Raw genomic sequence first — 129,603 nt, forward strand, 5'->3', positions numbered from 1 at the left:
CTCCTCACACCAGGCTGCAGAGCCATCCCTTGGTTCTCTAGGGCCTCAAAAACCTTTCTAACCCACTTGGCTTTCGCCCAGCTCCGAACTGCCAGAGGGGGAGTCTCTGCTTTCGCCTGGAGACTGTGCTTCCCATTGAGATCCTAATCCTCCTCACAGTACTAGTCAGAGCACAGCTCCTCCACAAAGCAGCGTGCAGAGGTGTTGGGATCACAGCCCATCAGGCAGATGGGAGAGGGACCTAGGAGCAAAGCAGAGAGGACCAATATCCCAGAATAATTATCCTATTGAGAGGTTCCCAGTTTTCCCTCACAGACCATGAAACACAGTGGCGCATCGCATCCTCCCTCCCTCAGATACAGGTTGTTCAATACTTACAGCAGCAACTGAGACATCACCACTGTGCCTCGAGTCTCCAGGATGGTCTTGGTTTTGCAGAGGGAAGCCTGCCTTCCAGTAGGTCTTTACTCTGGGACCTGTCTCATGGAGCCCTGCCATGCCACAGTGGGAGAGGCAAGGCAGTTCTGGGATTTATTGTGCACCAGCACCCTTATCCTTGCCCCAGAAGCACAAAACAGCTGAAGTATGGCCTCTAGCAGCTGCCCTCACCACCCAGAGCCCACTTCTGATGGGAAAAGAGCAGCAAAACCCAGGCTGATCCTTCCTTGTGTACCTTTGTGTCAAACCTCTGTGTCCAGGTCTGGGCTTCCCAGTTCAAGAGAGACAGGGAACTGCTGGAGACAGGCCAGGAGAGGCTACAAAGATGATGAGGGGATGGAGCATCTCCCCAGTGAGCAAAGGCTGAAAGAGCTGAGTGTGTTCAGCCTGGAGAAAACAGAGAGGGGATCTTACCAACATATACAAATATTTTAAGGACAAGTGTCAGGAGGACAGGGTCAGGCTCTTTTCAGTGGTGTCCAACAACAGGACAAGGGGCAACAGGCACAAACTGAAACACAGAAACTTCCATCTGAATACAAGGAAAAACCTCTTTACCTTGAGGGTGACAAAGCCCTGGCCAGGCTGCCCAGAGAGGTTGTGGATTCTCCTTCTCTGGAGACTGTCAAACCCACCTGGACATAACTCCGTGCAACCTGCTTTAGGAGAACCTGCTTCAGCAGGGGGGTGGACTAGATCAGGGGTCCTCAAACTTTTTAAACAGAGGGCCGGTGCGCGGATGAAGTGGCAGGAGGTCATCTGCGGCTGCTTGGTTTCCCCCCCAACCCCTGGCAGGGGGTTCTGTAAATACCAGGGGCTGGATTGAGGACCCTGGGGGGGCATAGTTTGAGGACCCCTGGACTAGATTATCTCCACAGGTCCCTTCCAACCCTGGCCATTCTGTGAAACTACAGCACAGGGAAACAGCAGAAAGCGATAAACCATAAGCAGTAAGGGTGAAGCAGCAGGGCTGTTAGACAGACGTGCTCCAGAGGCGCAGGGTTCCTCTGCAGGCTCATGCCAGGGAGCAGAGGCCACATGAGGAAGGGTGAGTCTGAACAGATAATGCTGGAAATGCAACTGCTCAGCTGTTTTGGCCATGCCCAGAGCAGAGATGATGGGTGTGCAAGTGTTGAGAGATGGGATGCTGGGACCACCCTGAGCCCCAGCTGTGCACCTTCCCCTTAGCTGCTGAAATCCATTTCGTTCTGGAAGTCTGAACTAGTGTTCAGTACCCCCATCATCAGCCAAAACAGCAGCCATCAAATTCACATGTGCCACAGCTCCAGCCCCAACCCTCCAAAGTCTCTTCCCCAAAAATTACTGTTTAATCTTTACCCTGCAGCAGGCAGCCCAGCAGGTCAGAACCCAGCTGTGCTGCTGACATAAATAGCACCAATCCCTGCTCCCTGCACAGCCCCAAAACCATGACAGAGGCTGAGGCAGCAGCACATGGGTCAGGATGAGGGCGAAGGAGAAGGAACTGGAAAAGATCAGGCTGGAAAGCAACAGCCAGCAGGCAGGCACAGAAACCAGAGCCTGCCAAGAACGTGAGCAAACACAGACCCTGTCAAAACACAATAGCAGACATGTCCCCTGCGTGGAAGGGCATCATGTTGCTAGGTAAGGAGTCTCTGCTACAGTGACAAGCAAGAGGGATGATCCAGAGAGCCAAATGCAGGCAAAAAGGGAAACGAGAGAGGGTCTGACAGTCAGGATCTGCTTCAGATACTTAATGAAGGAGAAAAGGACGAATGGTTGCTAAGGGAAGTGGGACAGATGGCTGGCACAGAGAACTTGCTGACTCTTGGAGACTTAAAACTCTTTTTTTGGGGGGTGGCAGAGGAGAACAGGCAAATAGGCAGCAGCAAACGTGAGAAGATGACCACTTCCCCCTTTCCCTCCACCTCAGAGTGTCAGGGTAGATCATCTCAGAATGAAAAAGGTCACACAAGCAGCAGGAGACAAGATGCACTTGCACTTCTGCTCATCAAGAGCTCTCCCCCCTGCCAGTCCTTCATCCCGCTCCTCTTCACCAGAGGCCATGGACACCAGCACCATCGCCACGCTCCCAGGCTGGGTGCACCACAGGCAAGTCACAGCACTGCTGGGCTGTCACCAGCAGGCCTCAGGACAGCAACTGGGCAAAGCCACAACTCCAAGAGAGGGGAAGCCATAGGGATGCTGGCTCTGGAGATCAGGCTGTCTGTAAAATACCACAGCTCCTGGACATGCTGTCTCTGAGATACATTTACACCTCTCGCTGACATTTAAAACCATCTGAGCCTTTTGGCTTCTGCTGCTGTCATCCCTGTGCCAGGTCTTTTCTGGCTCTAAAAGTCTCCAACTTGATTTCCCTGCAAAGACAGCCCTCCCAACAGGTCTCAAACCGCGGTGGCAGGGCAAAGGGAAGCGGGGAGAAGGTGGGAGTTTCTGCTACTGTGTCATTTGCTGGGGGTGGGAGGGGTGCCAAGAGTCTGTCAAATCCTGACGGCCATAAACAAGTCTCTGAAGGGAAGAGCTGAAAAGAAAAAAAAAAAAGCCTTGGCAACAAAGGCGGCAGAGCTCACCAACTGAGACACGCACCACTGTGCTGTGCCAAACGGAGCTGCTCTGCACCAGCATCCAAGGGTGCGAGGTCTAACGGGCAGAGCTGTGGGTTTGGAGAACTTCTGCTCCCCTCAGGCTGGGCCAGGCTCCTTCCAGCCACGGCCTCCCCAGCTGCTTTCACACCTACTGCAGCCGCAGGGCGTAAAGCCAAGGGATTTGTGAAGCAAGGAGGGGCTTTGGGAGCAGCAGTCGTGACTGTCACTGGACTTGAAATCACCCCAGAAGTTCTACGAGGAGCTGCAACTCTCAACAGTTCAGTAAGCGAGTGTCCACACAGGACCCTCACCAGGCACTGGTTCCCAGCAAGCCCACATCTGTGCACACACATGCAGCCCTGGGGGGAAATGCCCAGCAGCAAGGACAAGATCAGCCACTTCGCAGGATTGCTCCGCTCCTGCTGCCAAGCAGAGGAGGAAGAATTTGCTCTGGCCGCCTCGGCACCACACAGCTCCAACCACGGAGCACCTCCGTGTCCGTGCCGTGCAGACCTGTGGCTGTGCCAGGAGGCGTGCAGACATGCCTGTGCCAGGAGCAACAGCAGCCAGCACTACAGAAAACGTCCTTGGGTATTTCAAGGCAGCTGGTGCTGAGCAGAGGGAGGATGCACCGCTGGCAGGACAGGACATGCCACTGTCACTCTCTGGCTTTGCTGTGAGATAGCTTTGGGCCATCAGAGGTTACCAGGGCCAGTAGTGGGAAGGAGAAAGGACGAGGATAGGTGTGAGTGCCAGCTCGGAGCTGCTCGCCCAGACCGTTCAGCTGGCTGTGTAGGCAGCTACATCTTGGAGCTACGTTCAAAGAAGCTGCACATATCAGCAGCTACCATATTGCATGCCAAACTGCCACGGCTGCTGTTAAGATAAACCCACACAAACAAACAGATGCTTAGACAAGCCAAGACAATATATTATATCAGCACTGCTCGCATGCCACAGACTGGCCCTAGGCTGGCTGCAATCCAGCTTGTCCCCTCCCAGTGGTCCTGTCAGGGAGGAGAAGTCATCAGCACATCTTGTCCCCATACATCAGGGCAATGGGGGGGGGGGAGTTGCCAGGGGCACGCACATCCTCTCTCCTTGCCAGCCCTTTTTGTCCCTGCCTGACAGCAGCTCAAATTCAAGTTCAGGCACGCAGCAGTGAGCAGGAATGCCCGGGTGCTGGGCGATAGAGCTTAGTTGGAAAGGAGCATCTGCAACCAGGCCAGGGGGACTGCAGCTTTCCTCTGGCCCCGGAGCCAGGGGAACAGGCCTCATGTACACAGCCTTGCCCACCACCCACCTGCTCAGTGTGACCTGCATGAGACATGCTGACTGCAGTAATGCCAGGCAGATTTACACCACCTGCTCACTGGCCACTTCCAAGCAGACAGAAAGTTCAGGTGACCAAAGCAGCCTGCTATCTTGTGGGACACACTGTCACCAAAGGCCACAGCTGCGCTTGGCCTCTGTATTGGCAGCAAAACCCACCCTCACCCTGAGGCACTAACACAGCACTTCCCACTGGCAGAAAACTGCCTTAAAAGCAAGGATTTCAGAAGTCTCCAGGAGAGCCTGTGCATCAGTGGGTGGGCATTCAGGAACATCTGGAGCTCACACAAACACAGAAAGGCTCAAGTATTTCTCTGAATTCTCTCTCCTCAACCAACAAGCATCAAGATACCAAGGGCATGAACAAGAGTAAACACAGAGGCTAAAAAAAAAAAAAATGCTGTCCCAAGCCTTTTGTTTTCCTCTAGCCATGCACCCCAGAGCTCCCACCACCATCTAGAAGGACTTCAATGTCCTCCATCCCTTCTGCCTGAGGCTCAGGCCTAGCAGCTGCCTGGGTGCTAATGGAGTAACACCTTCCCCTTCTGTACAGGGCACCATGGCAGGCAGCAAACCCCTCTCTTCTGGGGCAGAGGGACAGGCAGTTGTGCTCTGTCCACCTCTGGCAGACATGGGGCCAGGGACATGGGAGCACTAGGGCTGCCAGCTGCCTGGATATTGGTGCAGCAGCTCCAACTGTGACAGGGCTGTCCTGCAAATGAGCTTGGCAAGACATGAAGAGCCTAATTTTCAGAATTAGGCTGTTGTAATTACTCATCCTAAAAGCACTGGCCTCAGCTGCTGACAATGACACCAATTACACACCCAGCGCCACACAGTTGCTGCCTGCTGTTGTTGACCAGTCACCTGAGTAGACCCATACTACAGCCGTCCGCTCGGCACAGAGCGCAGCACAGGCACCGCTGGCCTTCAGCGGCACAGCCCAGTGCTAGCGCTTCCCAAGCTCCTTTCAACGGCCTTAATGCCACCAGCCTGGGGCCTGGCACAGGCATGGCAAAATGATGCAAGAAGCTGATAGGGCTCCTGCTCCTACCATGATGCTGAGCTGGGGCAAGCAGCTCCCACGGATCACGCCACCGACGCAGCGCTGCACCCAAAGCATAGCTTTAACAGACTCTCCTTGAAATGTTTTTTTCGCCTGGTCACCAGCTCAGTTATCAGTGACACTGACTCATCCTCAGGAGTGCTCTTGCTGCCGGTTGTACTGCAGATCATATCAGCCAGCAACCCCCAATGCAGCTCCTTGCCTCCTGCCTGCCATACACTCTCATGGGGGAGCATCATTGACCCTGCCAGCCACTTCTCCTAGCCACAAACATCCAAAGCCCTCCCAGAGTCGAGGAAGCATCCTTCTGATGGGAGGAACATAACTCATGCATTACAGTGACATGACAGCAGGGCTCAAGTCAGCCCAGAGCCACAGTTTGAAGTCCAACCACAAAACGCAGCATCAAATAAGAGCAAGAAAAGGTTTTATGGCCACACAGTTGGGTTTAACCTCCAACAACCAGGTTACAAGCAGCTCAACCAGAAAGGGCACTGGGCTATACTCACACCTAGGGCTTGTGCCCCCAGGCAGAGCAAGTCACAGCCAGACAATGAATGCTAAAGCGGAAAAAGTTATTTAGGAAGGAAGGGCGATGGGGGGGGAAGAGGAAACCGACCCTGGTCTACCCACAGGGCCACATGCTTTAGAGAAGCTTGCAGGAGATAACTCACCTTCCTCCAACACACCAGCAACAGACCCAAGCACTGCAGAGCCCCAGGTTGCAGCCATCCCTGCAGACACAGCTCCTAAACAGGCTGCACCTATCTTGGTTGCTCTTTTATCAGGACATATTTTATCTCTCATCTGCTCCAGGTGTGAGGCTGATGCACGGCAGCTGGGGCTCAGCCCTGCAAGTAGGACGAACTTTCTGCCAAGGGCAGGGAAACCCTAAGCCAAGGGTGTTTTGAGAATGCTGGAGCCTGCACTCAACCTGAGTGCACTCAGCCTCCCTGCTGTCCCCAGGCTGTCTGTCCATCCCTGACGATGCTGGGTCTTTGCCCCTTCAACCTGTTACCCTGGCATTTGCTCCCACCTTTCAGCTTGCTCCAGTCTCGTTGGGGTGATGGGCCCATCTGTCTTTCCTTCCCACTCAGGGGTTTCCAGATCCCCTCCTTGTCAGGGCAGAGGTCAATCTGTGCGCCCCAGCCCTGCGTAGGTGCAATGCAGAGACAGTGGCAGCTAATGAGGGAGCTCATTTAGCCGCTCACATCAGTGACCTAGATATGCTGGTATGCTCCGCTCCCCTGCCTCAGTGACTCTGTAATCCAGGGGGCATGAGTGGGATTTCTGGGTGGGGGGAAGAGTCAGCCCCTCTCCCTCCTGGGGCTCTACCTGCAGGGTTCCCATTCCTCTCCCTGCTTCCCAGGAGGCTGCTCCTGCTCCCTGCAGTGTTCTCTGCTTGGAAGCCCTCCCTGAGCCCACGGCAGGGGGGCTGCAGCGTGGGGCTGCCAGCCCACGGCAGCCCCAGGGAAGAGCTAGACAGGCTCTGCTCCTGCCCACGTCCCTTATTCCCTCTGGAAAATGATCCCAGGGGAAAGACAGGCCAAGGTAGCTGGCAGTCACCCTGTCCCACTGCCCAGCCCTGCTCTGGGAGGGGGACAAGGCGATGGGGGACCAGCCTGACCTCCCTGCGAGGAGCAGGGGCTTGGGGCAGCTAGGAGCAAGACAAAGGGTGGCTGTGATGGAATATTCCAGCATGGCCAGCCTCACCTCCTCGTCTTTGGCTGCTGCTTTTTAAAGCCTGTTTCCCTTGGGACAACACAGCTAATTTAGCCAGAGGTCGGTCTCCCTGGGTCAGGGCTGAGGAAGGATGCAAATGGGACAGCTTGCTATAAAAAGCAACTCGCAGCTGCCTTTTTTTGCAGCCAGGTATTGATTTTTCCTTGTGTATCTGTAACTGGAGGGTAGAGCATGGGGGGGTGGCTCTGCCCATGCAGGAACCGGCAACCCCTTCCCATGTGAGCTGGGTAACAGAGCCAGGTGTGATCCCATCAGCCGCACATCCTGCTTGTATCAGCTGGAAAGGGTGATGAGCGGAGGTGTCAACCCACCACGAGGGTCCCAGCACCCAGAACGACCCCACCCTCACTCTGCTCCTCTCCCCTTGCTGCCAGACATGCCTGCGATGCTGCCAGGCCCTGCTCCCTCGGTGGGGGACTGGCAGAGAGAGGTTCCTGCAGCTGGTGCTGGGAATATGTGCTTTAGGGGCATTTGCCATGGAGGAGCAGCAACTGGCTGAGACGGGGACACAATGCATTTGGCACAGCCCCATCCCAGCATACCTACAGTGCAGGGAAAGGGGCACAGCACTCTGGAAATGCAACTGCATGCTGCCCTGAGGGTCCTGGTTGTTCCCGTTCCTCCTCTCCCCCTCTTACATTAAATACCTTTGCCAGCAAGGGGAAAAAAAAGAAATTGCTGCTCACAGCAGAAGTGATTTTCCATCCGCAGCGCTCCTGCCTCACTCCCCACACTTGTACCCAGCCAGGGACGGTAGCCTGAAATCATATTTCATGCATTAACTTAATGCCTTCCTGGAAGCCAGCAGAAACCCTACCCCAGTGCCGCACCGAGCGCCTTGGGGTGGCTGGTGGCTCTGGGCAGGCAGTGGCCCACGCTGGTGGGGTCTCCGTGGGAGGCAAGCCAGGCTGTGGCCACAGTCCCATCCCAGGCAGCTGCAGGGGTGGACCAAGCCCTGTCCCGTCCCGGGGTCCTCGTCACCCCACGTTTTCCAGGCTGGTGGCCGTGACCCCAGGGAGCAGGAGGGCTATACCGTGCTGTGGCCCGGGTCCCGCCGCTGCCTCGCACCTCGCCCGGCCCGTGCCCCGGGGCTTCCCCGGTGGCCGCTGCCCGTTCCCGGTAGTTCTCCACGGGAGCCACGAGGAGGAGCTTTCAGACCGCACCGAGCCCGGTGCTCCCGGCGCATCCCGGTGCTCCCTCTGTTCCCGATGCTCTTGGCGCATCCCTGTGCTCCCAGGGATCCCGATGCTCTCAGTGCATCCCGGTACTCCTGGTGCTCCCAGTGCATCCCCAGGTTCTTCCTGGGGTTCCTCATGCTCCCATCACATCCCAGTGCTCCTGGTCCACCTCAGCCCTTCACACCTGCAGCCAGGGCTGCACTCCTGGGATGCTGGGAGGGATCCAGGCTGCAGCACCCCAAGGCTGGCAGGAGCCAAGCTTTATCCCCAGCCCCACCCTCACCCCTCGGGACCCCACATCTTGCCATCCTGTGGGAAGACAGCCAGGAAGGGCTGGATTCAGGGTGGGGCTTTACCAGAGCCATCCAGGAGCTGCTCGGGTTCCTGCCTTGCACTGCTGCCTACAGGGCTCCCCCGTGGCTGGGTCCTGTGTGGTGGGACAGCGGTGAGACATGGGGACATCGCTGCTGAGAGTGCAGGCATGAGGGACGTGGGAGCAGCCCTGAGACAGGCACCTTCATCCGCACTCATCTTCAGCCTCACCGTCATGGTCCTCCCTCAGCGCACGGGAATCGGAGCTGGATGTGGTACTACTGGAAAGGGCTGTGTCCAAGTTTTGAAGTTAGGTGCTGTGTGGACTTTTCCTGCTATCAGTGAGCTATTCACAGCAGCCCTTCACCATCCTCACTGCACGGCTGCCAAAACCATGTGCTCTGCCCAGCGAGGAGGTCAGAGGAGGACAGGACACCCCATCACAGACTCTTGTGCCCCCCCCCCTCACACACACACACACTGCCACAAAGCTGTGGGTGTCCTCCCCATGGCACCCCATGCTCGCATGTCTGTCCCCTCCAAGGCTGGCAGGCAGGGAGCCCCCAGCCCCCCAGCTGGTGAGCCCAGGAGGGCTGAGCTCCCTTCAGCAACTCCCAGGGCCCATGCTCACCTCCACACCACCCAGTAGGAACAACCTGCCCTGGGGTGTTTTTCTGCCAGCCATGAGGGAGCAGGGGCTTACCCACACTTGGAACACCAAAACATTAGTGTCTCCAAATGGAGACACCCCATTTGGATGCTCTTCTGTAGGGCACTTTAGCCATCCCATCCCTTCCCAGTCCTTTCCATCCCATCCCATTCCATTCCAATCCCACGCCATCTGCCATCCCATATCCCATCCCATACCTTACCCACTCCCTTCCCTCTCCATGCCAGGAGAGATTTCTTCCCAGCAGGTGGAAAAAACAGCCCCAAGGCCAGCCCTGCCCAAGGAGGGAGAAACCCACCTCTCTGTTGAGAATGAGCTGCCACTAATGAGGGCAAGACACAGCAGAGCCCAATTAATTGCTGGCGCTGCCCCAGCTCATGCACATCCAAGCCTGAAGTGCCTTCCGTGCATGGAGTTGAGAGCCCAGAAATCAGGAACTGGCAAACCCTCACACTGCTCTAACCTGTCCCTGTGCCTCCTCCAGCTCCTGCCTCTGCTTTGCGATACAGCCCTTAATTGCAACAGCCACAGACCCTTCTGCTGCTGCCCCCCCGCCAGCCACACGCTGCTGCTTCCCCCTGTGGGGATGGTCCTGGAGCCTGGGGGATGCCAGGACCCCTCTGCTCCTTCCCAGCTCTCAGAAGGGACCCAGGGAGAGTGGCAAGCACTGCTCAAGTGCTGCAAATCCACATTCAGGCAATTAAATGGCCCATTCTCGAAATACGCTCAAGGCTCGCACATCCACGCGAAGGCAGCAGGTGCTCGGCAGCGCTGGCAGGCGGCTGCTGCCTTTTAAAGCCTCTTTGGGAATTCAGGCAGCCTGCTGCACCATGGAACGGGTCCTGCACCATCCGCACGGGGATAACGGGCTCGGTCAGCCGTGCGGGGGCAGGAGGTGCTGTGAGCAGGTTCATCTGTCCAGTGCTCCCCACTGTGTCGGGAATTGCTTTCCTGTGCTGCGCTGGAGTATGGGGGCCGCTCACTGGCGGCCCATCTGGTGCTCTCCACACCGACTGAGCCGCGGGGCGAGGGAGCGCGTGGTGTGCACCAGAGGGGCCTGGTGCCGGACATCTGCTGCCAGCCTCGGGGACCACAGGGGCAGGAGGAGACCGACGTCAGGCAGCGGCGCGTGATACTGGAACCTGCAGGCTGCTGAAAGGATGTAGGGCATTAACAGCCCCAACATCTGCTGGCAAGTGGCTCAGCTGCTGGCATGGTGCAGGAGCTGCTGCAAGCTCTCCCTGCCCAACAGGTCGTGATCCTGGGGTGGCTGGTGTGTTTGAGTGAGGGCTGAGTGCTGGGGAGCAGGTGAGAAGCAGAGGCAGCAGGTCTCAGCGAGCCTTCTCCAGCATCCCCCTCCCCAGCTGCAGGACACAAATCCTCCCCCTCCACAAAATCAGGTGCCAGTGGCTCTAGTGAAGGTGTTACGGAGAAATCCAGTGGGCAAGGGCTGCTGTCTTGCTCTGTGATGCTGGCCTCCATGCAGAGAGGCTGGGGTGAAGCTTCTGTCCCCCTGCTAGGCTGGGGAAACAGCCACCAGTCCAGAGCACTGGTCCAGGGAGTGGCAGGGAGCTGGACACCTTGGGAGGCTGTGGGATGCAGTGACACAACCCCATCTGGGGTCTGTCGCAGGCAGGATGGAGTGCATCCCCAGCCAGGTCTGCAGGACTGACAGATGGCTGCTCGGGCTGCACACAGGGTGAGCGAGGCTGCCAGGCGGTGTGAGAGCTCCCACAGGTCCCTGGAACGTGAGGAGCCCCTGGCTGACCCGGTCCCACCGGCTCCTTGCTGTGCCTGCCCAGATACCGTTCCCCACAGCCGCGCTGCCCAGCCAGCGGCGCAGCGGGGAGTAAGATGTTATTAACGTGCCCCAAAGTGCCTGCTTCCCCATGCACGCTGAGCGTGGTCCATTACCATTTAATAATTGCTAATCCCCTCATTACCAGTTATCTCCGCTCGCTCACCAACTGCTCAGCTGCAGTGCAAAACCATGCCCCCCTCCTCCTCCCCGCCCCATGGGCTGCTGGCAAGGTGATGGTTGCCTCTGCTAGTGTTTTCACCCACCCCATGGAGGTCTGAGGCCATCAGCTCCTCTCCTCAAGCACGGCCAGGCCACTCCCTCCATCCCCTCCATGCCCTGGGCTGCCCTTAGGGTCCCTCCTCCCCAGCTCTTCCCACTCCCCACAGCCATTTTGGATGCTGCCGGCAGATCTTGGCGTTGCCAAATCCCCCCTGGGGCTGCTGGCATTCCCCCAGCCGCTGGGCACCCTCGCTTGCCCGCAGCCCTTTCTGGGCAGAGGACTCCTGTTGGTGACTGCTGCTGGCTGATCCTCATGGTGGAATTTTTGGCTGCTTGGGAAGGGGCCAGTTTCTTAATGCGAGCACCATGGCCCTGGAGTGATCGTCTGGCTGGAAGGTGCAGAGCCACTGTGCCCTGTGCTCCTGTATCTCCTTCATCACTGATTACATTTAAGGAGGCTATTAGAGGGGTTTGGCACAACCTGTTCTTAATAAACTCATGTTGCTCGACAGCTATTAGAAACCTTTCTCTAAGCACTTGCATTAGTGAGTGCGCTCCTCCACAAATGGCTGTTTATCGCCAGGGTGGGATGTCAAGCTGAGTTCCCACCTGTGCTCTTCCCGGAGCTGCGACAGGGGTCTCTCCCCTTTGGCCTCCCCATTCCCTGCTTTTCCCTTCCCTGGAGGCCCTGGCTTTCTGGATCCATCACAGATTTTCCTGCTCCAGCCCTCGCAGGGACACTGGCTGGCCTGGACTTTGCTCCAACACTTGCAGCAAAACAGAGATGTTTGGTTTACAAGCGGATGTGGCAGCACTTGGCCATGCATCACCACTCCTGCCCTGTGCCATCACCTTTCCATGCTCCTCCAGCTCTGGCTTGGCAGGAATTCCCCACACACTCTCCCCACTGCATCCCTGCTTCACTGCTCTCCCTGAGTCCTTTACACAGCGGGGCAGAGCCTTTTGATCCCCTGTCCGCCTGCCCAGCCTGAGCTGATGGGCTGCTGCAGGGTTTTGGTAGCGTTGGTGGGGAGGTTTGGTGCCCAAGCCCTCGTGGGCATTGCCTGCTGGGTGGGTATGGACTGCAGATGCAGGCTTGGGTATGGTGGGGGCTATATACCGGCTTCACACATAGCTACGAACAGGGAGAGAAAGCGCTGCGCTTCCCCACATCTTGGACAAGGGATCTCAGACACAAATTATCCCTCTGAGTTGCAGGGACAGCCAGCTGCAGTGTCAAGCCCCCAGCTCAGTGCTGCCCGGGGATGTGCACGGGCAGCCAGGCTGCCTCTCCTCTCCTCTCCTCTCCTCTCCTCTCCTCTCCTCTCCTCTCCTCTCCTCTCCTCTCCTCTCCCCTCCCTCTCCCCTCCCTCTCCCTCTCCCTCTCCCTCTCCCTCTCCCTCTCCCTCTCCCTCTCCCTCTCCCTCTCCCTCTCCCTCTCCCTCTCCCTCTCCCTCTCCCTCTCAGACCTGCCCAGACCTGCATCTCTCCCGCAAGGTCCTGGCCAGCCTCTGCTTCAGGGACAAGCTGGTCCCCGCTCCAGGGTGGCTGTCCCCTGGGAGTATGGGGTCCTGCTAGGCACCAGAGCCGAGCCAGACCCTGCGAACACCCAGCGGTGCCTGATCCCGCACAGGGATCGCAAAGCCAAGCCTGTCCCTCCCCTGGCACTCTGGTCTTTGCAGACAGAGTCTTCACTGGAGCTCTCTCTTCTTTGAGCTACTTCTGCCTGCCCTGCTGCTGCCTCGAGAGGAGCTTGCTTCGATGCCAGGGCAAAGCATGGAGTCACTGGTGCTGCTGGAACATCTTACAAGGCTTTGGTGGGAGGGGAGGGCTCGCCTCAAAGCATGTGTGGGAGAGACAGCAAGTCTGAGCGGATGCACAAGGATGCCCAGATGTGGGAGAGGGCTGGTGAACTCCCACTGCTCAGGGTGGTGAATGTAACAGCAACTTCTCTCTCCAGCCCTTTTCTATCTCTGATTTTGGGGCAGATCTTTCATTTTATATCTCAATCAGATTTTTCTGGCAGAGCAGCTGGTCCCACGCGACCTCGCTCCTGCCCTTGCAGCAATGCCATGGCTGAGAGCAGCCACAGCAAGAGAGTGCATCACCCTCAGCCATCCCCACCGGCTCCGACCCATCAGTGACTGCCGTCACAGGAATGATTTATTCCTAATTGTACAGTTACTCGGCAGAACCCAACTGCCTTTCTACCCACCAAAAAGCCCCAGCAATGTACTTTAGGAACTCCTGATGAGACTAATAGCATGCCTAATAGAGGTCACCGCTCATTACGGAGCCATGTACCACAAATTATACAAATATCAGGATGCAGAGAGCTATTGTTTCAGAGCTCTCAGGCCCATGTTGGCATCGCAGGAGCACTTTGGGGTGGGCAGGAAGGGCAGTGGTTGTGGAGCAGCACAGCTCTGTCCCAGCCGGCCTGCCCAAGGGCAGCATCTTCTTCCAGTGCTGCCTTTCTCAGCCATCGACCGTCAAAGTCTTCCAGCACTCATGAAAAAAAGATGACCCGAGGGCAGCACTGAAGGGCTCTGAAAGCAGCGGGAGGGAGGATGGAGATTCAACAGGCTTTGGGTGGGGGCCAAAGGGAAGAGTGGGGCCCAATGCTGCTGTGTCCTGAGCCCAGCATGGCTTGTCCCCCAGCAGCACCTGGCCAGCAGAGCAGGGCCACCACAGACATACCCATGGGACTCCCTGTGCTCTGCTGCTGTTCCCAGCTCCCCTGGGGACAGCATCCCAGGTGGTGGGAGCACACATTTCTCCCAAACCCCCTTCAGGGGACCCATGCAGTCCCAGCCCTCCCAGTCAGGACCCAAAGGCACAGCAGCCACCCCTGGAGACTGGGAGCTGCTGGCGCCCAGATGTGACCGCAGTGCCCAGTGCTGCCGGCCAGCTGGGCAGCGGGGACCTGCTGAGTCAGGGCAGCGGGGCTGGAGCTAGCACTTCTTCATCGATCGAAACCTGATTCCAAACCCAGGTCTGAGAAGATGAAAGTCCTGCTTGGGTGATGGCTGATGGCTGCTGGGCGGCAGTCGCATTGCTCCCCTCCTGGCCATGTGCCCCAGGTGGATGCCGGCATTGGCCAGGATTTTACAGCAGCCTCCACTCCCTAGTGCACGGCTGAGAGGCAATGGGTGACCACACGTCCTTCATCTCTGGCTGAGTGCTCCAGCAATCATCTATCCCTTTATTTAACGGTGTCTCAAATGAGAGAAGACACTGCCCGACATCAGCAGGATACAGGGAGGAGGGGAAGAGGTCCGGCTGTGGAGCAGGACCCTGGCACAGCCTCACCTTTGGCTTTGTGCTGCCAGAAAGGACAAGCACGGACTTGAAACGACTGCCCCAAGCTGCCCACCTCACCTGCGGGGTTTTGGGGCACAGGACATGTGCAACCCTCACCGCAGAGGCTCAAGGAGCACTGCCGCATCTATAGGGTCTCCCTGCATCCCGTGGCTGCTGTGGGCTCGGGGCCAGCGGGGAGGAACCCAGCCCCTGTGGTGCAGCCTCGGCACCTGTCTCACCTGCTGAGCAGCTGCTCCCAGCAATGCCGCGGGCGAAGTCCGAGCCGTGACCTTCATCCTCCACCTGCCACTTTTCCCTGCTCTCTTTGGTGCTTTACAGCCACCCCAGTGATGCTGGCAGGCCAGGAGCCCTCCTCCCTGTACCAGCAGCAGCCAGGCTGGCCATCCTCATGGCACCAAGCACCGTCCTGGCTCCCTGCACCACCACGCTGGAACTGCCGGGGTTCCTGGTGCACCCCCATGGAGGCAGACACACCGACATAGCACGTGGGAAAGCCTCACATTTTGATCCCACCTGAGCCCCCCTCTAACGCTGGGGAAGGCAGCCATTGGTGGGAGAGCAGAGACCTTAGCCAGAAGTATTTTTAAGCCAAAATTGCTCCCAAAGAGACAAGAAGCACTGGGTAGCCAGGTAAGCCAAGGTATATAAACAAACAGCTCAAATGGCACTTGTGGCAGCAAGGAGTGGGGACATGCAACATCCCCCAGGCAGCACATGAAAACCCCTTCCCAGGGAGGGTGCTGGCAGCAGCCAGCACCGAGGGATGCTCAGGATGAGGTTGGGGAGGTCAGCAGGGTTTTAGGAGCCCTCACGCACAACTGCTTCTCTCTCTTGGTCATCCTCCCTCGCAGTCCGTTTACCTGCCCTGGGCCAAAGGGGCTTTGGGGCATAAATGTGGGGTACAGTCTGGGGCAGGGGGCCCACTGGGGGCTGGAGAGTGGCTCAGAGTCAGCACGGCTGACTTTGGGCTGTGGGGAACAGCACCATGGTCACCCTGGCTTGTGTCTTTCCAGCCATGCCACCATCTCCAGCGTTGCACATTAATTATAATCCGTGTTTCTGGTTGTGTTGCTTTTGTTCTTTTAATAATGTTTGCTGCCTGGGAGAGGAGGAGTAAGGAATTCCTCTGATGGAGAGCATGGCTCCGGGGCTGGATGGGTCTTATACTGGAAGCCAGCACACTCTATGCTGGAGCCTCCCAGTTCACCATCCAGAGCCCTGATGGTTTCAGCCTATAGCTTGAGGACCCCGAAACCACCAACACACCTTCTGGGAGAGCCACCACACCTTGGCCATCAAAGTGTCACCACTGCCTGGGCTGGCCTGCACCCAGGGATGTGCTGTCTCTTTGCACTGGTGTGGCCGGGGTGGCACAGCATGGCATGGTGTGGAATTTGCCCATCCGGCAGCGTGCAGCCCCAAAGGGCTGGACTGGCAGCATGAGCCACGAAAAGCAAACAGGCAGGCTGTGCCCACAGCAAACAGCGCTGGCCACCGCGGGAATCTCCCTCCAAGCCCCGAGGAAACGTGGCGCCGAGCAGCTGCGCCGCAGGAGCGGCACATGACGAACGCTTTCTCGGTAATTAAAATATACACAGGGCGTTCAGCCGCCACCGGGCCAATTATTCACACGCCAGCCTCCCAGCGAGCAGCACGGCTCATGGCCAAGGGGGAGGCTGGCCCTGCCCCACGTCAGGCAACGCGAAGTGGGGCTGCTGTGGTCTCAGCTTTTTGCTGGCCCCCATGGCGGGGTTCCAGCTGACCTGCCTTCTTTGGGGAGCCACAGTGCTTCAGGTGCCTTGCTCATACCCGGGCTGGCGAGCTTGTCAATCAGCGTCATTTATACACTGGAATAAGTCACGAGGGATGAGCATCCTCCCGGAACAAATCCCTGCTGCTTGCCTTCCCATGCGCGCACAGCCCGTGCCTCGCCGCGGCCACGGCGCTCTCCCGGGACCCACACCGGCACACGGACAGCCCTGCTGGGAGCTGCTGGTGTGAGCTCGGCGACCACCGATCCCGCTCAGCCGCCTGACTGGTTCTGCCCGCGCTGTGTTTGCACAGAAAGGCAAACATGGCACCATGTCACTGGGCTCTGCTTCCACCCCGGCCACAGGACCGGGACTGGCAGGGAAGGAAGGACAGGAGAGCACCGTTGCTGCTGCTGGTTCATTAACATTTTTATTAGCTGTGACAAGTGCCAGGTCACAGCCTGCTCTTGTTAAAGTTGTGAAATAGTTTGCTTTCTAACCCCCTATAATTTCTCCCGTTAGGCTCTGAAATTTTCATCATTTTAGATGAAATTACCCCAGGCTTGGCCTCAGCCCAAAGATTAATTTGTATAAAGGGCTTGAATAAGGCGGGGAAAAACAAAAGGTTCTCCACGTTCGGTGGGAAGGGAGAGTAAGAAATATCCATTTTCTCCCCATCGAGAAAATAAAAGAGAAAGGGAGAAGAAAGGAGCATAATGACTCTTTTCTGAACAGTGTGAAAGCCAAAGTGGCTGGGAACTGAAAACTGCAATTTGGCAGCAGAACCCACCTTTGCCGGGGAGCCCTGTGCTGGCAGCTCCCATAGAAATCTGGGTTGAGTTGGTGGAGCTGTGGCCATGTGGGAGCCGTGGCTCAGGGCCGGGGGAGCTCCCTGTGCCATGGGGAAGGAGCGGAGCAGGATGCTCGGGGCTGGTGGTGTAGCTGTGGTTTCCCCAGGCTGCCAGTGAGGTTTGCAGCCGGCGTTGGAAGCTGGAGCTATTCTCCGCAGCACCTGGGCTGCTCTGCTCCCTGAGCCCAGCCCTGGGGAGCAGGCAGGAGCAGGTCAGCCCAGGGGGGACACCTGTGGTCCGCATGCCCAGCCCCGGTACAGCCCAGCACCATGCCAGAGATGTAGGAGCATCTCCTTGCCCTGTGGCCAGGACAGCACGGCCATGCTGGGCTGATCTTGGAGCGCCCAGGGTTTTCGGATGGCAGGGGTCTGGTTGCCCAGGGATTTGGGGTACCCAGAGGGTTGGGATGGCAGGAGTCTAGCTGCCCAGAGATTTGGGGTACTCAGAGGGTTGGGATGGCAGGGGTCCAGTTGCCCAGGGATTTGGAGTACCCAAGAGTTTGGGTTGGCAGAGGCTTAAGTTGCCCAGGGGTTTTGGGGAGCAGGGGTTTGCAGGGTTGTGCAGGGTCGTATGCTGGGAGAATGGCTGGAGAAGACAGGGCTGGGGGCAGGCAGCTCATATCTCCACCACAGGGAGGCAAGGTGTGATGGGGGTGATCGCAGGCCAAGTTCATTATTTATGGGGGTTCATCTCCCCACGCAGCCACCTCCCTGACCTTGGGTGTGTTGTGTTTTCAGCCAACTTGCTCCCTCCATGATGGCCTGATGGGCAGGGAAAAGCATCCCCCGGTGATGCTCAGCACCCAGCCAGGTGCTCGCCCCGCAGCAGGAACCCGGCCGGCGGCAGAGGCTCACGCGTGGCACTCAGTGAGGCGCCGGGCCCAGCTCTGCCGTGAGTCAGCAGCGTTTTACACCCACTTGGCCCCGGTGGAAGTGACGGCGGGCGGCGGCGGAGAGCGGCTGTGTGGGTGCGGGAGGTTACGGTGCTGCCGGGATGTCTGTGCGTGCGGGGATGGGGATTTTAGAGCTTGCTGAAGAGTGTGTGGGAAGCAAGCGGAGAAAAGCAGAGTGAAAGCAAGGGTTTGTGCCAAGGGTTTAATGAGAAGGTTCCCACAAAGGGGGGTGGGGGGGGTGGGAAATCAAAATAAAGCTACGCGTCCCCAGGAGGAGGCTCTGCCAGCTTCTGAGCAGAGAGGGGCAGAGGGCTGCTGCTTCCTCCCCAGCCTGCCCGTGGTCCCGGAGGGCCGGCAGCAGGCTGGCACCCAGCCCCCTCGCTGGAAGAGCTTCGCCTGGGTGTACGTGCAGGAGTCTGCCTGGCACGCGGCTCCCCAGCGAGCCACACCAGCTGCCGCCCGCGCGCGGGCACCGGTGCTCCTGGCACCGGCCCCAAGCCGGGCTGTCGCTGGCCCAGCTCCGAGGGGCTGGGAGAAGCCCCAGCCCCCAGGCGGGCGCTGTGGCAGGCGGCATGCCAGGATGGGCTACGAGGAACCCGTGATGTGAGTCAGGGCACGTGAGACTGGGTCCTTTGCCACTCACATGGCCTCACCGCAACAGGCAGCGCCGAGTGTCGGCACCCTGCTGCCCGGGAAGCCCACGGCGCTGGGGTCACACTTGCCCCCAGCTCAGTCCCAACCCTAAATCCAGTCCCTGCTGGTTCAGGGTTTCCTCTGCAGGCTCTTTTGCTTTAGACATTATTATAAAAAGATATTTCCTGCCTCATTCCCTACTCAAAACCAAGCCTGAGGGCAAGGAAAGTCGAGGTTTAGTCCCAAGAGCTTCTGAACCCTCACGGTGGTTTTCCAGCTCTTCCCAGCCCAGTCTGCCTCCAGAGAGATTCCACCTGATCCCCTCCATCTTGCAAGGCCAGGTCGGGTTTTGCCCCTCGGGGCTCCCACAAGCCTTGGACCATCCAGGTGAGTGTCCCAGCCCCATCAGCCCGTGCTGGGGTGGCTCTCTGACCCCCTCGCCCCAGCAGAAGGGGGAAGCGGGCACAGCCTCCAATCCTGGGAGCAAACCCCCCACCTGCTGTTACCCTCCTGTGCCCCATTGCCTCCATCTGGGGGCACCTCCCCCACCAAGCAGGGGGTTCTCCTTGACCCCGCTCCCTCCCACCCCGGGGACTCCCAGGCCAGCACCGCGGGGACACGGCGGGAGCTGGAGGTGCCTGGCAGGCCCCGCTGTTTGTGCACCCCTGGGCGCTCCGCACAGCAGTTCTCCCGTTTGTTTGCTCTCGGCCTGCATCTCTGTAGGAAACGTTACACAGGCAATTAACGCCGGGGCACAAATTGCCTTTGCGTGCTGGGAGACTACGGGAGCGAGCGCACGCCTCGCACCCGCTCCAGGATTCCGCGCCGGGTTTTCCGCCGCCCGCAGCGCCCGCCGTGCCCGCAGTGCCCCGGCAGCGGCCGCCGCGCCCCGGCACCGGGAAAACCCGGCCTGGAGCACGGCGGAGCGGAACAGCGGGAAAGCTGCGGAGGTGGCGAGGGGCGTGCGTGGCAGGGCGGGCGGGAAGGGGGGCTACCCGGGGGTGCTGCCCCTGCGGGTGCGCAGCGCCCGGGGTGCGCTCGGGCTTCCCATGGGATGGTACTGTGCGTGTGCGCGCCCCCGCGCGTGCGGCCCCCCCGTGCCCCCCCTGTGCGTGTGTCAGCCCGCGTGCTCCCGCACGAGGCCCCGCCGTCAGCGCCGCCCGTGTGCGCGGCCCCGGTGCGTGGGTGCGCGCATGTGGTCCCCCGCGTGTGGCACCCATCTGTGGTAGCGGGGTGCGTGTGCGGCACCGCCTGTGCGCCTGTGCGGGACTGCGGGTGTGGCACCGCGTGGGGCACACCCCGCGTGTCCCCGTCCCGTCAACGCAGCGGGGGGGGGGGCACGCGTGTCCCACGGGTGTCACCGCGCCGCTGCCCGCGCGTGTCCCCAGCCCCAGGGGCCGTGCCGGGGCCGTGCCCCCCCGCTCCGTGCGCAGCACCGACGCCCCCCTCCCTCCCCCACCTCCCCGGCGGCTGCAGTTTCCTCTCCCGCCAGCAGCGAGCAGCAAGTGGACGCGCGATCGGGGCGCACACACACACTCGCACACGCACCCGCACACGCAGCGAGGCGCGCACCCCGCGGCAGGCAGGCAGGCAGGCAGCGGGCGGGCAGCACGGGCTCCGCGGGGCTGCCGGCCCCCGCCGCCGCATGCGGGCCCCCGCCGCCCCGCCGCCGTCCGCGGCCCCCGCGCCCGCCCCGCCGCCGCCCGCCGCCGTCTGATGAGCCGCGGGCCCGCCGCCCCGGGCTGCCGCCGCCCCGCTGCCCCGCCGCGCCCCGCCGCCCGCCACCATGTACCTGCACCCGGAGGCTGCCAGCGCAGGTGAGCCCCGCCGTGCGCAGCGCCGGGCACCGGGACACGCACACCGGGGCTCGCCGCCGCCCCCGCCCCCTGCCCGGCCCCGGCGCCGGGACCGGTCCGTGCCGCCCCCCGCCGGGCCACGGGGACCGCTCACAGGCTGCGCCCCCCCCCCCCACACACACACCTTCCCGGCTGCGGCGCTGCCGGAGCGGCCGGTCGGGAGTTACGGTAGTCTGGGGACAAAGTCACCGCCGCCGCTTTCAAATGAGTCACCGCCCTGCAGAGCTGCTGGAGCCCCGGTGGCCCCGCTCGTTGTCCCCCACCCTCGGGGAAAGCCCCCGCCCGGGGACACCCCAGCCCGCGCGGCCAGCACCCCTTTCCCGGGGGAGCACCGTGGCGAGCCCCCGGGCTGAGCCCCCAGCCCCACTGGGTGTCGGCACCTGGACGAGCATCCAGCGGGCAGCGCGTCACCCCACTCCTCATCACCAGTCCCCTCCATCCTTCTGGGGGTCCCCAGCCCCGGTCCCCAGCCCCGTCCTGCTGCGCCTCTGCCTGCTGGGGTGGGCGAGTGGGGAAGGGGCTTTTCAGCGGTGCGGTTTTGCTGACCTCATGCTCCGGAGGCAGCAGTCGGCCCCGTACCGAGAAATCTGGGACGCTGTCGGGGAGCTTTGGGGCGCGCAGCCACCCGGTGAGGGCTGCCGAACTGGCGGCAGCCGGTGCAGCGAGGAAGGGATGCTGGCGGTGCGGTGCGGCTCAGCGGGGCCTGGCAGCCCTCACCTGCGGTGTCCCGGGGCCCGGGGAGCAGCCGCCGGCGGGCAGAAGGACGGCGTGTCCTGCGGTGGCGTGGGGACGTGCCGGCGGGGACGCGGGGGAGCACCGGCGCGGCTGCTGGTATCGCTGGGGTGAGCCGCAGGCGCTTGCCACAGCCAGGCCTGCGGGAGCCGGCAGGTTGGGGCAGCGCTGGGGACCGCCACACGCTGTCACCCACGGCAGGTGACAGCCTCAGTGCTGCCCGGCAGTTGGCAGCTCCAGACAAGCTGCCTTCGAGGGGAAGCTTCCACTTGCCCAGAGGCTGAGCACTCCGGGAGCAGTTTGGTCCCGTGCCGCCCCATCCCCACAACCCCGCAAGGATGCCCAGCGGGCAGGGGAGCACAGCACGGCACCGCCGGCTGCTTGGCCCAAGGTCACCCGGTGGGTCAGTGGCAGAGCAGGGACGCCAGCCTGTCCCCGCCAGCAGCGTGGCAGAGCTGCCCTTCCCTCCCGCTGCCCGAGATTGGCACCTGTGTTATTTCCCCTCTAAACTTTACATCTGCCGCCAGGTTGCCCCCCTGTGCCTTGCCCCTGCCCGACGTCCCCCTTGGTGTTCGGTGGCCCACCGACGGCTGGCTGTGTTGCGGCTGGTTACAAAGCAGAGCCTGAGCTCCTGGGGTTTGGGGGGGCAGACCCCCTCTCCCCGCTCCACAAGCCCCATGGTCCCCGGCTGCTGGGTCTCCCATCACGTGCAAGTTTTCCCACGTCACTGGCCGCGGCTGTGCTGTGGTGCCTGGGGCTGGGGGGTGCTGTGGTGAGGCCGGGGCTTTGAACAACCGGCTGGCAGCTCTCAGCTGGTGCCGGGACGCGGTCTGCTTCATTCACTGCTTCCCCCTGCCCCTGCTTTTCCTCCCATGCCACTGCTCAGCCGTGGTGCCATGCAGGCACCGGATCTGTGCCCCACCGATGGAGGCTGGGAGGGCACTCGTGGCTCACAGCCCCGCTGGCTTTGGCCAGAGCCAGGCATTTGCCACACCGCATCCCTGGGTGAGGCGATGCCTGTGCCCCTGCAAATCCCTGCCCAGCTTCTTCGGCTGGAGGCTGCTCTGTGTCACCGTGCGGGGGACAGTGACTGCGGCCCCCAGCACTGGCCGCGTTTCATGGAGGGAGAGGATGCCATGTGGGGAAATTTGGGAAACTTTGCTACCATCTGTGCCATGCTTTGCAGCCCAGGGAAAGGGGGCTTTGGGGGGCAAGGCAGAGCTCCGAGGTGATGCTGAGGGTGGGAGGTCTGGTTCTGGGGTGGGAGATGCCCGAGGAAGTCTGGTCTTGGCTGGCAAGAGGTGTTTGAAACTGGGACCGAGCCGAGGCGCTTCCCAAAGCAACTCCCTCCAGCTGGGTGGCTTTGCTGGGGGGCCATGGGGGACTGTGCTGCCAGCAGGGCCATTGCCTGTGCTACCCATGTCCCGTGATGTGTCAGGAGAGCTGTGGCTGAGTGCGAAGCAGAGATTGGGTCTGAAGACAAAGGTGCCCTCTGTGCCACAGCGATGATGTCCCCCACACCACCCACATGCACTGGGCAGCTCCCTCCTCCCTGCTGCAATGCAAGACCCCCCTGCTCCATCCTTGTCCCCGCCAGCTGTCCCCTCTCCGAGGAGGCAGTTGCACCTCAACAGCTTCATATTCTCAGTGCATCAAGCAGGTGCTGGGGGGGGGCTGGACCCCCCTGCCCCACATCCCCATGCTCCCAGGCTGCATTCCTGCTGGCCAGCTGGAGCATGCCGAGCAGAGCTGCGCCGCGGCGGACTCGCCGGAGGTGGTGAATCAATAACCAGGCAGCTGCCTGTTTTCCCCCAGCGCTGTCTCGGGGCGGGCGATGGAGAGCTCTGCGTGCTGGCGCGGCGAGCACCGGGGGCTGCGGGAGCAGGTTCCCAGGGCTGGGACAAAAGCTGAGAACCCGATTCAAAATCAGCTGAAATACCCTGAGGAGTGAGGCAGGGGCCAGGCAGGGGGCTGGGGTGCGCGGGGAGCAGCTGGGAGGATGGGGGAAAGCACGACAGCCGGGGAAGGCAGACAAAGAGCAGAGGGCTGGCAGCGTGCAGGCTGGCCGGCCTCGCTGGGAGCCAGGCACCTGCTGCAGCCATGCGTCCCGCACGGCACAGGCACAGCGCTGGCAGCTCCATTGCCCCCCCAGCCCCCTCATCCTGCTCAGGGCTGGGGTTCACCTCCCCACCAGCCCCCAGCCCCTTTGCTGTGGTGGGAGCAGGCTCAAGCCCAGGGGGTGGTCCTGCCTGCACCTTGGAGCATCATCTCCCACGGCCTCACCCTGTCCCTTTGTCCCCCAGTGCTCATGTTGTGTCCCCCTGCCCCCCCCCCCCCCCCCCCCCCGCCAGCAGCTCCACCCCATCCTCGGTGGCACTGGGGTATCCATGCAGATGATGACCCTCCCAGGGTCTCACCGCTCACTCCCCAGGGTCCTGCCTGCTCTTGCTCTCTCCCCACCACCTTCGACCCATTCAGCCTCCCTGTGCCCGGGGACACACACACGCAGACGTGTGAGACGCATGTCCCAGGGCCCTTGCACGACTAGGGGACAACAAGGACAAGGACTGGGGGCAACAGCCAGGCGGGGGGTCTGGCTGGGAGGTCTGCCTGATTCCCCCCCCCCCCCCCGCACACACACCCCCCGCCCCCGGCCACACCAAGGAGCAGGAGAGGAGCTGGAGGCGGCTTTCCACCGCCTGATCTCGCGGCTTTTCAGCCTGCTGGGGAAGGGCGGGGGAGCGGGGAATGAAGACAGATGCAGATAATATCGCTGCCACCCCCCGGCCCCTGGGGGCTCAGCTACAATATCTATTATAGATGGATTCAGCAGGGGAAGGGCTTTCGAAGAGCCACCAGCGTGGCCGGCGCGCAGGGACTGTGTGCAAAAGCAGAGCGGCAGCGAAAGCGTCGAACGAGGGTCGAGCGGGGGGCCAGGCTCCCCGGGATGCATCTGGGGGGACTGGGGTGCATTTGTGGGCTCAGGGGGTGGTGGGTCAGGCTGTGCCAAGCAACAGGTCCTGAGCCACTGTGGGTGCCAGCCCGGTGGTGGTGCAGGGGTGCTCTGCGCCCGACTGCGAGCTGGGGGTATCCTGCGAGGACCCCATCCCCTCCTGGTGTCCCCGGGCAGCTCTGCCGGCAGCCCTGCTGCAGGAGGGAGAGGGTCACCTTGGGGGGAGTTAATGAGGTTTGACAGGGAAGCGACCGATCGCGCTGACGGAGATGAAGCCGGGGCAGTGGTGGAGGGATGGCACAGCACAGCAGCGCGTCTCCCTGCCCTTTTGAGTGGGGGACACTATGGGGACAGTCCTGAGGCGGCACTCTGGGGGGCTCTGGGCACCCCTGATATGAGGTGTGCACAGCCCTTCCCCTCCAGCTGGATCTGTGGGACACTGGTGGCTGCGGGGTGGGGGGAGATGGGTGACCATCCCTGCTCCCCTGTGGGTGGCCATCCCTACTCCCCCAGGGTCTCAGTGTGTGTGTCACTGGAGGATGCAGCCCAGGGACCAAGGTCTGCAGAAGAGTTTCCATCACCCCCACTTGCCCTGGGCTCTTGGCCACAGCTCTGTGTCCCAGTCCTCCACCTGGGGCCTTCCTCTGCCCTTTATTCCTCTCCTCTGCCTCCTCTCTCCTCCCCTACCAGCTGCGTTTCTCCATCTTCCCGTGTGTGCTCCTCCAGCCCTCCTCTTCCTCCCCCAGCTCTGCCAGCCCCTTGGTTTGGGAGTTGTGGCTGATCCTGATCATCCCCCCAGCACTGAGCTGTCTGTGGGGCTCCTGTCCCCATGGTGGCCTTCCTGGCCACAAAGTTCAGCAGCAGCGGGGGTCCTGGGAGGCAGTGGCTGGGGGATGCTGCCTTGCTGGGGGGACAGGGAGCTGGGGAAGTAAGCTGGGGCTCATGGGGCTGGGCATGGCTGCATGGAGCCTGCTCGCTCCTGTCCCCCAGGAGCCTCTGGCTTTCTGCCTCCCTCTCTCCCGCTGTCACCAGAAGTGCCTGGGAATGATGGAGGGCCCTGGGGCGAGAGGCTAAGTGGTGGCGGCGGTGCGGCGGCAGAAGAGCTGGCAGTGCAGCTCGGCATGAGAGCCCATCCTGCTCCTCCGTGCCTGCTGCCACTGCCAGGAGAGATTTCTGTGCCTGGGTCATGTGGGGCTGGGGCTGCCTCTGGGGTGGGGGGTGATGCCCGGGGGCTACAGGGCACAGGCATGACCAGGACTGCGGGGCTCATGTTTTGGGGCAGAGATGACCTGGAGTAGGGGCTGCGCAGAAGCCAGCCTCGCTGGGGGATGAGGGGCATCACGAGGCTGTCAGGAGCAGGGTTTGAAATGGGGAGGGCGATGGGTGAAAACCCCATGGGACTCAGATGTGGGGGCAGAAAGTCCTTAGGGGGTCTGGGTGCTCCTCAGGAGGAGAGATGCAGTGGGGACCACTAGGCAGAGAAACCACACGCCTCTCCGGAAATCCTTAGCCAAAAATAGCCCCGCACCGGGGGAAGGAGCGCCTTCACTTGCCAAATTCTCCCTCCACTGCAAGCTTCTGCTTGCAACAGCCCGGAGGGGGTATGGGTGGCAGTCCCAGCTGGCGCTGGGGCCTCGCCCGAGGGTGCAGCGGGGTGTGCTGTGCCACGGGGCTGGTGGTGGTGATGTGCATGCGTTGCCCAGGGCCTTGTGGCGTCGCTGAGCAGCATGTGAACATGTGGTGCATGCAGCCGCACGCCGGCCACATACCGGAGCAGGGCAGAGGCACGGCTGCAGCGCGCCTGGGGGGGCGCAGGCAAGGGGGTGCCGGCAGGCACGGCTGCCCAGCGGGGAGCTTGGCAAGGCGCTGGGTGCCCTCAGCATCCTCTCCCTGTGACCCGGCTGATTCAGGGGCAGGTGCCAAGAGCAGCCACAGGGTGTCGGGAGCTCTGACTCACCTCTCCGTGGGGAATCGTGGGCTGAACCCGTCCGGATGGCTATGGCCCATGGTGGGAGGGTGAGCCCTGCCACACTGGTGCACCAACTGCTGCGGTGCCCGCTGGCCTTGGGTAGGGCTGTGTGGCTGAGGCACAACCCCAGTGCCATATCCACACCAGGAGCAGGGACTTGCTCCGTGAAGGTGGTACGAAATGAAACCTGGGTGCATGAGGGACCCGTCCCACCCTCTATCACATGAATTTCTTGCTCTGCCCATCACCATGGTGCCAGGGCCCGAGGGACACATCCATGCATGGCGGTAGGGTGGGACAGGGGATGTCCAGCTGCACCCTGAAGGAGCCGTGTGGTGTTTGAGGGTGTCCCCCTCCTGCAGAGCCCACGTGGCAGGGACAGTGCAGTGCTTCTGCTGGGCCTGGATGCCTTGGCATCACTGCAGCACCAGGCACATGGGTGCTGGGGGAGAGGTGCCCACACGGGGAGCAACTCACTGTGCCTGGCACCAGCCAGCCCATCCCGTGGGGTCGCTGGCAGAGGAGGCAGCGCCACGCTGGGGGTCGGTGGCAGTCCTGGGGGTTTGTGGCAGTCCGGAGGCAAAGCCCCCAGGGCAGGCAGCTCGGCATGGAGGAGGCAGAGACAGACAGATTGACAGCTCCGGGGGATGGACAGATGGCTGGATGGAGAAGCAGATGTGTATGAGGGATGGATGGATGGAGAGATTGATGGATGTGTTGGAGAGGGGGACGCACAGATAGACAGACAGATGCACAGATGGAGAACAGACGCCTGTTCCCTTCCCTCTCACCCTGGGCATGCCTGGGGTGCTGAGCTGTGGTGCTGCACTGGTCCTCTCCCCTGAGGCTTGTCTAACGATGGGACACTGGCCAGGACCCCACCGGGGCAGCGGGACAGCCATGAAGCTCCCAATGTCCCCTGCTGAGCAGCTTGTAGCCACACAGCCCCCAGCAGCCCCTGAGCAAGTGGCGCCGCTGGACCCAGCCATCTCAGCCCTCTAGCTTGCCAGCTCTGCGGCCGCCTGGTTCTGCCCCATGGCATGCCAAGCCTGGCTCAAAGCAGCCCCAAAATCCCCATCGGGTTGTTTCCAGGGATGACAGCAGGGCCTCGTTCCTGCTCAGAGGTTTTGCATCCCGGCAGCCCCTCTGTGCCAAGCCCCTCTCCCTCCACCTGTGCTGATGACATGGGCTTTGCCTGCCTGCTCTGCCCACTGGGCAGCCCCGCCGTGGTCCTGCCCTGCTCCCACCCGCATTGCACCCGGGATCCTGCACAGGAGTGAAAGCTGCAAATTCACAGCTTTTCAGCTGCAACCTAAAAATAAGAGGTTTGGGAAATATCTAGCAAATGAGTGGGAGGATGAGAAGAGGAGGAATTAATGGCCTGGCGCCAGGCAAACAGCATCTGGGAAGCCCCGGCGTGGCAATGTGACCGCCTCGCTCCCCGCCCAGCCGCCCTCCGCCACGACACGGCCCTTCCGTGGCACGAGGGGATGCTCTCATGCCACATGGGGCAGGATCAGACCCCCTCTTATCCCCCACTCTGCAGCGTTGCCCCATCCCCTTCCCAGTCCCATCATCCCCATTTGGGCTCAGCGTCACATCCCACCTGGCTCGGTGGCTTGCGGTGGCTCACAGCAAAATGTGGTGGTGGGGATGCGCTGCTTGCTTGGCACCTTCTCCCGCTCCCCCCTCCCTGGGCACGCACGTGTTTCCGCTGCCGGTCTGGCGAGGCAGCCAGCGCCGCGGGCTGGCACACCGGGCACCCGCTCGGTGGTGGCAGGCGGCTTGGCACACGGAGAAGTTTCTCTGCGTGGAGCTGTGGTGTGCTGGCTGTGGGGAGAGGCTTTGATCGTCACTTCCAGAGAGCACAGCGGGTGGCTGGGGCTGGGGGGGGCTCCACACAGCTTTGATTTCTTCCCCAGGGTACTTTGCATCGATGGGTCTCACTGCTGGGCCAGGGCAGGTGGGAGGAGGCGAGGGGAGATGGGGCTGGAATACCAAGCAGCTGCAGGGAGATGCTGTGCCCACCTGAAACTGGGCACTGCAGGCTCTGCACCCAAAAATATGGCCCTGAGAGCCTGGCCAGGGCTGTCCTCACCGAGGCACCTGTGGAGAGGTCAGCACCAGCCCCAGTGCCAGCAGATGCTGTCGGTTTGTGCCCACTGCTCATCCAAAGCCCTTGGGCACTTGCCATTCCATGAAAGAGATTTCCAGCCTGATGCTGTGCTGTGCTGTGCAGGAGCCTTTTGCTTCGGAGAGCAGCCAGGAGCTTACACCCTCACCTGGGTGCCCCTTGCAGGTGCTTTGCCCTCCCGGCGCTGCTGTGTGCCAGGGCGGGGAGTGCTGCTCCGGGGCTGAGGGCTTTGGTGCAGGTCAGTGGTGGGGATTTGGGGATGATGGGGAAGCTGTCAGTCCAGTCTGAGTGCCAGGACAGGCACAGGGAGACAGGGCAGGGAAGGTGATCGGCGGGGGAAAGGGGTGTAGCTGCCTTGAGTGTGAGGGTCAAGCGATGTCTGTCATGGAGAGCTGAGCGTGCACAGGGCCACCGAGATGTGCAAAGCCACCGAGATGTGCAAAGCCACCGAGGTGCACAAAGCCACTGATATGCACAGGGCCGTTGAAGTGCACAACGCCGACAAGACAAGGGCCAAGGCCAGGGAGGAGATGGGAGCAAGCTGAGGCACTTCGGGGTGTCCTCAGGTTGGGCTGCTTGCGCAGGGGTGCCTGCCAACACCCACCGCCACCCCGGCGTGGGGCTGCCTCCCTGCACGTTGCCGTTGCCAGCGCTCAGCTGCATGTCGAATCCGTTGGCATCAGCAGTTCTTGCTGTGAGCGCCTTGTCTCCGCCGGGCCGATCTTACAGGATCTGCGGCTTACACACTGCTTAGGGAAGCATAATCCCTCTTGGATTTCTGCGCCTCTTGCTTGTGCTCGGGTCGGGTTTTGAAGTGTTTCCTCCACAGCCACAAAGGCCGGAGCTCGCTCGCACTCCAGAGGCAGCTAATCCTGCGCCTGCAGGAGCGGCGGCTTAGGGAAGATGAGCACATGGCGGCACGCTGCCACTGCCCCTGCCAGCCCCAGCTCCCCAGCACCCCAGGGGGCCGTGGGCACAGGGGGCTCCAATGGGTACCGGAGGGAGCCCTGCTTGGCCACCCGTGAAGGTCCTCCATGCCAAGGTGCAGGCTTGTGGGAGGGGGTTTGCCACGGGGACCCTCTCCCTGCATGGGGGGACCCTTTTCCCCGGTGTGGGGATCCTCTCCCCCAGCGCAGCCGGCTGCTGCTCACGTGGTGCCACACAAATCCCACGCTGAAGAGCTGCGGCGCTAACGAGGCAGGTAATCCCCTCATCAATAACCGGATGTAAAAGTGGAATTATATCCCATCAAGTGACATTGAATACTGATGAAAGAGCTGCAGGGCCGCGCCACCTCCCTTCCCAGCCTCCGCAGCCATCCCCTGCTCTGCCGGCAGGCGCGAGGGGCTGGGGAGCCCCAAGCCCTGGTGCCCTCACAGCGCTTCAACCCCTTAACGTTCTCCAAGGGCGGATGAGGGGTCTCCAGCTCACGGAGCAGCCCCTTGCTGTGCTCTTGGGATGAGGCAGGACCAGCGAAGGGCAGGGGTGATTTAAGGGGGGGGGCATGTGGCTGCAGGGACTCCAGGGCAGGGGTGTGGACCCCCCCAGCGTGTGGGGCTGAGGTCCCAGCACCACCATCTCGCATGCTCTTGGCTGTATCCACGCCAGCAGAGCAGAGATTTATGTGAGCAGTGGGGAAGGAGGAGGCAGAGACAGTGGTAAACAAGCGCCGTGTTTTTCACCCGTTCTCAGGGCTGTGTCCCCGTGCATACCATGGTCACACAACTCCCAACCATGTGTCCCCCCAACCCCTCTGTACCCTGTGTCCAGGGCCACCTGCCCCACAGCATCCTCACGCCAAGCATCCCAACCACAGAGCTGATGCTGCTGGCCTGGGGACCTCATGCAATGCCCCAGGGCAGGGACTCAGGGCTGGGGACAAGCCAGGAGCTCTGATCCACTCAGCTTCTCTAATTAACTAGTGCTAATTGCCCGGAAAACGAGTCATTCAAATTGTGCTGAGGGCAGCAGCACCCTGGGGGCCAGCATCTCTCCCCGAGCCCTGGGGACATGGCCAGCACGGGCTGAGGGACATGTGTCCCCGCCGGGGAGGGTTGGCACGAGCCTGTGCACAGGGACCCATGTGGCTGAGCCTGGAGGCCGCCGGGGACTATGAGCCATGCCATCCGTAAGCCCCCAGCATCACAGCACGGAACCCACCGGGAGCCTCCCTGGTCACCCCCGGTGTGACCAGCAGCTCCACCGGGTGATGCCAGGTTTGGTGCTGTGGTGGCAGCTTGGCACGGGAATTTGGCTGGGGGCAGGTACAGCACATGGGAGCTGGCATGCACCAATGTCCCTCTTCAACCCCTTCGGTGGCAGGGCCCAGACACCGTGCTGGATTGCTCCTTCCTGAGCCGGGTTAATCCCTCATTTGTGCCGTGGCAGCACCTCTGCAGGCAGCGTGCGCCCCTTCCCCTCACCTTCTCCCCTTTGATTTCCCTCTCACCATAGTACACTGGGAAGGAACTTGACCTGCAAGGACCAAAGCACCTCTTGAAGCTCCAGGCTAAGCCTGGAGGGGTTGCGGTGGGGGTCACTCACCGCTGCTCGTTAGCATGCACGGCAGCCAGGCAGGGCACCCTGCTTTTGGCGTGTCGCAGTGTCCCCAGGCACGGGGCTGCGGGGAGCACCGTGGGGGGAACCAGTGCTTGTGGGGGGGCAGAGGAGGGCTCACCCCCATTCCTAGCCTCACCAGCCTGCCCAGTTACCCTGTGTGCCGAACATCCCAAGGGGGGCTGCCCCAGCCCTCCCCACCGGCACAGCTGCTTTATATCCCCCCAGCAGCTTATCTAGCTGGGGTTTATAAATGTTTGAAATTAAGGGCTGGTCCCAAATTCCCTACTAGGCAACAGTTGCTAAGCAAGTTTTATACACAGGCTTCTCGTGACCGAGGAGCAGTGGAGGAGCCCCCCTCACTGGGTTTGGATGGAGGGAGCACGTGTGCCAGCTGCCTGTGCTGCTGCCGGGGCGCTGGCCATGGCCCAGGAGCCAGGACACCCCCAGCCCTGTCCCCTGAAGACCCCCGGATAACTTCATCACCTTCCTGCCCCCTACATCCCGCTCTGGCAGGGGCTCAGTGCCGGCCACATGGCTGCTTAAGGGGCTTTTATAAAATTCCCCTTTATTGCCACCATCCATTTACTTCTCTTTTTTTATTCTGCCGGAGACCGTGGGGCTACAGGTCTGCACCCATCTGCACACCAGGGCGGGAGTAGGGTGCTGGTGGCACCAGGGACCCCCCAGCATGCCGGGGGGATGCCTGCGCCCTGGTCCAGCTGCCCGGGATGCTCTGACTCACGCCAGCCTCTGAGCCACTGGCAAATTTCATTACAATAACAAGGTCTGCGGGCAAATTAATTATTAACAATTATTGTTTAATATTTATATTGCAGTACAGCTCCAGGCGAACTGCTTTGGCCTCGCCGCTTCCCACTGCCAGCTGTGGCTCGAACGATGGCCTGTCCCAATCCCTGGATGCAGAGCTGGCTGTGGGGTTCCGACAGGGATACTGTTGGGGGTTCCTGCCAGGAGACAGGGCTGAGCTGGGCTGGGGGTCCCGCTGGACCCCCCTCAAGCCACCTTGGGTCCATACTCATCCTCCCACAGTGCCAGGGCCACCCTGTTTGCTGGCAGCATGGCCATGGGCTCAGAGCCTGAGGCGGGACTGCTGGATGCCGGGGACACCCAGTGCCAGGGTGGGGGCTGGGGGGGGGCGGGCAGGCAGGTCTCTTGGGGGCTGGTGAGGGGGTTTTCCTGCCCATAGGGCTGGCTGGGTGCAGGGCAGGAGCAAGGTGGGTAGGAGATGCCTGCCTGGCCGTGTAACCATCCCCAGTGCCCATGGAGGGTGATGCTGGAGCAGCAGAGGGGTCCACCCCCACTTTTGGGATCCCCAGGGTTGTCCCTGTGGCCAGGCTGGGGACAATCCTGCTGCCTGATCCCCTCCCCAGAAGCCCCCGCCCCTGCCAAGTGCCTGCACTGCCCTTTGGGGTGAATCCATGTGGGTTTTGGCTGACCCAGAGGGGACCACTAAGGTGGGGTGGCTGCAGGGCACTGATGGAAGGGGCACAGATCCAGCAAGGAACTGACTGGCTTGGGAGAGAATGGAAAAGGGGAAGGGGATGGGATGGGGAAGGGGAAGAGTATGAAGTTGCAAGGATGGGGATGGGCATTAGGAAGGCAAAGAGGAAGGGAAAGAGGAAAGGGGAAGGGATGGACAAGGGGAAGGGTTGGCAATTAGGAAGGCAAAGGGGAAGGGGAAGCAACACAGAACAGCCGTGATGCTGCGATACCGCGGCAGGAGGTGTGTGCTGATGCTGTGACCTTTGCCGGACATGCCAGCACTCCCAGGGTGCTGACAGAGATTAAAGACTTTGCTCGGCTCCAACCTGGGCTCCCGGGGAGTGCTCGTGGCCAGGGCTGGAGGCCACGGCACGCAGTCCCCTGGGATCCCGGAGCCCATGGAGCTGGGGGCGGTCGTACAACAGTGATGGAGCCTGTTAGTTGGACCATATTCCCCACCTTTGCCCACCCCGTTCTGGCCCAGCTCTCCCTGGGTGCTCATGCAGGGTGCTGTACTCATGCCCATGCCGGGGACACCTCCAGGTGCGGGGCTGACCCCGTCCCTGTCCCCTGGCTGAGTGGCAGCTCTGCTCTGCTTCTCCACAGGGGCTCCCTCCCGCGACGTCCTCCTCGTCTCAGCCATCACCACCGTCAGCCTTAGCATCACCATCGTACTCTGCGGGATCTGCCAGTGGTGCCAGCGCAAACTGGTAAGTGCCCTTGTGCTGGGGGGTGCCTGGGGTTGGGAGCAGGCACAAGGCATACCTCCTTCCTTCCCGGGGTCCTGGGGTGCATTGGGATGTGGGTCCTGGCCACCCTCTGTCCGTGGGTGATGGCTGGGGCGGGGGGTCCTGATGGGTGGGGGGCAGTGCCCGCTGTCGGGATAGCGAGGTGCGTGGCTGCCAGTGGGCAGAGGCAGTTGCCGTGAGTGGTTTGCGGTGGGTGCCGGCTGCAGCTTTTATTTTGCTCTTTAGGAGATGTGATAATTAAATGTTTGGGCAAAACTGTTTGTGCAGCATAAAGGGAAGTTTCCAAATACATATATACATATATTTGCGACAGGCAGTAACGATCTGGCCCCTGTCCTGCTGGGCACACTCCTGCCTGGAAGAGCCCGGTGGGAAGGCAGCCAGCCTGTCCCTGGCAGCACCAGGCACCGTGAGCCGTCCCTGCCGCCTGCTGTGCCCCCCATACCAGCCCCCAGCCCCCCAGGCCACCCGGCTTCCCTCCCTGACCCCCACTGTGGCAGGGGGGCCTTTGGCTTGGGACAGCACTCCTTCCTGCCCTGCCTCCTTCCTCCTCCTCCTCCTCTCCCTGGAGCAGCCCAGCATCAGGGTCTGGCCACGTGCTTGGCCACATTTCCTTTGCCATCAGATCCAAATCTGGGTCAAATGCTGCGATGGTGGCAGCAATTCCTCTGCAGGAGATGCCCACCCTGGCGGTGCCGGTGGCTCTCCCCAAGCCGTGGGAAGGCAGCTCTCCCCTGGGAAGGGAAGAAGGGGTCCAGCTGGGGACGAGGCAGCGTGAGGGCGGTGGGAACCACCATGATGTGCGGAGAGGGGAGGTAGGTGGGAAGGGGCTTCCAGGCCTGGCTGGTGCCACCCCAGAGAGGGCAGGCTGGAGTGGGAGGTGGCGGAGGGCTGGGCGCTGGGGAGGAGAAGGGATGGTTGTGCTGAGGGATGAAGCTGGCAGGGGAACAAACAAGTATAAATCGTGCAGGAAGGCATTCAGGCTGCAATTTTACAACAGAAGGGAAAGGCGCGTCCCGGCCGGCCCTCAACAGCGCATGGAGCTGGAACGGCTGAGTGGGAACCACGGCCAAACCCTCTGGGCGGCTGCCGGGCTGGCCCCAGGCTGTGCTCGCACGGCAGCCCTGGGCTGGCTAGTGCCAGGAAAGTGGGGGCCAGCAGCCGCGGCTGCCATGTCCCCACAGGCCCTTTACCATGGCCAGCTGGGGACAACGCTGAGCATGTGGCTCAGGGCTGACTCCCTCCATGATGGCCCATGAGTTATCTGAGGGGTTGGGTATCCATGCAGCTTCCAGCAGGATTAGCCCATGGGCATGCAAGGGGATCCAACATCCCTGCAGCTCCCAGCAGGATTAGCTCATGGGCATGCAAGGACATCAGGCATCCCTGCAGCTCCCGGCAGGACAAGCCCGTGGCTGCCCAAGGACATCTGTGCTGAGGGCACAGGGAGTCCTTTGGCACAGCACTGCCAAGGAGACAGCCGCGTGCAGAGGTGACGAGGCTGGGGAGGAGGAGAAGGGAGAAATACTCCGTTCCATGGGCAGGCTGCGTGCGGGGCTGGCTCCTGCAGAAGGGATGCTGATGGGTCCAAGGCCACCATGGTGGGAGAGCTGGTCCGCAACACCAGCCTGCTCCAGCAGCTGCTCCCATCCCACCTCAGCCTCCCCACACCTGTGTGGAGCAGCCTCTGCTCCTAATTGTTTGCTAATTGGCATTAATTACGCTCTTGTCCGCCCTGGATCGGAGCAGCATGCTGAACCTGCCGTCGGAAATCACAGTGAAGTGCCCTGATTACAAGCCCCAGTTAGGAGCGAGCGCCTGCTTCATTATCATATGGCAGCTCTTCCCTTTCAGTGGGGAAGGTGAACTCAATTAATTCAGGTTCAATTAATCCTAAAATTACCTGCTTCTCCCCCAGTGAGGCCGTGGAAGGGTATGCAAGCGGTGACTGCTGCTCTGCCTTTGGGGTGATGCAGGGCATGAGCCCCCTGCCTGCCTTCCAGCCTTTTGGGGATGGTGCCCAAGAGCCAGGGCGGCCATGCCAGTGTCTCCCCTGTGCCTCTACTGCTTTGTGAGGGCCCAGGGATGAAGCTATCAGGAGTTTTGCTGCCCAGCTTGGTGGGATGGAGCCCATCGACCAGGAGGCTGTAAGGGAAAAGGGCAAAACCCAGGTCAAACCCTTCAGATGATGGAGGTGCAGCCCTGGCAGCTCCCATCCCCATCCTCTGCTGCGATGCTCTGCGGTGCAGTGGGGGTCTCCCTGCTGCCCCCTGACTCTTCTCTCCCTCTCCTCACCACAGGGTAAGCGTTACAAGACTTCCCTGGAGACTGTGGGAACTCCAGACTCCAGCCGAGGCCGCAGTGAAAAGAAAACCATCAAGTAGGTGCCAGGGTTGGGGGGAGAGGGGCAGGGGGCAGTGGTGCCAGGAGCCTCTTCACCCACGGGTCCGGCACAGCCGCAGCCTACTCAGCACCCTGCCCTCTGCCACACACTGTCCCCTGGTCGTGGGTGCCCTGCCCGCGTGGGGACCCGTGCTGGATTGGTGCCGCCCCCAGTAGCAGCAGGGAGGTTCCTCTTTGGGGACAGAGGTGGCCATCCCTCTGCTCCCAGGAAGGAGGGTCCATGCAAAGCACAGCCCTGGCAGAGCGAGTTTGGCAGCAGCTGCTTGCCCAGCTCTGTCCTGGGAGCAGCCGGGGCTGCTGGGGACACCAAGCGATGGGTGGTGCCCACCATCCTACCAAAGCATTGCCAATCCCTGCTCCTCCTGCAGCTGCCTGCGGGATGGGATGGTTGCCCTGGTTGGGGTGGACATGTCCCCAAGTCCCCCAGCCCCAGTGGCAGAGGGGCACTGGAAGACTGGGAGAGCTGGCAGACCTCTTCAAGTACCCCTCCTGGCTCACCCACCGAGTCACGGGCATGACCAGATGGAGCCATGGGGACCTCAGCATGGGTGACCTGAGGTCTGGGCATGCAGGGCCTGAGCCCTGCCCCACTGGTGGAGCCCCCCCGGCCCCGCTGCCTGCATGGCTGGCACGGCTCTGCAGACCATGGGCATTGGGGATGCCGTGGGGAAGGGAGAGCGGAGCTGGGGCCTCTCATGGTGCTGGGTAGGGAGTAAGGGGGAAGGTGTGTGGCAGCCATCACGGGCTCTCCTGGGCACCCCAGCTCTGCCCTCTGCAGCCATTGGCACCCCGCAGGACTCCTGCGAGGAGCCAGGGCCAGGCTACCAGGAAGAAAATAGCCCCTGCCTGGAGTAAGGCTATTGCAAACCTCCTCTCTTGGCTGGCCTGGCCTCCTGCCCAGGGTGTTATTGGGGTGCAGGCGTCTGGGGCTACCTTGGGCACCCCTCCACCCAGGCACAGCCTGGCCAGCTGCTCCTGGCCACACCAGGGCTGCCCATGCCCAGCTGGGACTGGGGTGGGAGGCACATCCCCTCCCGCTGGCACGGCACAGGTGGCTCTCCCTCCCCAGCTCTGGCACCATCCCTGCAGCTGGGCTCAACCCGGAGCCTCAGGTGGGCATGAGGGGCGTGAGGGCTGGGCACTGGCAGCTTTTCAAGACCCCAGCACTGGTGGGGAGCTGCTTGGCTCCACAGCCCCAGTGCACAGCTCGGGCCAGGCCATGGGGTGCTGCGGACAGCTTGCTGGGGCCGGGAGGTTCAGGCTTCAGACTGGTTCGGCAGGAGGGGACCCGGAGGAGTCTCCAGCATACAGTAGCATCACGGTTAACCAAGCAGTGTGCGCTTCCAGGATCCAGCTGCTGAGGAGGCGAGGACGCACAGACGTGGGTGCTAAGGATGCACGGACACGTGTGCCGGGGATGCCGCGCCAGCACCGCACTCGCTGGCACCTCTCTAACCCTGTACCATCCTTCTCTCCTTCCCAGCCAACGGAGCCACCTGCTCCTGTCTCTCCGCAGCTCTGCCCTGCTCCCTCCGTCCATCCATCCGTCTGTCTGTGTGTGTGTGTGTGTTGGTGTCCGAGGGGTGGGCAGCCGCGCGCCCTGTCTCTCTCCGCAGGATCCCGGCGCTCCGGGGGCGGAGGGCTGCTTTTCCTCCCCTCTCGCAGGAATTCAGCTTCTCTCTCTTGTATTTCCCTTTTCTTTCTCCCCTGGTCTCCGGCCGCTGTAGCGATCTAGACAGAGACTTTTGGAATAACAATGACAACACAGTGCAGCAGAAATGGAGCTCCTACCCTCCCAAGGAGTTTATACTAAACATTTCACCTTACGCCCCGTATGGTGATCCGCGGCTTTCCCTCAAGTGAGTCTCTCCTTACCGGGTTTGCTCCGTGTAGTGAGTATATGGGCAGCACCCACTCGCCTTCCTCCTCCTTGCCCTCCTCCTCCTCCTGGGCTCCCTGCACGCCACCCCATGGGCAGCCCCATGGAGACGAGCAACCCCTCCCTCCCGCTCCCCCGGGGGCAGCTGGGGCCGCGGCGGGTCCCCCCACCCCGTCGCGGTGGCGCAGGATGGGGTTGCGCGTTGGGGGCACCCCCTCGGCACGGGGATGGGTCCCCCCCGGGGCTGGGCTGCCGGCGAGCGGGACCCCCCCCCGACCCTCGCCCTCCTTCCCCCTTTATTTTGGATGGTTTTGCCAAGGCCCCCGCGCACCCCTCTGGCCAGGACCCCTTTTCTTTTGCAGTGCTGATGTCTCTCTCTCTCTCTCTCTCTGTCCGTCTCTTGTCTGTCTGTCCCCCTCTGGCTCTCTCCCCCTCCCCTTGTACCCACCACCCCTATCAAACGGCTCCCCCCCCTCCATGTCCGTCCATCTGTCCGTCCGGCTCCCTTTTTGTCTGTCTGGGGGGGTCTGGCCACCGGCCTGGCCCAGTGGCTCTCTGTTATCAGGGGCCAAGCTGACGGCGTCGGCCGCTGCGGGGTTGGCGGGGGAGCGTGACGGCCGCCCTGGGGAGAAGCAGCGGCTCGGCGAGGACGGCATGAAGAGCAGCGTCTCTGCCCACAGCGAGCCCAGCACGGGGAAGGCGGCACGAGGCCGCTGGCACACAGTGCAGAGCCACTTGGCCGCAGGGAAGCTCAGCCTGTCCAAGTGAGTGAGCACACATGGTCCGGCACGGCACGCCAGCACGGACCCCCACCATTGCCAGCGTGCCCGGGCACCCGCTCCCCACTGCGGGCTGCGCTTGGACGGGGGCCACCAAGAGACCCCCTGGCCCACCATGCCGAGGGAGGCGAGGAGCTGCCCAGCCCCCCCGTGGTGTTTCGGCAGCATGTCAGCTGGGGGGGAGTGGAGGAATAGGCTGAGGGGCTCAAGCCCCAGCTGGGCAGGAGGAGCGCCTTTGGGTGCTCCAGCGCCAGAGGTGGCTTTGCTCAATGCCGATGAAAAGTGCCTTGGCACCGCTGGTGAGGCTCTCCAGGGCAGCAGGCACCGTCTTGGTGATGGCCCAAAGGCATGAGCTGCTCTGCCATGTCCCCATCCCTGGGATGTGACCATCAGGGATGGTGTGGGGCATCGCTAGCCTCCTTCCTTTGTGGCACTCCCCTGACCCACGGCACAGCCATGAGACCTGGCGCTGGCACCTCACTTGTGGCTCCACCACCCGACGCTGGGCGACACTTGGGGAAAATTGGTGGTTTATCATATTTAAGGGAAAATCTGAAGTTTTGTCACACTCTGCAGGGCTCATGGCCCAGGCAGGCTGGGTGGGGGTCTCGGCGAGACCCTCTGCTGCTGGCAGTGACCATAGCTCTGTGGGGGGAGATGGAGGTAGTTTATATGGCTGTGGGCTTCGTCCTGTATTACTGGGCTCTGGTTCGGTTCCCCACGCTGGGACGCAGCAGGCCCTGGTTGTGCGGCAACCCAAGTGCTGTGCTCGTGGCTGAATAGCCAGTAGGTCCTGGCAGTGGCCTCAGCATCCTTGGAGAGCAACGGCAAAGGCACTTCCCAAGGCTGGCGTGCCTTGTCCCTGCTGCTGCTTCCAGCTTCATCAGTGGGAAGAAAACCTTTTCAAAAGAGAAAGGCCAGTCCTACCACCTTGGACAAATCCCAAATGCCTCCTGAGGGCCCAAAGATTGGTATCGCTGCTGTTTGGAGCCACAGCTACCCATTTGGCATGATGCTGGTGTGCTCCGGCTGGGCTGCTGGAAGGCGAGAAGAAGAGGCGAGGAAGAGGGGGAGCTGCGCAGCCTTCAGCCGTACCCAGTCTCGGCGGCGAAGTGAAACCTGCCAGGAGCCCGCACTCCTCTGGCATGATGTGCGAAGGCCGGCTAAGAAAAGGCATCGCGCAGCTGCCGTGCCGAGAGCCACAGATGCGCGCCCGCGCGCCGCTCGGCACCTCCACTCTCACTGACTCACAGCCGGGCTGCACTGGCAGCCGTGCCGTGCCAGCGTGGGGACGGGCTCTGCTGCCCTGCCTGGTCACCTCAGAGCCTGGAGGGGCCGGGGCCAGACAGACGGACGATGGATAGACAGCCGCTGCAGCACACTGGGCTGGCACAGGAGGCAAGGGCAGGGTTAAGGGGATGTGGAGGCTGCTGGTGAAGCTTCCTCCCTTTCAGCATCTCTTTTGCGCAGAGTCTTCGGGTCTGGGGTCTTCAGGGGGGGCTGTTCTGGGGGCTGGCTGCTGTACCGCTCCCCTGATATGGGGGCACCCGGCTGGGCACAGGCAGGGTGTGCGGGCAGGGCGTGCTGCCGCCTGGCACGGTGTTGGCAGGAGCTCGCGCCTCCAGCTGGCGCCGCGCCGAGAGGAGCCAGATTTAGTTTCCTGTGACTGAGAGGTTGTAAATTGAACTAATTTAGGATTTGATAGGAAAGCAAAAGGAGGTCGGCGGCAGGCGCAGGGGGAGCGGCATAGCGCCTGGGCAGTGCCCTGTGTGCCTTTGACCCCGACCACAGGGCGAGATCCATCCTGGCTCTCCACTCCTCTCAACTTCCCTCCCTTTCCTCTCTTTCTCTCACTCACCTTTTGCTCTTTCTTCACCTCTTTTTTTTTTTTTAATTATTATTTTATTTTAAAAGCTATTTATCTTTCCCCTCTCCCTCCCTGTCCCCCGCTGCTGGCAATGCACGATGGCACAGCTTCGCCACGCAGTTTCAGCCAGCACCCCAGCGTCCCCGGGCAGTGCAGGGACTGGGGTAGGGTTGGTGGCTGCTGCTGAAGGCAACTCCCTGGTGCCAGGCAGTGTGGTGGTTCTGGGTGGGGGGATGCCGTCATGCATCGAGGACCCCCAAGGAATTTTGCTAGGCTGGCTGAACCCCTTGGTCTCGCAGCCATAGCTTTGCAGGCTGCTGTGGGCATCAGCGCCGTGCCTGGGGCTCCTGCCCGGCTGCACGGGCCATGCCATGCATGTGCTGCTGCCCCAGCGTGGGGCCAGCTGCATGGCCAATGATGGGCACCACCGCTTCCCCTGCCAGCCTCTCAACTGCTCTTCCCTCTCTGCTGGCCAGAGAAGCCTGTCCAGCCCAGCGCTGGGCTCCTCTGCTCTCCCTGTCCCACCAGGGCCACATTACATCACCCCCATCCTACAATTCAGGAGCACGGCCGGATTCCCATCCCAATGGGCTTGCTCGCTGCTGGCAGCCTGGCTTGGCCCTGGGGACACCTGGCTTGCTGGCATGCCACGACCACGGCGGCCTCGGCTCCTCCATCGCTGTGGGACCCCCAGCCGGCTCAGTCCCGCAGGATGGGGGATGCCAGACCCGGCGGTGCTGGCAGCTGGGTGCTGGGCTGGGAGGGATGGGGACGGGGCGGGCTGGCTGGCAGCACGTGAGTGGGCGCCGCGGGATTCGCCTTCGCACAGCAGCCTAATTAGCTCGCAGACGAAGTCGGCCGGCGTGCTGGGAAGGCGCTGGCTGCGCAGCAGCTGCGGGAGCGGGAGGGCACCCAGCCGGCCGGGTGCTGCGGTGCCACAACCGAGCCCTCCAGCAGCCCTGGACGGTGCCTGGGAGGCAGAATGGGTGAGATGGTGGCGGCGCGAGAGCCCCGTGCTGCCGGCGAGGCCAAGCCGGGGCCAAGAGGCAGAGGAACCGGTCGCTGCATCCGCTGGCCCCTGCCGGAGCGCTCCCTGCGCTGGGGCATCTTCTCTCTAACTCTCTTCTTTTCCTTCCTCCAATTTTGCCCCTTCACCTTCTTCTCCTTTCTCTCCTCTCCTCTGCCCTTCCTCTCCCTAAGTTTCGAGGACTCCACCTTGTCCACAGCCACTACCCTTGAGTATATCCCCACCTCAGCAGGCGACCCCAAATGCCAGAGGCCCCGCACGCTCATGCGCCAGCAAAGTCTGCAGCAACCCCTCAGCCAGCACCAGCGCGCCAACCACAGCCAGCCCACCACCAGCCAGAGCCTGGGCCACCTCCAGGCCCACAGTGGCTCCTCCGCCAGCGCCGGCAACCCCCGGGGCTCCCGCGGCGGCCAGGCGCGCCAGGGCATCGCCGCCGGCTCCAAGCATCGGATGGCTGGTGGCCGGAGCCGCTCCAATCCTGGCAGCTGGGACCATGTGGTGGGGCAAATCCGCAACCGCGGCTTGGACATGAAGTCCTTCCTGTAAGTGTGCGCTCTCCTTTGCTCTCTCCACTGTGCTGTCCTCTGATCTCTGTTGTGCTCTCTGCCTCTCCATCGCGCACTCTCCATCGCACGCTCTCCATCACGCTCTCTCTGTCATGCTCTCCTTTGCGCTCTCCTCTGCTCTCTCCATTGTCTTGCTCTCTGCTCTCTCCTCTGCCCTCTCCTCTGCTCTCTGCTCTCTCCATTGCTTTCTCCATTGCTTTGTTCTCTGCGCTCTCCTCTGCCCTCTCCCTTGCTTTCTGCATTGCCTTCTCTTCTGCCTTCTCCTCTACCCTGTGCTCTGCTCGCCCTGGCACAACTGCTCAGCTGGCACCACCTTGGGGAAACGCTGCCCATGGCTGTCAGGAAGAGCTGGGTCCCCTCTGGCCCCGTCACGGGGAGCAGGGGCAGCTCACTCAGGCCGGGGGCTCTGGGAAGGGTCTCACACGTTCCCCCAGTTTGCTTTGCCCTGGGACTTTGCTACAGATCACCGGCCGATGTGGGTGCCCAGGTCCCCTTCGGTCCCCAGGGAGTGCAGGGATGTTCCAGCCCATGGGACAGCCACCAGCATGGTCCCCAAGGAGTGACGTTGCCCCACGGGGAAGGGCGGGGGCGGGCAGCCATGGCAATGGTGGCTCCTGAGCAGGGTGACCGTCTGATATCACTGCCTGTCAGGCTGCCTTCCGCTCGGGCTGGGGGCCATGGGGGCAGCCAGCTCCGAGCTGACAGAGCCGTGTGATCTTTAATCTGGCTTAACCCTATCTCCTCTATCAGCGCTGGCTTTCAAACTTCAAATGCTGAGGACTAATCTGAGTCCCGTGCTGCTGCCGTATCTCAGCACATGACATTGTCACTCCTCTGCAGAGCTGGTGTCCCCCTAATTCCACTTCTATCCACCCTGGGGTCCTCCCAGTGCCCCCTGGCCTCTCTTTGCCCCCTGGCACCCCAGGAGAGGGGATGCTCAGGTCCCAGCTGTGCTTCCTGCAGGTTGGTAGTGCTCAGGGTCAGGGGGGACAGGCATGATTCGGCCCTTGTGTGAGTCAGCACAGCACCTTCTGCATCAGAGTTAGGTTTTTGGCAGGCCAAAACCCAGCCAAAATCAGGCAGGAATTTGGCTGCCCACCACACTCCTCACCACCAACCGGTTGGTGCCCCTCTCTGCTCTGCCAGCCCAGCACCATGCCGACTCTGCCTTCTCCCATCAAGAGGTTCCTCACCAGCTCCATTTGCTGGCTTCCCGATGTGGAGATGTGGCTCATTAGCCATCCCGAGGGTCACGTTCCTCTCTGTTTACCCAGCATCGGCACTGGTTCAGTCTTAATTGGCAGGGGGGGAGCAGCCACAGAGCCAAGACATGCCGAGCCAGCATGCAGTTTCCCCACGGAGGAGCCTCTGCCATTTACCACCGCCGCTTTCCGAAGCCATTAACTTTGCTTTTGCTCTTTATTCTGTTTACCCTCCCGCCTGCCTCCCCGGCGCCACAGCGTAAATGCGGTTATGGGCCCTGGGGAGGCTGCGCCGGTGGCGCCGGAGGAGGGCAAAGAGCCTCAGCCGTGGCACTGCCATCTCCTCCTCCAGGGAAGGATGCTGGGACCTCGCTCCCTTCGTGCTGTCCCTTGATCCCCAGCTCCTCTCGGCACCTTCTCCCCCCTTGGCAGGACCTTGGCACCCTCCCTGCCTGAACCGGTGGAGGAGAGGGGTGGCGGCAATACCCACATGTGCTGGGCCCACCGGAGCTAGCACCTTTCTCCCCACAGCCCTCTGCACCCATCCCGGACATCGCCTCCTGCACAGGGACCAGTGGGCTGAGCCAGGGTCCCCTCGCCGTCAGGGGACCACAGGGTGCCGCCACTCCTGCCAGTTCCTTGCCTGATGCTGTGTTCTCCTTTCTCTTTCTCTCTCTCTCCCGCTGCCTGCGGGGCTGCCTGGGCAGGGAAGGCCGGATGGTGGTGTTATCCCTGGTTTTGGGACTCTCAGAGCAAGATGACTTTGCCAATATCCCCGACCTGCAACCTGCTGGGACACAGCCGAACCAGCCGAACGCTCAGGGGGACAAGAGGTATGAGCGAGGACGAGGGCAGTCCCGCAGGAGGAGGAGACGAGGGCCTCACCCAGGGTGGAGGAGGAGGAGGAGGAGGCTGGCCTCATGGAGCGCGAAGGTTGGAGCGGCACAGGGTGGCCCAACGGGCAGCAGGGCACGGTGACGTCTGCAGCTCTCCCCCGCCGGCACCCACAGTTCTGCCTCTGGAGCAGCGGCACCAAGAGGACCCCCATCCCATCCTCCTCCCTCCCTGCCCTCTCCCTCCTGCCATCCCTGGCCACCAGCCCCCCGCCCTGGCTGCATGCTGGGGAGTGCACGCTCGGGAGTGGGGCAGGGGAGAGCCCCTGTGCTGGGTGGAGAACGGGGTGCGGCGGCAGGGGGACACACACCGGGGGACGCCCCGATGATGCTGTGTCAGCAGCTGAGCTGCATCCCATCCCAACGCATGTCTCGTGCACTGCGTTGCCACCACCTCCAGCCCAGCACAGCTCGGCACGGGTTGGGCAGCCCCCCTGGGGATGCGGGGACATCCCTGTGGTGGCGTGTGCTTGAGCCCCACAGCTGAGCCAGGCACAACAGGCTGGGGGGATGCATTACCCCCCTTTCTCCTCCAAGTAAACTGCACAGCAGCGTGGCACAGAGCCTCGCCTCCGGCTGCTCCCTGCCTTCCTGGGGTGCTGAAGGCTCAGCACCACATCTGGCACCGGCACCAGAGCCCAGCCACAGCCACCGGCGAGGGCTGGCAGGAGCAGAGGGGCCCTGTGCCACCGGGAGCGGGTGTTAATCCCCTCCGGAGCGGGGAGGAGGTGTGAAGCCAGCGGGTGCTGCCTCCCCGTGTGCTCGGCGTGTTAATGAACTGGCACCGTTCTCGCCCACCGGCTATTTTTACCCTGCTCCGCTTGGTTTCGCTCTATCTTTTTAGCACTTCCCTCCCCAGCGTTGCGCTGCGCAGCCGGTCCCTGCTGGGAGCGCTGGCCGCCGTGCCGTACCGTGCTGGCTGCCCTGTGCCAGGCGAGGGGACAAGGGACGCTGGCTGCTGGGGACGGGTGGGTGGGTGGCTGTGCCGCAGCAAGACCCCGCTCTCCACTTCCCCCCAGCTCGCTGGTCTGAAAGACGCATCCCGGCGCACGCATGGCCTCCCCACCTCCATCTCCCCCTGCTCCCCATCCCCCTGGGCCCCGTGGGACGTGGGGGTTTCAGCCAGTGGAGGGGACGGGCTCCAGTACCCTCTGCTCTCGCCTGCCCATCCAGCACTGTCGGCCACCTGCTCTTCTGCCTCAAAACGTCTCCTGCATCCCCGTTTCTCAGCTTCTTCCTTCCAGCCCATCCCTGGCAGCTCCAGCCCGGCGCCTCGGCGTGTCTCCTGTCCCAGTGACTAACCACTCTCCGTCCGTCCATCCTCCCTGCTCCTCTCTCCCCCTTCCCTCCCGGCAGGCCGGCGGTGGATGACGTTGCTCCTCCTCTCTCTTGCTCTTTCCTGCTCTCTCTCTGTCCGCGACCTCCGCCAGCGTGCCACCACCCTGGCACCCATGGCTCCACCTGCGCCTCCAGTGGGCCCCACCGCCGGCCCCTCCGCCTTCATTTTCACTCTGTTTTTAACCTATCTTTGCTTCCCCAGCTCCCTTGGGCTCTGCAGTCCTCCCTGGGTGCCGTCCCGCTGGGGCGGGCGAGCTCTGTATGCGTACGGGTGTGCAAGAGGGCTGCCGCCCCGTGCCACGGCGTGTGCCTCTGTCCCATCGCCTCAGGTCGTGTGTCGTGTCGTCCCCCCCCATTAGCGTGTGTCTGCGTGTGCTTGGCGTGTCGGTGGGTGTCTCATGGCATGCGTTGTGGCTTTGCCCGCTGAGCCCACCACGATGCTGAGGCCGTGCCGGCGGCGTGCTGCCCACCGCGGTGTGCGTGTCCTGGCAGTGCTGCGCCTGTTGGTCAGTTTGATGGTTTATCACTGTGTCTCAGCTCAGGCAGGAGCCGCAGCAGGTGGGAGTGTGGGGGTGCATCGTGGGGTGCCTGTCTGTGTGCAAGTCCTCTCCCTCTTGGGTCTGTCTGTACCCTGGCGGCCACGGCTGCCCCATCCTTGCTGCCATGTGCCTGTGTCCCCTGTTGTCCCTGTGCATTGTGGCAGCGTGGCCTCGGTGTGCGCCCGCCCGCCTCCATTGCTGCTCTGTCCGTGTGCCTGCCGCAGCTCCCGGCTGCCCACCCTCCCACCGGGCTGCTCCTTCCTGGCACCATGCCCACTGTCCTGCAGCCAGCCAGGAGCCATCGGCACGGCCCCTCCAGATCCAGCTGCGACAGCCAGGGTGTGCGGGGACAGCCGGGGCAGCGGTCCCAGCGGCAGAGCATCACTGAGGGGCTCCATGGCAGAAGGAAAGAGGGGCTGGTTAGCGCTGGGCACCGAGTCCGCACCGCAGCACGAAGCACCGGTGGGGTGGCTGCGTACCCAGCTCCCACCCGGATGGAGAGGGGCTGTGTGTGTGTGTGAGGTGCAGCCAGAGCCATAGGTGCTGGTGGGGCCAGGTAGCCGCAGGGCTGGATGGCTGTTCCGGGCATCACCAGGGGCTCTGTGGCCAGGGGGGCACGTGGGCAGTGTGGGAGCTGCTGCCGAGCTCTGAGGTGGCATGTCACAGATCCCAGGGCACCAGCTGGCACCCAGCCCTGCCTGGGGCAGCGCAGGCAGAACCAGCTGCCTGCACCGGCCAGGCTCCCCTGCCCAGGGAGGCTGGTGGGCTGCTGCCGGTGGCACAGCCCTGGGCATCCTTGCAGTCCAGCTCTGCCCACATCCCAGCCTGCAGCCTCCATCGGGATCTGGCATAGCCCAGGCGCAGTATCCGCTGGGAGAGGGTGCCCGGGGAGTCCCTCGCTGCCTCACCCATGGCTCTTGGCCCCTCTCCTCTAAGTTACTGCCTCTCTTTCCCCAGGTTGCCGGCTGGCGGCAAGGCGGTGAACACAGCACCGGTGCCCGGGCAGCCACCGCATGATGAGTCTGACCGCAAGACAGAGCCTCGCTCCTCCGTCTCCGACCTGGTCAACTCCCTGACCAGCGAGATGCTCATGGTGGGTGCATGGGGTGTGCTGGGGACGGGCTCTCTAGGGATGGCATCCTACCCTGGGCACCGCCTGGGCACCTCCTTGCACTCTCCTGGCTCTTCCCTGTGCCTACCCTATGCCACAAGCACTCTGGCACGTCCCAGCCTGTGCTGCCATGTCCCTGTCACAGCCAGGCGCCGCAGCTGGCACAGCCCCAGCTCAGCTGAGACGCCGCGGCCATCCCCCCTGGGCTGGCATGAGGGAGAGATGCCGGAGACATGAGGGACAGGCTGTCAGGAGGAATTTGGTTACTTGACCTCCCCATCCCCAGGATATATGGTGCAGAGCCAGGAGTCATCTGAGGCGACGGTGGTGGCGGGGAGCCAGGAGGAGGCTGATGCCCTCTGACAGCTCGCAGAGCTGGGGGTCAGCTGCTGGTGTGAACTGAGTTCGGGTGCCAAAACGGGGGGGAACGGGGGTGTGCAGACCCCACTGGTGGTCCCTCGCTGGCCCCCTGACACTGCGCTTGCTGCCATTCTCCCACCACCACAGCTATCCCCAGGCTCCGAGGACGACGAGGGCCATGATGGTGTCAGCCGGGAGAACCTGGGCCGCATCCAGTTCAGCGTTGGCTACAACTTCCAGGAGTCCACCCTGACTGTCAAGATCATGAAGGCACAGGAGCTGCCAGCCAAGGACTTCAGCGGCACCAGCGACCCCTTTGTCAAGATCTACCTGCTCCCTGACAAGAAGCACAAGCTGGAGACCAAGGTGAAGAGGAAGAACCTCAACCCACACTGGAATGAGACCTTCCTCTTTGAAGGTAGGGGCTTGGATGGGCTGGAGTGGACCAGGGTGGGAGCGGAGAGGTTGTGGGACCCTCTGTCCTCCCTCCTGGGCTGGATCAGCTCAGATTGAGTTGATGGGACTCAACTCAGCTCAAGCTGGTGGTGAGATGGGTTGGACAAGCTATCAAGGCCAGGTTGGAGGTGTTTGCTCTGCATCCCATAAAGGGGACATGGGGGGGAGGCTCCTTACCCCCAGAAGGAACCCATGAGTGGGTGCACACAGGGGTATTAATCTGCCATCAGTCACTTGTGCCATGGTCTGCTCCCCGTCCGCTGCCTGGTGCCAACATCTCCCCATCAGCATGGGTCATGGGTGGTGCTGACACTGGCCCTGGCACCGGGTGCTGCTCGGCACAGCTGCAGCAGCTCCTCATCACCTCCCTCTCTGGCACAGGGTTCCCCTACGAGAAGGTGGTGCAGCGGGTGCTATACCTTCAGGTCCTGGACTATGACCGCTTCAGCCGCAACGACCCCATTGGGGAGGTGTCCATCCCTCTCAACAAGGTGGACCTCACCCAGATGCAGACCTTCTGGAAGGACCTGAAGCCGTGCAGCGATGGCAGTGTAAGGGCCTGGTCCCCCTCCCACCCCCTGGGGACAGTCCTCAAGGGGAGGCTACCTCCCATCCCTGTGGTGTCCTGATGGGACCACCACCCTCTTGCTACCCCAACAGGGATGTTTCTTGCTTTGTGAGGAGGTTTGACATCTGATGGAGAAGTTTGTCTTCCCAGATCTTTATATTTAAGTAGCCCAAAGTGAGTGTCTCATTTTGGGTCAAACCAAGCCATTTCAGATTGATCTAAAATGAAAGTTTTCTTTTTCTCCTGCCTCCAGCAAGACCACAAAGTATCCCACTGGGGGTGGCCCCATTTTCTCCTGCCCTGATTTTCTGCGCAGCCCCAAAGTCCACCCTTGGGACAGCTCTTCTGGTCCTAACCCAGCACCCCACTCCCACAGCAGGACACAAGGGCATCGGGTGCCCCATTAGGGCTTGGGCTGGGTGCCGTGGTGAGGAGTGGGTGTTTTTGGAGCACCCACCTAAGGGGCTTCTGTGGGTCCCACAGGGAAGTCGTGGGGAGCTGCTACTGTCGCTGTGCTACAACCCCTCTGCCAACTCCATTGTGGTGAACATCATCAAAGCGCGTAACCTCAAAGCCATGGACATCGGGGGCACATCAGGTATGAGCCCCAGCTCCTGCCATGCCGGGCAGCGCTGCCCAATGCTGAGCTGGGGCTGAGAGCAACTCCTGTCTCCCCAGACCCCTACGTGAAGGTGTGGCTGATGTACAAGGACAAGCGGGTGGAGAAGAAGAAGACAGTGGTCATGAAGCGGTGCCTGAACCCCGTCTTCAACGAGTCCTTTGCCTTTGACATCCCCACAGAGCGGCTGCGCGAGACAACCATCGTCATCACCGTCATGGACAAGGACAGGCTGAGCCGCAACGATGTCATTGGCAAGGTGGGTCCCATGGCATTCGTGTGCGGTGGAGGGACCCCGGCAACGTGTCCTGCTGAGGGATGGCAGCCAGGGGACAGCCGGGTCCCTGACTGATGGCATCTGGTACCTTCTCAAGCTGGAGAGTGAGGTGGAGTGTGGCAGGTCCCCTGGTGCTGGCTTTCTCCAGCCACCTCTGGTCCCGGCCGTGGTGGGTGGCAGCAAGGACTCACCCGGCACAAGCAGGGGGACGATGTGGTGCGCCCCATCCAGCGTGGCGATGCCTCACGCCGTGCTGTGGCACAGCCTGCACCAGGGGTGAGCTTCAACCTGCCAAATATCTATTTATAGCAAGGCAAAAATCGAAGTCCCTGATGGCTCCGGTGTGCCGCGGTGGCAGGTAGAGCCGGAGCCCCCCTGTGGCAGCACCGTCCCCGGCTGCGGGAGAGCAGGGAGTGGGCAGGGGGCTCAGCTGGGAGTCCCTGGGGTCCCTGCCCACCAGCAGACAGACCCCAGCCCGTATCCCCACACCGGGATTTCCCACCACCTCCTGGTGACAGGAACGGAGGAATTCATCCCCTCTTGATTTGATTTACGTTAAATCCATCCAGCTCTCTGCTCGTTAGGGTAACGATGACAAACGAGCGCAGTAATCTCTGTTATTACCGCTCACCGCAGAGAGTCGATGATCCCCAAACACAGCGCTGTAATCAAGCAAACACATAGACTGGGATAAACCTGGGAGAGGGCGGCCACAGGCGCTCAGCCCCACAGGCTGCTGGAGAGGGGCAGAGGTGCCGGCATCCCCGGTGTGGGCACAGCCCCGAGGAGACACGGCACGGGCACGGCTGCGCCTGGAGCCCAGTGCCAGCAGGATGGATGGACTGACAGACAGGGTGCCCATGGACGGACAGAGTGCCCGTGGTATCTCTGCGTTGCATTAAAGCCACCAGGAGTGTTGCAGCACAAGAACAAGGTGGTGCTGCCGGCAGAGAGGAGCATGCCCTTCACACCCTGGCCGCCCCGCCATGGCCAGCAGCCTGCTAATCACTTTTGATTGCATAATTAGCAGCGAGCCCCGCACCGGTGCGGCAAGCCACTTAGCCAAAGTGGTGGCATGGGCTCCCCGAGCTGTCAGCTGCAGGGAGGGCTGGCACATGCGGTCTTCCACGTTGCTGTATGGAAAATCAATGGATAAAAATAGCCTGGCCCTACGTGGAGACGATGCCGGTGCCTGTGGCTGGCGGCATGTGCCGGGAGAGCCGGGGGGCAGGAGATGGGGGGCGAAGGCAGCAGCACCAGGGAGTGGGATGGGGCTGGACGGCCGGGAGCGGAGCCGTGGGTCCAAGGGCTGCCTGTCCCCACAGATCTACCTGTCCTGGAAGAGCGGCCCCGGGGAGGTGAAGCACTGGAAGGACATGATCGCCCGTCCCCGGCAGGCAGTGGCACAGTGGCACCAGCTGAAGGCCTGAGCACCCCAGGACTGTGGGACTGGGGGTCCCCCTTCCCAGCCCCCATCACCCCACTGCGGGGCTCCCAGTGAGGAGACGAGGGACCAGTGGGACAGTGGCCCAGCTCATGGGGACCCTGCGGTAGGAGGGGGACGGAGCCCCTTGCCCTCCACTTTTGGCTTTCCCCGGTGCTGGGGTGTGGGGGGCACGCAGCCACCCAGGACCCCTGGCCGAGAAGGGTGCCAGAAGCGATGACCCCCCCTCCCCATCCCCACCACTGAGCAGAACTTCTGCGAGTGCTTCCAGCCCCAGTCCCTGGGAGCCCCTCTGCCTCTCCCCAGCCTCACCCCCTATTTCAGGGGGCCAGGCTGTGGGTGTGAGAGGGACTCCCACCTCCCCTCCCCTTTCAGCTCAATAAAACCTCTCCGAGCCGTCAGCGTCGCCTGAGCGGGGCCACAGAGTCCCCCCCCCCATGCCCTGTCTCATCCCCGCCACCCTCCCCGAGCCCCCCAGCCATGCTGGGCTGGCACGGGGTGGGGGGCACCTGGAGGGGAGGGCAGCCCCCTTCCCCGGGGCCAGGCATGGGCTCCTGGGATCGGAAGCCATGACACAGTTCGTTAGCCAAAGCGGGCTCGTTTGTGCACTGCCTTCAGCCGGGTTTGATGCTTTACCTCCGCCTTCGGGCTCGGTGGGAGTGGGAGGTTGATAACCCCATCCTGGAGCTTGGCTCCCCGTATGGGGACCCCACCATCCTGCCCCCACCCCAGCTTTCTCCCCCGTTGCCCCCCACCCCGGGCATGTCCCTGTAGGGCTGGACAGGGGACTGGCCTCAAGCCAGGCAGTGGCCCCCCAAGGGGATGCTGAGCCCCAGGGCATCCCTTTCCAGCCAGGCTGACCCACACACCAGGGCTGGACCAGGACCCCTATGAGCCCCGTGCCCAATACTGGGGCCCCTGGGAGGGAGCAAGTGCCATTGTCCCCATCCTGGGCTGGTGGCCAGCCAGCCAGGCACGAGCAGTGCCAGAAGCATCCCCATGCTGCCTGCATGTCCCTGTCAGCTCCCCCTGGGATGCACGTGCTGGACCCCTGCTTGCTCCCCAGGGCTGAAGCTACCAGGACAGGGGCTCCCCAAAGCGGGGAAAGACCCACCTGGGACTGTGAGGTGCAGGGGCTCGGGATGGCTCCTGGGGGGTGACAGATGGGGTAACCCAGCAGGGTCACACCCTGCGGGTCCTCCCCACCACCCTGCGCCAGCAGGGCCAGCGGTGGCTCACCATGGTGGACATGGCTCCTGGCAGGACCACAGCAGCACTGGGTGTGATGAGATACATCCCTGCCTGTCACCATGCCCAGCAGGTGACAATGGTGCCTCTTGGTCCTCCACCAGGACTGGCACAAGATGAGGATGCAGTGGCCAGCATCTGTGTGTCCTTGTGGGGGCTCCCAGGGTGTCCTGCCATTCCCATGCTGGGTAAGTGGAGCCCCTCCAGGCTGGCTGCAGGGTGGCACCATCCATCCCCGTAGTCCGAGCCCTCTGGAGGAGAGGAAGGGTGGGTGTTGCCATCTCCGCAGCCATCTCAGGTAGGGCACGGCCACCTGTGGGCACCCACAGTGAGCCCAAAGGCAGCTGGGTGCCCACCGGCACAGAGCCACCCCACCTGGCCAGGGGTCCCCCAGCCTCAGTCTTCCTACTCCCCCCGTTGCCCCTGTGGCACCCACCACCCTTCACCCCTCCTGCACCCGCAGGGAGGACACGGTGGGGTGTCACCAAGCTGTCCCCCAGATGCCAGCGAGGCTGGGGGCTGTCTGCCGGGGTGCTGGTTTTGCAGCGTGAGAGTGTTTCACCCCGTCCCCGCCATCACAGCGTGTCCCAGCCCGTGCACAGGCACCCAGCGCACCCCACAGCAGGCACGTCCCTGTGAGCGTTAGTGCCACCCCACGGGGCTGCGCAGGGACACAGGGTGCTGGGGGGGGGATGGGCGACGGGACACCTGCTGAACCCCCAAGGTGCTCCATGGGGTTTCTCCACTGCATAGGGGGAGCCTGCACCAGAACCCCCCAAAAGTCCCCGGGGTGCCTGGCTGCTTGTTCCTTTTCCTGCCGAGGGGGACATCCCTGCCACCTCCGGGCTACGTGGGGACAAGCCACCTGGGGACAAGGTGGCAGCAGGACCATCCCATGGCTGCGGCCAGGAAGGGTTCGGCAGCCCCTACAGTCCCCTCTTTAGACGATTTTGGACAATCTGGAGAGAAGTCATAATACTGCTACTACAGTAATAATAATGCTTTTAGGGACATTTGTATTTTTATCATATTCTCTCTTTTTTTAACATAAAAGAAGAGATTTACATGCCTGGGGAAGGGGCCGGAGCTGAGGGGCGGCAGGGCCAGGGCACCATGGCAGGCTGTGCCAAGCGGGGTGCCCCCCATCGCCCCTGGGGCACCCCGCTCCCCCAGGAAGGATTTCTTGTCTGCAGTCAGCTCCCTGGGGCTTGTGTGTTCATTTTTAACTCTAGAGCTCTTAGCCGTTATCTTGTTCAGGTATCTCTCTTCTTCATGTGACGGTAACATCCAACTGGTGTGTAAAATACAGAAAAACAGAAAAAAAAAAAAGACAAAAAAAAAGGAGACAAAAAAAAGGGGACCAAAAAAAAAAAAAAAAAAGACAAAAGCCTAGACCAGCTGACGAGCGGCTGGAGCTAAGGGATGCCCAGTTGGCGATGCCACCCCGCTGCCAGTGGCTTTGCTCTGTGTGGGTGGCCGTGGACAGCTGCCCCCTTTTCTAATCCTGGCAGCAGGGCCGGGGCTGGTACAGCAGGGAGGCTGGGAGGCGAGGGCCAGGGTGCGCGGGTCAGGACGCCTTCTTTGCAGAATCCTATTTTTGGGGAGCGGGGCCCCTCATTTTCTGGAGGCAGCCCCTGTTCTCAGTAATAAAGGACAGTCAGTAACTGCCAGCGTGCCTTGTCTCTGGGCTCAGGGGAACATTGGGGACAGCTCCTGTGGTCCCCTGGCAGCTGTGCCCACAGCCAGTGCTGGTCAGAGTGGGGACAGGGGGCACAACGTCACCTGCACCTGGCTAAGCGTCCCCCCCAGCACTGGGCATCCTTCTCTGAGCACCGAGCATCCCTCCCTCAGCACTGAGCATCGCCCCCCCAAGCAATAAGCAGCCCTCTGCCACATGTGCAAGGGAGGGAGGAGGATGGAGCAGGCCATGCTCGAGAACCTCCTGGTGAAGGGGGCACATGTGGGGGGCGAAGGGGGTGAAGCACTCCAAAGAGTCTCTGCAGAGAGAGGGGACAAGGACAGCCCCTGTCCTGGAGCATCCTGGGGGGCTCTTGCAAGATGCCTCTTGCAAAGCCCGGGGCTGCCCAGAGCACCTGGCCAAGCTGCAAGGGCTGCAGGGCTGGGCATGTTAACAAGGGCAATTAATGAGGGTTCATTAACTGCAGCCCTAGCAAGAAGCTCTTAGAATCACAGAAATGTTTAGGCTGAGACCAACCCCCCCTGCCTACACCCTCCTTTCAGGTAACTGTAGAGAGTGATCAGATCCCCTCCAAGCCCCCTCCTCTCCAGGCTGAACTTCCCCCAGCTCCCCCAGCCGCCCACCCCCAGAGCCTTGTGCCCCAGGCCCTTCCCCAGCCCCCTGCCCAGCTCTGGACACACTCCAGCCCCTCCATGTCCATCTGGCAGTGAGGGGCTCAGAGCTGAACCCAGGGCTTGAGGGGTGGCTGCGCCAGTGCCCGGCGCAGGGGGATGCTCACCACCTTGGTCCTGCTGGCCACGCTGTTTCAGATACAAGCCAGGAGGCTGCTGGCCACCTTGGCCACCTGGGCACAGTGCCAGCTCATCCTCTTGCTCAAGGTGAGGTGGCTGCCAGCAGTGGTTGTGCTGGGAGGTGTTTCCCAGGAGTGGTGTGGGAGCATGGCTAGTTTGGGGTCCCCATGGCAGGGGCTTTGGGGTCCCCCAGCCTGCACCAAGCTGGGTGACACAGCCAGTGGGTCCCCGTGGGCAGTGACTGGGCCAGAAGGGTGAGGGCCAGTCCCAGCCAGGCAGGGTTGTGCTGGTGGGTCGGGCTGGGTGCCCAGGAGTGACATGCTGGGTGAAGACTAGGATATGACTTGGGGAGAGGGGACAGAGGTGGGCGACCACATCTTGGGCAGCTGCCTGTGTGAGGCAGGGGACACAGCAGCTGCCTGGTAGCCGAAGTGCTGCCTGCCATTAACGGCAAAGGCTCGAGTGGCCGTGTTAAATAATTCACTGAACACTGGTCTTGAATAAATAAAAGAAACTCCAAACGCGGCGATGGCAGGAGAGCCATGTCCTCTGTGCCCAGGATAGCATCCCTCCAGATCCGCCTTTCAGGTATGGGGATGCAGTGTTAGAAGGGGCTGGTGACAGCAGGGGACAAAGCTGTCCCCAGGCCAGCTCCTGTATCCTGGTGCAGGGTAGGGCACTGCTGCTTGCACCCATTTGGGCTCCGGTTTGTGTCCAGCTGAGACAAACCTGGAAATTTTGGCAGTAACAAGCTACTGGCGGCATCGGTGCCGCCGAGCCTGGCCACTGTCTGGGCTGTTATGCCAGAGCCGGATTGCTTTTATCATGCTATATCTTTGAACACAGCAAAAAGAAAACACACTTGGCCCCGCGCAGTGATGCCGGTGCTCCTGTTGCATGGAGCCAGCCTGAGCCGCAGCAATCCTCGAGCTCTTCCTTTGTGTTTGCAGCCAGCAGGAGCAGATGGAAATAGCAGCGTGATCCCAGCTGCGGCGAGGCCACAAACCGTTGTACGCGGGGATGGGAGAGTAGGCAGGGATATATATAGAGACAGACGTATGGATGATGCACTGTGCGCACGCCTCGCTGGGGCTCAACAATGCCAGCATCCCTGAAATACTTGTGCATAGCAGGAACGTGTGAGGTTTCCACTGACTGCAGCAGCTCCCGGCCCTCGTGTCACTGCGCTGATTGCCAACGCACTGCCTGGACCACGACCCAGCTCCTTTCCCAGTCAAAGCATGAAAGCCCGAGCTGCAAAAGGCTGAGGTGGTGGGAAAAGGCTGCAGGGAGGCAGGGAGCCCCCTCCTCAGGTGTCAGAGCATCTGGATCCAGCCTCTGCTGTGGGGACAGGCTGGTGGCACCCAGGGCCACCTGCACCCCTCTCCCTGCCGAGCACAGGCTGGCTGGAGGGGTCTGCACGGAGCTAGTGGCAACAGATGAGTTGTGCCAGAAATGCACATGTCGCTCATAGCTGGGGCTTGGAGTCATGTGGGTCCCCACCAGGGCCAGCGCCCTGAGAAGCGATGAATAATTACCTGCTAATTAGCAGCAACATCTTCGCCAGGCAAAGCAGCAGCACCTCAGATCAATGGCACATCCCCAGTGCACCCCTGGGTGCTGGAAGCCCCCCTTGCTGCAATCAGCACCCCAGGGTGCCACATGTGGGACTGGCTGTGCCCCATGCCAGGATGTTCTGACCCCCCTGTTCACAACCAGCTCCAATGGTGAAGGCTGCCGGGGTGGCAAGAGGGACCAACAGCCTGTCCCTGTCCCTGCGTGAGCAGACCCAGACCCAAGGGAAGAGCAACCTGAACTCCTGCCCAGCCCCAAATCCACCATCTGCGAGTGGGAATGGGACTGGGACCATGTTACCGCTGAAAAGGTGGGGGCTTCATCAGCCTGAGCTGCCGGAGGGCCTGCACTGACAGTCCCTGAGCATCCCGCAGATGAGGATGCTCCACTGGGTCTAAAATAGCCGTGGTTCTCACTGCAGAGTGGGGAGGGGGGGAAAAAGCCGGGCAGCATCTGCCCTGCCAGCAGGGAAGAGGATGTGGCAGGAGCGCTGGCTGCCTCCCAGCCACCAAACCCAAACCCCTCGCAATTAAAAGCGGATGCGCGGTTTGAAACCTCCAACAAGCCCCAGTCCTCAGAAGGAGCATTTGGTGCCGGTGTGGCCAAGCTCCCTGCCGCACCAGCATGGCTCGGCGGAGAGCAGGAGCATGGCATGGAGACAGGCGGAGGAAAACAGGGCTCCCTTGAATGGCAAAAATAGGAGCTGCTGGTCTTGCACCAGGACATGTTGCTGCGCTTCAAGGGGCTGCCGAACAGGCCCTTCCCTGTCACAAGCCCCCAGAGAAGAGACCCCACCACCTTTTTCTCACACTGGGTTTTTTTTGGGTTTGTGCTTTTTATTGCTTGAGTTTGGTACAGACAGCACAGAAGGAAGGGAAGAGGAAGGACAAGGCGGCAGCCTGGGCTTTGGTGCCCGTTTTGGGGCAGACAGAGCCGGAGCTGGGACTCCTCTTCCTGTACAGAGGCAAAACCTTTCCAGGCTCGAGACAGGCAGTGCTTGTGCCCAGGTGGAGTTTCCATCAGCTCCTTCCCAACCCTGACGGCTGGGAGAAGCCTGGTGGAAAACTCTCTTTCCTCCAGACCAATTCCAGCAGTGAGACGGGGGTCTAGGGGTGAGAAGGGGTCTGCGTCTTTGCTCTCAAACCTTGCTGCTCTTCAGGGTGAAAGGGTCCATGCGGAAGGGATGCAAATGGCATTGCTTTTTCCTGTCCTGCCCCACAGAGCCAGGAGCAAAGGACGCATGTGGAGGTGGCTGCAGCATGTGGCAGGAAGGCCCCTGTGCTCGGGGCAGGCATCGCAGGGATGCCTGGCTTTCAGCAGCACCATGCTGCCTGCCAGGGCCTGCCCAGCAGGCAAGTGGGGTCTGTGGGGTCACCCATCAAGGCCATTTCCCCCATCCAAGGCACCCTGCGGTTACGTGGGATGCTGTAAGGTGGTGGGCTTGTGGATCCCAGCGGTGACCCACAAGCCCTGCAGATCCAGGAGGCAGCTTTCTGCTGTCCCGACTGAGAGAGGCCGGTCCCTCAGATCATATGTTTTCCTTTGCACGGAGGCTGTGACCTTCTTTCTTCCCCAGCCCTAGCTGGGAGGTGGCAGTGGTCCTTGGGAGCCCTGTGGAGGCTCCCCATCCTTCCAAGGTGCATCCCTGTGGGTGTACGGCTGCAGCGCGGTGGCTCAGGTTTCCCCTGAGGAGCCTGGTGGGGCGGCGAAGCTGCCCTCCGGGTCCTCCAGCAGCGGGGAGCCATCCTCGGGGGCTGCCGGTGGCGCCTCAGCGCCTTCCTCCTCCTCTTCCTCTTCCTCCTGCTGCTGGAGGCTCTGCAGGCGCTCCCACCGTGCCTCCATGAACTCCTGCGCACCCTCGCCCACCAGCTGCACGGCGTCTCCCACGCAGGGCGGCTGCCGGACAGGGTTGTGGTCGTAGGAGAGGAGCCGCAGGGCGGGGAGGCCGGACAGGTCAGGGAAGCGGGCGATGCGGTTGCGGTCCAGGTCGAGGAGGTGCAGGCGGGCCATGCGCAGCAGGACGGGCGGGAACTCCTCAAAGCGGTTGCCGTAGAGCCAGAGCCCCTGCAGGCCGGCCATGCGGGGCAGCCCGGCGGGCAGGCGGGCCAGGCGGTTGTTGCCCAGCTGGAGGCTGCGCAGCTCGGGCAGGCTCAGCAGGGCGCGGGGGAAGCGCGCCAGGAAGTTGCCCTCCAGCCAGAGGCAGCGCAGGCCCCGCAGCTGGGCGAAGGCGGGCGGCAGCTCCTGCAGCCCGTTGCGGCCCAGGTAGAGGTAGGCCAGGCGGGGCAGGTAGCACAGGGCCTCGGGCACCTCCAGCAGCTCGTTGCCATCCAGGGCCAGGGTGCGGAGGTGCTGCAGGTCCGCCAGCTCCTCCGGCAGCTCCCGCAGCCCCAGGTCGCCCAGGTAGAGCTTCCGCAGCTCCTGCTGCGCCCACAGGGCCTCGGGCACCCGCCGGCCCCGCACCTCCAGCAGGTGCTGCTCGCCCCCCGGCCCCTCGGCCGCCGCCAGCCGCGCCCCCCGCCCCGCCGAGCCGCCGCTCCCCATCCCGCCGCGGGGCGCACGCCGCCGCCGTCGCCGCGGTAACGGCCGCGGCCAGTGGCAGCGCGGGGGCGGGGCCTGGCGGCGGGGCGGGGCGCCGCGCCCCGCGGGGCACCTGGGCGGTGGGCACGCCCAGCGGGGAGCCACGCCCACATGGCCACGCCCTGCCCGCACCCCACCTGTGCCCTGCCCTGCCTGCCCCCCACCTGTGCCCTGCCCTCCCTTGCCTGTGCCCTGCCTGCACTCCGCCATTGCTCTGCCTGTGCCCTGCCTGCACTCCACCCGTGCCCCACCACTGTGCTGCCCTGCCTGCCCCCCACTATTGCCCCTCCCTGCCCTTACACCTTTCTTGCCCTGCCCCATTCCTCCCTGCCCTGCCCCAGGCAGCGCCACCCCGCACCCCCCTCCCCTGCCCAGCCGGACCCCTGCCAGGCGGGGGTCAGCATCTCCCAGGGTGCTGGGCCCCTCTCTGATCACCCACCTCCCTGGGACCCCCAGGGAGCTGCTGCAGCCCCTCCCTCCATTTCTCACCCCACCAAGCCTGGCTGCACTCCCCGTGGCTAGGGAGGGTAGGGACCAAGACCCCCAAGCAAACCCCATGCCATGGCTGCCCACCCTGCTGGGTCCTGCCAGGCAGGCTGGGGGTCTCCTTCCTCCTCCTCCTCCCGCTGCCCACCCCAGCCAGCCCTGCCAGGATTTTCCCTGGCGCAAATCAGCTGTGTCATCCCAAAGCCAGCGGAAAGCCGGGCTTGTACAGCCCTCCAGTGGCTACTGGCCAGGCGGCACCCCTGGCCCCCCAAATCCTCCTGCCAGCCTTTGGGGCGCAGGCAGCCCCCAGCGTGACAGCTGAGGCAGGCACAGCCCCTCCATGGGGTCTCGGGGGGCCGGGGGTGACAATGACATCGTGCCCAGGATATCTGGGTTTCACTCTTTATTTCTCTGTCAGGGACTGGGTGTCCCCCAAAGAAGCCGGGGGCTGAGACCCCCGGGGTGCTGCTGCATCGGTGGCCACCCCGGGGGGGTCACGCCACGAGGTGGCCACCGATGTCCTCCAGCCTGGTGGGGTGGTTGTTGGTGCTGAAGCCGCTGGGGCGCTGGGGCTGGATGCCCCCCACACATCCTGGCATCCAGGTCGGACCCCGCCAACACCAGGCTGGAAAATCCAGGAGAAATAGAGTGGTGAGGCTGGAGCCCCCCCGGGGGCTGCAAGCCCCACTCCCACAGTCACTCCCAATTTACCTGGTGCCGTGGTGAACCGGGTCGGGCGGGGGGTCACGTCCTGGCCATAGTTAATGGTGAACCCCAACAATTCCTGGGGGATGGAGGCGGGTTGGGTGCATGGTCCCATAGGGATGGGGATGGGGAGGGGGTTATGCTTGCACCCACCTTCCTGCCAGCACCCTGCTGTCCCAGCTGGGCAACCTGGGTCACTCGGGGTGCCTGCAGCCCTCGGGAGATGCGTGGGACAGGGTGGTCCACCACGGGCAAGCCCTGCGTGGGAACAGCGGGTGAGGACAGAGGGGGCACAGGGGGTGGGGGGTGGGATGGGGTCCTGCTCACCATCCTGTCCAGGGAGCCTGGCACCTCCTGCCTGAACCTGCTGCCTCTCTCGGAGCCTGCTGGCAGCACCGGGAGCATCTTTTCGCCCTGCTGGAGGATGGAGATAGGGCAGCTGGGACACCACGTCCCCCACCCTGCCCCTCAGCTCTGCCTGCTGGGGGTCTCACCTTGCAGACCCCCCCTCGCCTCGCCCTGCTTACGTGGCTGCACATGGAGGGCAGGTAATCCATCGTGGTGACTTTAATGCCGAGCTGCGGGAGGGAAAAAAAGTGTCCCATGGGGTACAGAAGGTCAGGGGGGCTGGTGGGGGACAGGGGACCTGGTGGGGTGGGGGCTCACGGGCTGGGCAGGCAGAGCTGGCAGGACACTGTCACTCTTCAGGGTGGCCCTGGTGAAGCCAGACTGCTCCTTTGTGCCTTCTGCACATCTGCAGGGAGTAGAGGGGGCAGGGAAGGAGCCGCCCTGTCCCCAGCCCTGTCCCCAGACCTGTCTGCACTCAGCCCCGCAGCCAGCTGTGGTGTTACCTAGTGTCACAGTGCTGGATGCAGCCTGTGGGCCCTGCCTGTGCCCCTGCCTTTAGGGGGTGGGCAGGCATAGGTGACACAGGGCAGGGGGCCTCAGACACCCCCAAAACCTCCTGGGGTCAGAGTTGGCACCAGGACCACCAATGACCTGGAACCCCTGGAGTTGGACCTGGCCCCAGGACCACCAGCACCCCAAACCCTCCTGGGGATTGAGCTGGCCCAGGGACAAGTGAACCCCCAAACCCTCCTGAGGATGGAGCTCTCCCCACATCCACCAGCACCCCAAAACCTTCTGCAGATGGAGCTGGCCTTGGGACCATGGGCATCCCCAAAAACATACCTGGTTGGGCAGGACCAGTGCAGTAGCTCCCATTGCCATGCTCCCTGAATGTTTTGGGGGGCACCTGGAGCAGCTGCATGTGCTGGGGACTCAGCACCCCGGTGCGGAGGCAGGAAAGGGGGGAATTCTTGGAGGTACTTGCTCACCGACTGGTGGACATGCCAGGGCAGCAGGCTCCGGCCATCAGGGAACCAGAAGGGCTTGAAGTGCTCAGCAGTGGTGGATGTGGTGGTGTCCTGGCAGTGGCTGCAGTGGGAGGCCAGTGTGGCTGTGATGGAGTGGACCCAAGACTTGCCCCCCACCCTCCCATAGCTGGGGTACCTACCCCTCCGCTGTGCTGTGCGGGGAGATCAGGCAAGAGATGGCTGAGCGGTTGTTGGACACGTAGCCGGTGACGATGTGGTGGCTGAGGCAGGGAGGAATACGGAGCTGGCCTGGGTGACAGCAGGGAGATTGGGCTCAGCCCTGGGAACAAGCACCCCCCACCTCTGGGAAGGCCTTTGGGACACCCTACCATGGGCCAACGCATGGCTCGTGGCGTAGAAGTTAATGAGGTCGGTGCTTCCCCTGGTGTGTGCCTTCGCCGAGGAGACTGTGCCCAGGACCATGGCACACAAGTCCTGTGACAGGGACTGCAGCCTAGCACCTGGACAGAGACACGGACAGGCAGGCGCCACGGTTGGCTGTGGAATGTCCCAGCAGAAGTGAATGTTTGGATGGGAACTGTCTCCTAGCAACTGGCACAGTGACAAACAGGGACCTCGGCCACAGAGAGACTGTCACTGCTGCCTGGAGACTGCTGGCCCGGTGGGGATACCCTGCGGAGGCCACCAGGGGAGCAGGGTGCCCCAGTTCAACCTTCTGCAGAGGGGGCCATAGTCTCCCGGACCCCCAGAAAAAGGGTTTCAAAGAGACAGGTAAGAGCTGGGTATAGCAGTGAGCTGGCACGTGCCGGAACAAGCTCAGATTGCTGCTGCCTCCCCTGAGCACCCACTCCCAATGCCGTCGAAGAGCAGAGGCCTGAGCTCACGACACAGCAGGAGCAGCAGGGCTAGCAGCCACAGCTTTATTCATCATGCCCTGAGAGTCCAAGGGAGCCGCTGCCAGAGGAAGAGGAAGGCCACAGGGAGGGCAGCAGTAGCATTTCCATAGGGCCTGGTGTCCCTCCTCTTCTCCAGGGGATGGGGAGGGAGAAGATGGCCCCCCTGTCAGTGGGGCGGCTCAAAGAGGTACTCCAGGTCTGGCTGCCGCAGCCTCTGCTCCTTCTTCTTGTTCTTGGTAAACTCCCTCAGCATAGCCATAACGTCGTTCTCAAACTCAGCCGGCGTGGGCTTTGCTTCTGCGGTAAAAACAGAAAAGGGCAGCTAAAGAACTGCTCCATCCTGTCCCAAAGCACCCAGTACCACCCACACCCCAAGCCCAGCTCCCATGGCTTGGGGCAATGGCACTGCCTCGGCCGATGTCCCAGTGCCAGAGCAGGCAGGGCAACAGGCATCGGCACCGTACCTGTGGCCCAGTAGTAAATGTCCCAGTCGTTGCTGGGCTCATTAATGAGCCGGTCGTAGAGGTTCAGCTGCTGCTCGCTCATGCGGTTCAGGTTCTCCTTTGCAAAGAGGCTGGAGAGAGGATGTATGAGGATGAGTGTGGGTGACTGGAGGAAGAACTGGGCTGGCACCCAGCTCTTTGCACGATGCCAGAAGACATGGAGGAGCTGGGTGCAAAGAGACCTGCCTTCTGCCTTAAGCCAGCCTGTTCTCCATTAAACACTGCTTCAGTCCTGAAACCCAACTTGGCCTTGTCTCGTTTGCACATCCCATAAATTACATCCACCCTTCCCAAAAGATTTTGGCTCAGCCACCAGCTAGGAGTTTCATTCAGAGCTCTCAGATGCCTCCAGCTGCCTCTGGCTCTGTTCTGTCCTGCCCAGCAGCAACACTGATCATTGCATCCCAAACCCATGTAAGCAAAGCTCTTGCAGTTATTTATCCAATGGCTCACACCTTCTCTCTACCTTCTGTCCCCCAAGCAACATAACGTCTCCTTTGGTTTTGGATTGTGGCTGTGCACTACCCCACCAAACTCCTTCCTGCAATGCTCGGGGCTCTTCCTTATTAATTAAAAACCTGTGATGTCTTTAAGGAGCTGAACCACAGGGCAGCTTGGCCTGGCCTTTCTCCCTTAGCTCTCCAGGGCTGATGGTATCTCTTCTGTGAAGCACAGGGCATCCCTGCCTGCCCCTGTCTGCAGTGGGCAAACGGTCAGGGTGCTGTGGGGAAGGACAGACAGTGGGGAGGCAGACAAGCGGTGGAGGGTGGCTGAGAAGCTGGGAGGGAGGATGGGTGCCCTGCATCTCACCTGAGCAGGATGCAGTTCTCCAGCATCCCCCTCTTCCGGCTCTCATACAGCAGCCGGGCTCTCTTCGTCTCCAGTGGCTCATCAGGACGCTCCTGCCAGGGGGGCAAGGGGATCTCCAGCACATCCTTCCCTGAGTCTGTCGGGGAGTCCCCACGGTAGCCACGCCGCAGGCTCACTGGCCCCAAAATGTGCCGGCACAGAGCCCACCTGGGCAGGGAACAGAGCTGTGAAAGGGACACGGAGAGCGCAGGGGATGTCAGGCCTGGCTGCCCTAGTACAGTGGGGACAGGGAGATTCCCAGCACACACAGCCCCTCCAAACCCTGCTGGCCATGATCCCCCATCCCACACCCTCCCAGACTGCTGCCCCATCCCATAACTTCCCCCATTCCATAAGCCCCCAGACCCTGCTGCCCCCATCCCACAGCCCCCCACCCCCCGAGCCCTGCTGCCCCATCCCACACACTCCTGACCCTGCTGCCCCAAATCCCCCCCATCGCACTCCAACCAGACCCTGCTGTCCCTAACTGCCCCCCAATCCCACCCAGACCCTGCTGCCTGCATCCCATAGACACCCCCGCCGAGCCCTGCTGCCCTTGATCCTCCCAGCCCACAGCCCTCGACACCTCCATCCCACCCACCCACCACCCGGCGACCCTGTTGCCCCCAGAGCCTCCCTCGACCCCACTGCCTCTCCCAGGCTCCTAGCTCTTCCCCATAGACTCCCCTTGCTCCCAGTAACACCCCCTTCGACTCCAGTCCCGGCCCCCTCCCCTCACCCTAGCCGCCGCCATAGCCCCGTGCGGCCCCTCTAGCCTCCGTCCGGGCCGCTCTGTGACAGCGGGCGGTCCGACTCTATGGCAGGGTGGGAGGTTAGGGGGGGGGGTGAGTGGGGCGGGGCGGAAGGGGCGTGGCCCTGGCAGGAAGGGGCGTGGCGTAGCGCGGCGGCACTGGCGGTGGCGGTGAGCGCGGTTGGCGCGCGCGCTCGGGGCCTGCTGGCGGTAACGGGCGGGGCCGGGCGGGGGGGCCGCGACCCCCCGCTCCCTCCCCGCACCCCCTTGGGTTCCGCCGCTCGGCCGGGCCGCGCCGCGCCGGACCGTTATGGCGGTCTCGGCCCCAGTGGCAGTTGGGGGGGGTGTGGGCCGGGGGGGCGGCGGCACTGCCCCGGAGGGGGAGCCCGGCTCGGGCGGACGGGGGGCTGGGGGGAGCGGTGGGGGGTCCCTCCCTCCCCGCCGGGGGCTGTGCTGCTGGGGAGGGGCTGCCCGGGGTGGGTTTCACGCTGCGGGGGGGGTCGGTGCACCTGGGTTTGGGTTTGGGGGGGGCTGTGACCCCCGGGGGGGGGCGGTTGTGGCTGACCCCCGAGGGGGCTGTTACCCACAGGGGTGGGTCGGGTCAGGTCTGTGGGAAATGGGGTGACGTTGCTCCCCGAGGGTAGCCCCCAGCCGGGGGAGCAGGGGGGCGAGGTGGGGTTGCCCCCTGGGGTGGGACCCAGGCAGGGGGTGCGGGGCTCTGTGCCCCCATTGTGGGCTGAGACTGTGGGTCCCTCTGAGGGGTTGGCCGGTGCCTGCAGGGAAGTGGGGGGTACAGTCCTAGGGGGGAGGACAGGGACAGAGGGGGCTGGAGGGAGGGCAGCAGAGTGTCTCCGGTGCCTCGCTGACCCTGTTCTCCCCCTGCTGCAGTGCACCTTCCGTCTTCCTGCCTCACCCCGGTCCCAGTCCGGGTTCCTGCTCCCACCTCTGGAAATATGTCCGAGGGAGTAGATCTGATTGATATCTACGCCGACGAGGAGTTCAACCAGGTGAGCCATGCGTCCGGCCGTGGGACTGGGGCTGCCAGTCTCCCCTTCTGGGAGGGAGCACTGTCACTGCCATCGGCCAGCTCGTTAGCGAGGTGCTGCAGCGGTTAGCGTGGACGTGCCCACCGGCTGAGGCGGACACATTAAGCAGAGGTGAAAGGTGCAACTGGTGTGCCTTGGAAAGGGTGGCACAGTGCTGGAGAGTCCCTGTGGGGAACTGAGGGCTGGGGGCGTTCCTAAATCCTGGGGGCTGCCACCTCGAGCCATGAGTAAAGGGTCTTTCTGCAGGTTTCACCAGAGGTTCAACACAGGGCTGGTCACAAAATGTTTGAGAGTGGGAGGCAAGGTTTGGATCAGGACATTTGCCACGGCAGTGATGAGCAGGGATCGAAGGGGAAAGTTGCAGCCTGGTTGGAGAAGCGAAAAATCCAGACTCTTCCAGTCTGGATTTGGTCACTGTCAGGGAACTGCACAGTGAAGGGACCCAGAGTGCCAAACCCATGCGACCGCTGAGGCCGGGAAGCTCTAGTGGGGATTTGCTGCGGCCGGAGAGATGCCACCTCTTCCACCCTGGGGCTGTGTGGGACTTGCAGGAAGCAGTGACAGAGAAGGGCAGGGTGTAGCTGTTAGAGAAGCAGATTTTAGAGAGTTCAGGCATCTGGGAGAGCAAGTGAACATGGATGTTTGAAGATTAAAAGCTTTTGTGAAAAGCCCGTGGAGGAAAGTTGGTCTGTGCTAGAGGGCAAGCTGCATGAACTGGAAGCAAAATCCAAAGAGGAGGGAATCACTGTGAGCTCCTGGAGAGCTGAAGAGGAGCTAAGGGTGACAAAGCCTTTGTTCTGAGGAGGCGGGAGGTTCTCAGGTGAGAAGATGCTGCGGGTTAGACCTTCAGGGAAAAGGGGAAATGGCAGCAATTGTGTTACCTGCCTTGGGGCTGAGGGGACTGCGAGGCGCTTTCTTCAGAAGAAGCAGGAGTTCTCTGCTGAGAGCTGTTGCTCCGGAGAAGGGCAGGGTCCAAGGTGGCTGTGACATTGCCCAAATAACAGGAACCTCAGGAGAAAGGTGAGTTGCAAAGCAAATGTCTGTGCTGCCTGTAGCAGCCGGGCAGTCCTGCCTGGACACCTTCCGACTGGAACGCTGCTTTCTGTGTCCTTCCTGAAAAACTCCCCAATTCCCCACCAGTTAAACTATCTAGTACTGTGCTGGGATGACGTGGAACTGCTCTGGCTTAGGAGTGGCCTCAGTTTGTATGTTTTCATGCAGTTTGCTTCTGGCAGAATTGGGAAATAGATATACCTGGATTTGGGAAAGGAAGGGAGAGCTGGGTTGCTGCAGGAATAAGGGTGGAAGGTGCAAATCAAGAAAATGTGTGGAGGTCGCTGGGCTGGAGGTTTGAAGTGCACAGAATAACGAGGAAATTTCATTTATGGCAATTACTCTGAACGCCCAAGGGAAGTAGTGAACGTGGACATGACATCTTTTGTCTGGAGAAGGAGAGCTGTGATGTTGGCAGGTGTGAGCTGGAAAGTCTGTACTGTCTCAGCGGACAACCCATGAGCAAGGAACAGGTGGGAGGACGGAATGGGAGAACTCCGCTGCCACGTCACAGGCGCTCTGCAGAGATGGGCCAGCGCTGCCTGTCCTGCCTGTGCCTGCAGGTAGGCTTTCCCATGAAGGTTCGGCTCCTGGGAAGCCTGGAGCAGAAAGGTGACAAAAGCAGTGGCCTGAGTTGACGCGGGAATGTCTGCTGGGGAGCTGAGAGGGTCTCTGATGGGTCTGGTCTAGTCTCGGTCAAGACTGGGGGATCTTTGGGATTAAAGAAGTTAAGCAGCGTTGAGAGGAGGATGGAGCAAGCCTGGCTGCACAGTGGGAAACTGCATGGAAAAATTTAGCTGGAAGGTTTGAGGGACAGTACACAAAAGATCTTTGACACGGCCAAGTGGATGGAGGCTTCTTAAAGCTGGAGGTGGTGATCAAGGCTGCCGACTAGCACCTCGTCCACCTCGGGCTGTGTGGCGGTGGAAACAAACCCAGAGTTAATCTGTGCATGGTGCCACGCCTGGGATCAAAGCATGGTGGGAAGGTGCTGTGGCTGCCCCACGGCCCCTGTGGCACACCAGAGGCACCGGCGTGGTTCCAAATCCCACAGCACACGTGGTAATTACCACCGGTGCCCGGCTTCATCCCTGTGCATGTGGCAAGTTGTCGCGTGTGGGTTCGGAGCGCGTTTGTCGAGTCGGGGTTTGAAGGGCAGCGAAGGTGTTTGCTGGGGGGGGCAGCGGGTGATGCAAAAGCCTCTTGCTACCATGGGCTTCAAGTGATGGTCTGCAGATTTGGTGTGACAGCAGGGGCAGAGACCAGCAGAGTGGACTGTGAGTGCTTAGGCTGTGAGTACTTCTACACCAGCTTCCCGTCAAGCTGTCAGTTTTTAAAGGAGAGCATTTTTAGACATCCCAGAGGATGTCTAATCACTCCCAAGCTGAAGCATCCACTAAGTAGCATAACTGAGGGCTCCTGAGCAATTTCTCCTCTAGCTCCCCTGTTTTTGTTCTCAACTTTCTGAAACTTTGAGGCAGAAATCCTCCAGCCTTGGGCCATGTCCAAAGGCATTTGGGGGGAGTAGGAGTGTGGGAGGCGGATTAAACAAACAGTTGAGCTGTTTTGAGAATGAGTGCAAAAATACTGCTCCCAGTTGAAATTCTTGTAATCTTTTCATCAGCTCTGCAGCTGAAATAGCCAGATGCAGAAGTTACAACCTGCCTTAGAAATGGACATTGCTGTCAAGAGTATCTAGGGGAAAACGGTCTGATTTTTATGTATTTCTGTGACCCTTTGAAAGCTGTGTGCTGCGCACCCTTCCTTGCCTCTCCCCTGAGCTCACAAAGGGCTGTGTTTTATATGTGCTGTCCCCTGACCATCACAGTGCAGGGGATTTAATCACCTTGCACTATCTGTAGCAGAAGATGTTGTCCGAACTGCCTTTGAAGTCCTAGAATTAAAAATTTGGGAGCAGAACCACTGGTTTTTGTGCTGCGCAGGACCTGTGTGTTGTTCCCGTGGGACAGATCCTAACATAGTAATTTGTAGCATGAAATGATGATCAGCGCATGCTGAATCCGGGTGAGCAATTAGTTTGAAGATCCGTAGTAAACACAGCACTCACTGTACACTCCAAATTAAATATAGCCCAGAACAGAGTGGGAATTGGAAGGCAGATCTAGGACACTTGAGTTCGCAGCTCAGAAGCTTCCTCGGCGGCTGGTTCACGCCGTGAAAGGCTGCGCCGCCGAGGGGAGGCGGCGTGTGTGCATCTGTGTGTGCAGGCGGCGTGTGTGGCTCCTACCCTGAAGAGGGCTCTGCTGCCCCAAAAATGAGCGAGCTTGCGAGGCCAGCAGGGTTTGACGGTGGAAGTGGAACCCCCAGGCTGGACTTGTGAAACGTGTGCCTGCCAAGGAGCGAGAGGCTCATCTGTCAAGGCCGTTTGGTTTTTTCCACCACTGAACTCTTGCCCTCACACGCTTACAAAAGGTGTGCTGCTTCCTGGTAGCCTCCCCGAGCAGCAAGTTGCGTCTTGCCCCGTTGCTCGGGCCAGCTGATACCCTAGTGAGCCAGTCCTCTGCTTGTGCGAGGCGGGTGCTTTAGCTCAGCGGAAGAGCGGACGGAAAAGCAAAAGGCTTGTAGTTGAAGCTGGGAGGAGGAAAATCAAGCCAGCACAGGCCACCAGTCGGGTAAAGCCTCGTGGTTCTGCTTCCTGGAGTATTCCTCCCTTCTCCACCTCCTTATGTGTCAAAAATGCCCTAGCGTTATGCCAAGGATCATGAAGCAGAGCCCATCACCCTGGTTTCTAAGTGCCAGTAATGCTCATTGCTGGGGAAAGGAGGTGTTGATCCCGTTGCTGTGGGGCTTGCATTAGTGTTGGCCGGTCGGAGAGCTGGGCAGCTGGAGTGGGGACGTGCAAGAGGGATTTCCACGTTGCTCAGGAGGAAGAGCAGGTGCTGGCGTGGATTGCACAAGTGAGGGGTGCCCATAAGCCCAGGGCACGGCGTGGCTTTGCCACTAGTGAGGAAGAGCAGTACAGTGCTGAGAGGGGTCTGCTGGGCCAGGGGGGGAGTTGCATTGCGAAAATGAAGCGCTGAAAGAGGGCCACGCTGTCAAAGAGATAGTGGCGTGACACTGGAGGGAGGGGACAGGGCTCGGCATGGGGAGGTGGCTTGTGAGATAACAGGCGCTGGATCTGTTTGCGGTGGCTTGGTTCATGGCAGTGATTTGCTACTTTCTGGCTGCGAACCGACCCAACACAAGTGATTTGGGCGCGAAACCTTTGGACTCGGCTCGTGCTGTCCCAGAAGAGCTCGTGCGCGCCAGTGCTCGCTGACCTGGGGCAGCTGCTTTTGAACTGAAGGAGGCTTTGTGACCTCCAGCGCTGCTCACCCGCAGCCCCCAGCATGGCAGGGTGGCACTGTGGGATGACTTTTAAGCATCGCCTGTGGTGGTTGGGATTTGGCTCCTGCTGGACGGTCATTGCTGGGGGGTGTTGGAGGACTCCGGCAGAATGGGGTGGTCCTGCAGAGCTCCGTTTTGGCTCCTAACAGCCCGCACATCTCTTTCTGAGCTGTGGTTTCACCCACGGGGTCTCCCCCCTACGGAGGAGCTCACGCTGTCTCCCCTCGCAGGACTCTGAGTTCAGTAATGCTGATCAGATGGACCTCTACGACGACGTGTTAGCAGCCAGCTCGCAGCCCCCCGAAAGCCGCACCAGCAGCTCGGAGGCGCCCCCGGAGATCCGACAGGAGCCACCCCCCAAGCCCAACAGCAAATCTCCCGCCATCCTGTACACCTACAGCGGGCTGCGCAATAAGAGAGCTGCCGTCTATGTGGGCAGCTTCTCCTGGGTGAGTGTGATCGCTCCTTGGCTGTGCTTGCCTGTGGGAGGGGGGTCTCCAGACCACCGGTGTGGGCGGTTTGGGGCTCCTGCAGTGTGTACACATGTGGGGGTCCTCCAGAGAAACCGCCGAGGGGCTGCAGGGCTCTTTGGGGGTGCTGTTCCTCCTCAATCCACGCTGACCCAGTGTACCAAGCCAGGTTGTGAGCTGGGCTTGACCTTGTCATCCTCGGGGGAAAAGGAGTTTGTAGACCTGAGGGGCTTCGTGTCCAGTCTGGGGCAAATGACCAGCACCTGTGGTGCCTCCCTCATGGCGACTGCTGCTCCCACCTGGCTCTGCCATCCTGGGGGCTGCACAGGCGAGTCCCCTTCGCCTGTTGATGGATATGGGATCGGTTCTGAGAAGGGTCTGTCTTGTCCAGAGAACAGAGGCACCTCTGTTAGCCATGCACTGGGCCTGATTCAGACTCGAGGTTGATTTTAAACTCCCTGTAGGGGCTCTGAGGTTGTCTGTACTCCAGCGCTGTGTCCCAGCCCCCTGAGTCTGGGTTAAGCTGGGGGGCACCAGGCCCTGCAATGGGTTGTGTGAGCTGACACCGGCCTCTCCCCTCTTCCCCTCAGTGGACGACTGACCAGCAGCTGATCCAGACCATCCGCTCGGTTGGTGTCTACGATGTAGTGGAGCTGAAATTCGCAGAGAACCGAGCCAACGGCCAGTCAAAAGGGTGAGAGCCGAGGGGGCTGCGGGAGAGTGGGGGAGCCAGGCCCTTGTGGCCACATCCTCTGTGTTGTGGGGAGTGAGGGAGCAGCCAGTGCTTTTCCTGGCTGGCACAGGTGATGTGCCTGGAGCTGGGATGGATAGTAAAGCAGAGACTCCCAAACAGCACGGGGCAGGGAGGAGGCAGCATGTAACACCAGGCTGGGTTTGGCTGCCAGGGAAGGCAGCGGGAGGTGGTGCCGGGGTGCTTTCTGCCAGGGTTTGGCCAGGGGTCCCTACCCCCTGCTAGGGGGTGAATTCCTGGGGGCTGGTTCTTGCTGGCTGACCTCTGGGCTCTGCCACAGGTACGCAGAGGTGGTGGTTGCCTCTGAGAACTCGGTTCATAAACTCCTGGAGCTTCTGCCTGGCAAAATCCTCAATGGGGACAAGGTGGAGGTGAGGCTGGCAACCCGGCAGAACCTGTCACAGTTCGAGGCGCAGGCTCGCAAACGTGAGTGAGGCGAAGGCACGCCGTGGGTCGGGGGGGCTCCACGCTGCGCAGCAGCTCCCACGGGTCCCGCAGGTCCCCAGCAGAGCTGTCAGGCTGAACCCACCGAGACCTTGGGGTGGGGGGGACACTGCCAGGAGTCTCTGGGGGTTGTTTCCTGTTGCTGCTGAGTCTGATTAGATCCTGACCCGAGTCTTTGTGATCCCCTTTTAGGTGCTCACACACTGCGAAGATCCCTCGTAGCCTCCTCCTCCTCCTCTCCAAACTGAATGGGCTTAAGCTCTTCAGCCTATCAACATAGCTAAGACCCTCCATATCTATTAGTAGCTCTTCTCTGGATCTGCTCCAGAATTTGTCCATCCCTGCGGAGGTAAGGTGCCCAACACTGGACGCAGTATTCCAGCTGGGGCCTGGCCGTGGGCTTTCTACAATGGCAATAGGTGGTCCTCGCCTCACTCCGCAGCGATGTGACGCCCCAGCCCCATGCCGGGGGGCTCTGTGGAGCCGCAGGGACTGTCTTGGCAGGAGCGTGTATGAGGAGGTCTTGGCCAGCTGTGGTCATTGTAGATCCCATGGCCCGTTTCATGCAAGGAAAGCCCTTCTCCTGAAGCACCCTGGCTGAGTTGCAGTGGGGTAGCTGTCACCTTCACACCCTTCCTTCAGCTCCAGTGCCCGTGGTGATCTGTTGCTTGGCAGCGCCATGCGCTGTTCGACCATGTCCCGACCTGCCCTTGCATTTTGGTGGAGCAGGGCATGTTCCCTTCTCTCACCCTTTGCCCCCGGGCACGGGGAGGCTGAGTTTCAGCTTGCTGCCGGCGCAGCTTCGCTCACATGAACCCTTGGCAGCCAGCTCGGCAGCGCCGGTGCCCAAAAATTGCTCCATTTGGTGCCATCAGAGCAGCAGGGCCTGGTGGGGAGCTGTGTCTCCCTGAGGGGCTCAGGCAGAGGCAGTGCCCTCCATCGTTCCTCTTGTCTCATCCTCTAAGCCTCTTTGGACACAGCGAGGGTTCCTGTCCTCTTTGAGGGCCGATGGGCACCGAGTTTTCCTTCCTCCAGCAGCTCCATTGCTGTTGGCACTTGGGTTCTGTCCCCTCGTGTTCCTCCACGCTCAGGCCTTTCTGAACCCCTGTGAGGATCACAGGCTCTCCGGGTCATTTAACATCTTCAGGGACTCAGGACCCAGCGACCTCTCTGCTGGGGACCTCTTGCCATTTCTTGTGGCTTTTCGCTTCTGTCCCTGTAACCTGCTTGCTCAGCGGCTTCTGCAGAGCCCCACTGACCGAGAGCAGCATCCTGGGGGCACCGTGCGGGCAGCCAGGGTCTTGCTGGAGAGCTGGTACCTTCTCTGAGACACCTGGAAGCGGAGGCTACATTTGGCTGGCTGGATCTTTCTCTGGGCACCTTGAGCTCTCCCGAGGCCAGATCTCGCGGGGCTGCGGGAGAGGATGGTCCTTGCGCTGGTTGCCACGGGTGGGGAGGAAGAGGAGGAGGTCTCCGAGACCTGCAGGCCCTCCGGCCACGGCTCATGGCTCTTTCCTGTGCCGCTTGCAGGTGTGCCGCCGAGGGCCCACTCCCGAGACTCCGTGGACTCAGTGGACGGCCGTGCCACGCCAACAGAGAATGCCTTGCCGCCTGCCCGTGTGGAGAAACCCCCCTCTGTCCTGCCTTTCTTCAACCGCCCCCCCGCTGCCCTGCCCCTCATGGGGCTCCCCCCGCCGCCAATGCCACCCCCACCACCCCTCTCCTCCGGCTTTGGCGTCCCCCCGCCCCCACCTGGCATCCACTACCAGCATCTCATGCCCCCACCGCCTCGACTGCCCCCCCACCTGGCTGTGCCACCCCCGGGAGCTGTCCCCCCTGCCCTGCACCTCAACCCCGCCTTCTTCCCCCCACCCAACACAGCCCTGGGTCCTCCACCAGACACCTACGGCAAGGCAGTGGCCCCCTACAACCACAGCAGGTGAGACAGGGCGGAGGGGAGCTGCATGCCTCTCGATCAAATTGGGGGGGCTATGCTGATCCCCACGTGTGCCTCCTGTGCAGCCGGGAGCTCGGCCCGCCGCCTCCCCCTGTGAGCGAAGTGGAGTTTGAGGAGATCATGAACAGGAACCGGGCCATCTCCAGCAGCGCCATCTCCAAGGCAGTGTCTGGCGCCAGCGCAGGTAACAGTGATTTTATTCCTGCGCTCCCCTCCTGCTGTGTCCCCCCCACCCCATCCCACGGCAGGTCCACATCCCTCAGCCCTGCTCCGTTCCCCCCCAGGTGACTACAGCGACGCCATCGAGACCCTCCTCACGGCCATCGCTGTCATCAAGCAGTCCCGCGTCGCCAACGATGAGCGGTGCCGCGTCCTCCTCTCGTCCCTCAAAGACTGTCTGCACGGCATCGAAGCCAAGTCCTACAGCACGGGCGCCAGCAGCAGCTCCTCCAGGTACCAGCGGCGCCGGGGTGGCTTCGTTTGTACCCCCCCGTGGGGCTTTGCTCGCTGTCTCTGACCCCACCCCAGCGAGATCCTTCCCTGGGGTGACCAAAAGCTTTTTCTTCTTTTCCCCAGGAAAAGACACCGATCTCGGGAGCGCTCTCCCAGCCGGTCCCGTGAAAGCAGCCGGCGACACCGGGACCTGCTCCACAGTGAGGATCGGCACGAGGACTATTTCCAGGAGCGGAACCGGGAGCACGAGCGGCATCGGGACAGGGACAGAGAGAGGGACCGGCACCACTGAGACAGGTGAGCTGGTGCCGAGGCGCTGACACATGTACTGTGCCATTGCTGTGGGGTCTTGGGGGTCCCCTCCCAGGGTGAGGGCTGAGGCGGCGGGAAGGGGGCTCGGCGCTGCTCTGACTGCTCCTCTGTCTCTCCCTGCAGGAAGTTTGGCAGTAAGTGGTTTTTAATGGACTCGTATCTCCTCACCTCGACCAGGACTACATGACCGAGGCCGCTCTACCCCCACCCCTGGGCCCCTTCCCCGCCACCCCCAGCTCTCCGGGTGCCCAAGGAAAGCCGTGCTGTGCCCCGGCGGGGCTCCCACCGACACCTCGTGGCCTTGGGGCCTGAGCCCTTGCCCGCACTCAACGCTGCCGCTGCTTCCCGGGGAGAGGCGGGGAGCCGGGGAACGCCTGGGCCGCCCTGCTCCGCTCTGTGGACACCCGGACCCAAAGAGTAATGGTGCTTTTTTTCCATGGAGAGAGGTTTGTGAGCCCTTTCAGGGGGTGGCTGGAGGGGACAGACCCCTTGGCTTGGAGGCACACGGCTCCCGACCCCCTGCCTGGGTTTGCTGGAAGTGGTGCAGCGTCTTCTGCCACATACCATCCTCTGGCCTTTTCTGGAGACGCTCCTGTCCCCATCATCCCAGCAGTCCCAGCTCGGGACACGGTGCCACGCTCCTTTCTCTGCCCCTGCTGGAGAGGAAGCACAGCCTATCCCCTCCGTGGGCCTGCTGTCCCTGCTCGCCATCTCCACTCTGCCCAGGAGCAGCGTGCCGGGGCGTGGGGGCTGGGGCTGAGCTGGAGGTCGCCCGGCGTTCCCCTCCAGCTTGCCTGGCAGCATGCCACCTCTGCGCTCACTCGTCTCCCACACGTGCGGCAGGGCCCTGTGCAGAGCCAGCCTCTCCTGCAGCACCTTCCTTGTTTTAGAGGAAGTGGAAGAGGCAGGGCAGGCTGCAATGCCCCCGGCCAGCTGGCCTCGGGGACCACCTGTCCCCCACAGGTGCTTGGGGTGCTGTCCCTTCCCCAGCTGTCATCCCCCCCCCGGCCGCCCTTTCCTGACAGGCAATGCGGCAGTTCCACACACAGTGGCAGCTCGGTTGTGTCACGCAGGCCAGGCCAGGGGTGGTGGGGCAGGGGACTATCTGTGCAGAGCAGTGGGCAGCTGCGCAGGAGCCCCCCCCAGCCCTGTGTCTCTCCAGGCTGTGAGGCCCCGTGTGGGTCCCTTCGGCAGGAGAGGGAGAGCCCATGAGGGTCGGGGCGAGCTGAGGAGACGTGGGGTGATTTCCAGGGTGGGTGTCAGCCCCAGGCGCTGCCAGCCAGGCAGTGTCACCCTCTGAACTGTTGCTGGACAGGAGAAACCTGGCTCCGGAGGTCTTTTAGGTTGAAATGACCCACAAACAAACACAAAAAAAAAAAAAAGAAAAAAAAATATCTTGTAAAGTACCATGAGGTGCCGGCTTAGCGGGTGACTGCTGGGGGGAGCGCTCGGTGGGAGAGTTCTGTTTTTTTACTTAACGACACAAATTTTTAGTTTCTTTCAAAATAGTGGGGAAAAGTGCAGAGCAAACCCCTATTAACCACCCAGCGAGGCGCTGCCCCTCCTGCTCGCAGTGACTAGATTTGTTTGTCTTTCTGATAGGTTGAAAATTGTGTAATAAACTTGATGACGTTGTCAGTCTTTTATATGGCGCTGTAGGGCTCTTTGTCGTGTTTCCTCCCTATGATGGTCTTTTAGGTGACGAGTGGGGTGGGAGTGTTTTAGGGTGGCTGTGTGGGAGGGAAGAGCAGTATGTGGGGCCTGTTAGTGCCTCTGTGCCTGCTGTCCATGGCCCTCATTGTTTTCTGAGGCTTCTAGGGGGCTCCTGCACCCCTCAGGCAGCGCTGTGGGGCAGTGGTGTGGTGCTGGAAGCTCCTGACCGCTTTACACCCAGCCCACTGCCCCAGAGGAAGCCACATGCCCAGGCACCAGGTAAAAATAAATATTTATTGGAAAATAGTGAATTATTCTGAGAAGGCAGTAGAAAAAAAAAATAATTCTCCGTACCTCGAACTGACCTGCGCTTCACAAGCCCTGGGGGCCGCATCCTGGGTGGCAGCAGGTTGGGTACTGCCTGGCAGGTCGCTTGCATGTGCTGTGGGCGAAGCAGAGAGCAGGCAGGGTGGGGATCCCTGCCCATGGGCACCAGCGCGGGGCCAGCCTGGGAGGTGGAGCTGGCAGCAGGCCGGCTGCCCGCTGCCTCGCATACCTGTGCTGCTCCATGCCTAGTCCTTTGACGTGGCACGAGGCCTCAGTATGAATCCACACTGCGAAGAAGGAAAGAAGGGGATGTGTTGGCACCAAACCAGCCTAGCAGCTCGTGTGCCAGCTCCTGCGGTGCCCTGGTGTCACCCAGCTCCCTGCATGGTGTGGCCCAGCCACAGTACCTGGAGAAGGAGACCAGCGCCAAGATGCCCAGCAGCAGCTCTATGGCGTAGAAGAGCAGGAGGGTGGCGTTGAGGATGGCTTCCAGGCGCAGGGCGTAGGTCTGCAGCAGCAGGTAATAGGTTGCCATCACAGCTGCCGGGATGGTCAGGGCCAGGCTGATGGAGAGCGGCACCTTCCGCTGGCACAGGTTGCCTTTGGACCCTGCAGGGTGTGCGGTTAGAAGTGGAGTGCCCCCCCTCAGGACTCTGCAGTGGGGGGACACGGTAAACTGCACCCCCAGCTGTGCCCCAGCAAGCTCCTGCGGGGGCTCTGCAGCCCCGTGTCACCCTGGGGGACACCCCGTTGTCCCCAGGACTTACCGAAGAAGATGCGAGTGGCCTCAGTGCCGAGGTAGAGGAAGAGCAGCACAACGTCCAGCACCAGGTTGGTGAAGGGGTACGGCAGCAGCAGCACTGCGGGCACAGCCACCGCTGCCCTCAGGGCCCGCACCCACAGCACGCCCCGGGCCTCAGGGCGGGGAGCTACTGCCCTGGGGGGCCGGAGAGGGCGGGGTGGGGGGGCTCACCCTTGTACACGAAGACGAAGGCCTCCAGCAGAAAGTAAGTCGCGCTGTACCACCCGTTGAGGAAAAGCAGGACCTGCAGCGGTGCCGAGGAGCGCTGGCGGCCTGCGGGCGCAAGGCGGCCATGGGCTGGGAGGGCCCGGCCCGGCCCCCGCCCCGCTGCACCCCCCTCCCGGCCCCGCTGCGCCTTGGCTGGCTCGGCGGCACCCCCGAGCCCGCCCCGCGGCCCCCTCCCCCGCGCCCCGCTGCCCCCCAGGCCCGGACCGCGGCCTCCCGGGCCGGCCTGCCGCCGCCCCGCACTCACTCCTGGGCGCCATCTTCCATCTCCATGGGAACCGTCGCCGCCGCCCTCACTTCCGGGAGCGCTCGGCGGGAAGGCGTCTAGCCGCTCCCTCCGCCCTCTCTATGGCTTTGGAGGACCGGGCCGCGTTGCCCGGGTTCGAGCCTCGCACCCGGCTGCCCGCCGGCTCTGCCTACGCCCCCTCCGAGCCTCCCCTGGGCCCAGCGGTCCACGCTGCGGGGTGGGAACAGCCCTGTTCTGGGGCTGCAAGCCCAGCGCTGAGCTGTGGTAAGGTTGTCGGGATGGCAGGCACCGGCACGGGGAGGAAGGGAAGCAGCCGGGGCACACGGACACCAGGCAGCTACTGGAAAACGTCTCCGATTTATTTCTTTACCGTTTACAAAAACGCTCGAGTCCCAATGGGGGCTGTGGCGCCAGGACAGACCTTCCTGCTGCACAGCTGGGATGCGCCGCCAGCCTCCTGCCGACCCCCGGCACCCACAGGAGCCGTGGCAGCGCTGGCAGAATGGCTGGATCCCGGGAGGAAGGTGGCAGAGCTGGAGCCAGAGCTGGAGCCAGAGCCGTCCCCAGGGGGGCCGAGAGGTGCAGGGAGACGGCGGGGGCTGCCAGGGAGCCGAGGGAGAGCTGGTGGGTCACCCAGAGCCCGAGGGGAGACATCAGCCGTGGAACTGTGCAAACTCCTTGCGCAGCCAGAGTGAGTCCTGGTAGAAGAGGGGATCGCCCAGGTGCACCGCTGTCCTCTTGTAGAAGTAACAGTAGAGCACGGCCGCTGCGGGAGGGAGGGGGATAAGGGTCACCTTCACCCCCACAGGCCCCTGAAAGGGGCAGGAACCCTCACGGGACCCTGCGACCACCAGCCCTTACCCAGCCGCTGGAAAACAAAAAGGGTCTGCAGGCCTTCGGTCCACACGAAGCGGCTGGAGTCCCGCCACCGCAGGTTCTGAGGCAGACAGACGGACAGGAACCAGGGATAACCCCTGCATTAGTTTGGGAGCAGCCCCCCACACCTCTGGCTCCCTCAGCCTGGTGTGCTGCTGGCCCTGAAGGTGTGCACAGGCCAGGGGCAATACTGCCGGCCTGGGGGGGCAGCCCCCCACCCCAAAGGTTAAGCAGCTCAGGGGATTTAGCCAGCAAGTCAGGACCTATTCTAGCTTCAGACTTCAGATCCCTGCAAATCCCTGTCAATCCCCTGCCCGGGCAGCGTGGGCAGCACCGGCATGGATGCCACCTTGGGCACCCTGACACAGCGCAGCTCCCTGCCCAGCTCTAAGCGATTCCCTTGCCCTAAGGCAGCAGGGTGGGGACGGATCCTCACTCAGAGGCTGGAGCAGGGGGACGAGAGCCCAATGGAGAGGGGTGCCCAGGGGCGGGCAGGGTGTAGGGGCTGCTCCTGCAGCGGCTGGGGCAGGGGACAGGAGGGAGTTCAGCTGGGGGAGGAGAAAGGGAAGATGCTGCCTCGACAGAGCCCTTGATACTGCCTGATGCCAGCAGGGAAGAAGCTGTCCGCCATCTCTGAGTGTTGGGGATTAATCCCAGGTAAACCAGGAGCTGCTGTCACAGACTTCAGCAAGGATTACCCCACTGTGGGCTTCTGTGCCAGCACAGAGCTGCAGCTGCTGGGCTTTCCACAAGGAAAGAGGATTTTCCAGCAAGTCATGGCTCTTGGGGAAGGGGCCGGGATAGGGCAGCTCCCTTCCAGGCCAACTCATCAAGGGGGTCACATAGGGAATCACAGGGGGACACCAAACTGTCCCTGCGGTGGCAGATCGTGGCCTTCCTCTTGTGGGAGAGGGACTGCTGCCTGTGCTGCCTGCCCTCAGAAGAAGCCAGCAGCCCCAAGCCTGCCCCAGCCTACCATAACCCAGATGTGGAAGGAGATGCTAAGCGCCAGGTAGGCTGCAGACAGCAGAATGGTCCCCTTGAACTTGTGGAAGAGGAGGTTGACCAGCCCAGCCTGGAAGATGAAGGTGTTGAAGAACATGAGGAAGATGATGATGACGTTGAAGAGAATAGCAATGTCCTGGATGCTGCAGCAAAAGAGACATGGTGAGACCCCAGCCCTCCTGCCCCACCACGCTACCCCCTGTGCCCGCCTGGCACTCACATGAAGAGAACAAGCTGGACAGCGGGGGCCGTGCGGAGCAGCTCTGAGAAGGAGTTGACAAAGAGGTCATAGAAAAGCAGGAGGAACTGCAGGAACAGCACCAGGCTGTAGTTGCTGGTCTGGAGCATCTTCCTTGCCTGGGCGTTGGAGCCCTCAGCCCTGGCATCCCCAGTGGCCGAGCCAGCTCATGGTCTGGAGTTGAGGGGCTCAGTGTCGCCTCTCCCTGTGGCCAGGACCTGGAGGAGGAGGAGCAGAGGTTTCATTTGGCAGGGTAAGATGCACCACCCTGCACCTCACAAACCTCCTCTGCCAGGAAACCTAAAGCAGGGTCAAACCAACAGCAGCTTCTGCCAGTTTCTAGCACGCCATGCAGAGCTGTGCTCTGCCCCAGGTCTGTAGGCTTTCACAGACAAGCTGTCTCCCCTCTCTTCTCACCGCACAGTGGGCTCAGGTTTGGTCTCACTCTCCCACCCTCCAGCCTCACAACCAGCCCAACCTCAGGGAACAGATGTGAAGAAACACAGGGACGAGGGAGACGTGAGAGTCCCAGGGAGCAGTGTCCGGGCAGGTTATTCACACCTCTCCTACTGGACAAACCCTAAAGCTGCCGACAGGCCATGCTACGGGGGCAGGTTTGGGCACGCTGTGTCCCAGCATCACCCTCCCTGGCCCCACCCCAGGACCGCGCACCCCACTTGGGGCAGCTGCTCAGGCAGGAGATGAGGACACAGTGAGGGAGCGAGGCTAGCTGGGGACAAGCGAGGAGGCAGAGCCCTCCTGCCTGCTTCTGCCCAGGGACAACAGCACAGCAGTGCCGGAGAAAGGAGGTGAGGTGGTGCTTGGAGGGACGAGGGGTCCAGGACAAGGGGGGGTGCCCCATGTCCTGGCAAGAGAGTGCTGCGCTGAGGCCTTCCTTCCCTGGAAAGGAGCCACAGGGTGGGACGTGGCAGGGAAAGGGGGCAGCTCCCCGCATCCCCAGGTCCCATGCCACCCCCCGTCCTTCACACAGCCGCCACGCAGGTGTCCTCTCCCTGCGCGGCCCCCGGGTCCCCTCTGGTCTCCCCACACATCCCCAGGCCTCCCCTTCCCCCCCGGCCTCAGTCCCTAGGGAGGCCGAAGCGCCCCGAGCAGCCGCCCCGGTGGGCCGCCGTGCCCCCCGGCGCGCTTCGCCGGTGCACAGGCAATCCGGGGTTGCCGGTGGTCCCCGCCGTGTAACCCCCCCCCCCGCCTCCGCAGCCCGGCAGCGGCCGAGCGCTGACCTGCGGCCGCCATCTTCCGTCTCCACGGCAACAGCGCAGCCACCGAGGCGGGAACGGAAGCGCGCGGCTGGAGGAGCTATACAAGCGCCGCTCTGGCCGCTGCACTCTTTGGTTGCGGGGCCGGGAGGATTGGGCGCGAGCCACCACCGAGGCGAGCGGCCAGAGCGGCGCCGTCCAACATGGAGGCGCCCGGCGAGGCCGAGGGGGCGGCAAGGCCCGACGGGCGGCGGGCGGGGCTGAGGTACGGCCCCGGGACCAGGCCAGGCCCCGCGTCCTCGGGGCTGGGGGAGCCGTGGGGCCCGGTGTTCTGGGCAGCCTTGGGGCCGGGCCCCACGTCACCAAGCCCGGGGCAGCCGTAGGGCCCTAGCTGTGGGGCAGCCGTGGGGCCAGGCCCCGCGTCCCCAGTCTTTGGGGGAGCCGTGGGGCCAGGCCTCACACCTCCAGGCTTTGGGGGAGCCGTGAGGGCCCAGGCCCGGGGGAGCTGTGGGCTCAGCACCGTGCCGAGCATTGCAAGAGTGGGTGGCAGAGCTCGTGATTGCCACGCTGCTCCAGGGCCGCGTCCCACCCACCTTCTGCCTCATAGTCCCATGGGGCAGCAGATCGCAGATCTCGGGGGACAGGGCTGTCCCCCGCCCCAGGAGGAGACGTAAATATCTATTTCTGGAGGCAAATGCAAATCACCAGGCAAATGGACGAAGCTCCTGCCAGTCACCTGCTTGAGCCCTGTGGGCTGGGGGCAGGGCCCTGCTGGTCCTGCTGCTCAGCCCAGGGAGGGTTGTGGGGCTGTTGCCCACAGGTGTGTGTCGTCCCCCCCTGCTCAGACCCCCATAGAGCAGGGTGAGAGCTGGTGCAGAGCAGGCAGGAGGCAGCAGGGTGCTGGGGCTCCCAAGATCCAGGTCAGGGCGGTACAGGAGTGCCTCCTTGCACTAGTGCAAGCCAGGGTGGGGCACAGGGTGCTGAGGGGGGGTTGAGAGGGAGTGCTCATGCTGGTGGGGAGGTGGAAGGGGACATGGGGTGCAGGTTGGAGGGTGCTGCGGATGGAGAGAGTGTAAAATACATGTGAGGGGGAAGGAGGGAGGGGATCACATCAGTGGGTTCCTGGGGATGATGCAGGGAGCGTTGTGGGTGCTAGGGGTGGGGGTGCAGGGTTACAGGAGACACCTGGACTCCCTGTGAGGCACTTGTTGCTGTCCCCTGGGCACCGTGGTGGGGTGCTGCCAGGGACCTGGCTCTGCAGGGGCCAGCTTTGCCTTGCATATCCCCAGCTGGTCATCTCCAGCCCTGGCATCCTGCCCTGGCCATGCAGCAGCTGGGTCAGAGCTGTCCCTCCTCGGGGTGCTTGGTTCCCTTTTCAGCCTGGCTCCTCCCTGTGGGTGTCTGCACAAAGTTGAGAGCCAGCGCAGGCAGAAAACCTCGGTGGAGGCTGAGCAGACATCTCGCTTTTCCCCAGGTGCCACCACCACGTTACGGAGATGCTGGATCTACCCTTCCTGCCCTTCTACGTCCTCCTGGGTGGCCTGGGCTTTGTGTGTGTGGCCTTCGTGAGCACCTGGTGCCAGCACTGGCGCGGTGGCTTCGCCTTGGATGGCAGCGCCCAGATGTTCAACTGGCACCCAGTGCTGATGGTGACAGGCATGGTGGTGCTGTACAGTGCAGGTAAGTGGGGCATGTGGCGCAACGTGGTGCCAGCACGGCTCTTCTCTGACCCTCTCACCCAACAGCGGCCCTGGTGTACCGCCTGCCCGCTACCTGGAGGGGCCCCAAGCTCCCCTGGAAGGTGCTGCACAGCTCCCTGGCCCTGGCAGCCTTCACTCTGGCCGTGCTGGGGCTGGTGGCTGTTTTTCGCTTCCACAACAGCCATGGCACACCCAACATGTACTCGCTGCACAGCTGGCTGGGGCTGGCCACCATCCTGCTCTTCTCCTGCCAGGTGGGTGCTGCCCTGCTCCCCAGCACCCTGCCCCCACCCCCGGCACCGTGCCCTTCACCCTCACCTCCCCTTCCCACAGTGGCTGGCTGGCTTCAGCGCCTTCCTGCTGCCCTGGGCTCCTGCCTGGCTCCGTGCCTTCTACAAACCTGTGCACATCTTCTTTGGCTCCACCATCCTCATGCTGTCGGTGGCCTCATGTGTGTCGGGCATCAATGAGAAGCTCTTCTTCAGCCTGTGAGCATCACAGTGTGTGTGTGGGGAGCCCTTGCTGGGAGGGTGGCTCCAGGAGGAGTGTGGTTCGGGCTGTTCATTGTTTTTCGGTGCTAGAAGTGTCACTGAGTGAAACCGAGCATGGGGTGGCAAAGGGAAGTGAGTGAGCAATTCCTGCCTCAGGTGTGTGGTTAACCTGCACAGCTCCCCGCTGCAGGGTGGGTGCAGGGTTGCATGATCTTAGGGGGAAGGCTGGGCACATGCAGGAAAGCTCTCGGCCATTCTTCTCCCAAGGAAGAACGGGACGACTGACTACAAGCACCTGCCTGCCGAGGCTGTCTTTGCCAACATGCTGGGGCTCCTGATCATCCTCTTTGGGGTGCTGGTGCTGGGGGCTCTGGCCAGGCCAAGCTGGAAGCGTCCCGATGCCGACTCTCCAGACTCTTGCCAGGTACCAGCTGTGCTGTGGGGGAATGCCAGGCTGCAGGGTGGCTTTGGGAGTCTAGCCGGGGGACCTGCCTGCCACCATACAGAATCACAGCAGGGTGGGGGCTGGAAGGGACCCCTGGGGGTCACCCAGCCCACGCCCCTGCTGAAGCAGCTCCCCTAGAGCAGGCTGCACAGAGCCGCGTCCAGGCGGGTTCCAACGTCTCCAGAGAAGGAGACCCCTCGGCCTCTCTGGGCAGCCTGGCCCAGGGCTCTGCCACCCCCGAGGCAGAGAAGTTCCTCCTCACATGCAGATGGAAGTTGCCGTGTTGCCGTTGGTGCCCGTTGCCCCTTGGCCCATCGCTGGGCACCGCTGAAAAGAGCCTGGCCCCGTCCTGCTGGCACTCGCCCTTACGATACTTGTAGCTGTTGATCAGAGCCCCTCGGTCTTCTCTCCCTGGGTTAACCCCCCCGGCCCTGGGTGGGAAGGGACAGGCAGCGGGACGCAGACACCGGACTCACCTGTGCTCTCCCCACAGCCGCTGCTCACCGCCGAGCGCTGACACTGCTGCAGCAGCCGAGGTCTCTCCCTGCCCTCCCAGGGCCACCAGCCCCGAACACTCCGACCCCATCACATCCCTGCCTGCTTTGCCGGCCCTGCTCTCGGCCTGTCGCCGTGCCCTTGTCCCGCTGCCTGTGCCTGATGCTTATCTGCCCGTGGGAGGAACAGGCTCAGCTCCCTTACGGCAGAGGGATTGCTGTGTGAGGACATCTCTTTGCCTCCGCTGTGGCCTGGCATTGGCCTCCTGCCTGCCGTAGGATGAGGGCAGCTGCAGCGTGACGCTCCTGCCTGCCTCCTCGTGCCAGCTCCTGCTGGGTCCAGCTGGCCTCTCACGCCTGAACCTCGGTCCGTGCCACACCAGCTGCCCTCCCCGTGCCACGCAGTGCCATCCTCAACACGATGGCTGGAGCTGCCAGAGCCTCATCAGGTCAGAAGCCATTGGAGGAGTGTCCGTGTGCACGGCCGTGCTGCCACCCCCCACCCTGGGACCATCTCCTGTGCGGGGAGCCCGGCTTGGGGTGGCAGGGGTGGAGGAGACCCTCGCACCGTGCCTTGCCCTTCACTGGGCTGCCTGTGCCTCTCCCTCCACCCCATGGGTGTGGGTGGCAGGACCAGCCGCGCAGCCCCCTGGGGCCCTCGTGGACACGTAATAAACCACTGGCTTTTGCAGTGCTCCTGCACCTGCGTCTGTGGGGACGAGGGGGGGGCCCAGGAGCCAGGGTGGGAGAGACGGGTGCTGGGGGAGAAGGTGCTGGCCAAGCCAAGCTGCACTGCTTGGAGGCTGTCCCCCCTCTGAGGGCCTGGCTTGTCCTCGCTGGCTCCTACAGACTCTCCCCTCTGCTGCTGGGAGGCAGAGCTCGTCTAGCAGTATGGGGTCACGCCAGCTGGTCCCCCTGCTCACCCCCGGCCCCTGCCCCAGCCTGGGGCCACCCTGTTCCGCTGAGCAGGCTGCGCCCCGGCCCCTGGTGGTGCCTTTCCTAGAGCCTCCTCCAGGCCCCGTGCCTGGGGCCATGTGAGCCCTGCGGTTTCCCCTCTTGACACCCGATGGGGAGGGCTCATGGCCAGCCTGGAAGCTTCCTTCCTCCCCAGCAGTCATGCTCACACTGGAGCACAGGGCCAGCTGGATCTCTGCTCCTCTCCCTCTTCACGTGGGGACATGTCCTGGCAGAACTGGGTTCATCCCCACCAGCCCCAATCCCCACCAGCCCATCCCTTTCATAGCAATGGATGCTCTAGGCCAGCTTAGAGGGACCACAAAGGTTTATTGGGGGTACACACGGCGTGCTGCCAAGTCCCCCATCACTGCTGGAGCCACACTGGGGGTGGCCAAGGGCCAGCTGCCCCTTAGCTCCGCAGCCCCTCCAGCACGGCCTGCAGCACAGCTGCTACCGCCACCGCACCTGGGTCGGGCTGCAGCAGCTGGGCTGAGCTGATGTAGCTGGCTCTGCCCGCCCCGGCCTCCATGTGCCTGGTGGCCTCTGCCGCGGCCTCCGCGCTCTGCCGGGGAAAAACGGGCTGTGCTCAGGATGCGGCCGGGGCAGCCGGCACCCCGCAGGCCAGCCCAGCGTGGTGACTCCCACCCTGCTCTTGTGCCAATGCGGCTTTGGGCTGCCCCTGCCCCGTACCTGCACGGCAGTGGCCAGCACCGGCAGCAGGTCAACACCAGGGCTGCGCAGGGCGTGCAGAGCCTGTGCCGCAGCGCAGAGCGGGTCCAGCTGGGAGAGATGGGGAAGGGGGCTGAGCCCAGAGCTGCTGACAGCCCCCGTGGCTCTACCCTGCTTCCCCTGGGACACCAGCACTCACCATCGTCCTGTCCCCTGGTGCGGCTCCTCCGTACCTGTGCACGATGTAGAGGGGTTGGCAGGATTCTGCAGAGGGATCAGGGGTCCCAGGGGTCCCATGGCACTCACCGTTGCATGGCTTCAATACCGGCATCCACAGCATCAGCCCAGGCTGGGAGATCACTGCGGTTGAGCAGGGGCTGGGCGGCCGCCGTCAGGAACAGCCCGTAGAGCTGCCGGGACACCAGCCCCGTTACCGCTCGCAGCAGGGACACAACCAGGGTCCCACGGTGTCACAAGCCAAACCCACAGCCCTTCCCCTTAGCCTGCGCTCACCACGCCAGAGGAGCCACCCATCTTCTCCAGCAGCAGGTCAGCCAGGGCGGAGAGGAGCTGGGCTGGGGCTGCCGGCGGCGGCCCCGCACGCACCCACTCCTGGATGGCTGTAGGGAACGAGGCAGGAACGGGCTAGAACGCTTCCCTCAGCTCCACGTGGGTGACCCACCGGGCCCGGGGGACCTCTGTCTCACCCTGGGGGCAGCTGGGGACTCCCGATTGCTCCAGGGGAACCTGGGGATCCCTGCCCCTCTTGCGGACAAGCAGGGACACCCCCTGCGATGCCATGGGGCAGCTGCCACTGGATGCAGAGACATTTTGGGGATGCAGGTGTGGAGGCCCTATCCCATAGGAGGGGGCAACTCGGAGGCTCCCCAGCTCAGGGGTCCCTGCTCCCCGAGAAGGAATGTCCTGGGGAAGACTCTACTCCTGGGAGGTGACAGCTGGGGTGAGTCCCCGGCCGACAGCACCCCTCAGGGTGCCAACACCCACCTTGGGCAGCTCGAGCATGCGTGTGGCCACAGTCCCCATCACCTGCTTCCCGGTCCAGCTCGTTGAGCTTGTCCTGCATGTCCAGCAGGGTGCTGCACACCAGCTCCAGCACCAGCTGTGCCTGAGCTGCGCCAGGCCCTGTGGGGAGGAGACGTCACCCCTGCCCATCCCTGGGGGAGACGGGGAAACCGAGTCACGGGGCGGTGCCAGCTCCTGAGGGACTCTAGCTCTCCAGGGCTGCTGGTACCTGTGCTGGTCTCATGCTGTGCGGTCCCTGGTCCCTCAATCGGCGCTGGCACCTCCTGTCTCTGGCTCATTGCAGGTGCCGCGGCCAGGTTGGGCCAAGCCATGGCAGTAGTCTCGGCATCTAGAGTAGGAGGTGAGAGCTGAGCGCTGGCTCAGCAGGACTCCGCTGGATCCTCACCAGCGTGTCCAGCAGCACCATCTGTGCCAGCAGCCAGCACTGGGGCACCTCGGGACACCCCACCAACCTTGTGTCCTGGCTGCCTCGTCACCCAGCGAGTGCTTGGGGACCCCCATCCCATGCTGCATCCCTGCCAGCAGGCACTCACCAATCAGCCCCACCAGCTCCTCATCCACCAGCATGAGCGTGAGGGAGACCCCAGCCATCTCCAGCGCCGTCATGAAGGAGCCCACCAGGGCCCTGGCAATGTGGATACCTCGGCTCTCTACGGGCACAGGGGTGGGGGTCCGTGAGCCTGGGGGGTGTCGCAGGAAGGGTCCCCGGAAGCAAAAGTGTCACAGCCAGGGCATGGTGCCCCAAAGACACACACACACACTCACCCAGGCAGCGCACAGCCGCACCGGCCACGATGCCCAGCTCCAGGCAGGACAGCCCGCCCAGGTTGTTCACCACCAGCACCACGGAGGCTCCTGCAGGGCAGGGGTTAGAATGAGACCCCTGCCTGGGTGGTCTGGGGGCTATGCGGAGGGCCAGGGGGGCTCACCAGGTCTCAGAGGCAAGTGGGAGGCATTGGAGGGGTCCGTCATGTGCACCAGCATCGTCTCCACTGCCTCATCTGCCGGCAGCACCTGTGGGACACAGGGCGAGCCATGAGGGCAAAGCCGGGGAGGGGGGCGGGGGGCGGGGAGCAGGAGGCAGCAGGACATGGCAGGGTCTCGCTCACCTTCATCCTGCACACACCCGCTTCACCATGGATCCCTGTAGAGATGGGGCGGCATCACCCTGTGCTGCAGGCACCTCCTGCACTGGGTGATGCCTGCCCCATGGCTAACCGGGGGTACTCGTCCCCTGCTGGGGGGTGGGGGGGGGATTGGGGGACAGCTCCTCACCCAGGCCCAGCTCCATCTCATCCTCAGCCAGCCGGAAGGTGGGCTTGGACCCCGGGATGCTGCAAGGGGACAGGCTGAGACCCAGGGTACCTGCGTGGGGAGGGAAACGGGGTTAAGCCTGAGGGGACTGGGGACTGATGGGGGGGCTCTGCTTTGCCGTGGGGCTGCAAACTGCCAGGAGGGGTGGGGGATATGGGGCTGGGGGACAAGGCACAGTATCCCCCCAGGAATCACTGGCCCCCATGGGGGTCACCACAGGGCAGCAGGGGGTCCCACAGGCATACCCATGGCTTTAGCAGCCGCTGACACCCTCTCAACGATCTCATTCAAGCTTGCCCCCGCCTCGGCCAGGGCCCCCGCCACCTGTGAAGGGCAGCAGCGGGTGAGGGACCCCCAAGCCCCATCCCCCAAAATCCTACACCCCCACAGGGACCCAGCGGGGCCCTGGGTGCCAGCGGCACCCTGCAGACCTTGTGTATGAGGATGGTGCCGCACAGCCCGCGGCGCCCAGCTTTCTTCAGGGTGGCAAAGGCGCTGTCATCCCCCACCACCACCATTTGCACGTTGGCCCCCTCTGCCCGCGCCCGCTCCAGCGCCAGCCCGAAGTTGAGCCGGTCCCCGGTGTAGTTCTTCACGATCAGGAGGGTCCCAGCTACGGGGGGACACAGTGTGGTGGGCATAAAGCTGTGGCAGGGGGGTAAAGCCCCAACCCATGCCCTGCTGTGTCACCCTACCTGCGCCAGCCTGTGTCACCACCCGGATGGCTGCCAGGATGCTGCCCACGGCCGGGGAGGTGAAGACGGCTCCGGCCACCACACCGGTCAGCATGCCCTTCCCGATGTACCCTGCGGAGCGGGATGGGGTGCTCGGAGCTGTGCCGGGGGCAGCCGGCTCATGGCAGTGAGGGGCTCACCTGCATGGGCGGGCTCGTGGCCAGAGCCCCCCCCGGAGAGCAGGGCCACCCGGCCCTGGATGGCCACCAGATCCGCACGTAGGACCACCCGGTGTCCCTGCAGGAGCCGCAGGCCAGGGTTGCAGGCCACCAGCCCTGCCAGCGCGTCATCGGCACAGCTCGCCACCGAGTTCACCAGCTTCTTGGGCACCTGGTGGCACAGAAGGGTGGCGGGGGGGGCACCCCAGGGCGGGGGGAGCAGGGGGCTCCTCGCCGCCCTGTCTTACCTCCATGCAGGTGACGCGGTGGGACAGCGGAGGATCCCACGGCTTCAGCTCCGAGCCCGAGCCCGAGCGCTGGCGGGAGGCAGTGGGGGCTGAGGGGGGGCAAAGTCCACCACCGGTGGGGACAGACCCCCTCCCACCCAGGGGAACCGCAGGGACGGTCTGGCCTGGCACAGGGGCAGCGGGGGGGGGTGGGGCTGGTGGGCTCAGTGTCATCCCCAAATGGCGACCCCCTCCTGGGGTGTTGGGGGGGGGGGGGGGTAGGGTGGGACAAACCCCCCAGCAAGGACCTCCTCAAGGGGGTGGGGGGGTCACACCTCTAGCAGTTATCCCCTCCCAGGCTGGGGGACAGGGTGGGAGCATCCCCCTGAGCAGGGACTCCCTCCTGAGGCAGGGGGGAAGGGGGAGGGGGACTGTCCCTGGAGCAGAGGGGGGCAAAGGCGGGCGCACCCCCCCAGCAGGGACACCCTTTTGAGGCGGGCGGGGGGGGGGGGCGGTAGGGGGGGCGCACCCCCCCAGCAGGGACCCCATCTCAGTATGGGACGCCCTCTCCACAGCAGGGACCCTTTCTCGGGGCGTGGGGGGACACAAGGGCGCGCACCCCCCTGTAAAGATCCCCCCCGCAAGCAGGGACCCGCCGAAACATCCCCTTCCCCACCTGCCCTCTCGTCTGCTCCCCCGGGTCCTCCCAGCGGCCTAGAGCGGCCCCGCGCGGCCTCTTCCGCTGACGTCATGGCGGCGGGCGGAAGGGGCGGTGGCGGCGGCGGCGGAGAGGCCGCGCCAGGCCCCGCTCCCGGTACGCTCCGCGTCCTGCTCCGGCTCCGTCCCGCTCCCGTCCCGCCTTACCGGCTCTGCCTGTCGCCGCCATGTCCTACAACTACGTCGTGACGGCGCAAAAGCCGACGGCCGTGAACGGCTGCGTCACCGGTACCGCCGGCGGGGCGGCGCTAGGACCCTCGGCCTAACGGGCGCGGCGGGACCTGTGCGGCCGTGGGGGTGGTGGCGGGGCTCTTGAGGCACGGGGGCTTGGTGGGCGAGGAGGTGCTGGGGGCCACTGAGGGGCTGGAGGGACATTGAGGTTCCTGAGGCTCAGTGGGCGACTGGGGAGCTGCGGGAGTGCTGCGGCCCCGGCGGGGTGTGGGGGGTTCGCTGGGGTCCTTGGGGGTACTTGGGGGCACTGTGGTGCCTTGGGGTGTGCTGAGGTGTGGAGGGGATCTGGGGGCGTTGCGGGAGCACTGAGGGGCCTGGGGTGCCCCAAGGTTAGTAGGCGTGTTGTGGGGCACCGGGAGTAGCCGAGGGGGCTTTCAGGTTTGTTGGGGTGCTGTGGGGCACTGAGGGAGGTGAGGGTGTCGTGAGTTTCCCGGGGGCGGTGCTGTGGGGTACTGCGTTTAGGTTTATGGAAGTGGTGCGGGGCACTGGGGTTGTGCTGAGGTTGCTGGGGGTGCAGTGGGGTGTCTCAGGGGGATCTGGGCCAGGTTTGAGGTTTCTGAGAGCTCAGTGGGGGTTTAGTGTGTGGGGATGAAGTGGGGTTCCTGGGGAGGGGTTAGAGAGCAGCAGAGGTTTGGGGTGTTGTGGGGAGAGCTGGTGGTGATGTCTGTGTCTTGCTGTATTGCGCGGTGGTTTAGGCTGTTGCAGCGTACTCTGGAGAGGGGATACGGTGGGAAGGGCCGCTGGGAATAGAGTTCCCTGGGGAAAGATGAGAAATCAAAGTACAGGAAAGGTGGTTCCTGAGGGCGCTGGGTGCTGTGGGAGGAAGGTGCTGGGGTTTTGTGGTGCTATGGCTCGGGGGTGCTGCAGGGAGGCTGGCGCTCAGTCTGAGGTTGGGGGGGTGCAGGCCAGGCTTCCCAGGATCGGCAGACTGGTTGTTCGGTGAGAGCACCTCGCAGTGCTGCCTTGTTACTTCTTTGGGGCTCAGCAGTGATTTCTTCTCTCTGTTTTCCAGGACACTTCACCTCAGCAGAGGATTTGAACCTGCTGATCGCCAAGAATACACGACTGGAGATCTATGTGGTGACAGCGGAGGGGCTGCGGCCCGTCAAGGAGGTGGGGATGTACGGCAAGACTGCCGTCATGGAACTCTTCCGCCCCAAGGTGGGTGTGCTGTGGGGAGGGGGCTGCTCACCAGCTGGGGAGGGCAGGCATGGGCGCGCGGGTACCACTGGCTCTGCCACCCTGCTGAAGGCACGCTGTCTCTCTTTGGCAGGGGGAGAGCAAGGATTTGTTGTTCATCCTGACAGCCAAGTATAACGCCTGCATCCTTGAGTACAAGCAGAACGGGGACAGCATTGATATTATAACCCGTGCCCATGGCAACGTGCAGGTGAGTGAAGCAGCAGCACCTGAAAGGGGCAGATTCCCTTCCTCCCTTGTCACCTGAACAAACATCCCACCATAGTGATGGTTTTACATTTCCGGTGATGAGGCTGCGCCTAGGTGATGGGTTTCTGCCTGGTTATGTACGATTCTTTGCCTACCGCTGGCTCTGGTATGGTTCACCTGCTGCCGCTGGTATTTCCAGAGGTTTTTGCCTGTAGTGAGTCAGGCTCAGGGATTGAGGACATAGCTGCAACTGTGTTCTCGGGGGAGTTTGCAGAATAAGGATAATTTGAGATCCTCCTACTGTAAAGAGAATTAGCTCTCAAAGAGAATTAGTTCTCAAAACTCGGCATAAGATAGAATTTTCCCTGGGAAATGACTCTTCTGGCATTTTGTGGCCGGTCTCTACACGCTGCATAGCAGGATCATGACTGTTGAAGTTACCCTTACCATTGTGGCTATACGACTTTGATAATAATTGGAGATGTTCTCCATTGTTCTGTGTGGATTAAAATCATGCCTTCTGAGCAGGTCAGAAATCCACATGTCCTGACTCTTTGGCTTTTTTGTTAGTCTTTAGCCAAACGATTTCCATCAGCTGTCAAGCCAAAATATTTTCCGTCTGTTTCCAGGCACTGAGCTTCTGCTGAGTTACTGTTGTGAAGCTGAGCAGGGAGTTAGGGGCAGGAGGTGTAGGTAACATGTTAGTGTGTTTGGGGAAAAGTGCTTAATCTTCCCGTGCCACAGTTCTGCCTCATGACATACGGAGATGCTGATATCAGCCCCTGCCGGGTAATGCTGCGGGGGCTGTGGAGGCTGATAATGGGGTGGATTTCTGGAGGGTGATTTTTGGTCATGGATATCAAAGCATTTCATGGCAGTGTAACATCGTTCTCTGTCAGTGGTAGAAAGCAGAGGCACAGGACAGCAATGTGGCTTCTCTGAGGTCATTCAGTGGAGTTAGTATTGGGAAATGAGTTGTGGGTCTGTTCCGGGAGTGCCTGGATCCTGGGAGAGAGGTGTGTGCTGTGGGAGGTCTGCCAGGCTCTCTGGTGGAAAGGACTGTCTGCTTTAGGCAGGAGATGCCTGAATCGCCTTTGGCTTGCCAGATGGTATTTTAAAGCCTGTTGGGAGGTGTGCAAGGAGTTGTTCCTCAGCTAAGGGGTGGTAACTCTTGTACCTACTAATCTGGAGTTGCGCGTGGGGATTTTTTTTCTGGTGCTAATTGCCCTCTTTCCCCTCTCTGTGGATCTCTTGCTCAGGATCGCATTGGCCGTCCCTCAGAGACTGGCATAATTGGCATCATTGACCCAGAGTGCCGGATGATCGGCCTGCGGCTCTATGATGGCCTTTTCAAGGTCATTCCCCTGGACCGGGAGAACAAGGAGTTAAAAGCTTTTAACATCCGCCTGGAAGAGCTCCAAGTCATCGATGTGAAGTTTCTCTATGGCTGTCAGGCTCCAACCATCTGCTTTGTCTACCAGGTACCTTGTTCTTGGTTGGTGACTTGGGTGGAGGATGCTGGAGGTGGCTGGTGCACCAGCCAGTGTCTCTAAAGGTCTTCCAGAGGGCTTGGAGCAGCAGCAGTGTCCTGCGGCCAGTGGAAGGCAATGCTTTGAACAGACCCGAGAGACAGTTGTGGATCCTGCAGGCTTATTGTGTAGCTGAGGAAAGTCTGTGTTCCTCTCTGATGCTTTTTTCCATTTCTGGGAGAGAGGAAGCAATGCTCCGGATAGGACCATTTCCTTGTGAAACATGCAGGAGTGCGTGGGTCTTTCCAGCAAGTGCTGAGCAGGTGGATTAGAGCCAGAGCCAGTTGTTTCCTGTAGGCAATGCTGTGAGACTTGAGCCTTCCCCGTGGGGGGGAAAAAAAAAAAAAGTGTCTTGTTTTGTATCTGGGATGCCACCCCAGGAGTGTAAAGAGGGGTCATAACCACTCCTATCGTCTGGGTCCTCACAGAGGCAGTGTTTTAGGCCCTTCTCTAAATGCTTATTTTGAACCAAAGAGCCTTTGCTGTGCTGACTGAGCGAGGGATTATCTTTGCTTTGTCAAATTGTGGGTAGCGTGGACCTAGCTGAAAGTTCCTGGGACAGCAGCGCATAGGATCTGCTGTGAATTCAGTTCAGCTTTGGCATAGTTCTTAGTAGCAAACTCATACCATTAGAGCTACTAACCATGTGGCAGCAGTGACTTTATTCCCTATCTGCGTGCTGCTGAAGCCCCCTGACAGTTCTGAGTAAAGGCCCAGGGGAGAAATCACTTTGTCACCACATAACTGGGGGTTGGGAGGGCAGCCCAGGTTCCCCCGTGCCAGGACAGTGCTCTTCCCCTGCCCTGTGGGTAGCTGGTGCTCTCCCTTGTCACCTGAACAAACAGCGTGCTCTCTTCAGCCTTGCTGGGAAGTGTCCCCAGCTGTCACATATCCTGCCCACTTCACAGACACTTGTGTGACAAGTTAACGGTGTGCACAAAAAAGGAAGAAAACAGGAAGGGGTTTGATTACCTGGAAAAGCAAAGGATTTTCAGCTGTTGCTATGTTGTAGGAAAAGGCAGTGTTTTCTTAGAAAAAGCACTGCTGTTCTACTTAGAGGAGAAGGGAGTCGTGTTCTCTTGCATACACTGTAGAGCCTGACCTGGAGGGCTGTCGTGCGTGCTTTCACAACATGTGACCATCTTATTTCTGTGTGATTTGGGAGTGTGTGTGGGGACTGTGTTTTTATCCCATGCAGCTGCGCTGACTTTGGAACCTGGTGTCAGAAGGGAAGCTCATAGCCAATCTTGGTCCTAGAAATATGCCCTGAGGGTGGCTTGTTGTGTATTTCTGGTTTTGACTCACTGCCTGGGTGACTTCTCCAGCACTAAGAAGCCTAGCAGTGGTGGTGTGCTGCTCTGAAAAGTGCTGAGCATACCTGTGACTTTGATTAGTACCGTTGCTGTTGCATGCTGGGGAAACTGAGGCAGAGAGGGATGGTGATTAGGACAAATTGTTAAACTCAGTGTCAGGGTCTGGACAGGAGCATGCCAGTTTTCACTTGGTACTCAAGAGCATCATAAAACAGAAGCTTGGTTACCCCACGTAGACAGCTAGTGAAAAAGGTCTTATCTGGAGATCTGACACCTTTACAGGTTAAATCAGAGCAAGTCTGTTAATGCTTCATTTGTTATAAACATGTATTGTACAAATAGGCAATTAATAGCTTGCTCCATGCCTGACACTCAGCATGAATTTTATCCTTGTAGCAGGAGCGAGCTGTAAGTTGTCTGACTCATTAGGCCTTGCATGAACTCTGGCTTTATTTTGGCCCCTGGGTCTCTGACTTGCGTGTGTGTGGAGAAGGGAACATTTCCAAGCTGCTGCTTTTATTCCTTCTCAATGTATTAATCATTATCACAGGATCTGGACTGAGTAGAATAGCAGTGTCTGAGATAATTTTGGTGTAGTTCTGAAACGGAAGATACCGCAAAAAGGGGAAGTTCATAAAAATAAATCGCTGCTGTGGTGTGGGGTAAAAAAGTGCAGAACTGTCACAAGTTTCATTAGTGACTCCTCTGCCATTTTAACAGCCCCACTTCAGCTTTCTCCTCCCCACAGAGCTATTTGTTCTCCTGGGTTCCCCTTCTCTGTCAGCCAGTGCTGCTCTTCGCTTCCCTCTGTGCTGCACCACCAACTCCCAGCAGGACCTCGAGCTTTGGAGCGCCATCAGTGAGGATGTTTGCCAAGTGGCAGGGGCTGGGAGGTGCCCAGCTTTCCTGCGAGTGTTTCTTTACAGAGCTGATGGCTACAGGGAGGAATAAAAATGGTTTTGCTCAGATCTGGAAAGTGGCAAGGCATAGTAAAATCGTTCTGTGAATGACATGACTAAGGAAACCTGACTCCCTGTGCTTCAGAGCCTTGTCTTAGCTTTGGAGACATTAAATTGGTCAGTGGGTTATGTTCAAAGCCCTCTCTCTGCTTTGGGTGTTCATACACCTTTTTCCCATGCAGGTTCCCAAGTGTTGGTTAGCGTAGACCGCCTTTTCCTGGAGTGGGGTGCTGATCTGTGGGCCTCTTCCCCACCCACTGCATATTTCAGTGAGGGCTGCGTGGACTCACTGCCTTGGAGACCTCTGTGCCTGCCAGGTTTAGTTGAAATTGCCCACTGGACTGGCAGAGCCATTGGGGGATTATTCGACAAGCAGGTTATATTTCCTCAGGAAACCAGGCTGCAAGGCCTGAGGAGCGCTGAGGTGGGAGCTCAGCTGCTCTGGCACCTGCACCGCTACAGCAGAGCTGAATTCCTGAATGACTTGCTGGAGCTGGAGGCGGTGGTGATACTGCGTAGTGTCACTTGTGCCCAGATTTGTTAGAGCGCTCTGCGTCAGATGAATACGAGTTCCAGAAAATCACTTGTATAAAAATGCAAGAATATTTTTCAGTCTTTTTTTGGCACAGGCATTTATTCAAAGGTTGTTCTACATATGGGTAAAGTTAGGGAGAACAGCAGTATGTGTATGTTCAGGCACACGTGTGGTCTGAGGGAGAGAGAAAGGGGGGTGGGAAGCCTCAGTAGCTCGCTGGTGACAGCGCTCTTGCAGGAAACGAGGTGGAGTCTCCTTGCTTCGCAAGCTGCTTGTCAGCTCTGCTTCTGGAGCCTCTCGTGCCGTGCACGTGAGGCTGTCATCAGTGTACATCATCATTTGTGGCTTCTCTTTCAGGACCCTCAGGGTCGCCATGTCAAGACGTACGAGGTGTCCCTGCGCGAGAAGGAGTTTAACAAAGGCCCTTGGAAACAGGAGAACGTAGAGGCTGAAGCCTCCATGGTCATCGCAGGTTGGTCCTTCTTTGTAAAAGATCTTCCCTCCCGTGTCTTTCTCAAGGCTGAATTGCCTCACTCGTGCTGCACAGGTTCTCTAACAAGGCGTTTGTCTTCTCCCCTGCGCAGTGCCAGAGCCTTTTGGGGGTGCGATCATCATTGGGCAGGAGTCTATCACCTACCACAACGGAGATAAATACCTAGCTATAGCTCCACCTATCATCAAGGTGAGCGGCTGCTGAGACCTAGAAATGTGTCCTGTGTAATTCCTTCATCTGCTGGCATCTCTCAGAGTGCTGGTACGATATTGGGCTAGTTGTACTCAAGAATTTAAACTGCTTTTTGTCTCCAGGTGTAGTCTAATAGAAACATTTTACTCCCTGAGGTTTGGCAAGTGGAGGTGTTCCACACGATGTCTGGTCTGTATTTCTGGGGACTGGTGGATGTATGTGATCCTTGTACTGGTGGCAGCCTGTGCTGGCAGTGCAGTGTGTGGCTCTGCTCTCTGCTGAGTGCTTAGAAATGGTGCAGCAAAGCTGAAATCTTGTTTGAGCCCCAGAGAAAAGGATTAATTAGGAGGTAGTGCATGCTTTGGGCAAGGATCCAGGCCAGAGCCTGGTTTCATTCTTGGCAGTAAAAGATAATGAATGAGCCTGTTGAAGACTTGAGTACACTGGTATATGATTGGGGCACTTGTTCAAAAGGAAAAAAAGACTTAAAGGGTTTGTGACACAAGTTGAGCATGTGGTTTTTATCAGGGACAGGCCAGTTCCCATGTTTAAATGGTGCAGGAAGCACAAATGGCATGGCTGAGGTGCCATGCAAGCCTGAAAGAGGGCTTGAGCTATGATCAAAAGGTCCTTTTAAGCTGGAAATATTGACAGGCTAGAAAAGAACTGCAGATCTTAGGTAAAGAAATACTAACATTTTGCCTGAATGCCTGCAGGCTCTCAGACTACTGCTGGAGCTCTGTGATGGAGAGTCTTATATTGGAGCAGGCAGAGTGAGTCACCTGCGCTCTGCTGACATGGTCCTTAACGTGCAGGCAGAGTGCAGACACTCCTGTACTTGAGGCCAGTGGGATGTTTAGAATCACAGAATCATTTAGGTTTGAAAAGAACTTTGAGATTATCAAGTCCAACCATTAACCCAGGGCTGCTAGGTCCATCACTAAGCCATATCACTAAGCACCGCATCTATGTGTTTTTTAAATCCCTCCAGGGATGGTGATTCCACCATGTCCCTGGGCAGCCTGGTCCAGTGCTTGACCACTCTTCCAGTGAATAATTTTTCCTGATGTCCAATCTAAACCTCCCCTGGCACAACTTGCTGTTTCCTCTTGTCCTGTTGCTTTTTATCTGGGAGAAGAGACTGACCCCGACCTGCCTACACCCTCCTTTCAGGCAGCTGTAGAGAGCAATCAGGTCCCCCCCGAGTCCCCTCCTCTCCAGGCTGAGCACCCCCAGCCCCCTGCCCAGCTCTGGACATGCCTCAGCCCCTCTGGCAGTGAGGGGCCCAGAGCTGAACCCAGGGTTTGAGGGGCAGATGCACGAGTGCTGAGCACAGGTGAGACAATCACTGCCCTGGTGGGAAAAAGCTGGCCACGCTGTTTCCGATACAAGCCAGGATGCTGTTGGCCACCTGGGCACACTGCTGGCTCGTGTCCAGCCAGCCACCAAGCAGCACCCCCAGGCCCTTTCCCAATGGGCGGCTTCCCAGCCGCTCTGCCCTAAGCCTGTAGCGCTGCGTGGGGCTGTTGTGACCCAGGTGCGAGACCCGACACTGAGCCCTGTTGAGCCTCACACAACTGGCTGCGGCCCATCGGTCCAGCCTGCCCAGCTCCCCCTGCAGAGCCTCCTGCCCTCAAGAGATTAACACTCCCCACAGCTTGGTGTCATCTGCAAACTGACTGAAGGTGCACTTGATGCCCTCATCCAGATTGTTCATAAAGGTATTAAACAAGACTGGCCCCAGCACTGAGCCCTGGGGAGCACCACTTGTGACCAGCACCAGCTGGATGTCACTCCATTCCCCACCACTCTGGGCTTGGCCGCCCAGCCAGCTTTTCACCCAGCGCAGAGCACGCCCGTCCAAACCATGAGCCGCCAGTTTCTCCAGGAGATGCTGTAGGAATCGGAGTCAAAGGCTTTACCAAGGTCTGAATGGATAACATGGACAGACTTTCCCTCATCCACTAGGTGGGTCATCTTGTAGACAGAGATCAGGTTGGTCAAGCAGGACCTGCCTTTCATAACCCTGTACTGGCTGGGCCTGATCCCCTGGTTGTCCTGTACACTGCGTGTGATGGTGCTCAGGATGACCTGCTCCGTAACCTCCCCCAGCGCTGAGGTCAGGCTGATGAGCCTGTACTCTAGTTCCCAGATCCTCCTCCTGCCCTTATAGATGGGGTCACGCTGGCCTCCCTCAGGTTGTCTGGGACCTCCCCAGTTTGCCAGGGCCGTTGATAAATGATGGAGAGGTTGTTTGTATACAATAAAGATCTGCAAGATCAGGATTTTGAAACCAAAGCCAAATACGTTGACAGGAGGCTGGGCAGCATCCACCACACAGCAAAGTGTCTGCAGAGCTTGGGTCCGGAGATGGAGCAAGGCTTGGAGCTCTGCAGGTCCCGGCTAGCATCTCTGCATCTGTGGAAGGCCCAGCCTTAGGAAAATAGGCGTTCTGATGGCATCTTCCCTGGGCTGTGAACAAGCTAGCAATGTGTTTAAGAACGTGAGGTGGTTCCTAGTGAACAAAAATGAGACTGTTTGACTACAGGTTCTGGTTGTGTTTGCTGGTGAGGTTTATTGAAGGGTGAATCCAGCCCTCTCTGTGTAGGAGGCACGGACTCTGCTGGGGTTACAGCTAGCAGCCGGTGCGCTGTGGGTGTGGTTGTTCCCTTCTGCCCGCTTGGGGCTGTTTCAATGGGTTCCTAAAAATTCCCTCCCTCCTTCGCGTGCAGCAAAGTACAATTGTGTGCCACAACCGTGTGGATCCCAACGGGTCCCGTTACTTGCTGGGGGACATGGAAGGGCGCCTCTTCATGCTGCTCCTGGAGAAGGAGGAACAGATGGACGGCACTGTCACCTTGAAGGACCTGCGTGTAGAACTGCTCGGGGAGGTAGGACTCAGCCCCATTGTGTGTGCTGTCCCTGTCGCTTCTCGCTGCGGGGCTGGGAGGCTCTGCAGGCTGGACATGCTTCGCTGAGGACTGAGTGGCAGGAACGGTGTCTCTTCTGGAGCCCGGGGTGGAGTGATGTTTTGCAGTTCTTGCAGCTCTGGGCTGTTGCTGGGAAATTCCCTGTGTGGTACTTGAAAGTTTACACCATCTCCTCAGGTTTTTGCCTGGTGCATGTGTGCTGTCCCTGGGAGAAGCTTGGACTCTCTGTGGGTTTTGTAAAGGGATTAAATTCCTCTCATGTGCGCAAGGTCTTCCTATGGGGCTGCAGCTCAGATGTGGTGCTTGCAGAGCGTGGCAGGGTTCTTCCCATGCTAGCAGTGGTTCATCTGTGTCTTTTCAATTCCCAGACGTCCATTGCAGAGTGCTTGACCTACCTGGACAATGGAGTTGTGTTTGTCGGCTCTCGTCTTGGGGATTCCCAACTTGTGAAGGTACACGGCAGATGTCTTCTGGCTTAGTTGTGTGTTCAGACAGGGGTTTGTACATATTTAATTTTTTCATGGCCTTAAGAGGTGTATGCGGATAAATCTTCCTTTCTTGTCTGCCCTACACCCTTTCCACTTGCCTGGCCTTGCTGAAAGCTGATGATTGTGTTTATTCATAGCTCAACGTGGACAGCAACGAGCAGGGCTCCTATGTTGTGGCTATGGAGACCTTCACCAACCTCGGGCCCATCGTCGACATGTGTGTGGTAGACCTGGAAAGACAAGGCCAGGGGCAGGTAATGTTGATTCTGCTTTTCTTTTCTCAGTGCTGGGAATGTCTGGGCCGGCCAGATGGATGCATCGGTTGTTCACAGAAGGAAAAGACTACAAATCTTTTGTGGGAGAATCTCCAAGTCTTATCCAGGTGCAGGGATGGTATTGAGGTCCTACTAAGAGTGATGTGATATGAGTGAGGTGGCTAAGTCCTGGGTACCCCCCTTCATGAGGAAGGGGTTGCCTTTGTGCATTTAGGAAGGATCAGCTGCCAAAAAAATTTCCTCTGAGAAGATGGGTATCCCACCTTCCCCTGAACCCATCGCTGCAAAGAGGAGTGGGGAAGCTTCCCGGCAGTGGTTGGTAAAGATCACCTGCTTCTCTTCCAGCTGGTCACATGCTCAGGTGCATTTAAAGAGGGTTCGCTGCGGATCATCCGGAACGGCATTGGGATTCATGAGCACGCCAGCATTGACTTGCCAGGGATTAAAGGTGCGTGAGCTGTTCAGTGCTGTCTCATACCACCCGCAGCGTGAGAGGGCCCAGTGGGGGCACACTGTGCACAGACTGAGGCTGGGTGTGGGGTAGGGGCCTTGCCACCCACCAGCTTCTGGAATATTCACTGTGAGCAAGTGTGGCCTCACTTTCTTGCAGGTTTGTGGCCCCTGAGGTCAGACTCTCACCGTGAAACAGACAACACGTTGGTGCTGTCCTTTGTGGGCCAGACCAGGTAAGGCAGGGTTCATGCTGAGCCAGGCTGTCAGCCACCTGTTGGAGCATGGCGTAACAGGAGTTGCCTTTCAGAGTTCTGATGTTAAATGGAGAGGAAGTAGAAGAGACGGAGCTCACAGGGTTTGTGGATGATCAGCAGACTTTCTTCTGCGGCAATGTGGCACATCAGCAATTGATCCAGGTAATGCCAGTTCTAGGGAAACAGATAGGTCTTTCATGGTGACCCTACTGTCCTTATTGATTGTGGGACTCGCATAGATCTGCCCTGCTTATCAGGGGCAGGGTTTGCAGTACTTCCCTGGGCTGTTGTCAGAATGGGAGGTGGTGGTCTGGCTCTGAGCAGAGACGTTTTCTCTCTCCAGATCACCTCTGCCTCTGTGAGACTGGTTAGTCAGGAGCCCAAAGCCCTGGTGAGTGAGTGGAAAGAGCCCAACGGGAAGAACATCAGTGTGGCTTCTTGTAACAGTAACCAGGTAGTGGTGGCTGTGGGACGAGCCCTGTACTACCTGGAGATCCGACCCCAGGAGCTCAGGCAGATCAGGTGGGCGCACATCTCTTGTCCTGGCTTGAGGGCTCTTGGCCTCTGCTGTCTGTCTTTGGGCTCAGGACTGACACCTCTGCTTCCTCCCTCCTGCCAGCTGCACGGAAATGGAGCATGAAGTTGCCTGCCTGGACATCACCCCTTTGGGGGACACTAATGGCATGTCCCCACTGTGTGCGATCGGGCTTTGGACTGACATCTCTGCCCGCATCCTAAAGCTGCCTTCGTTTGAACTGCTGCACAAGGAGATGCTGGGAGGAGGTAGGGCTCTCCTGGGGCTGCTGGGTGATGGCAGCAGTCACTGACCTGGCTGAGTCACGAGTGACATCAGCCTTCTCTTCTGCTCTCTGCAGAAATTATCCCTCGCTCCATCCTGATGACGACCTTTGAGAGCAGCCATTACCTTCTGTGTGCCCTAGGGGATGGAGCTCTCTTCTACTTTGGGCTCAGCCTTGAGACAGGTGACTACAGAGCCTAGCACTGAGCAGGCTGCTGAAGGGGGTGGCTGAACTGGTGCCCTCTTGCTTGATGTGCTTTCTTTCATCTTTCTGGAGAGATCTCCTTTTTCTTTCTTTCTCACTGTGACGGGGTCGTGCTTAGGTGGGACTGGCTGTGGGCGCTGGGAGCTGGTGGATTTCTCCAGTGGGCTCTGAAGAAAGGAGACCGATGGTTACGTTCATTGCTTTGCTGCCCTGTGCTGACAGCAGGATGCATTTACCCACACTCATTTCTTCCCAGGGTGTTGCAGCTGCTTGCGCTCTGCCTTGCTCTCGGGAGCTCCGTTGTGGCAGCTCCCAACACCAGTGCTCCTTTTCGGCAGGCTTGCTGAGTGACCGGAAGAAGGTGACCCTTGGGACCCAGCCCACCGTCCTGAGGACGTTCCGCTCTCTGTCCACCACCAACGTGTTTGCCTGCTCTGACCGCCCCACCGTCATCTACAGCAGTAACCACAAGCTGGTCTTCTCCAATGTCAACCTGAAGGAGGTGAACTACATGTGTCCTCTCAACTCAGATGGGTATCCCGACAGGTGAGTGGGATCCTGGGATCAGCAAATAGGATCTTGGGATCAGCAGTTTTGAGGGGTGCGGAGGGGAGGGAGGTTCTTGCTGTGCCATCCACCTTATAAGTGCCATTGCTCCCGTTTTTGTCTTCCCATACAGTTTGGCCTTGGCCAACAACAGCACCCTGACAATTGGCACCATTGACGAGATCCAGAAGCTGCACATCCGCACGGTTCCCCTCTATGAATCACCCAGGTGAGCTGAGCAGGGGGAAGGAGCCCAGCTTGAGGGCACATGCTCTACTGCATGGGACAAGGTTGGGGGAGGACTTCACAGTCAGCATTCCCGTTGGGGGCTTAGTTGACACGCAGAGTGAATTGGTGGCTTGTGCTCAGAGCAGTCTGGGCAAGTGAACAGCTCTGTCTGTTCTTGTCTCCAGAGCCCCCGTGCTCTCCTTGAAGTGGCCTGTGCTGGCTCTCCTGCCCACACAGCTCTGTTTGTCCCACAGGAAGATCTGCTACCAAGAGGTATCGCAGTGTTTCGGCGTGCTCTCGAGTCGTATCGAGGTGCAGGATGCCAGTGGGGGCACCACTGCACTCAGACCCAGCGCCAGCACTCAGGTGAGGGGTGGCTGCTAGGTCGTCCCTGGGCTGTGGGTATCGTAGCTCCTCAGGCCAAACCGTGATGCAGATATTCCTTGACAGTCTTCTCTTCCAAAGCTCCAAGGCTGTGGCAGCCTGGGAGGAGATGGGGTAGTAAGATCTGTGGGGTAGTAAGATCTGTGTGGTGGTGACAAGGGCTCTCTGTGCTGCGCTCTGGCAGCCTCGACACGCTTACCGTTCTGTCTGATCACCTTTGGGTTTGGGTGCTGCTCCTTCAGTCTCCGTACAGGCTTCTGTCTGGTCTTGAGTGGGTTCCTTCTTCTAGGGATGCAGGCACAAGTGCCCTTCAGGCAGTAGCTCTGTTGGAAACTACAACACTGCATAAACTCTTCTGTTAATGCTGTTGCTCAGCAGTGCTACCTCTGCCGTGCATGTCACGTGTCTCTGCTGGTAACAGGGAGTGGGTCCCCTTGCTCAAGCCTAGGGAGCTCCTTGCTTCACCTTCTCTCCCATGTATTTTCTTGGTCCCCGGTTGCCTCAGCCCATGTGGAGCAGCATGAGGATGTGACTGATCTTCCTGTGTCCTAGGCCCTGTCCAGCAGCGTGAGCACCAGCAAGCTGTTCTCCAGCAGCACAGCGCCGCACGAGACATCCTTTGGAGAGGAGGTGGAGGTGCACAACCTGCTCATCATAGATCAGCACACCTTCGAAGGTACCGGTCCCAAATGCTGCCCGTACCTTAGGCCAGTTTTCTCCCGCAGGACAAGCCCATCAGCGTGTGGCTGAGACTAGTGATCTTCAAAGGCTTGTGAAGATCAGTCATCTTGCACGTTCCCTTCAGACAGAGCATTTTTGCTGGAGGAGTGTCAGCCACAGGGCGTAGGTTTAAGGCATAGCAGGGTTTGATGGCACAAGGGGGTGGTGGGGAATGGGAGAGGAGATCTCCACACAGCTACCTTGGGCATGTCTTGAGTTTTCAGCTGCTTTGCCTACGCATGGAAGTGCTGCCTGCTGGGCTGTGGGTGACCTGATCGTTTCTGCCTTTCCCTCTTTGCACAGTGCTTCATGCTCACCAGTTTCTGCAAAACGAGTACGCTCTCAGCCTGGTCTCCTGCAAGCTCGGCAAGGACCCAAACACCTACTTCATTGTGGGCACCGCCATGGTGTATCCTGAGGAGGCAGAGCCTAAACAAGGTCGCATCGTTGTCTTCCACTACTCGGATGGTAAGAACAAGGTCTTCTTCCATGGCCAAGTCCAGCTGCTTGAGGGAGGTCAGAGATGAGTTTCTCGGGCCCAAGAGAGCTCAGGTCCCAGCAGCAGACAGTCTTTCTCAAGGAGCCTGCTGCCAGCTACCCACAGACAGGCTCTTGCTCTGCTGCAGGCTGTTACAGTGTGTTCCCTTTCCCCTCTTCTCCTAGAGAAGCCCAAGAATCCCTCACCAGGACTGGATTCTGAGATTTGCTTTCTCTGTGGCTGCCCTTGCTGTCATGTCACTCCTGTGTTACTCGCCCAGAGATCCTCTGAGGCGAGCAATGTTTAGAGCAGCTCATCTGAATCCCTTCATTGTGCCACCCTTGGGAGCACAGGGCAAATAACTGGGCTGTGCATGGGTTTATTCCAGGGAAGCTGCAGAGCCTGGCTGAGAAGGAGGTCAAGGGGGCTGTGTATTCCATGGTGGAGTTCAATGGGAAGCTGTTAGCCAGCATCAACAGCACGGTAGGGCTCTTGCAAGACCCTGACTTGTTTTGTGAGCACGTTTCAGAGCTGGAAGCTGCTCCACCTGTGTGGATGTTAGCCAGGTCCCTGACTTCTGTCAAGGAGTGTGTCCTGGCTGGTGTGGGTGTCCGTGCTGGCTCAGAGCCATGTCACTTCCTTCAGGTGCGCCTGTACGAGTGGACAGCTGAGAAGGAGCTGCGCACGGAGTGCAACCATTACAACAACATCATGGCACTCTACCTGAAGACTAAGGGGGACTTCATCCTTGTGGGAGATCTGATGCGGTCTGTCCTCCTCCTGGCATACAAGCCCATGGAAGGAAACTTCGAGGAGGTATCAGTGCTGTCGAATAGTCTTGGTCAAAGACATGCCGGGAATCTGTGCTGCCTGTTCCAGTAGCTCTGGGAACAGTGTTTAAGGTGGTAAAAGGAGTCTGACTCACCCCACCTTGCCAGCCCTTTGAAGACAATGATGTAGGGCTCTGCAATGAGAGCAGCATCGCCTAGATCCCTGTGTTTTCTGGAGGGACAGATATCTGGACTTGCAGGGAAGTGGACAGTGTATCAGCCTTTTGAAGAGCAGGCTTTGGGTGCGTGCTTGCTGCCTGCCAGGGTGGGGAGCTGCCATCTGGACTGCCTGTTGTGTAGCTGGAATGGCTTAGTGCGACTGCATCTCTGTCAGCAAATGCAGCGTAGCTGGGGGAGGGACCAGGCGCTGAGACAGTCTGTGCACTTACCGTGTTAGAGTGGCTCTGGGCATGCCTTTGGCACGGGCTGGCCTGCGCTTGCCCAGGGAGTGTCCTGGCATTGTCAGAGTGTCACTCGGGCCAGGGCCACTTCCAGAAGGTGCTCAGTGCCTTTTGCGCTCAGCTGCTTCATCTAGCAGAGAGGGACAGACTGGATCCCACCTTGCTCCTGAATGTTAGCGTTGGGTGGAAGAAGATGCTGGATCACAGGCCAGGCCATCTGGGCACACTGAGTCTCCTCTTGTCCCCTTCCAGATTGCCCGGGACTTCAATCCAAACTGGATGAGTGCTGTGGAGATCCTGGATGATGACAACTTCTTGGGAGCAGAGAATGCTTTCAATTTGTTTGTGTGCCAGAAGGACAGGTGAGCAGGCTGTCAGGGGGGAATGTGACAATGCGTGATGGGAGGGATGGGGGTGATAGGACCTTCTCCTCCACAAGAGGGATGTGCGTCAGGCAGGAAAGCTGGGAGGGGCATGCCCAGCTCTGAGGAGGGGTGAGGTGGGAGCAGAGGAAGCTCTCATGTCACCGCAGCACAGACTGAGCCAGGGTGCTTTGGATTTCAGCGCGGCCACGACCGATGAGGAGCGCCAGCACTTGCAGGAGGTGGGGCTGTCCCACCTGGGAGAGTTTGTCAATGTCTTCTGTCACGGGTCTCTGGTCATGCAGAACCTGGGGGAGACATCTACACCAACACAGGGCTCTGTTCTCTTTGGCACAGTCAACGGCATGATTGGTAAGGGTTGGGGTTCCCCAGCCTGAGTGGGAGGGTGACAGGTCCCCTTCCCTCTGCTGAACCCGGGCTGGGGTTTCCTCATGTCTCCAATCTTCTCTGTTCCCCGCTCGTGTGGCGCTCTGTGCCGTACTCCCTTCAGAAACCTGCTTTTCTCCCTGGGTTGCTTCCAGGAGAGGAAAGTGCTCTGGCTTTCTTTGAAACTCCTTCCTTGTCCCAGCTCTCTCAGGCACCAGTTTCCAGCACAACTCCAGTCCTGGCAGCCTGCCAACCCCTGCCTGCTGGGAGCTGCTGGGACACCCTGGGGTGAGTCCTGACCCTTCATCTCCATTTTGCCCTTTGCAGGACTGGTGACCTCGCTGTCGGAGAGCTGGTACAACCTCCTGCTGGACATGCAGAACAGGCTGAATAAAGTCATCAAGAGCGTGGGCAAGATTGAGCACTCCTTATATCCTTTCGCAGTTCGGTCAGGAGCCTGCGCCGCTCGCTGCTGGGGGGTGGCTTGGGAATTTGGCCCGAGCCAGGCACAGGGTGGGGTGGCGGAGGTTTATCTCTGTTGGGACACCCTGGTGGGGAGCGTACATCAGCTGGAGAGGGTGGCAGTGTGTTTTCCAGGTTCCCAGGGCTTTGTGCTCCCGGAAGGCGCCCGCAGTAGAGCAGGGTCTATCTTACAGGGTTTGAGAATGAATCTGGCTTTGTGGTAGCCCTAAAACTGTGGCACAAATTCAGTGATCCTCCCGACACAGCACTGTCAGTCTGGGCCAGCTGCTCTGCTGCCATAGTCCGGGGCTGCTGTTACTCCCTGTGGATTTGGCTCCTTGACGGTGGCACCTGGAGGTCGTTTCACACTGAACGCAAAACAGAACCGGCTACGGGGTTCATCGATGGTGACCTGATCGAAAGCTTCCTGGACATCAGCAGGCCCAAGATGCAGGAGGTGGTGGCAAACTTGCAGGTGCGATGGGTGATGTGAGCTTAGACCCTTCCAAACTAGCAGTAGGGACCCTGCACAGGATTCCAGGCTGCAGTAAATCCTGAATGTGTGCCCTCCTGTAAGGGTGTTCTTCGGCATTGCGTGCTCTGATGCCTTTTGCTCTCCTTGCAGATTGACGACGGTAGCGGCATGAAGAGGGAAGCCACTGTAGACGACCTGATAAAGATTGTGGAGGAGCTGACCCGGATCCATTAGCAGGATTCGGGGTCGTTCCCTAGCACCTCCCTCCATGTAGAGCAAGGGAGTCTTTTTCCCCACCTGTAGCTTGGGGACCCCAGCTGAACACCAGCGGTGGTGGCCCTTGCCTGAGGGGACATGGGGGAAGGAGCCTCTGGAGGGGAGCCAGCTTGCTAGGGATTGGGGGGGTTGTTGGTCAGGCACCACGTCATCGCCTGCCTTGGATTCAAGAATCCTGCGGACTTGGCTACTGACCCAGAACTGGGCTTTGCTGGTCGCTTTCGGGTGACTGACCGGTAGCGCTCGGCTGATGCGGTGCCCTTGCCTGGATTCACTCGTCACTGTTGTCTTTAGTATCTGGTTTTTGTTTGGTTCTTTTATTTTATTTTATTTTTTCTTTCAGTTTCACTTTTGATTCTTTTTTGATTCGTGTTTTCTGGAAGAGGAAAGCGAAGCTGCCTCTAGGGTGAGGGCGAGGGCTGGAGGAGTCGTCTGGGGCTGGTGAAATGTGCGGACACGGGGAGGGAGGATTCCTCCACATGTGGGTGATGAAGCTGAGTGGGACAGCGTGCTCCTCTCCCTCCACAGGATCTGTGGCTCGCTCAGGGAGGGAAGTTCTGGGAAGCTCAATCAGTTGTTGGTTTCTGAGTTTTACCAAATAAAGTAGTCCAAGAGGAAAGGTCTGTCTCATGGCGCCGAACTCCTCCTCATGACCGCAGGGGTGGTACCGGCTGTGCAGAGCCGTGTCCTTGGCTGGCTGGAGGCACCCCTTGCCCGAGCCAAGGCAGTTTTCCCCACGCTGAAAGGGCAAGAGCAGCGTGGGGGGCAGCAGGCTCAGCGGGGCGATCTGCAGGTGCTGGGGCATGTGTCTCTTTTTCCAGATGCATTTTTAGGGCTCTTCTTTTGACTTGAAAGAACTTTTAGTTTTGCCTCTGGGTGCAGCCTAGTGCAAACAGGTTGGCAGCAGCATCGCCAAGCGCCCCAGTTAGGAGGCAGATCTTTTGCTGAATTTTTGAGGTTTTGCCCATGTACCTCCCTTTGGAAGAAACTCATCTCTGCGGATTGCCCCTCCCCAGGAGCAGTGCTTTTTGGCAGCTTCTGGGCCCAGCTTGTGTGGTGGTAGTAGATCAGAGGTGGGAGAGGAGACGGTGTAGTGACAGCAGCACTCTCCACCTTCCTGGGACCCCAGGGGTGCCCGCCTCTGGCAGCAGCCAGCGTTAGCAGTGGCGTGGATGGGAGCTGGAGACCCTTCTCGAGCCGCCCTGGCCTTTTCCTTGTGAGCCTCGTGTCCCCTGCAGCTGGCAGCCTGTGTCCCTGCAGAGCTGGGGACCTGGGGCCTGATTTTCCAGTTGTTGCTGCATCGTCCCACTCTGGCTGCTCCTTACCGGTGTCCTCACTCCCTGTGACTGCGAGCCCGGCTGTGTGAGTGACAGGGGGACTCATCCTCTGCTCCGTCACCTTCTCCTCAGCTGGCATGAGGGGACCCAGGCACCCTCTGCTGCTCCCGTGGGAGAGGCTCCTGCCGCAGGCGCTGGGGCTGGCAGGAAGCAGATGTTGGGTGAGGCTGATGGATGCAGGGTCTCGGGCTGCTCCTCCTCGAGCTTCAATTAGCGCTAACGATGCTGAATTCTGCTGGTAACTGGTAGGTTGAGCATCTGGGCTGCTGCTCCCAGCAAGGTGGAATTGCGCTGGGGGTAGCTACCCCGTCTGCCCATGCACCCTTCACGGACACAGCGGGGTCCACGGGGGAGTGAGTGGCCGCCCGCAGGGCTGCGGTTCTCTGTGCGTAGCATTCAGCTTAACAATTCCCCTCCTGCTCTCTATTTGTCTGTGCTGTAAATTGTCCAAAGCCAGGGGCTGCCCTGGCTGCAGCTGCCCCGGCTCCCTGCTGCCCTCTCCTCCTCCTCCTGGCATTGGGTGTTACCCCGGGCCTCTCCCCAGCTCTGTGTCCACTCTCCTGCCCTGTGCCAGCCTGGATCTCCCCTGGCGTGCGAGCCCCGTCCGTAAGCCACCCAGTTCAGATCCCACTGATCCCATCCTGCGCAGGTTTGCCTCAGCACAGGCTTTCCCCAAATTCTTCCCTCCCTGCAGCAGCAAGAGGTGGGCAGCATCCCAAAAGAAAGTTGGTGCCGAAAGCATCCTTGTGCTCCCGCGGACATCTCTGAACAGCTGGGCAGCCCTGGTTTCCTTGAGGAGGTCACCGGGAGGAAGCTCTTTGGGCATGTCCCTGCCCAGAGGTGCAGGACGGGGGGAAGCCGGCTGTGACCCTCGGCGAAGGGTCTGGAGCATGCGCTCGAGCAGGCGGTGTTTGTATGAGCTGGGGTGGTTGGGCTCTGCCCTTGCCTGCCCGGCGCCCCTTGCTTCCTCGGCCCCCTCACTAAACTGGGGGGTCCTGGGGTGCACACCAGCCTGTGGAGGCTGGCAGGCCTGGCTCCGTGCCGCTCCTGCACGCACCATCCTTCCCCACCCGAACTGGGGATGCTGGTGCTGACGCGATGCTGGCAGCCTCCCCTTTCTCGGCCAGTTTTGGGGTTTTTTTTCCTGTTGCAAACAAGCCTCCGTGGCCGGGTTAGAAGCGCTGCTGGCCGGGGCAGGGCCGGGTGTTGATCCCGTGCTGCTGGCCACGCTCCAGCCGTGTTTGCGCAGCCGCCTGCCCGAGCCGGGGGCTGGGGTTGCATCCCCCAAGGGCAGGGGTTTCCTTGCTCCCCTTGAGCTGCGGCTGCACTGGGGGTCCTGCACCCCTAGAACTGGTGTGCGCCCCGCACCCAGCACCCTGTAATTGTAATTTCTAAGCATGTAGGGGGAGGGTGGTGCTGGGGCTGGGCTGGGTGACCCCAACCCTTGGGCAGGAACGGACTTTTGGGGGAAATCCACACTGGCTGGGGAGCTGGAGGCTGCAGGTCTGTCCCCCTGCGGCGAGGCTGCGGGTATTGACCGTGCCTCTGCGCAAAGCGGCGGCCGGAGCCCTTTGCTCCCTGCTATAAATCATTTACCTGCCTGCGACCTTCGCTTCAGCCCCTCGCCCGGGCAGCGCTGAGGGGCTGGGCGGGGGGTTTGGCTGGGGGGTGACCCTGAGCCTCAGAGCGGGGTGACACCGCTGCGTGGGTGTCCCGCAGCATCCTGCACCCCTCTCCCGGCTGGGCGCACCCCACTGCCCCGGCTCCACTTTGGCCCCTTTATCTGCTGCGTGCTCCTCTTTGGTGGGTCCCTGTGCAGGGCTGGGAAGGCAGCCCAGTGCCGCCAGGAGGAGGAGGAGGGGTGGGGAGAGGCCATGCCGGAGCTTTGCCAGATGTGGGAAAGGAAAGAAGGGGGGACGCTTTCGCTGCTCCTTCCCACCGCCTTGGGGACCCCCTTCCCTGCCCTGTCGCCACCACGCTGATGGCCGGGATGGAGCCGCTCGCCCTGGCCAAGCAAGCCAGCCTTGGGGCGAGCATCCCCAGGCCCACGCGTCCCCCCACGCCGGGGTGGGTGGGTGGGTGGGTGGGTGGAGGGCTGGGTGCCGATGGCTTTCCCCCCTGCAGCGCTCCCCGCTCTCGCCTCCCCCCACCCCCCGCATTGTTCCCGGCCCGGCGGGCGGGAGGAGGAGCAGGGCCAAGGGCCAGCATGCGGTAGGCGCCCGTGCCGCCGAGGCAGGAGGAAGGCAGGCAGGAAGGCAGGCACTGGGAGCGTGCCGCCGGCCGCAGCCGCCTGTCATGTTGGTCGAGCTGTTCTTCCAGGCTGCCTGTGTGTCCCTGTTCTTCCCGGGCAGCCAGGGCAGGGTGTACCCCGGGAGGAAGAAGCCAGCCAGCTTTGCCGTGGAGAGGTAGCCGGGTCCCCCCTCTTTTCCTTCTCCCTCTCTCAGCTACACCTGGGGATGGCAGCGTGCCGTGCCCAGCTCTGGCCATCCATCCTCTCGGCTGCCTTCGGGGCTCTGGCCATGCCTCCAGTTCCAGCCAGAGGGGCTGGCACCCCATGCACCCCTCCCTCTGCCTGGGGGTGGCTGGGACCAGGGGAACGTGACCCTCGCAGGGGTCCTGCTCCCCGCATCCCTAACCTTCTCCCTGTATCCTGCTCCCTGTGTCCTGCTGGGGGACATTTCTCCCTGTCACCACGTGCTGGGGTGTTGGGGCTGGCCGGGGCACAGTCCCCTTCCTCTGTCCCACCTGGCACTGGGGTCCTACTGCACCCTGGTTCGCCCCCCAGTTCACTCCCCCACCCCTGCTCCATGCCATGCTTTGCTGCCTGGGACAGGGTGGCCATGGGCACGCAGTGACTGCTCCTGTGTGTCCTCTGGCCCCGCGTTCCCGGGGCAGAGGGCTCCCCGCTGGCTGGAGGAGCTCCCCCAGGACCTTTTCTCTCTGCCCTGGGGGCTCGGGGCAGGGTGGCCTCAGCCTCTGGTCTGTCCACCATCCTGCAGGCGCCGCGTGGGGCCCCACGTCTGCTTCTCGGGCTTCAGCAGCGGATGTTGTCCCGGGTGGATGCTGTCCCCGGGCAGCGGGCAGTGCACCCTGCGTGAGTATGGGCTGTGGGGGCACGGGGTCGGATGGGGGTCCCTGCCTTCCTGACTGCTGCCTGTCCCTGCTCCCCGCAGCGCTCTGCTCCTTCGGCTGTGGCAGCGGCTTGTGCATCGCCCCCAACCTCTGCTCATGTCCGGATGGAGAACAGGGCATCACCTGCCCAGGTACCTGTCTGCTCCCAGTCGTGCCAAAGCCCCGCATCCCTGCGTTCTCCTGGCAGGGCACATTGCTCCTTGTCACCTTTCCCTGCAGCATCCCCCAGTGCAGTCCCTGTGTCTGGCAGGGGTAGGGTTGCTCCCAGGGCAGTCCCTGCGGGATCTGGGGAGTGGGTGCCACAGTGCTGGGCTGGGGTGGCATTGGTGCCCTGTGGTCTCCCTGTCCCTGTTTCAGAGCCGACGGGGACATGTGGGGAGTACGGCTGTGACCTCTCCTGTAACCATGGCGGGTGCCAGGAGGTGGCCCGTGTCTGCCCCCTCGGCTTCTCCATGGTGGAGACGGCTAACGGCGTCCGCTGCACCGGTGAGCCGGGATGGGGAGGTCCCAGAGGGACAAGGGGTGCCGGTGGTGGCGGCGCCCCATCTCCAGCTCTGCCCTCTTGTTTCCAGACATCAATGAGTGCCTGAGCGCCGCTTGCGAGGGTCTCTGCGTCAACACCGAGGGTGGCTTCGTCTGCGAGTGTGGCCCTGGCATGCAGCTCTCCGCCGACCGCCACAGCTGCCAGGGTGCGTGGGGGCCAGGGGGCACGCGGGGGTCAGCCGGGGCTGCTGACCCTCAGCCTCTGCCCCCCAGATACGGACGAGTGCCTGGCCACACCGTGCCAGCACCGCTGCAAGAACAGCATCGGCAGCTACCGCTGCTCCTGCCGGCCTGGCTACCACCTCCACGGGAACCGGCACTCCTGCGTGGGTGAGCGCCACACCAGCCCCCTCTTCCTGTGCCGTGAAGCCCAGGGGACCGAGGTGGCCATTGAGCCCATTGGCACGGTGCTGTCACCTTGTCCTCATCCTTACAAGGGCCACGATGCAGGGGACAGCTCGGTGCTCCGAGCTCCCTCCTGAGCCATTTCCCAGGGTGCAGCACCTCCTGCCTGGGCACTGGCAAGTCCCCTTGTCCCCCAGATGTCAACGAATGCCGGTGGCCAGGAGAGCGCCGAGCCTGCCAGCACACCTGCCACAACACCCTGGGCAGCTATCTCTGCTCCTGCCGCCCTGGGTACCGGCTCAGTGGTGACAGGGTCTCCTGTGAAGGTATCCCTCTCCTCTGGACCAGGGCAGGGGAGCAGAGCAGGATGCTCCCAGCTCCCTGCTACCCTAAGTCATGTCTGTTGCTTTCTTCCTAGGCTATCCCAAATCCATCCTGGCCCCATCACCCATCCTGCAGTCCCTGCAGCATCCACCCACCCTCGTCCTGCTCCCTCCCGGCTCAGGGGGATCGCTCCTGGTCCCCAGGGGCTCCCCCTCGCCTCACCTCCCTGCCGCAGCTCCTGGGACCCAACTCCCTTCACCTTCTCCTGCCCCAGCATCCCTGGCCACCGAGGCATCCCCGCGTGCCATGGGAGCCCCCGGTACCTCCTCCCCATCAGCCCCTCGCTGTTGGTACCGTGGGGCCACCTGGGAGCTTGGCGCTCGCTGGACAGAGCCGGGGTGTCGGAGCTGTGCCTGCCAGGTAAGCCCCCCCTCCTCCCCACCCCTCTCCCCACCACACCAGCTGCTGGGCTGAGCTGGCATGTCCCTTGCAGGGGGGACAAGTGCTCTGTGAGGCTGTGAGCTGCCCTGTGACCTGCTCCCACCCGCTGCCCGCTCCAGCGGGGGGCTGCTGCCCCAGCTGCACAGGTGAGCCCTGGCCCCTCCAGCCCACTGCCTGGGGCGGCCCCCCCTGACCCGCCTGCCTTGCAGGCTGCCTGCACGAGGGGGTGGCCCGGGCCGAGGGCGACGTCTTCTCCCCATCCGATGGGAACTGCACTGTCTGCGTCTGCCTGGTAAGCCCTGGACGGCTGGGATGGGGATGGGAGCATCCCCCTGCATCCCCCCTCAGCCGTGTGCCTCCAGGGCAATGGAGAGGGATGCACTGTGGCAGGTGATGTCCTGGCGCTGTCCCCCCATGGCGGGGAAGGGGCACGTTGCCCCTTGGCTGCCCCGTGACAGCCTCACGCTCTCCTCTGCAGGCTGGCAACATCTCCTGTATCTCCCCCGAGTGCCCCCCGGGCTCCTGCCCCAGCACCTCACCAGCCGACTGCTGTTCCTGCCAGCCCGGTGGGTCCCCCCAGGACCCCCAACCCTTGAGGCGCGTGGGGCAGGGGGAGCCCAGGGCTCTCCTGGGGATGGAGGTTTGGGGTGGGGGTTCAGCAGAAGCCATGCTTCACTCCCTGACCCCAGTCCTGGCCCTGCTGCCTCTCTCCTCCCCAGCAAAGTGCAGTTTTCGGGGCCGCACGTATGCTCATGGTGCCCGGTTCAGCCTGGATGGGGATGACTGCACCACCTGCGTCTGCCGGGTGGGTCCCGGCGGGGCTGGGGGGACCCTGGGGCTGGAGGTCCCCGAGGATTCCCCACACCATCCTGCTGGGGGGATCCAGCCTTTGCTCGGGGCTGAGGCGGGATGGGTAAGCACAGGGCTGGGCCCAGCTGGATGACTTGTCCCCATGTCCCCAGGGTGGCGAGGTGGAGTGCTCCTTTGCCCCCTGCCCCGTGCTGGACTGCCCACAGCACCAGCGGCACCTGGGCCCTGGGCAGTGCTGCTTCACCTGCCGGGACCCCCCGGCCCCCGCCGGTGAGCCCTCGCTGAGGGGCACCTGGGGACAGGCAGGGTGGGATTGCGGTGGGACAGCTGGGGACAGGGGAGATGGGATGTGGGGAACACTTGTTGATGGGGAGGGTGGGATGTGGGGGATGACTGGGGACAGGAGGAGTGGGGTGGGGGGGACAGCGAGGACAGGATGTAGGGGACATGTGGGGAGGGTGGGATGTGGGGGGCACTTGGTGACAGGGAGGGTGGGAGGTTGGGAATGTCTGTGCACAGGGAGGGTGGGATGTGGGGGACAGCCAGGGACAGGGAGGGCAGAAGAAAGTGGGGGAGGTGGATGTGGGGGTGCACAGGGTCTGGCAGGGCACGGGGGGCTACACAGCCACGGGGTTTGGAGGTGGGGAGTGGGCAGAGGATGGGCACGGCACAAGTGTCCAGCAGCGCACACACACCAGGAGGCAGATGGGCTGGGGGTGCCCACGTCCCCCGCCATGTACTCCCCCAGGTTGCTTCGTGGATGACAACGGGGTGGAATTTCCCATCGGACAGATCTGGTCTCCGGGCGATCCCTGTGAGTTATGCATCTGCCAGGTGAATGAGAACCTGCTCTGCTTCACTCCTCCTACCTGCCCCTGCCCCGGCGCACGGCTCCTGTTCCCCTCCTTCCCTTGGGATGCCAGGCTGCTCGCGGCCGTGGTCCCCAGCAGCTCCCCGGCTTCGTGGGCTTTAAACCCTGCGGTGCTGGGCAGCCCACGGTCTCTGGCAAGTGCTTCTCCCCTGCAGGCAGACGGCTCGGTCAGCTGCAAGCGGACGGACTGCGTGGAGACCTGTCCCTACCCCATCCGCATCCCTGGGCAGTGCTGCCCCGACTGCTCGGCGGGTGAGGGGGGCCGTGGGTGCTTGTTGGAGGGGTGCTGGCTCCACTGCGGCCCCTCTGTGTCCCCTGCCCACAGCCTGAGGCAGGACCAGACCCAGCAAGGCTGGGCTTAAGCAGAGAGGTCTCCCGGGGGTCCCAGAGCCACCTGGGCACCACAAGTGCCCCTCTCCTCTCTGCAGGCTGTACCTACATGGGAAGGATCTTCTACAACAATGAGACCTTCCCCTCCGTCCTGGATCCCTGTCTCAGCTGTATTTGCCTGGTGAGGGCTGTGCCGGGGACCGCGAGACGTTTTTGGCTCCTGCCCCGTGGGCTGAGCCCCAGTTTTTTCCTCCGTTGCAGGAAAAAGCTCCCGGGCATTTCGGGGCTGCCCCTTTTCCCCCAGCCCAGCCCAGCCCAGCCCAGTCCAGCGGGCGCTAACACCCAGCCCTCGTGCATCTCTCCCGTCTCTCGCAGCTGGGCTCGGTGGCCTGCTCGCCCATGGACTGTGCCATCTTCTGCACCTACCCCTTCCACCCCGAGGGCGAGTGCTGCCCCGTCTGTAATGGTAGGAGCCTGGAACAGGGTGGGGCGGGGAGCAGGGGTCCCCATCCCCCCGCCTGGTGAGCCCCCCACCATGCGCTGAGCACTGCCTCACTCCCCCCAGACTGCAACTACCAGGGTAGAAAGGTGGTGAACGGCCAGACCTTCACCCCCGAGGGACAGCCCTGCACCCGCTGTACCTGCCAGGTGAGCGGGGTGTCTGTGGGGTGCCCGTGCACACAGGGTGCCTGTGTCCATGGGGTGCCCGTGTCCATGGGGTGCCCACAGGGTGTCGATGGGGTGCCCATGGCTGTGGGGTGCCTGTGTCCACATGGTGCCCCTGCCCATGGGGTGTCCCACGTCCATGGGGTGCCCCACAGGGTGCCCACAGGGTGTCCATGTGATGCCCATGCCCACAGGGTGCCCATGGGGTGCCCGTGCCCATGCCGTGGGGTGCCCATGCTGGTAGCAGAGGGGAGGGTGGGGATGGCTGACCCCCACCTTCACCCCTCGCTGCCAGCTCGGGGAGGTGAGCTGTGAGAAGAGGCTGTGTCCCCACTCCTGCGCAGAGCCCGCCGCGCTGCCCGCCGCCTGCTGCCCGCCTTGCCAAGGTAATGGGGATGCCTGGGCTCCGAGATTCCGGTGGCAGGATCTGGCTTGGGACCCCCCAGTCCTGTGGGACGTGGCCGTGCTGCGGCACCCCAGGGTGGTTGGGTGCCCCCCGCACAGGCTGGAGGGCCCCGGAGGGAGAGGCAGGTGCTAACCACAGGTATCTCTCTGTTAGCCACAGATGCTCGGCTCCCACTGCAGAGCAGCGACCCGTCCCCATCCCTGTCCCCAACCCACCAGGACTCGCCCGCTGGCACCTCACATCAACCCAGCCCCCCTGCATCAACCCAGCCCCACCGCCACCGCCTGGCCCAGCTCCTGCTCCGCAACACAGCCCCTTACGGCCCCTCTCTGGGGAGCACGGGGGCTGGCGAGCCCCCTCCAAGCACACCGAGCCCCTCTGGGAACCCATCGGCAGTCACTCTGCCGCCCAACACCCCCTCTGAGACTGCAGCCCCCCCAGCTCCCACAGGCAGCCCCAGCTTGAGCTCCGAAGCTCGGGGACTCCCTGGGGACACAGACCCCTCTGCCGCACCACCAGCCAGTGGGGACAGCCCCGGTGGCCATGTGGCTCCTTAGGGCCCAGGTGCCATGTGTGCCCGGCATGGTATGAGCAGGAGGAGGATGAAGAGAAGGAGTAGGATAGAGGAGGAGGGGGTCTGCAGGACCAGCAGGCCTGGCCCACCAGGCCCCCGGGATGGTGGGTGGCTGGGGAGGGGGCGCCAAGCAGACAGGGTGGGCAACAGCATCCCTGCTCCCATGGGTGCATCCCCACTCCCACGGGTGCTGCCTCTCTCGGGCAGAGGCTGCACAATCCCCATCTGCCCCAGGATGGGGGGGTTCCCAAGCCCCTCACCACCCCACTAAGGTAGGACTATGGGGCACAACCAGTTGCTCCCCCCCGTCCCCCACCTCCCTGGCTCTCTGGCTGCAGGATGTGGGGCTGGGAGATGCTCCTGGCCGGGCTGGGGTGCCCCGAGCCAGCCCCCAGCTGCACCACCCTGGGGTGGGTGCTACTCCTGGCATGGGGAGGGGGCGAGCTGCCCTCCCTGCCACCAATAAAGTCACCCTGGTATTTATGCCCTGTCTCAATACTCCTGTTTGCACCCACCCACACACTGAACCCAGCCACGGGGCTTTCCCTAGGGGGGGCTTTGGGGTGAGTAGCCCCCCAGGATGACAAGGGCAATGCCAGAGGTGTTCAGCCCCCCTGAGCAGGGTTTGGGTACGGGAGGGACATGTCCTGCCCCAGTGACAGGAGCATGGCTGGGGTGAGGGGTTTGCTGAGACTTTCCAGGGGCTTGACCCGAGCAAAGTGCTTGGTCCTGGGGAATGTTTCCGAGGTGCTGAGGCTGGTGCTGCCCCTGCAAAAGGGCTCTGTGCGGGGAGATGCTGAAAAGAGAGGTCTGTGGCTCCCAGGGGTATCACACAGGTTTAGCCAGGTGGTGTCCTGCAAGGAGAGATGGTGCTTAGCGGCACAAAGCACTCCCAGCACCAGGATGGGACCTGGCACCGCAGCAGGCACTGTCCCCCGGCCCCAAAAGCGGGTATCAGATGCTGGGAGGGGTAGAGCCGCAGCTGTGCTCCCCCCCTAGTCCCTTGTGGTCCCCCCCACCTTCCCCATCCCGCTCAGCCACCACCAGCCCCAGCAGCCACAGCCACCTCATGGCATGCCCCTGGTGTGGTGGGGAGGGAAGGCAGTGCCCCTGGGCGCCCGCCTTTCCGTGGGGCCGCATGGAGCCGTGCCCCAGCCACGATGAGGAGCGCTGGGCACCCCAGTAAAGCCTGCCCAGGTGTCTGGTTGGTGGCATGGCTCTGCCCTGGGCAGCTGTGGCTCTTAGTGGCCATGGCCACCTCCAGCCCCAGATCTGCCCAGGCATCGGGGGTGTCTGCGCAGCCATGAGGCCCAGGGCATCACCAGGGTGCAGGCAGGGGGTGGCTCTGCCTGTGGGGTGAGGCTGGCACCCCACCTGCCCACCCACCCACCGGTGTGCGTGCCCAAAGACGCGGTGGCAGCACCGGGGTAGCCCAGCCAGCCCTCCCCAGAGAGACACGGCACAGCGGGGCTTTTCTACGGTTTTATTGGACTCAGTGGTCACGGCAAAAGGGGATGCGAGCGCGGGGCAAAGGTCAGCCCTGCCAGCCACCAAGCTGGGGACGCTAGGGCAGCCTGTCCCTGTCCCCAAGACGGAGGCGTGCTCAGGACAGGGGGGACAGCCCCACCATGTTGTTGGCCCTGTTGAAGATGACGTAGTACTCGCGGATGAAGACATCCCCCAGGATCCAGAGCTCACCCGATTGGGAGGGAAGATTCATGCCTTGTAAACCGAGGATGCAGGTCCCCTCGCTCTGTGACCGAAGACACGGTGGACAGTGGTTACCAGCTGCCGGACTTCCCCTGAGCCCCCCCAGTCCCCTCCCCAGTGGGATGCTCACCTGTATCACGTAGGCGCTGGCTGGCACAGGGAAGGCTTCGCCGTTGATGTTGAAGACGATGTCGGGCAGACTGCTGACAGCGCTGCAGCTGACCTGGAGGGGGACACAGTGACAGGTGGGGGTCAGCAGCCACCCCAGGAGGGACTACATGCGCCGGGGAGCGACAGTGCACCATGCAGCAGCCCCAGGGTCCGGCTGGGCACCCTGCAGAGCCCCAAAGGTCCCCAAAGCCCTGCACGCTCCCCTGGGTCCTCACCTCGCCATTGGAGCCGGCGCCGAGGACGCTAAGGATGTTGTTGAGGGCTGTGGAGGGCACGGCCAGCAGCGAGGTGCCCGTGTCCACGATGGCCTGGCAGCCAGAGGGGCAGGCAGCGGTCTCCCCGCCGATGGAGACACTGGGGGGAGGGGTACAGGGTGAGCCTCCCGGGTGCAGGATAAGGGGGCAAAGGGAGCCGGGGGGCTGTGGCGGGACTACCTGTCCATGGTGATCTGCCAGTAGGTTTCAGCGGAGAGGGGGATCCAGCTGATGCCGTTGGTGGTGTAGTAGGGGTCAATGGCGCCGAAGAGGACGAAGCTGCCGCTCTGCCCATCCCTGCAAGGGGGGAGCTGTCAGGTGGGGGTCCCATCCCACTAGCAGCACCGTCGCTGAGGGGGATTTGCTGCCACCCTTCTCCATCGGTGCCCGTGAGCCGTGTCCCCCGAGAGCCACAAGGTGTCATGCTACCGGGGAACAGTGCCGGAGCCAGCCCCGGTGGGAGGGAAATCGGAGAAAACCCTCGGCAAGGGCTGGGCAGCTCCGGTCAGGGCTTACCTGCTGAGGTAGACAGAGAAGAGGTCCTTGGCCACCAGGCCTTCGCTCATCATGTTGTCAAAGACGGGGGTGGCTCCGGAGGAGGCGATGCTTGGGAAAGCCAGACCCAGGATACCATCGAAGGGGCTGTAGTAGAAGAAATCTCCCGGCTCGGTCTCAGTCAGCCCGAAGATCTGGTTGACGACCTCAATGCTTGCAACCTGGTCAGGGAGAGAGGGAGAGGGGCTTGGTTTGGGCAGGTGGCGCACCAGTGTCCCCACTCCCATGGGATGCACCCCGCCTTACGGTGACGGTGTCATAGCCCAGGACGCCAGTCATGCTGCCAGTGCCATAGACAATGTCGACGCTTTCATTGGTGCCGACATAGGTGGAGGACTCCGCTGGGTTGAAGCGGTTGTGGTTGCCTGTAGGTGTGGGAGAGAGACTGTCACAGTCCATCCTGCCCTCAGGGACCAAGGCTGCCGCTCCAGTGTCCCCCCAAACATCCTTTGGGAGAGGCAGGGCAGAGCCATCCTTGGCTCCCAGTCTTCCCAGGGGATCCCAGAGCCAGGCAGGGCAGGGGGCTGGCCAAGCCTGGGGCTTCCCCTGCCTTCAGCCCTTGCCCAGTGGCTGCCGGACACCTACTGCACGCCATGCTGGAGCAGTACACCGAGGGCACCCACAGGTTGGAGGAGCCAGTGTCAAAGATAACGGTGAACTCTTGGCCTGGAGTACCGATGGAGATGGTGCCGTAGTACTCATTCTGTCAAAGAGGGATGGCTAAGGGATTAGTGGGATGGATAAGGGGCTAGCAGGATGGGTAATGGGCTAGTGGGACAGGTAAGGGGCTAATGGGATGGGCAACAGGTTAGGGGAATGGGTAAGAGGCTAGTGGAATGAGTTAATGGGTTAGCGGACTGGGTAAGGGGCTAGTGGGATGGATGAGGGGTTAAGGGACCGGGTAAGGTGTTGGAAGGATCGGTAAGGGGCTAGTGAGATTGGGTAATGGGCTAGGGGAATTGGTGAATGGTTAGAGGGACAGGTAAGGGGCTAGCAGGACGGGTAAGGGGTTAGGGGAAATGGGGAAGGGGCCCTGCTGGTGCCAGCCCCTCCATCCTGCCATGCTCACGTCCATGTAGTTCTGCAGGGGCTCGGCGGAGGTGTCGCTGGGGAAGTACTTGGTGGCCAGGTTGTAGGGGTGCTGCTTCAGGTAGCGGTCCAGCAAGCCATGTTCCTTCAGGGACTGCCGCAGGGACTTCATCTTCTTCAGAGAGACCCTGGGGGAAAGGGGAGCCGATCCGTCACCAGGAGCCAGGCAGGGATGTGCCTCAGGGGGCTGCAGGTACCCCCGCTGTGTGCTCGCCCTCATCCCCTCCTGTGGGATCGGGGGTCCATCTTCGCTGTGGGGAGCCTTGGCCACAGCAATAGCTGGGGGTGCTGCCGGCTGTCCCCCCATCCCTGCTGCACGCTGCCCCTCACACCTTCCCCGGTATGGGTGCCAGGAGTCCACGGGACCGCGGTGGCTGCGTGGGCATCCCAAGCCCCTGGTGCTCACCTATGGACATGGCACTGGGACAGGGCCACCAAGGCGAAGAGCAGGAGCAGCTTCATGGTGGCCACTAGCAGCTAGCAGCTGAAGTGGAGAGACACACTGAGTATGCCACCGGTCCCAGCCTGGCTCCTTATATACCCAGCCAGGGTTGTTTGGCCAGCGCCCCGATAAGAAAGGCAAACGGCTCCGGGGGCTGTTATCACAATGCCCTTAACCAAGACGGCTGGGGGGGGCTGGGGGGGGGGGGGGGAAGGTCAAGCTGAGGGCTCTCCATCTTTGCTAGGGTCAAACGCTGTGACTGGGAGGCACTGGGGGCCAGGGGGGCTGCTGAGGGGGACGCAGGGCCATTTCTGGGCATTTCCCCCCCATCTAACCACTCATGCATTGCACGCACCAACAACACCTCTGCGGCTGAGGAACCGCAGCGTAAATCATGTACCAGTAGATAAAAGCATTTATTTTCCAGTCGGCTCTGGCTGGCTGGGGCTGCAATACAAGCCCCCAGTCCCTTGCCCCACTGCATAGAGCAGAGTTTCTGTCTGCAGGGGTTTGTCAGGGTGGAGCTGGCACAGGAGCACCAGTTCTTCAGGGTCCTCTGGTCCTCCTCAGCCCCTCACTGCTGCCCTGAGCACCCCAGGCTGCCTTCAGGTGCCCACCCATGGGTAGCAGCTGAGCCCCGGCTTCGCGATGTGCCTGGGCTGGCGTAACCCTGCGGTAGACACAGGTTTGCACCAGGGGCTCCACCAAACACCAGTGCCAGGGGCTGGGTAACGACACCGGGGTAAATTTGCTTAATCTTATACCTACATCCAACGGGAAAACACAGTTGTTCCTCACCAGCTTCATCTGTTACAGATCATAGAATCACAGAATGGTTTGGGTTGGAAGGGACCTTAAGGATCATCTAGTTCCAATCACCTTCTGCCAGCCCAGGCTGCTCCCAGCCCCGTCCAGCCTGGCCCTGAGCACTGCCAGGGATGGGGCACCCACAGCTGCTCTGGGCAGCCTGGGCCAGCGCCTCGCCACCCTCACAGGAAAGAATTTACTCCCAATATCTAACCTAAATCCACCCTCTGTCAGCTTAAAACCATCCCCCTTTGTCCTGTCACCACATGTCCTTGTCAAAAGCCCCTCCCCAGCTTTCCTGTAGCCCCCCTTTATGTACTGGCAGGTGCTGGAAGGTCTCCCTGGAGCCTTCTCTGCTCCAGGTGACCAGCCCCAGCTCCCTCAGCCTGTCCCCACAGCAGAGGTGCTCCAGCCTCTGACCATCTGTGTGGCCTCCTACAGGCCCGCTCCAACAGGTCCGTGTTTTCCTTATGCTGGGACTCCATGCACCTCCACGTGTTCCAAGGCTGCCTGCAGAACTGGGACCAGCTCAGGGGTGAAACTGGGACCAGCTAAGGGAAAAAAACAGTTCAGGATCAGGATGCTGTTGGTTGAACAATGCCAAGGTCGCCCGCACTGGGCTGCGTCAGAGGTGCCCGCTGCTGGACCAGGTGTGCCGGTCTCCGTCACAGCACCACGTGCCCGAGATGTGGCTGCTGACGCGGTCACCTTGTGCTGCAGGAAAACAAAGGCAGACCCTGCACCGATGAGCTGGGGACCAGCCTGCCCAGAGGCACCATACAGGCCGGAGCCGGCTTCCCTCCCTCTGCACCAGTTTCACCCCAGCTCTGAATTGTAAAAGAATTGAGGAGAGATGCTAAATTACAGCAGGAGAATGAAACGAATGAAAACCTCGTTGGACCTGATGGGTGATAGTGAGAGAAAAGGGATGACATACCTAATTCTCCCTGAGCAAAAAGGAAGGTGTGACGCGTTCAGTTTGGGCATGGGGGTTTGGAGAGGACAAGGTCTTGGCTGACCCCCAAAATGGAAAGTCTGGACCTGGCAGGAGGTCACAGCCTGAAAACCCTGCATGGAGCCTTGGCATCGTGTTCCCCACTGGCTTTGGGAACCAGTCTGTGCCTGCAGGTAGCTGTGAAACACAAAGAAAATCAGAGATTAGACAAGAGCATCTACTCTGTGCTTCGCTCCCCCAACCCCGTGCGAGGCAGCAGCGTGTTTTGATAAATGTAAGCTCAGATAAGCAGCAGCCCTAGCAGAGGGGCTGGTTCGCTGCAAACACATCCTGGCTGTGCTACATGTGGAAAACATCCATATGTAGAAGGCTGTCAGAGCAGAGCGCTTGAGGATGCATCCCTGGGCAAGAAAGCTGCTGCAGCCCCCTGCCTTGGGACTGCTCCCAGGGGCTCTTCGGTTGCATTTCTTTCCCCAACACACCGGGCATCTGCATGCAGGGAAGAGGCTGCTCCTGGCGGGCAAAGCCTCTTTCTCCACAGCACACAGGGAGTTTCACTGCTCGGGAACAGCAAGCAGGGGGCTCAGGGTGATTAGCCCAGGCTGCTGCAGATATTAGGAACAGCTGCTGCAAATCCTGTTGGTATATACGGGAGATTCAGAGCTGGGGCTGGTTGGTTTGTCTAGCTCTTACTCGAATGCCTCATGCTAGGAGCCCTTTGCAAGCTTCCTGGCACCGTGGTGCTGGTAGGAGGCAGAGCCTGTGCCCCTGCGGTGCTTTCGGGGGGCAGTTTGGCAAGCTGCTGAAGCTCACGCCTTCCCACCCATCTGCCCTCCAAGAGCTGAGACCTGGGCTTGGCTCCGGGGAGGCTTCCCAGGAGCTGCTGGGCTCGGTACATGCTGCATGCCAGGGCAGGTGACACCATAGGAGGCCCACAGGAGCTGGTGGGGGTTGTAGGGGGTGGTGGCTGGAGCTCCAAAAACCTAGTAGCCACAGGCGTGCGGCTCCCACATCGGAGAGCCTGTGATGGAGAGAGAAGTCCCGCTGGCAGGTGGCAACGGTCCTTGCTCCAGCCCCACAGCAGGGAGAGGAGCAAGGCGGTGGAGGAGCAGGGTGGTAAGTGCCCCTCTCCTTGGGCAGGGATGGGGGTCCTCGTGATGCTGGGGTGGGCTCCCCTCTATCCATGGGAAAGGGGTTAGCTGGGATGCTCGTTCAGAACGCAGCCGTTCAGGGTGGGGTGACCTGCATCAAAGGTGTCCTGTGCTGCCGCTCGTCCCACATCAGTTTTGGTAACGGGCAGAGAAACTTCTCTAATTAATGGAAAACTGAAGGGCAGTAGCATTTCAAGTGCTAAATTCTTCCTCTGGAGCAATTTGGGCTTTGGGGCCTGAAGTCTGGGCTCACTGTCATACCTCACTGCAACCTGGTCTCCCTTGCTTCTGGGGCTGCAAAGTTTTGTGCTTTTTTTTGCCAGAGCATTAGAGGAAATGAAAATTACAAGTTGCTCGAGAGCTGTTTATTGATTTAATTCTTTTTGTTGCCAAACAAAACACTCGGACATAACATAAACCTCCCTGGGCACAGAAGGCAGGAACTAACCTGTGCTCTCAGGGCAGCCCTCTTTCTGGAGAAAGATTGATTTTTGAACATAGTATTATATGCAGAACAAAGAAGTTGTGGAATTCAACACCAGAAAAATCTCAGAGCAAATACTTTCCACTTTTAAAGTCAAGAACAAAAGAAATGCGGAAGGATGGGGGGAAAGAGCACTTTTAGGGGGCAAAGTGACTTTCTGTTAGGGCTACAGAAACGATTCCTTAGATGAGAACCCCTGAAGTGTGTTTGGTGACTAGAGGGAAGGCGTAACGGTGGGTCAGCCAGCCCCTGCCCTGGGTGCTGCACACCACACAGACCAGGCATCGTCGTTCCCATCAGTCTTGATGGCTGATTCCTAGGGGAAGGATTTTGCTGGGAAACATACAGGCTTAGTCGTTCCTGGGCTGGAATTGATAGTGGCTCACGCTGATGGCTCCAGGGATGAGGGTCCTTTCCCTTCAGGACCTGGCTCTTGTCCTTGATCCCCCAGGGCAGGTCCACCGCAATGAGGCAGCTGAAGGGAGCTGCCTGGCAGGATGGCTGGATTGCATCCCCGTCCTGTTGCACCGAGCCCCTCTGTGCTGGTGACAGCGTGACTCCATGGCTGCACCTCTTTTCCGACCCCTTTCCACCCAGGCTCTCCTCAGTTTTTATTATTGTGGTTTTCGGAGCCCTCCGGGGAACCTCAGACCCCTGGAGTTTGGAGGTAGATGTGGGGTGACCCATCTATCACTTAACACCCTTCCAGCCTCACGCCCTGAGATGGGAGGGAGAAATCGGCAGCACGAACAGTTCATAGTGTTGTAGAAGACTGGGATGGCTCCAGAGGCAGCGATGCTGGGGACAGGGATGCCACCGAAGAGGGTGCAGCACAAAAAGAAGCCACGCTCAGGCCAGTGGTCTGGCTGCTGACCTGGACGTTTCCCAACCTTGGTAGAGAAATGGAGGGAATGAGACATGCCGGATGCTGGAAGAGTCTGCCCCGTGTCCCCAAAGGGAGCAGGGAATCCTGAGAAAACTCAAAACCAAGCTGCAAAGAGCTGGAAACACAACGCTGCTTCCTCGCCACTGGGCTGAGGGGAGGGCAGGGAGCAGGCAGCACCTGCGGCACACAGCGGGGCGCAGGATGGGTGCCGGGGTGTGCGGGGTGACCAAGGGTGGCCGCTCTGTTGCAGCTCCGCTGGGCGGCAGAGGGCACCACGCGATGCGGAGATCCCTGCCGTGTTCTCCAAAAGCAGGCAAGCCCAGCTGGAGGGATGGAGCTGGAGGCTTTTAGTTCTGGTTTGCCTGTTCCTGATGCAGCTGTGGCTGGGTTAGGATTCCTGCTCAGTCAAATCCCCAAAGAGTTACGCTTGTGTCCAGAGAAATGTAAGATGTTAACATCTGTTGTTTCCACGTCCAAGGATCTGAGTCCCTGAGTGCAAAGGCTCTACCTGGGCTCACGATGAGCTTGGACTATGCAGAAGTGTTAAATGATTTGTAATGAGCAGTAAAATAAAGCACCCAGCAGCACCAGATGGGCCGGTGGGTGGCTGGGTGGAGGACAGCTGGTGCCTGAAGTGGTTGTGGGTGAATGCAAAGGCAGAAGAGTCAGGTGCTGACCTCCTACCAGCCCAGGCTGCTCCCAGCCCCGTCCAGCCTGGCCCTGAGCACTGCCAGGGATGGGGCACCCACAGCTGCTCTGGGCAGCCTGGGCCAGCGCCTCGCCACCCTCACAGGAAAGAATTTACTCCCAATATCTAACCTAAATCCACCCTCTGTCAGCTTAAAACCATCCCCCTTTGTCCTGTCACCACATGTCCTTGTCAAAAGCCCCTCCCCAGCTTTCCTGTAGCCCCCCCTTTATGTACTGGCAGGTGCTGGAAGGTCTCCCTGGAGCCTTCTCTGCTCCAGGTGACCAGCCCCAGCTCCCTCAGCCTGTCCCCACAGCAGAGGTGCTCCAGCCTCTGACCATCTGTGTGGCCTCCTACAGGCCCGCTCCAACAGGTCCGTGCTAGGGGCTCCAGAGCTGAATGCAGTACTCCAGGGATGCATTTAAACTGCCATTGCCCCCTGGGCCAAACAGGATCCTATTGGAATTTTCAGGCTTTGTATATGGCAAAGGACTTTGCTGACAAAGCTTAGGAACTGCCTTAACTTTATCTGTGCAGGCTTGAAAAGCTCAGCCTGAAAAAAATCCCGTTTGAGATATACCTTATCTTAGTAACTGCAGATAAAAGAAGCAAAGTTGTTTTCCAGTCCCTGTTTCTGGTCTTTCCTGTCCCTTCCATAAAGGCATAATCATACGTCACACAGGTGCTTTATCAGAACCATCAGATGAAAGGCACACAGAGGAGGGAGGCATGGTCTGATGCTTCTGAGGTATCAAAACCCTACGATTTTTGACGTAAGAATATTTAAGCTACCAAGGACCCTCCCCCCCCCGAGATGTAGGCTGATTCTTGCTGAGCTGGTGGTGGGTGGGCTTTTGCTGGGTGAGGACCTCTGGGTGGTCAGGCCAGCTCTTGCCACCTGCTGTGGGTGACCCTGGACAGGGACTAACACCTTTGGTGGCTTTGGTCTGTGGTCACTAAATCAGCGAACGCTATTTCTCCAACTGGGCTGCCTAGATAGTGGTTGGACCACATGGACCACAAAGCTTCCTAGCTGTACAAGGGCAAGTGCAGAAAGGGAACTGGTTTGATTGCGGCTTGCTGGTGCGAGAGGCGAGCAGCGGTGAGCCAACGGATGGCCAGAGGTATGTCTGTGACATGGTGCTGAGAAGAGCGGTGAGCAGTGGTGCTTTCTGACAAACCGCCAATTAAAAGATGGGCAGGATTCTGAGAAAGGCTCTTCTGCTGTCTGAATCCTTCCCCGTTGAGGGAACACAGCCACTGCCTTGAAAACAAACAGCATCACATTAAAAGAAAGAAAAGAACAGCACTATTTCTTTTTTTCCCCCTTCTATTGGGAAATGCTCCAAATTCCATTTGACTCCTGGGCTCAACAGGGACATTCAACCAAAACCACAAATGAACTTGGCCAGATAATAAACAAAAGGTGAAATCTGAGGGATTGCTGATATCAACTTTGCACATGAGGGTTGGGGTTTTTTTAACCTTTCACAGTGTGTTAATTTGCTCCCTAACCTTACACTGCTGCCCTCCACTTTGGAACCCAAGGAGCTGCAAACATCAGCTGCACTAATGAGGTCCTGCGTCGATAGCAGACTCCGGAAAGTTTCCATTTCGCTCCAAAACACTTTCTGAATTACAGCTTCATTTCCTCAGGGTAGTCAAGGCTTTAAACTGACCTAAGCTGCTTCAGAACCTGGCTCTGAGCTCAACGCTCCTTACCAAAGTGTTTTACTCCTTTCTGCCAGCTTCGTCCTAAGCCAGAAGTGCTCTGTTGATCCACAACAGCTCAGCTGGTAAGCACACTTGAACCTTGGTATTTGTTGTTATTTGAACACTTACCCGTTTTCAGTTGCTTTCGCTCATGATGTGTATCGGATATCGGCTTTTGAGTCTTTCACCTGGTAAAGTAACTGCATGATGGATCGTAATGACCAGTTGAAACCATCTCTTACACAAATTAAGGATGCTAGTGAACAGATAATGGGCCCAACCTTCAGCATTAACCAGAAAACACTTATTGATCGCATTTCTGATTGCTGGGTACCACTTTATCACTTAACTGGATACTTTTTGGTTTCTCCCTTCATTGCAATGGACAAATTTGAAAACAATTTAGTTTATCCTCTACTCAGTCCTTACAGTTTAATGTAAATTGTTAACTAGATGTGCTCCAGCCCTTCCACATCTACAGAGACCGCTTCTCAAACAAGCCTTGAAAAATATCGATCTCCCTTTGGAAAGTCAAGTCCCCTTTCTTGCAAGAACATTGGGTTTTGACCTGGTTATCAGCTGCACTACAAACAAATTGTCCTTGATTAAACCATAGGGTACCTATTAGAATTCGTATGACTTATATTTATTATACAGCAGTCAACAGGCCTCACGTGGTGTGTGTATGTCTCCAGCAGGGACAAGAGGTGCCTGGATCACAGCACTTCTGTAACAGCTGGGTGACCTTGCCCAGCCGTCCGCAGTCTCCTTCATGTTCCTCTCCCCTCAGCACCTCCAGCATGCCTCATCTGGCAACACAGAGCTTTTCCCCACCCTAAGGCAATCCTTAGCCTTGCTCACATCTGCAGGAATGCAGAAATAGGGGTGGAAAAGCAGAGGCTCGCTTCATGTGGAAGGCGACAGCATCAGAGCTTCCTCTGTCTCATGTTGCTCAGGGACTTTCCTGTTTCAGGCAAGGAAGAGCTAACACAGGCATTCAAGAGGGATTTGCTTTTATCTCTTGGTTCCAGTTATGCCACCTGAAAAAAATGCTGTTCTATGAATTTTTGGCACATTGCTGAGGTCTGTGCATACTGCCTTGCTGCAGCGATGTCTCAGCCTGCAGCTAAGCACTTAGTATCCATTATCTCACCTCCTCTGCTTCTCTTGTCCTCTCTCCTGCACTTCCATCAACTCCTATCCCCCATCTCCACCTCTGCCACTTACCTCTCTTTGTGCTCCCTTTGCCTCCATCCCTTTACTTGTCAAGGAAGTTTTAATTTAATTTTCATTTCTCACAGGGCTGGACTGACCAGGATCACAGCCAACAGAATTCCAACTCACCCAAAACAACAGGCGTTCAAGGGCCTGTAACGCCAGCTGCTACTCAGCATGAGATGATCTGCAGAGAACAACATGATTTTTGCAGTGGTTCTCCTTGCTATTAGACCTCCGCAAAACATGGACTGCGGGGAGGAGGCTGCCTGCGTGGGAGGCCCTGGCTGCAAGGCGCTGATGAGGTCATGACAAGGCAGAAACTGCTTCAAACCTCACCGTAAATCCAACCCAAACCCGCTATGCCTGAATTTCAACCAGCTGCCTGCTCGGTATGTGATGCTAAGCTTTGCTGTAATGCTCTCCTTTTAACTCTTGTCATAATGATTAATCTCGCCTGATCTTTGTCTGTGTCTCTCTGGCTTTCTGCTTCTTTGAATGAGCTGAAGACAAAAGTGTCCACGCAGCAGCTGCTGCTCAGGGCTCACGTGGAGACTTTGCATCGACAGAGCTGCAGGGCTGCCCTCACCGCTCCAAACCGTGATGGCCCCGCCGGCAGGCAGGGTGACTGGGGGGACATGTGCTCACTGGGAGGCGCAGCCCCTACTTTACCTACTTTACCATCCCTGGGCTGGCAGGAGAAGCTGTCACACCTGGCGCTTGCAGTGCTCAGCCTCACGC

The 129,603-nt window shown here is 61.0% G+C and overlaps 13 protein-coding genes across 32 annotated transcripts in view; 6 read left to right on the forward strand and 7 right to left on the reverse strand.

Moving 5' to 3' along the window:
* The first annotated feature begins 12,780 nt into the window (after positions 1 to 12,780).
* On the forward strand, positions 12,781 to 53,930 carry SYT7 (synaptotagmin 7). Of its 3 annotated transcripts, XM_080403844.1 has the most exons (13): positions 12,781 to 20,612; positions 33,108 to 33,211; positions 35,551 to 35,630; positions 37,381 to 37,512; positions 38,081 to 38,296; positions 41,379 to 41,747; positions 43,681 to 43,806; positions 46,701 to 46,836; positions 47,362 to 47,632; positions 48,052 to 48,221; positions 48,722 to 48,836; positions 48,917 to 49,116; positions 50,460 to 53,930. In XM_080403844.1, exons 1-13 carry the CDS (start codon positions 20,582 to 20,584, stop codon positions 50,562 to 50,564), a joined length of 2,055 nt encoding a protein of 684 aa, XP_080259970.1. In that variant the 5' UTR covers positions 12,781 to 20,581; the 3' UTR covers positions 50,565 to 53,930. The 3 variants fall into 3 exon arrangements, with proteins under 3 accessions (XP_080259970.1, XP_080259971.1, XP_080259972.1); XM_080403845.1 differs by lacking the exons at positions 41,379 to 41,747; positions 43,681 to 43,806 and having other exon boundaries at positions 50,460 to 53,927; XM_080403846.1 differs by lacking the exons at positions 37,381 to 37,512; positions 38,081 to 38,296; positions 41,379 to 41,747; positions 43,681 to 43,806 and having other exon boundaries at positions 50,460 to 53,919.
* A 141-nt stretch (positions 53,931 to 54,071) lies between these two features.
* On the reverse strand, positions 54,072 to 59,026 carry LRRC10B (leucine rich repeat containing 10B; the record flags this gene model as incomplete). The annotated part of the gene is made up of 1 exon (XM_080403867.1): positions 54,072 to 59,026. One exon carries the CDS (start codon positions 59,024 to 59,026, stop codon positions 57,566 to 57,568), a length of 1,461 nt encoding a protein of 486 aa, XP_080259993.1. The 3' UTR covers positions 54,072 to 57,565.
* Positions 59,027 to 59,357: 331 nt separating this feature from the next.
* SAXO4 (stabilizer of axonemal microtubules 4) lies at positions 59,358 to 61,761 on the reverse strand (the record flags this gene model as incomplete). 3 transcript variants are annotated; one of them, XM_080403895.1, is made up of 7 exons in its annotated part: positions 61,365 to 61,761; positions 61,176 to 61,284; positions 60,997 to 61,096; positions 60,187 to 60,237; positions 59,987 to 60,076; positions 59,813 to 59,917; positions 59,358 to 59,738 (listed from the first exon to the last, which is right to left on the reverse strand). In XM_080403895.1, the coding sequence occupies exons 1-7, from the start codon at positions 61,456 to 61,458 to the stop codon at positions 59,358 to 59,360; spliced, it is 930 nt and encodes a 309-aa protein (XP_080260021.1). In that variant the 5' UTR covers positions 61,459 to 61,761. The 3 variants fall into 3 exon arrangements, with proteins under 3 accessions (XP_080260021.1, XP_080260020.1, XP_080260022.1); XM_080403896.1 differs by having other exon boundaries at positions 59,360 to 59,579; positions 59,666 to 59,738; positions 59,813 to 60,076; XM_080403894.1 differs by having other exon boundaries at positions 59,813 to 60,076.
* A 125-nt stretch (positions 61,762 to 61,886) lies between these two features.
* Positions 61,887 to 64,108, reverse strand: SDHAF2 (succinate dehydrogenase complex assembly factor 2). The gene is made up of 4 exons (XM_080403917.1): positions 63,984 to 64,108; positions 63,206 to 63,429; positions 62,357 to 62,466; positions 61,887 to 62,189 (listed from the first exon to the last, which is right to left on the reverse strand). Exons 1-4 carry the CDS (start codon positions 63,996 to 63,998, stop codon positions 62,059 to 62,061), a joined length of 480 nt encoding a protein of 159 aa, XP_080260043.1. The 5' UTR covers positions 63,999 to 64,108; the 3' UTR covers positions 61,887 to 62,058.
* Positions 64,109 to 64,117: 9 nt separating this feature from the next.
* Positions 64,118 to 75,475, forward strand: CPSF7 (cleavage and polyadenylation specific factor 7). Of its 2 annotated transcripts, none has more exons than XM_080403869.1 (10): positions 64,118 to 64,166; positions 64,884 to 65,002; positions 69,673 to 69,891; positions 70,503 to 70,606; positions 70,944 to 71,089; positions 72,638 to 73,046; positions 73,130 to 73,248; positions 73,349 to 73,517; positions 73,641 to 73,814; positions 73,953 to 75,475. In XM_080403869.1, the coding sequence occupies exons 2-9, from the start codon at positions 64,949 to 64,951 to the stop codon at positions 73,807 to 73,809; spliced, it is 1,389 nt and encodes a 462-aa protein (XP_080259995.1). In that variant the 5' UTR covers positions 64,118 to 64,166; positions 64,884 to 64,948; the 3' UTR covers positions 73,810 to 73,814; positions 73,953 to 75,475. The 2 variants fall into 2 exon arrangements, with proteins under 2 accessions (XP_080259995.1, XP_080259994.1); XM_080403868.1 differs by having other exon boundaries at positions 64,146 to 64,205.
* TMEM216 (transmembrane protein 216) lies at positions 73,813 to 77,450 on the reverse strand. Of its 4 annotated transcripts, XR_013930685.1 has the most exons (7): positions 77,084 to 77,450; positions 76,783 to 76,884; positions 76,577 to 76,669; positions 76,217 to 76,418; positions 76,039 to 76,096; positions 75,837 to 75,924; positions 73,813 to 73,946 (listed from the first exon to the last, which is right to left on the reverse strand). XR_013930685.1 is itself a non-coding variant. In XM_080403919.1 (6 exons), exons 1-5 carry the CDS (start codon positions 77,094 to 77,096, stop codon positions 76,081 to 76,083), a joined length of 426 nt encoding a protein of 141 aa, XP_080260045.1. In that variant the 5' UTR covers positions 77,097 to 77,450; the 3' UTR covers positions 75,763 to 75,924; positions 76,039 to 76,080. The 4 variants fall into 4 exon arrangements, 2 of the variants coding, with proteins under 2 accessions (XP_080260045.1, XP_080260044.1); XR_013930686.1 differs by having other exon boundaries at positions 75,837 to 76,096; XM_080403919.1 differs by lacking the exon at positions 73,813 to 73,946 and having other exon boundaries at positions 75,763 to 75,924.
* TMEM138 (transmembrane protein 138) lies at positions 77,422 to 80,577 on the reverse strand. Its single transcript, XM_080403916.1, has 5 exons — positions 80,444 to 80,577; positions 79,185 to 79,420; positions 78,936 to 79,107; positions 77,945 to 78,020; positions 77,422 to 77,849 (listed from the first exon to the last, which is right to left on the reverse strand). Exons 2-5 carry the CDS (start codon positions 79,310 to 79,312, stop codon positions 77,737 to 77,739), a joined length of 489 nt encoding a protein of 162 aa, XP_080260042.1. The 5' UTR covers positions 79,313 to 79,420; positions 80,444 to 80,577; the 3' UTR covers positions 77,422 to 77,736.
* CYB561A3 (cytochrome b561 family member A3) lies at positions 79,877 to 84,243 on the forward strand. 6 transcript variants are annotated; one of them, XM_080403903.1, is made up of 6 exons: positions 79,877 to 80,011; positions 81,894 to 82,099; positions 82,165 to 82,373; positions 82,453 to 82,607; positions 82,878 to 83,034; positions 83,549 to 84,243. In XM_080403903.1, exons 2-6 carry the CDS (start codon positions 81,916 to 81,918, stop codon positions 83,570 to 83,572), a joined length of 729 nt encoding a protein of 242 aa, XP_080260029.1. In that variant the 5' UTR covers positions 79,877 to 80,011; positions 81,894 to 81,915; the 3' UTR covers positions 83,573 to 84,243. The 6 variants fall into 6 exon arrangements, with proteins under 6 accessions (XP_080260029.1, XP_080260026.1, XP_080260027.1 ...); XM_080403900.1 differs by lacking the exon at positions 79,877 to 80,011 and adding an exon at positions 80,545 to 80,684; XM_080403901.1 differs by lacking the exon at positions 79,877 to 80,011 and adding an exon at positions 80,761 to 81,239 and having other exon boundaries at positions 82,301 to 82,373.
* A 570-nt stretch (positions 84,244 to 84,813) lies between these two features.
* TKFC (triokinase and FMN cyclase) lies at positions 84,814 to 89,423 on the reverse strand. Of its 3 annotated transcripts, none has more exons than XM_080403849.1 (18): positions 89,329 to 89,423; positions 88,674 to 88,742; positions 88,408 to 88,597; positions 88,229 to 88,339; positions 87,965 to 88,146; positions 87,779 to 87,857; positions 87,495 to 87,584; positions 87,329 to 87,363; positions 87,149 to 87,233; positions 86,985 to 87,074; positions 86,753 to 86,869; positions 86,428 to 86,547; positions 86,181 to 86,318; positions 85,689 to 85,795; positions 85,482 to 85,585; positions 85,375 to 85,408; positions 85,197 to 85,286; positions 84,814 to 85,068 (listed from the first exon to the last, which is right to left on the reverse strand). In XM_080403849.1, the coding sequence occupies exons 2-18, from the start codon at positions 88,677 to 88,679 to the stop codon at positions 84,916 to 84,918; spliced, it is 1,731 nt and encodes a 576-aa protein (XP_080259975.1). In that variant the 5' UTR covers positions 88,680 to 88,742; positions 89,329 to 89,423; the 3' UTR covers positions 84,814 to 84,915. The 3 variants fall into 3 exon arrangements, with proteins under 3 accessions (XP_080259975.1, XP_080259973.1, XP_080259974.1); XM_080403847.1 differs by having other exon boundaries at positions 88,674 to 88,762; positions 89,329 to 89,405; XM_080403848.1 differs by lacking the exon at positions 89,329 to 89,423 and having other exon boundaries at positions 84,932 to 85,068; positions 85,197 to 85,308; positions 88,674 to 88,761.
* A 40-nt stretch (positions 89,424 to 89,463) lies between these two features.
* DDB1 (damage specific DNA binding protein 1) lies at positions 89,464 to 107,582 on the forward strand. Its single transcript, XM_080403818.1, has 27 exons — positions 89,464 to 89,597; positions 90,613 to 90,761; positions 90,874 to 90,990; positions 92,249 to 92,470; positions 95,683 to 95,797; positions 95,910 to 96,007; positions 98,743 to 98,901; positions 99,309 to 99,392; positions 99,566 to 99,682; positions 100,049 to 100,151; positions 100,314 to 100,389; positions 100,464 to 100,572; positions 100,754 to 100,932; positions 101,030 to 101,193; positions 101,286 to 101,393; positions 101,753 to 101,960; positions 102,094 to 102,189; positions 102,443 to 102,554; positions 103,125 to 103,248; positions 103,596 to 103,760; positions 104,159 to 104,253; positions 104,416 to 104,586; positions 105,254 to 105,363; positions 105,566 to 105,735; positions 106,078 to 106,180; positions 106,564 to 106,687; positions 106,838 to 107,582. Exons 1-27 carry the CDS (start codon positions 89,537 to 89,539, stop codon positions 106,919 to 106,921), a joined length of 3,423 nt encoding a protein of 1,140 aa, XP_080259944.1. The 5' UTR covers positions 89,464 to 89,536; the 3' UTR covers positions 106,922 to 107,582.
* Positions 107,583 to 107,672: 90 nt separating this feature from the next.
* On the forward strand, positions 107,673 to 116,740 carry VWCE (von Willebrand factor C and EGF domains). The gene is made up of 20 exons (XM_080403836.1): positions 107,673 to 110,705; positions 111,300 to 111,394; positions 111,474 to 111,563; positions 111,790 to 111,918; positions 112,005 to 112,121; positions 112,189 to 112,305; positions 112,470 to 112,646; positions 112,739 to 113,064; positions 113,138 to 113,231; positions 113,295 to 113,377; positions 113,564 to 113,651; positions 113,805 to 113,890; positions 114,048 to 114,165; positions 114,644 to 114,729; positions 114,922 to 115,018; positions 115,195 to 115,277; positions 115,472 to 115,562; positions 115,662 to 115,744; positions 116,058 to 116,148; positions 116,322 to 116,740. Exons 1-20 carry the CDS (start codon positions 110,596 to 110,598, stop codon positions 116,723 to 116,725), a joined length of 2,565 nt encoding a protein of 854 aa, XP_080259962.1. The 5' UTR covers positions 107,673 to 110,595; the 3' UTR covers positions 116,726 to 116,740.
* A 1,593-nt stretch (positions 116,741 to 118,333) lies between these two features.
* LOC308070246 (pepsin A-like) lies at positions 118,334 to 128,489 on the reverse strand. Of its 4 annotated transcripts, none has more exons than XM_080403874.1 (8): positions 120,928 to 128,489; positions 120,502 to 120,649; positions 120,018 to 120,135; positions 119,679 to 119,797; positions 119,394 to 119,593; positions 119,058 to 119,174; positions 118,839 to 118,977; positions 118,334 to 118,675 (listed from the first exon to the last, which is right to left on the reverse strand). In XM_080403874.1, the coding sequence occupies exons 1-8, from the start codon at positions 120,981 to 120,983 to the stop codon at positions 118,346 to 118,348; spliced, it is 1,227 nt and encodes a 408-aa protein (XP_080260000.1). In that variant the 5' UTR covers positions 120,984 to 128,489; the 3' UTR covers positions 118,334 to 118,345. The 4 variants fall into 4 exon arrangements, with proteins under 4 accessions (XP_080260000.1, XP_080259999.1, XP_080259997.1 ...); XM_080403873.1 differs by having other exon boundaries at positions 118,334 to 118,495; positions 118,583 to 118,675; positions 120,502 to 128,489; XM_080403871.1 differs by having other exon boundaries at positions 120,502 to 128,489.
* Positions 128,490 to 128,631: 142 nt separating this feature from the next.
* The window catches only part of VPS37C (VPS37C subunit of ESCRT-I), a 6,554-nt gene continuing 5,582 nt past the window's right edge, over positions 128,632 to 129,603 (forward strand). The window contains exons 1-2 of one of the 2 annotated variants that reach the window (XM_080403889.1): positions 128,632 to 128,730; positions 128,949 to 129,254. The gene's annotated coding sequence lies outside the window, so the exon portion shown is untranslated. Of the gene's footprint in view, positions 128,731 to 128,948; positions 129,255 to 129,278 lie in introns of those variants that run through there. The other variant, XM_080403890.1, reaches the window with a different exon arrangement.

This window comes from Falco punctatus (genome assembly GCF_963210335.1).
Source record: "Falco punctatus genome assembly, chromosome: 10".
NCBI lineage: Eukaryota > Metazoa > Chordata > Aves > Falconiformes > Falconidae > Falco > Falco punctatus.

Coding starts and splice junctions, on each gene's coding strand:
- SYT7 (XM_080403844.1), top strand. CDS start 20,582: ATGTACCTGCACCCGGAGGCTGCCAGCGCAG. Junction 37,513..38,080: donor GATCCGCGGCTTTCCCTCAA/GTGAGTCTCTCC, acceptor GGCCTGGCCCAG/TGGCTCTCTGTTATCAGGGG. Junction 48,837..48,916: donor GGACATCGGGGGCACATCAG/GTATGAGCCCCA, acceptor CTGTCTCCCCAG/ACCCCTACGTGAAGGTGTGG.
- SDHAF2 (XM_080403917.1), bottom strand. Junction 62,467..63,205: donor GAGAACTGCATCCTGCTCAG/GTGAGATGCAGG, acceptor TCCTCTCTCCAG/CCTCTTTGCAAAGGAGAACC. Junction 62,190..62,356: donor CATTTACTACTGGGCCACAG/GTACGGTGCCGA, acceptor TTTTTACCGCAG/AAGCAAAGCCCACGCCGGCT.
- CPSF7 (XM_080403869.1), top strand. CDS start 64,949: ATGTCCGAGGGAGTAGATCTGATTGATATCTACGCCGACGAGGAGTTC. Junction 69,892..70,502: donor ATGTGGGCAGCTTCTCCTGG/GTGAGTGTGATC, acceptor TCTTCCCCTCAG/TGGACGACTGACCAGCAGCT. Junction 71,090..72,637: donor CGAGGCGCAGGCTCGCAAAC/GTGAGTGAGGCG, acceptor TGCCGCTTGCAG/GTGTGCCGCCGAGGGCCCAC.
- TMEM216 (XM_080403919.1), bottom strand. Junction 76,670..76,782: donor CTTCGTCTTCGTGTACAAGG/GTGAGCCCCCCC, acceptor CTGTGCCCGCAG/TGCTGCTGCTGCCGTACCCC. Junction 76,419..76,576: donor GGCCACTCGCATCTTCTTCG/GTAAGTCCTGGG, acceptor CACACCCTGCAG/GGTCCAAAGGCAACCTGTGC.
- TMEM138 (XM_080403916.1), bottom strand. CDS start 79,312: ATGCTCCAGACCAGCAACTACAGCCTGGTGCTGTTCCTGCAGTTCCTC. Junction 79,108..79,184: donor GTCCAGCTTGTTCTCTTCAT/GTGAGTGCCAGG, acceptor CTTTTGCTGCAG/CATCCAGGACATTGCTATTC. Junction 78,021..78,935: donor CCTTCCACATCTGGGTTATG/GTAGGCTGGGGC, acceptor TGTCTGCCTCAG/AACCTGCGGTGGCGGGACTC.
- CYB561A3 (XM_080403900.1), top strand. CDS start 80,623: ATGGAGGCGCCCGGCGAGGCCGAGGGGGCGGCAAGGCCCGACGGGCGG. Junction 80,685..81,893: donor GGGCGGCGGGCGGGGCTGAG/GTACGGCCCCGG, acceptor GCTTTTCCCCAG/GTGCCACCACCACGTTACGG. Junction 82,608..82,877: donor GAGAAGCTCTTCTTCAGCCT/GTGAGCATCACA, acceptor TCTTCTCCCAAG/GAAGAACGGGACGACTGACT.
- TKFC (XM_080403847.1), bottom strand. CDS start 89,404: ATGACGTCAGCGGAAGAGGCCGCGCGGGGCCGCTCTAGGCCGCTGGGA. Junction 87,364..87,494: donor TGAGATGGAGCTGGGCCTGG/GTGAGGAGCTGT, acceptor CCATCTCTACAG/GGATCCATGGTGAAGCGGGT. Junction 85,586..85,688: donor TGGGTGGCTCCTCTGGCGTG/GTGAGCGCAGGC, acceptor GTGTCCCGGCAG/CTCTACGGGCTGTTCCTGAC.
- DDB1 (XM_080403818.1), top strand. CDS start 89,537: ATGTCCTACAACTACGTCGTGACGGCGCAAAAGCCGACGGCCGTGAAC. Junction 89,598..90,612: donor CGTGAACGGCTGCGTCACCG/GTACCGCCGGCG, acceptor TCTGTTTTCCAG/GACACTTCACCTCAGCAGAG. Junction 100,390..100,463: donor TCCTTTGTGGGCCAGACCAG/GTAAGGCAGGGT, acceptor GTTGCCTTTCAG/AGTTCTGATGTTAAATGGAG.
- VWCE (XM_080403836.1), top strand. CDS start 110,596: ATGTTGGTCGAGCTGTTCTTCCAGGCTGCCTGTGTGTCCCTGTTCTTC. Junction 112,647..112,738: donor TGACAGGGTCTCCTGTGAAG/GTATCCCTCTCC, acceptor CTTTCTTCCTAG/GCTATCCCAAATCCATCCTG. Junction 113,232..113,294: donor CTGCTGCCCCAGCTGCACAG/GTGAGCCCTGGC, acceptor CCTGCCTTGCAG/GCTGCCTGCACGAGGGGGTG.
- LOC308070246 (XM_080403871.1), bottom strand. CDS start 120,828: ATGGGGGGACAGCCGGCAGCACCCCCAGCTATTGCTGTGGCCAAGGCT. Junction 119,798..120,017: donor CTGCTCCAGCATGGCGTGCA/GTAGGTGTCCGG, acceptor CCACACCTACAG/GCAACCACAACCGCTTCAAC. Junction 119,594..119,678: donor TGGGCTATGACACCGTCACC/GTAAGGCGGGGT, acceptor CTCCCTGACCAG/GTTGCAAGCATTGAGGTCGT.